Source organism: Myxine glutinosa, chromosome 13 (assembly GCF_964187855.1).
Source record: "Myxine glutinosa chromosome 13, kmMyxGlut1.1, whole genome shotgun sequence".
Classification (NCBI taxonomy): domain Eukaryota; kingdom Metazoa; phylum Chordata; class Myxini; order Myxiniformes; family Myxinidae; genus Myxine; species Myxine glutinosa.
The window spans coordinates 105,443,868-105,582,503 of record NC_136273.1 but is presented as its reverse complement, the minus strand read 5'-3'; the positions used below and the strand labels follow the sequence as shown (position 1 = coordinate 105,582,503).

The 138,636-nt window shown below is 44.8% G+C and overlaps 1 protein-coding gene across 4 annotated transcripts; it reads left to right on the top strand.

The window, feature by feature from the left end:
- The first annotated feature begins 18,745 nt into the window (after positions 1-18,745).
- On the top strand, positions 18,746-81,181 carry LOC137416914 (bromodomain-containing protein 3). Of its 4 annotated transcripts, none has more exons than XM_068102605.2 (13): positions 18,783-18,934; positions 29,034-29,184; positions 31,034-31,503; positions 31,740-31,877; positions 32,402-32,546; positions 33,782-34,122; positions 52,879-53,274; positions 59,815-59,943; positions 60,211-60,426; positions 72,181-72,392; positions 72,507-72,802; positions 79,772-79,885; positions 79,989-81,181. In XM_068102605.2, the coding sequence occupies exons 3-13, from the start codon at positions 31,306-31,308 to the stop codon at positions 80,084-80,086; spliced, it is 2,283 nt and encodes a 760-aa protein (XP_067958706.2). In that variant the 5' UTR covers positions 18,783-18,934; positions 29,034-29,184; positions 31,034-31,305; the 3' UTR covers positions 80,087-81,181. The 4 variants fall into 4 exon arrangements, with proteins under 4 accessions (XP_067958707.2, XP_067958706.2, XP_067958705.2 ...); XM_078767878.1 differs by having other exon boundaries at positions 18,819-18,934; positions 72,220-72,392; XM_068102606.2 differs by lacking the exon at positions 29,034-29,184 and having other exon boundaries at positions 18,746-18,934; positions 72,220-72,392.
- The last annotated feature ends 57,455 nt before the right edge of the window (positions 81,182-138,636 follow it).

Genomic DNA, 138,636 nt, shown 5'->3' with positions numbered 1-138,636 from the left:
CGTCTGGCTCAGTCCCGCCATCTTTTTAAATGCATTGGTGTAGTGTCCTTGATCTTCGGCATTTATTATGATTCGTTCTCCGTCCCAGTTGAGCTCACCTCTTCTTCGCCATTCCAATGAGCCTTCTTTGTCTATCCCCACTGTTACGTGGTCCTCCCGGTGACTACCTGGTCTCGGTGACCCCCGGACCGTGAGAGGAACTCCGCCAGAAAGATCTATTATGTATGCGCTTTCGTAACGCAATCAATATGAATTCCAATCAAGAAAAAACCCCACACCAAGGATCCGGAATAATCAAGGATATATTCCCCGAGCAATCAACAACCATCAACAATCAGCAATCAATAGTACAAAGATGTAAACTCATCTACCATAACTCTAAGATGGCCATCTTATACATTCCTCACGTGAGCCCCACTCCCGACTCCCTCCATGGTCAATGTCTCTCTCAATGTCTCCGTACTCCTGTAGTTCGATCTCCGCACGTGGGCGGTTGAACGGACCCTTCCTGACGTGCTTCCACCGGGCACGTCCCGTACCGGGAACAACGGCTGCAGCGCACACTTCCTGGCCAAGCGAAGCGGGTAAAGCAAAGCGGGCAAAGCAACACGCGGCTTGCCCAGCGCGCGAGGCCCAACGTGCGATCCGTACGCGGCCTTGTAGACGGTGAGGCGAACTGTGCCGGACGCTTGGTTCCGTGCACGAACCCACAGTGACTTGACGTGTCAAAGGGTAGTTACACGTCCCGGTAACTCCTCTCGCCAGACGGGCTTTTACACGCCGATTCTGTTACGTTGCTCAATCGCGATACCGCTCGCGTCCGAGCTCGGTGATGAAGAAGAAGAATCGTCGCTTCTCTCGGACCTCGTGTCTTTTCTTCTTCCGTTTCCGGTCTCCTTTTTCTCAGAAGGGCTCCTGACCCTTTAATCACAACAACCTTTAATCGACTACACATTGATAAGCAAAGACCTGAATAATAATTCACATACATTCACATAAATATGTAACACTCCTCCCCTTCAAGAAAGAAAGTTTGAACCCAGCGAAAACTTTCTTTGCCGGCCAACTTGGATAAACAAACCAGATAAACTCACCCCCCCCCCCCCCCCAACTCATCAGTTCCCCCCGGGCCCAGTCATCACTTACAAATAAAGCAACAATATTTCACACAATCCCCTAGATTAATTCCCTCTGGACCAAGCGTCAACCACTTCTAGGTTCTCTTGAATGACGGTTAAGGGGTGGTGACCAAAGCCCCAAATTTAAACCTCTCTATAGCACTTTTTCGGGAGGCCCAGCGGAGTATTCCCTACATGGACGCCTTAAGGAATGTGGAGTTCACGGTTAGTCCGGGGAGGAAAGTTCATTACATGGACGCCTTTAAGAACGTGGAGTTCACGGTTAGTCCGTGCAGGAAAGTTCACTACCTGGACGCCTTGAAGAACGTGGCGTTCACGGTTAGTCCGTGTAGAAGCCCCGGCTCGGCGGCTCCCCCGTATATAGTGCTTCAACTTCTCCAGACTCCTAACCGTTACGGTGGGACCCCTTGTCCCAGCCGTTACCTGACTGGCGGTCTCCTTCTCGGCCAGTGCTCTGACATTCATTCTTTCGGGAGGTGCCGTAACTCTGGGAGCCTCCATAGTAATATCGGCTGCTGCCAACCCCAAAACTCCTGCCAAGTGGTCCTGTTCTGTAGACCTCTCGACGCCTACGAAATGCCTTCCCTACTGTTATGGTCCGACCCTCCAAATCCTTACCATTCCAATTCTTCTCTGCCTCTCTCGCGTCTCTTGTGAGCTTGCAAACGTGACAAAGCCGAACCCTCTTGACCGTTGCGTTTCCCTGTCTTTTACCACCCGCACTTCCACCAGCGGCCCATATCGGTTGAAGACAGAGGTCAGAACTTCTTCCTCTGTGTTGAAGTTCAGTCCCCCTACAAATAACTTGCAACTTTTGTCGCCATCCCGAGCTGGTGTGGTGTTATTTTCCCTGTTGTGCTCTTGACCAACCCTCGGGTTACCATAAATTTGCCCCCCGGCCAAATCATTCCCGATAATCACAGATACTCCCTCTACAGGAAGCGTGGCTTGTAAACCGACGGTGATCGGTCCTGACACCAAATCGGATTCCAAATGGATGACATGAAGTGGGGCACTAACACAGCCACCGATCCCTTGTAACCGAACACTATCACCAGTTGCGGTACTCTTTGACAATGGCAAAATGCCTTCAAGCATTAAGGATTGATGGGCTCCTGTGTCCCTCAACACCCTAACCGATCTTGGGTTAGTCAAGTCTCCCTTGAGTGAGACCAACCCCTCATAAATAAATGGTTGGTAACTCTTCTGTGGGCGATTTCTTACGTTTGCCATCGCATTCGGAGTTGTACTAGTCGGACTCCGCTCTGGGTTGTCCCTTTTCATGAGGTAACAACTGGACATCGTGTCCAGGTTTTTTGCAAAAGGCGCAAGTAGGCCCGGAGGGAAAACTCGTGGTCTGCCTCGGGCCCCCCGGGAAATAAGTTTGTCTTGGGCCCGTAGCCCCCTGATTTCGAACAGTTCGGGTATCAGCGTTGTCCCCATATTCATCTCGAGGCCGCCGCCATGTATTGTCGTTCTCTGCACCTGCTGTTGCACACCTCCTCTGCGGAGATCTAGGCGAGGAGTTAGGTTCGTGGACCCCTATCCGGTGTGTTAAGGCATAATCATCTGCCATGGTGGCTGCGTCCCACAACTTCGGTACTTTCTTTTCCTGCAGGTACACTTTGATGTCCTCGTGGACACACTGTTGAAATTCCTCCACCAGCATCAGGTCACGCAATGCTTCGAAGTCGTTCCCGACTCCTTTTGACTCACACCACCGATCAAACATGTTTTCTTTCACTCTAGCAAACTCCACATGGGTCTCACTCTCCCTCTTCCTGGCATTCCTGAATTTTTGCCGGTAAGCTTCCGGAACCAACTCATAGGCTTTGAGGATGTGCTTCTTCAATACCTCATAATCTGCACATTGGTCCATTGGTAGCGCCGAATAAATCTCTTGAGCTTTTCCCACCAGCACACTTTGCACTAGTATGGTCCAGGCCTCCTCCAGCCAGTTTAACTGTCGAGCCACTTTCTCAAAGTGTGGAAAAAATTTAGCGACTTCCTTTTCACTGAAGGGTGGAACCAGCCTCACATGTCTGCCCACATCCCAGGTGTTCTGGCTAGGTGTCGACCCCGTCAGCAAGGGTGGTACCTCTCCCCGTTCTCTCATTAACTCCAGCTCCTTGAGTTTAATTTCTTGCTGAAGCTCCATGTCACGTTCCTTTAATTCCCTTTCCGCTTTTCTCTCCTCTGCTTCGAGGTCCCTTGCAGCTCTCCTCTCCTCTGCTTTTCTCCCTTCTAACCTTTCCTGGAGTTCTCGTTCCACTCTCCTTTCCTCTGCTTGTTTCTCTTCTCTCCTCTCTTCTACTTTCCTTTCTTCTTCTGCTCTTTCCTTTTCTGCTTTCCTTTCTTCTTCTGCTCTTTCCTTTTCTGCTTTCCTTTCTTCTTCTGCTCTTTCCTTTTCTGCTTTCCTTTCTTCTTCTGCTCTTTCCTTTTCTGCTTTCCTTTCTTCTTCTGCTCTTTCCTTTTCTGCTTTCCTTTCTTCTTCTTTTAACCTTTCCTGGAGTTCTCGTTCCACTCTCCTTTCCTCTGCTTGTTTCTCTTCTCTCCTCTCTTCTGCTTTCCTTTCTTCTTCTTTAATCCGTTCCTGGCTCCGTAATTGCAACTCCAGTTTCCGGAGCTCAACGTCTTCTGGTTCTTCGGGTAGCCACTGCCAGGCTAACTCGTCCCATGTTCCTAATCCCACCATAGACTGTATCACCGTGGTCTGCAACTCTGCCTTCCTCAAATTAGTTCGGACCTCCAAGTTAAAATGTTTGGCCAATTTCAAGAGGTCCGCTTTTAGTAACGCTCGGAACTGTGCCTCACTAGGTGTTACCGCAAAGTTCTGTGCAACAAACGCCATGGTGACTATCGTTAACACCTGTTAACCTTCACCCAAGACTTTACCACAATTTCTCAAAAATTTACCAATTAATAATTAATTAATTAATTTTAACTAATAAAAACTATTATTTTATTATGTTATACAATTTTAAATCCCGGACGTAGTCCCAATTGCGAATCCGCAAATCGTAATTTGGACGAGCCCCCAATTCTGTTACGTGGTCCTCCCGGTGGCTACCTGGTCTCGGTGACCCCCGGACCGTGAGAGGAACTCCGCCAGAAAGATCTATTATGTATGCGCTTTCGTAACGCAATCAATATAAATTCCAATCAAGAAAAAACCCCACACCAAGGATCCGGAATAATCAAGGATATATTCCCTGAGCAATCAACAACCATCAACAATCAGCAATAAATAGTACAAAGATGTAAACTCATCTACCATAACTCTAAGATGGCCATCTTATACATTCCTCACGTGAGCCCCACTCCCGACTCCCTCCATGGTCAATGTCTCTCTCAATGTCTCCGTACACCTGTAGTTCGATCTCCGCACGTGGGCGGTTGAACGGACCCTTCCTGACGTGCTTCCACCGGGCACGTCCCATACCGGGAACAACGGCTGCAGCGCACACCTCCTGGCCAAGCGAAGCGGGTAAAGCAAAGCGGGCAAAGCAACACGCGGCTTGCCCAGCGCGCGAGGCCCAACGTGCGATCCGTACGCGGCCTTGTAGACGGTGAGGCGAACTGTGCCGGACGCTTGGTTCCGTGCACGAACCCACAGTGACTTGACGTGTCAAAGGGTAGTTACACGTCCCGGTAACTCCTCTCGCCAGACGGGCTTTTACACGCCGATTCTGTTACGTTGCTCAATCGCGATACCGCTCGCGTCCGAGCTCGGCGAGGAAGAAGAAGAATCGTCGCTTCTCTCGGACCTCGTGTCTTTTCTTCTTCCGTTTCCGGTCTCCTTTTTCTCAGAAGGGCTCCTGACCCTTTAATCACAACAACCTTTAATCGACTACACATTGATAAGCAAAGACCTGAATAGTAATTCACATACATTCACATAAATATGTAACACCACTCTGTCCAATTATTTTTTGTATTTTCCTGCTCTTTTGTCATTCTCACAGTTGTTTGTGTATCTTTGTTGATATTTCTTTTTATATATTCATTTTGTCGTTTTTGTAATTGTTGGGGCTGTATTTGTTGCTGTTTCATTTTCCTGTGCGGCATCTTCTATTCGCACCTGTTTTTGTAACTTCTTTGCATGGTGAGTTAGTGATACTTTTTCAGGTTTGTTGTGTTCGTGTTTGTTTACAAATTACATCCAATAGTCTGTTGAGCATTTCTCATACTCAGCTAGTCCTACACTCGTTGCTCTGTGCACCTGGTTGAGTTCCATCAGGCCGCTCCCTCCCTCTCGTCTTGGCAGGTACATTCTAGGGATGCACTGGTTTTTGTAGAACATTATGTGGATGTTAAGGAGTTTTCTTGTTTTGATGTCTAACTCGTTGATTTCTGATTGGGCCCAGTTTATTATTCCGCAGCTATATTGGGAACACTGGTACTGCAAGCTGGTTTATGGCTTTGATTTTGTTTCTTGGGGAGAGGTATGTTTTCAGGGTCAGCTTTGTTCTACATAGGTATTTTTTGGTGATTGTTTTGCGCATTTGTTTGTGACATATTTGGTGGCCCTGTTCTACTCCGAGGTATTTGTATGATGCTTCGTTTTTTAACTTGTGTATTGTTGTTTCAAGATCAATTTTTATGTTGTCTGTTTTTGTTGGTTTACCTTGTACAAATGTGCACTTGTCTAGTCCAAATTCCATTTGAATGTTCTTGGAAAATGGTTTCAATAGTTTTAGTTGTTCTGGCAATTTTCTGTCATTTGGTGCAAAGAGCTTTAAATCATCCATGCATCGTAGATGTGTCACCTTTCCTATTTCTTTGGATGTTCGTCTATTGGTTGTTCGGGTGTATCCGTGACCTTGTTTCGTTGATGAGGTTACTTCGTGGGTCCAGAGCCAGACAAAACGGGCGAGGGAAAGACTGTCTCCCTGTCAGATTCCATGCCGTATCTTCACATCTGGTATTTCAATATTCCCTTCTGAGTGCTGTAATATCCATGTGGTATTCCAGAGATCCATTGCTTTCTCAATCAGTTTGATTATTTGTGGATTGATTTTGTATATTTGCATGCATTTTATCATCCACGGATATCGGACACAATCAAAAGCTTTCTTATCGTCTGTCCAGGCGGTGGACAATTTAGTTCTTCACATTTTGCAATTTTTGAGTATAGCTTTTGATGTGTGTGATGTGTGCGAACTGTGTGTGTGCATGGGTTGGGGGAGGGGTTATTAAGCATAACATATCATTCCCTTTGCTAGTAAACCCTCCTCCCCTCACCTCTCTCTCTCTCTTTTTTTTTCCTCCTCCTCCTCCCTCCCCCCCGCCTCTCTCTGTCTTCCCCCCCCCCCTCTCTCTGTCTCCCCCCTAACCTCACCTTCTCCTCACCTATCCCTTGCCCCTTCTGTCACATTCCCCCTCATGTTTCCCCTCCCCTTTCATGCACCAACTGTCCCCCTACCCTTTCCACCACACCTCCTGTTCCCCTCCCCTCCCCTTTCATCTCCCCCTCCTCAATCTTCCTTCCCTCCCCCTCCCAAATTGGGAGCTGAAGGAACAGAAGAATTCAATTGGAACCAGCACAAAAATTGGGCATAGGCCATACAACAATTTGAAATAACTTGAAAAAAGAAAGAAACCACCAGTGCACTTTGTAATAAATTTGATGTTTATGTTGATGACAAAAATCATCAGAGCTGTGAATAAAAACTACAAAACAACTGTCAGTGACATCATCAACAACCTCCAGGGTGCAGAGGTGAAAGTATCACAATCTACCACTCATAGAAGACTTCAACAGCAGAATAAAGCCGCACCACAAGATGCAAACCTCTGAGCACCAAAAATAGAAAAGCCAGATGCTGATTTGTCAACATGCGCTCTACTGAGACAGACATGCGCCCTACTGAGACAGACATGCGCTCTACTGAGACAGACATGCGCTCTACTGAGACAGACATGCGCTCTACTGAGACAGACGTGCGCTCTACTGAGACAGACGTGCGCTCTACTGAGACAGACGTGCGCTCTACTGAGACAGACGTGCGCTCTACTGAGACAGACGTGCGCTCTACTGAGACAGACGTGCGCTCTACTGAGACAGACGTGCGCTCTACTGAGACAGACGTGCGCTCTACTGAGACAGACGTGCGCTCTACTGAGACAGACGTGCGCTCTACTGAGACAGACGTGCGCTCTACTGAGACAGACGTGCGCTCTACTGAGACAGACGTGCGCTCTACTGAGACAGACGTGCGCTCTACTGAGACAGACGTGCGCTCTACTGAGACAGACGTGCGCTCTACTGAGACAGACGTGCGCTCTACTGAGACAGACGTGCGCTCTACTGAGACAGACGTGCGCTCTACTGAGACAGACGTGCGCTCTACTGAGACAGACGTGCGCTCTACTGAGACAGACGTGCGCTCCACTGAGACAGACGTGCGCTCCACTGAGACAGACGTGCGCTCCACTGAGACAGACGTGCGCTCCACTTTGACAGACGTGCGCTCCACTGAGACAGACGTGCGCTCCACTGAGACAGACGTGCGCTCCACTGAGACAGACGTGCGCTCCAATGAGACAGACGTGCGCTCCAATGAGACAGACGTGCGCTCCATTGAGACAGACGTGCGCTCCATTGAGACAGACGTGCGCTCTACTGAGACAGACGTGCGCTCTACTGAGACAGACGTGCGCTCTACTGAGACAGACGTGCGCTCTACTGAGACAGACGTGCGCTCTACTGAGACAGACGTGCGCTCTACTGAGACAGACGTGCGCTCTACTGAGTCAGACGTGCGCTCTACTGAGACAGACGTGCGCTCTACTGAGACAGACGTGCGCTCTACTGAGACAGACGTGCGCTCTACTGAGACAGACGTGCGCTCTACTGAGACAGACGTGCGCTCTACTGAGACAGACGTGCGCTCTACTGAGACAGACGTGCGCTCTACTGAGACAGACGTGCGCTCTACTGAGACAGACGTGCGCTCTACTGAGACAGACGTGCGCTCTACTGAGACAGACGTGCGCTCTACTGAGACAGACGTGCGCTCTACTGAGACAGACGTGCGCTCTACTGAGACAGACGTGCGCTCTACTGAGACAGACGTGCGCTCTACTGAGACAGACGTGCGCTCTACTGAGACAGACGTGCGCTCTACTGAGACAGACGTGCGCTCTACTGAGACAGACGTGCGCTCTACTGAGACAGACGTGCGCTCTACTGAGACAGACGTGCGCTCTACTGAGACAGACGTGCGCTCTACTGAGACAGACGTGCGCTCTACTGAGACAGACGTGCGCTCTACTGAGACAGACGTGCGCTCTACTGAGACAGACGTGCGCTCTACTGAGACAGACGTGCGCTCTACTGAGACAGACGTGCGCTCTACTGAGACAGACGTGCGCTCTACTGAGACAGACGTGCGCTCTACTGAGACAGACGTGCGCTCTACTGAGACAGACGTGCGCTCTACTGAGACAGACGTGCGCTCTACTGAGACAGACGTGCGCTCTACTGAGACAGACGTGCGCTCTACTGAGACAGACGTGCGCTCTACTGAGATAGACGTGCGCTCTACTGAGACAGACGTGCGCTCTACTGAGACAGACGTGCGCTCTACTGAGACAGACGTGCGCTCTACTGAGACAGACGTGCGCTCCACTGAGACAGACGTGCGCTCCACTGAGACAGACGTGCGCTCCACTTTGACAGACGTGCGCTCCACTGAGACAGACGTGCGCTCCACTGAGACAGACGTGCGCTCCACTGAGACAGACGTGCGCTCCAATGAGACAGACGTGCGCTCCAATGAGACAGACGTGCGCTCCATTGAGACAGACGTGCGCTCCATTGAGACAGACGTGCGCTCTACTGAGACAGACGTGCGCTCTACTGAGACAGACGTGCGCTCTACTGAGACAGACGTGCGCTCTACTGAGACAGACGTGCGCTCTACTGAGACAGACGTGCGCTCTACTGAGACAGACGTGCGCTCTACTGAGACAGACGTGCGCTCCACTGAGACAGACGTGCGCTCCACTGAGACAGACGTGCGCTCCACTGAGACAGACGTGCGCTCCACTTTGACAGACGTGCGCTCCACTGAGACAGACGTGCGCTCCACTGAGACAGACGTGCGCTCCACTGAGACAGACGTGCGCTCCAATGAGACAGACGTGCGCTCCAATGAGACAGACGTGCGCTCCATTGAGACAGACGTGCGCTCTATTGAGACAGACGTGCGCTCTACTGAGACAGACGTGCGCTCTACTGAGACAGACGTGCGCTCTACTGAGACAGACGTGCGCTCTACTGAGACAGACGTGCGCTCTACTGAGACAGACGTGCGCTCTACTGAGACAGACGTGCGCTCTACTGAGACAGACGTGCGCTCTACTGAGTCAGACGTGCGCTCTACTGAGACAGACGTGCGCTCTACTGAGACAGACGTGCGCTCTACTGAGACAGACGTGCGCTCTACTGAGACAGACGTGCGCTCCACTGAGACAGACGTGCGCTCCACTGAGACAGACGTGCGCTCCACTTTGACAGACGTGCGCTCCACTGAGACAGACGTGCGCTCCACTGAGACAGACGTGCGCTCCACTGAGACAGACGTGCGCTCCAATGAGACAGACGTGCGCTCCAATGAGACAGACGTGCGCTCCATTGAGACAGACGTGCGCTCTATTGAGACAGACGTGCGCTCTACTGAGACAGACGTGCGCTCTACTGAGACAGACGTGCGCTCTACTGAGACAGACGTGCGCTCTACTGAGTCAGACGTGCGCTCTACTGAGACAGACGTGCGCTCTACTGAGACAGACGTGCGCTCTACTGAGACAGACGTGCGCTCTACTGAGACAGACGTGCGCTCTACTGAGACAGACGTGCGCTCTACTGAGACAGACGTGCGCTCTACTGAGACAGACGTGCGCTCTACTGAGACAGACGTGCGCTCTACTGAGACAGACGTGCGCTCTACTGAGACAGACGTGCGCTCTACTGAGACAGACGTGCGCTCTACTGAGACAGACGTGCGCTCTACTGAGACAGACGTGCGCTCTACTGAGACAGACGTGCGCTCTACTGAGACAGACGTGCGCTCTACTGAGACAGACGTGCGCTCTACTGAGACAGACGTGCGCTCTACTGAGACAGACGTGCGCTCTACTGAGACAGACGTGCGCTCTACTGAGACAGACGTGCGCTCTACTGAGACAGACGTGCGCTCTACTGAGACAGACGTGCGCTCTACTGAGACAGACGTGCGCTCTACTGAGACAGACGTGCGCTCTACTGAGACAGACGTGCGCTCCACTCAGACAGACATGCGCTCCACTCAGACAGACATGCGCTCTACTCAGACAGACATGCGCTCTACTCAGACAGACATGCGCGCTACTCAGACAGACATGCGCCCTATTCAGACAGACATGCGCCCTACTCAGACAGACATGCGCGCTACTCAGACAGACATGCGCTCTACTGAGACAGAGGTGCGCTCTACTGAGACAGACGTGCGCTCTACTGAGACAGACGTGCGCTCTACTGAGACAGACGTGCGCTCTACTGAGACAGACGTGCGCTCTACTGAGACAGACGTGCGCTCTACTGAGACAGACGTGCGCTCTACTGAGACAGACGTGCGCTCTACTGAGACAGACGTGCGCTCTACTGAGACAGACGTGCGCTCTACTGAGACAGACGTGCGCTCTACTGAGACAGACGTGCGCTCTACTGAGACAGACGTGCGCTCTACTGAGACAGACGTGCGCTCTACTGAGACAGACGTGCGCTCTACTGAGACAGACGTGCGCTCTACTGAGACAGACGTGCGCTCTACTGAGACAGACGTGCGCTCTACTGAGACAGACGTGCGCTCTACTGAGACAGACGTGCGCTCTACTGAGACAGACGTGCGCTCTACTGAGACAGACGTGCGCTCTACTGAGACAGACGTGCGCTCTACTGAGACAGACGTGCGCTCTACTGAGACAGACGTGCGCTCTACTGAGACAGACGTGCGCTCTACTGGGACAGACGTGCGTTCTACTGAGACAGACGTGCGCTCCACTGAGACAGACGTGCGCTCCACTGAGACAGACGTGCGCTCCACTGAGACAGACGTGCGCTCCACTGAGACAGACGTGCGCTCCACTGAGACAGACGTGCGCTCCACTGAGACAGACGTGCGCTCCACTGAGACAGACGTGCGCTCCACTGAGACAGACGTGCGCTCCACTGAGACAGACGTGCGCTCTACTGAGACAGACGTGCGCTCTACTGAGACAGACGTGCGCTCTACTGAGACAGACGTGCGCTCTACTGAGACAGACATGCGCTCTACTGAGACAGACATGCGCTCTACTGAGACAGACATGCACGCTACTGAGACAGACATGCGCTCTACTGAGACAGACATGCACGCTACTCAGACAGACATGCGCTCCACTCAGACAGACATGCGCTCTACTCAGACAGACATGCGCTCTACTCAGACAGACATGCCCCCTACTCAGACAGACATGCGCTCTACTCAGACAGACATGCCATGCGCTCTATTCAGACAGACATGCGCTCTACTCAGTACCATTGTGTGTTCTGTTTTGCCGAATGTCGCTCTATGGTCTTTTTTACCCTGCACGCAAACCGAAAGGAGTGGTAAAGCGATCGGTCATGTACGTACGTACATACTGTATTTTGTTAAGCACATACATGGAAAACCTTTCAACGGAGGAAATTTGAACTTGAACACATGTTACATGACCATTTGATTTAGCGCATATTAGGCCTACTTTGATGACGCCGGACTTCTCAGAACTTACATGGTTAATAAAACAAAGCCTAATGCCAGGGATAAAAGAAGAAGAGTTTGCACCAAGTCCTTCTCAAGATTACACGGGGTAAGTATTCTATGAATACCATGTACGTAGTTGCTTTTTGTGCGATATTTGGACAATAAATAGGCTAACCTAAATAGGCTAACCTAAATAGCCTAATAGGCTAATAACGAGTTGGGCTAACCATTTTACCTGCCTGAGTGTCCGTGCACCTGAGGTGTGGCTACAACACCGTTAACAAGGCTCCGCTTTCCCGTAAACCTTGCGACATACACGGGACCATCGCAGCGTATGCACGTGACCAGCGTATGCACGTGACCCTATGCATACGCACGTGGCCATCGCAGCGTATGCACGTGACCATCGCAGCGTATGCACGTGACCCTATGCATACACACGTGGCCATCGCAGCGTATGCACGTGACCAGCCTATGCACGTGACCCTATGCATACGCACGTGCACGTGGCCATCGCAGCGTATGCACGTGACCATCGCAGCGTATGCACGTGACCCTATGCATACACACGTGGCCATCGCAGCCTATGCACGTGACCCTATGCATACACACGTGGCCATCGCAGCCTGACTATTGGCTCACCAAGCGGACAATGTGCCTTTTCCCACCGCCAACACCACGAGGTTCGAGCTGCTGACTGGCCACTTCCGGTACTCCTAACCCACAGCAGCCGTGAGCCACACATGGCAGCCCGAGTCCCGAGGCTCATTCTCGTGTGTTCGAGCACGTTTCTCCACAAAGCATCGTCGCTCCCACTGACTTTGCTGCATTGATTTCTTTCCTTCACGTTGTTCTTCTTACAGAAATTAAAACACGACATAATGAAACCTTCTGCTGAGGTAACCTATTGGTGACCCGAGATTCGTGGGAAAATGATGTCCCGTGCTGCTGCAATGGGTGGAGGGTGGACCCCGGCGGTTGTCCGGACTCGAGCTCAGATAATGACCATCACGGACAGAAACGTCTAATCTGCACACACACCCCGGTGGTTTGGCGGATTTGGCCACAACCCTCCCACCACACCCACGTCTCTATCGGCATGAACCAGATTCAGACTGCACTTCCCAAGCCGCGTCCATGATGAACTCGCAACAATGACCCGGGTCGTTTCACGACCACCAACACCACCACCAACAACAACATGTGATGCAACTAATGTGATGCTCTTAATGGTGGTTGCACCCCAACACAAGGAGGAGGCCAAATCGTCCACACTCTTCCCTGCTGATTCGTCGGAGCAGCGAAATCACGATCAGAGCGCCCATCGGTCCACGTGGAGTGGCCCAATCACTCATCTTCAACACGAACACGTGACACGCATCACTCAAATCACCACACAATCACTCAAATCACCACACATCACTCAAATCACCACACATCACTCACATCTTCAACATGAACACGTGACACACAATCACTCAAATCACCGCACATCACTCAAATCACCACACATCACTCAAATCACCGCACATCACTCAAATCACCGCACATCACTCAAATCACCACACATCACTCATCTTCAACACGAACACGTGACACACATCACTCTCATCTTCTACACATCACTCATCTTCAACACGAACACGTGACACAATCACTCATCTTCTACACATCACTCTCATCTTCTACACATCACTCTTCTTCAACACGAACACGTGACACAATCACTCATCTTCAACACATTACTCTCATCTTCCACACGAACACGTGACACACATCACTCTCATCTTCCACACGAACACGTGACACAATCACTCATCTTCCACACATTACTCTCATCTTCCACACGAACACGTGACACACATCACTCTCATCTTCCACACGAACACGTGACACAATCACTCATCTTCCACACATTACTCTCATCTTCCACACGAACACGTGACACACATCACTCTCATCTTCCACACGAACACGTGACACAATCACTCATCTTCCACACATTAATCTCATCTTCAACACATTACTCTCATCTTCAACACGAACACGTGACACAATCACTCATCTTCCACACAGTAATCTCATCTTCAACACATTACTCTCATCTTCAACACGAACACGTGACACAATCACTCGTCTTCCACACAGTAATCTCATCTTCAACACGAACACGTGACGCAATCACTCGTCTTCAAAACGAACACCTTTGTCGAACACCGTTTACCTGGGGGGGGCAACCGAACCGCAGTTCGTGTCCCCCAATTCGGACTCACCTTATCTTATCCAATCAGAGGCAGCGAAGCGAATTGCCGAGTCCCGACCGGTTAATGTTGTGAAGCCAATTGTTGTTTGGGGAGGAACGTCCCGAACTTCCGCGATCAGCCGAGTCAAAGGAAAAGAGACGGAACGGGTTGGAAACTGTTTACCAAAATCATTCTCACGAGTATTTACAAGTAACAACAAAACATTTACAACGCTCAATAAGAAAAGCAACTACAGCACAATTACAGTGGTCAATAAAGGAAGCAACTACAGCACAATTACAGTGGTCAATAAAGGAAGCAATTACAGCACAATTATAATTCACAAGCACAAGCCACAATTATGCACTGTTGGAATTACGCACCTTACGACCTTTTAGATATTTGAAGACGCTTTAAGTCCCCCAAGACCCTTAATATCACCAAGACCCAAAATACCAAAATAACCCAAAGCCACAAAAGACCCAAAACACCATGAAGGCCCAAAAGGCCCAAAGACCTAAGAAGACCCTTAAAATACCCCGAAGACCCAAAATACCGCAAAAATCCTAAATACCTTAAATAACCTAAATACTCAAAAGACCCCAAAGACTGATGACGCAAAAGACCCCGACGACCCTTAAATATCCAAAAGACCCGAACGACCCAAAGGACCATAAAGACCCCGAAGACCTTTAAGAGGCCAAAGACACTTTAGATCCATTTGACCAGCTTGGACCCTTGACCATTTAGAGGTTTACACCATTTAGAGGTTTAGACCATTTCATGGTTTAGACCATTTAGAGGTTTAGACCATTTCATGGTTTAGACCATTTCGAGGTTTAGACCATTTCATGGTTTAGACCATTTTATGGTTTACACCATTTAGAGGTTTACACCATTTAGAGGTTTACACCATTTAGAGGTTTACACCATTTCATGGTTTAGACCATTTCGAGGTTTAGACCATTTCATGGTTTAGACCATTTCATGGTTTAGACCATTTCATGGTTTAGACCATTTTGAGGTTTAGACCATTAGGAAGTTTTTACCATTTAGAGGTTTAGACCATTTTAGACCGTTTTAGTGGTTTAGACCATTTAGAGGTTTAGACCATTTGGAGGTTTAGACCATTTTGTGGTTTCGACCATTTCGAGGTTTAGACCATTTAGATGTTTAGACCATTTAGAGGTTTAAACCATTTAGAGGTTTAGACCATTTAGAGGTTTAGACCATTTGGAGGTTTAGACCATTTTGTGGTTTCGACCATTTCGAGGTTTAGACCATTTAGATGTTTAGACCATTTAGATGTTTAGACCATTTGGAGGTTTAGACCATTTAGAGGTTTAGACCAATTTGAGGTTTAGACCATTTAGAGGTTAGACTATTTAGTGGTTTAGACCATTTGGAGGTTTAGACCGTTTTAGTGGTTCACACCATTTAGAGGTTTAGACCATTTAGAAGTTTCGACCATTTAGAGGTTTAGACCATTTAGAGGTTTACCCCATTTAGAAGTTTAGACCATTAGGACGTTTTTACCATTTAGAGGTTTAGACCATTTAGAAGTTTAGACCATTTGGTGGTTTCGACCATTTAGAGGTTTAGACCATTTAGAAGTTTAGGCCATTTAGTGGATTAGACCATTTAGAGGTTTAGACCATTTGGAGGTTTAGACAATTTCGAGGTTTAGACCAGTGGTTCTTATTTTCTTAACCTTTTTCTCACCACGGACCGGAAAAGGTCATGATAAATGACCGTGGACCGCCAATTGGGAACCACATAATTAATGTTGTTTATTGTCTATAGTTTAGCCAAACATGTCCAACGTTTTACATTAGTATTGTTGTTCTTTATAAGTACTTAATGTGTTATGAACAACAGTCAAAGAATAGCGATCAATTATAACAAGTTGTCTTGAGCCCGTGGAACTTCCGCACAACAAACGTGGAGGATGAGAGGAGGAGCAGCACTTTGTAAAGAGAATACACAGCTCCGTGGAATAAATATGATCGTACCTGCAGTTGAGGTGTGTGAACTATGAATCCTCCTGTTATGACAATAAGATGTGAAGAAAAATGGTGTTTATCTTTGAAGTAAACATTGCCTCGGGAAAATAAATATTACTTCAATGTTACAACGACGACTGCTGCACATTGCATGAGATGTAAATAGCACTACCTGCACAATGCAGTAGCTGTAAATAGCACTACCTGCACATTGCAGTAGCTGTAAAGAGCACAACCTGCACATTGCAGTAGATGTAAATAGCACAACCTGCACAATGCAGTAGCTGTAAATAGCACAACCTGCACAATGCAGTAGATGTAAAGAGCACAACCTGCACATTGCAGTAGCTGTAAATAGCACAACCTGCACAATGCAGTAGCTGTAAAGAGCACAACCTGCACAATGCAGTAGATGTAAAGAGCACAACCTGCACATTGCAGTAGCTGTAAATAGCACTACCTGCACATTGCAGTAGCTGTAAATAGCACAACCTGCACATTGCAGTAGCTGTAAAGAGCACAACCTGCACATTGCAGTAGATGTAAATAGCACAACCTGCACAATGCAGTAGCTGTAAATAGCACAACCTGCACAATGCAGTAGATGTAAAGAGCACAACCTGCACAATGCAGTAGCTGTAAAGAGCACAACCTGCACAATGCAGTAGATGTAAAGAGCACAACCTGCACATTGCAGTAGCTGTAAATAGCACTACCTGCACATTGCAGTAGATGTAAATAGCACAACCTGCACGATGCAGTAGCTGTAAATAGCACAACCTGCACAATGCAGTAGATGTAAAGAGCACAACCTGCACAATGCAGTAGCTGTAAATAGCACAACCTGCACATTGCAGTAGCTGTAAAGAGCACAACCTGCACATTGCAGTAGCTGTAAATAGCACAACCTGCACAATGCAGTAGATGTAAATAGCACAACCTGCACAATGCAGTAGCTGTAAATAGCACAACCTGCACATTGCAGTAGATGTAAATAGCACAACCTGCACAATGCAGTAGCTGTAAATAGCACAACTTGCACATTGCAGTAGCTGTAAAGAGCACAACCTGCACATTGCAGTAGCTGTAAATAGCACTACCTGCACAATGCAGTAGCTGTAAATAGCACTACCTGCACATTGCAGTAGCTGTAAAGAGCACAACCTGCACATTGCAGTAGATGTAAATAGCACAACCTGCACAATGCAGTAGCTGTAAATAGCACAACCTGCACAATGCAGTAGATGTAAAGAGCACAACCTGCACATTGCAGTAGCTGTAAATAGCACTACCTGCACATTGCAGTAGATGTAAATAGCACTACCTGCACATTGCAGTAGATGTAAATAGCACAACCTGCACAATGCAGTAGCTGTAAATAGCACAACCTGCACAATGCAGTAGCTGTAAAAGCACAACCTGCACATTGCAGTAGCTGTAAATAGCACAACCTGCACAATGCAGTAGCTGTAAATAGCACAACCTGCACATTGCAGTAGATGTAAATAGCACAACCTGCACAATGCAGTAGCTGTAAATAGCACAACCTGCACAATGCAGTAGCTGTAAATAGCAGTGTTGGGATGTGAACAGGACAGACGCATGATTGCTCAAATGGTCTTATTTCGTGATAAATGTACAGTATTTTATTTTAATATGAACGGTGTATAAGAATGCGCTGGTATGTATTGCTCCAGCGTAATGATATATATTATTGCTTCGTTTTCTGTCTACTGACGACCCTTGTATTTATGTATGGAAGTGATTTTAAATGAAGATATTTTTTTAACATCACTGCAATCATTTGATGAAAATCTCAAACAGTATTTGGACGGGAGGTCGCTCAGCGCTACTATTGTTCCGTACTTCCGGCGCTCAGCGCCACTACTGTTCCGACACCGGAAGCTGTGTAGGGGTATCTGACTTTCAGGAGTGAATGAATCCATCAGACGAATTTATGTAAATCTTGGAATTTACAATTGGAACTTTCATATTAACGTAGTTTTAAAAAACCCCAAAGGGTTTTTTTTTTTTAAACAAGACGACTGTGTCCAGGTGCCGTGAAAGAGTTTGTCTCCCCCTGGCGGTCTTTATCGAGTACATAAAAAGAAAGGAATGGTTCTCCATTTGTTCATGTTGATTTCCGTCGGGAAACGAAGCTCGAGTAGTAAAAACCAACGCGGCTCTTCCTCCAAAGGAAGCGATCGTGTGAATGAAGGCGGGAGAATGAATTGATAAATTGCGATTAACGTGCGAATGAAAAAGGGGGGAGAATGAATTACTGCATTGTGAATGTGGACACGGAAGATCACGAAGCGGATGGAAACCTTTGCTAATTGGACGATCGTTTGAACCTGCTGCTCTGAATGAGTGAAGATCAAAAAGAACAATCGGGCTGAAAGAAAAGAGGGAAAGCGATCGGTGAACAGTGATGTGGGACAAACCGATAACCATTAAAAAAAATTAGTACAAGAAAATGAAACGTTTGACATTAAACGTAAAAATGCTGGAATGAAATTTTGGGGAAATCAATATATAAATAATACGAAATTTATGAAAATGTGGAGAGAAAAAAGCAAAAACTTTTTGAATTTTTTTTCCCCTAAGAACGGCGAGGGAGATTCTGAGTCACGTGCGAGTATTCAGCCAATGAACGGTGAAACCTGAGCCCGTCCCGCCAGCAGGCCTTCGGGCGGCGCGGCGCCAACACAGCCGTTCCACCGCACCCGGCTCGGCACGGGGCGTACACGGCGTTTGTCTGCACGGAACGGCTGCAGGTGCGTGTCCTCGACCGCGTAGTTTGACTATGTCGCTCGACAGCAACAGTTTGATACCTGATTATGTGGTTTGGCTGTGGCTACCGCTCAAGCGAAAGGACCTGGGCCGCCATTTTACCGGCGCCTATTGCGGGGGGTAAAGTTCTCCGCTTTATGAGGCGCGAATCGCACAACAGATCAAATCATCGGTCGTGTCCATTTCAGTGATTCTCACACACGTTTTTGTTTTTAATCGCACCTGATTTTTACTCTTATAATCTCTACATACTCCCACCATAAGCATAAGCCATAACCTTTCACGGTCCTACCACCACTGAAGACCCCCACCCCAACACCAAAACACTACCATCGACGCCCCTCCCCACCCCCCGACACTACCACTGACGGCCCTCCCCACCCCCAATACCACCACCACTGACGGCCCTCCCCACCCCCAATACCACCACCACTGACGGCCCTCCCCACCCCCAATACCACCACCACTGACGACCCTCCCCACCCCTAACACCACCACCGACGACCTTCCCCACCCCCCGACACCACCACCGACATCCCTCCCACCCCCAACACCACCACCGACGACCCTCCCCACCCCCCGACACCACCACTGACGGCCCTCCCCACCCCCAATACCACCACCACTGACGGCCCTCCCCACCCCCAATACCACCACCACTGACGACCCTCCCCACCCCCAACACCACCACCGACGACCTTCCCCACCCCCCGACACCACCACCGACATCCCTCCCACCCCCAACACCACCACAGACGACCCTCCCCACCCCCCGACATCACCACCGACGACCCTCCCCACCCCCCGACACTACCACTGACGGCTCTCCCCACCCCCAATACCACCACCACTGACGGCCCTCCCCACCCCCAATACCACCACCACTGATGGCCCTCCCCACCCCCAATACCACCACCACTGACGACCCTCCCCACCCCCAACACCACCACCGACGACCTTCCCCACCCCCCGACACCACCACCGACATCCCTCCCACCCCCAACACCACCACCGACGACCCTCCCAACCCCCCGACACCACACCGACGACCCTCCCCACCCCCCGACACTACCACTGACGGCCCTCCCCACCCCCAATACCACCACCACTGACGGCCCTCCCCACCCCCAATACCACCACCACTGATGGCCCTCCCCACCCCCAATACCACCACCACTGACGACCCTCCCCACCCCCAACACCACCACCGACGACCTTCCCCACCCCCCGACATCCCTCCCACCCCCAACACCACCACCGACGACCCTCCCCACCCGCCGACACCACCACCGACGACCCTCCCCACCCCCCGACACCACCACCGACGACCCTCCCCACCCCCCGACACCACCACCGACATCCCTCCCACCCCCAACACCACCACCGATGACCCTCCCCACACCCAACACCACCACCGACGACCATCCCCACCCCCAACACCACCACCGACGACCTTCCCCACCCCCGACACCACCACCGACGACCCTCCCCACCCCCGACACCACCACCGACGACCCTCCTCCCCACCCCCCGACACCACCAATAATGACCTCCCCCACCCCCCGACACCACCACCAACACCATCACCAACGACCTCCCCACCCCCCAAAACCACCACCAACGACCTCCCCACCCACCAACGCCACCAACAACGACCTTCCCCACCCCCGACACCACCAACTACACCATCAACGACCTCCCCACCCCCTGAAAACACCACCGACAAACCTCCCCAACACCACCACCACCGACGACCCTCCCCACCCCCAACACCACCACCACCGACGACCCTTCCCACCCCCAATACCACCACCACTGACGACCCTCCCCAACACCACCACCACCGACGACCTTCCCCACCCCCCAAAACCACCACCAATGACCCTCCCCACCCCCAACACCACCACCGAACCTCCCCACCACCCGACACCACCACCGATGACCCTCCCGACCCCCCCAACCACCACCGATGACCCTCCCAATACCACCATTGACGACCCTCCTCATAAACCAACACTGACGACCCTCATCACCCACCTCCCAACACCACCACCGACGACCCTCCCGACCCCCACACCCCCCGACACCACCACCGACGACCCTCCCCACCCCAACACCACCATTGACGACTCTCCCCATACCCCAACACCAACACTGACGACCCTCCCCACCTCCCAACACCACCACCGACGATCCTCCTGAACCCCGATACACCACCGACGACCCTTCCAACACCACTACCGACGAACCTCCCGACCCCGTGACACCACCACCGATGACCCTCCCCACCCCAACACCACCATTGACGACCCTCCCTATACCCCAACACCAACACTGACGACCCACCCCACCTCCCAACACCACCACCGACAACCTCCCCCTTCCCCGACACCACAACACCATCGACGACCCCCAACCCCTGACACTACCACCGACCCTCACCACTGACGGCCCTCCCCACCCCTCAACACCACCACCGGCGACCTTCCCCACCCCACAACACCACCACCGACGACCTTCCCCACCCCTCAACACCACAACCGACGACCTTCCCCACTTCCCGACACCACCAACACCACTACCAATGACCTTCCCCTCGCCCCAACACAACTACCGACGACCCTCCCCACCCCCAACACCACCACCGACGACCCTCCCCACTTCCCAATACCACCACCGACGATCCTCCTCACCCCCAACACAACCACCAATGACCCTCCCCACCCCCAACACCACCACCGACGACCTTCCCCACCCCAACACCACCAACAGCGATCTTCCCCACCCCCCAACACCACTACCGATGCCCCCCCCCCCGACTCCACCACCAACAAGCTTCGCCACTCCCCGACACCACCACCAACGACTGTCCCCACCTCCCAATACCACCACCCACAACCGTCCCCACCTCCCAACACCACCACCGATGACCCTCCACACCCCCCAACACCACCACCAAAGCTCCCCACCCTTGAACACCACCACTAATGCCCTCCACACCCCCCAACACCACCACCGACGACCCTCCCCACTTCCCAATACCACCACCGACGATCCTCCCCACCCCCAACACAACCACCAATGACCCTCCACACCCCCAACACCACCACCGACGACCTTCCCCACCCCAACACCACCAAAGACGATCTTCCCCACCCCCCCAACACCACTACCGATGACCTTCCCCACCCCCCTCCCAGACACCACCACCAACAACCCTTCCCAACCCCCTCAACACCACCGGTGACTCTTCCCACTCCCCAACAACTCCATCGACGACCCTCCCCACCCGCTGTTATGAAATCAAGTCGAGACCTCGTTTCCAGATATGAGGCTTTATTGAAATCTATCTCCACATACCCTGTAAGCACAGGATAAAGACTAATATTAGAACTACATTGAAGATTATTCTAGCATTTCTTTAACCTGTAAAATGAAAAATGAATGATCGTTTTAAGGCCATTTTCCCCGCCAGAGCAGGGGTTAGCCTTGCTTCATGGTTCCCTGTTTGACAATCATGGTTCCCTGTTTGAGGCAATGTTTTTTTTATGGCCGGATGCCCTTGCTGGCGCCAACCCTTAGTCGCCTCTTACGATGCGCAGGGATACGGTGTACCTATTCTAAACCGGGGTACACACCGGGATCATTCATCCCAGCAAGCTGGTACTCAATTTGCCGACCTCGGAAGGGTGACAGGCTGAGTCAACCCCCCTGGTGTTCATTCAGCGATCGACCGGGATTCGAACCCAGGATCCTAGGATCTCAAGCCGGCACCCTAACCGCTAAGCCAACACCAGGCTTATTTAACCTGTAAAAAAAACAAAAAAAAAACCTTTAGAGGCCATTTTTCCCCGCAAGCGGGGGTTGGCCTTTTTCGGGGACCGTGGTTGTTGTTGTTTTTTTTGGTCCCCTTTTTGAAGCAATGTTTTACGGCCGGACGGATGCCCTTCCTGCCGCCAATCCTTTTTGTCGCCTTTTTACGACAAACAGGGAATTACCAGTGAACTGGTACTCAATTAGCCGACCACGGAAGGATGACAGGCTGAGTCAACCCCCCTGGCGTTAATTCAGCGATCGACCGGGATTCGAACCCAGGATCCTAGGATCCTAAGCTGGCACCCTAGCCGCTAGCCCAACACCAGGCTCTTCTTTAACCTGTAAGCAAGGAAATAATCATTCCCTTTCATACCTTACTCAAGTGTCCGCTCACATAATACAGAAACGAAGCCAATCTCCTCCTTTACCCTGCACCCGGTTGTATCCTCTTCTCAGGGCAATGCCATCGAATCTTCTTCTTCATATTTCCACACATTCTCCCTCCGTTAAAATACAAGCTAGCAAACGAGCAAGAAAGCAATGTAACAGTGCCAAAAACCATAACAGGGGCAAAGCTCTCCCGACCAAAAGGAGTTGGCGGTTGTCACAATCTTCCAGCACGAGTTCAATAAATCCCATCAGTTCCTGGATCCCCGGATCTCGCAAAAGGAGGATCATCCTCATCAACCCCCTCCTTTTGAAGGCTTCCTGAAACCGACAGGATCTCCGTAACCTTGACATTATCAACAATTACTTTATCGCCGGTCGATCCTTGCTGCGACTCCGTTTTGATGGGGGAGCCCGAGATTCCGTCTCGGTTGTCGTCAACAGCCCGCTGATTTCCCTCACCGCAAGGCGTGAGATGGTGGACTGATACAGTAGTCTCACATCTGTCCGGCAGCCTGACATGAGCATACTCTGGATTTGCCTCCAGAATTTCTACGCGTTCTACCAACTGCTCGTATTTACTTTGTCTGACCGCTTGTCTCAGGAGAGCCGGACCGGGCTTTGCCAACCAAGAAGGCAGCGCTTGCCCACTATCAGTACGTCGCTGAAATTGAAACATGCATTTGTGCGGTGTTTCATTTGTAGCTGTACACAGCAGCGACCGGATAGTGGGCAATGCTTCAGGCCGTACGTGCTCCCACTGCTGCGAATGCAAACCGCGCGACTTCAAGCTCATTGACACGGCTCTCCAGATAATTCCGTTATATCGTTCCACCAAGCCATTGCCTTGAGGATTGTGCGCCATGGTACAGCTAGAGGCTACACCTCAATCCTGGAGAAACGCTTTAATCCCCCGAGACAAAAAAGCCATACCTCGGTCGGAATGAACGAAGGCAGGATATCCGAACAGTAATAACAATTGCCGAAAACATTCAATCACCGTCGCCGAAGACATGTCAACACACGGAAAAGCAAACGGAAATCTGGAGTACTTGTCAACAACAGTAAGAATGTATCCGCATGCCCCTGCCGCCAGCAATGGACCCTGGAAATCCACGTTCAAACGCTCCCATGGCCATCCGGCATGAATCAGCGTTCCCATAGACAGTTTTTAAAAACTCGGTTTTACTTTTACTTTTACTTTTACTCGGCACGTGGAGCATGTTTTACAAAGACGCCGGACGTCATCCATAGAAATATGCAGATTCCTACTCCGCACGAAGTGAGCCAATCGAGTCACCCCGGGGTGACAAAGCGATTCATGAATACCACGTAAATCGCCAGTGGTCATTCCTGAACAGACAGGTCGAGATAGCGCATCAGCAGCCAGATTATCTCGTCCCCGGCCTGTACACAATGTCGAAACTGAAGTCGGCTAATTCAACGCGCCAGCGAACGATTTTTCTCATTTTTAATCTTCTGTGGATGGCATCCCTCATACATGAAAGGCACGGACTGCCGGTCTGTAATCAGCTGGAAATGTTTCCCCAGAAGGAAATGGGGCCACCGCCTGATGGCTTCCACGATCGCGTAAGCTTCCTTCTCAATAGCGGAATGTCACTTTTCACTAACAGACAGTGTTCGAGAGAAGAAAGCGACTGGCCTTCCAGCTTGATTGAGGGTATCCGTCATAGTACAGTCTGAGGCGTCTGTCTCGATCATAAAAGGAATAGTCTCGTCGATCGAGGTCACAACAGCATTAGCTATGTCGTTTTTCAATAGCGGAAATGCAGCCTTTGCGGCCATGTTCAGTGGAAATATTTTACATTCCACCAATGGTCTTATCTTCTCTGAAAACCCTGGCACCCACTTGGAATAATGGACGAACAATCCCATTACTCTGCTCAATGCCACACGGTCAATGGGAGGGGCCATATCGAGCAAACGTTGCAGCCGAGCGACGTCAGGGCGTATCTCCTCTCCGGTCATGGTGTACCCCAAGAGATCCACTGTTTTGACGGAATAGTTACACTAATCCTCGTTGAAGGTCAATCTGTATTTATTTGCGACATCCAAAAACCGCCGTAAATGTGAATCATGGTCTACCTGATCACGGCCACATACGGTGATATTATCGACGTACACGAAAACATCTTTCAGCTGCTCTCTGGTTAGAATGTCATCCATCACCCGTTGGAAACAAGAACTCCGTTCGTGACCCCAAGGGGGTTCTACGAAATTGATACAACCGCTGACCAGATTTGAAAGCGGTGTAAGGACGATTATTCTCCCGGATAGGTATCTGGTGATGAGCACTTCGGAGGTCCAAGGTGCTAAATACCCTCTAGGTAGATACTTCTCTGACCATGTCATCCATCCTGGGAAGCGGGTAGGCGTCAAGTTGGGTAAAGCGATTGATCGTCTGAGAATAGTCAATGACCATACGTACACTTCCGGTGATTCGGATTATTGACTACTAGCACTTGAGCCCTCCAGGGCGAGCTGCTAGGTTCGATTGTACCCTCGCTTAGCAGCCACTTGGTCTCGACAGCGATAAATTGTGCATCTGGGTGCGAATATCACCGAGACTTCACAGTTATAGGGCGACAATTAGGTGTCAGACACAGAAACAGCGGGGGTGGCTCAATTCACAAACTCCGTCAAGCTACACCGAGAAGATTTTAGTGGGTTGTTCACTATTGAATCGCATCTCCAAACCCCCGTGACGATTCAAAAAGTCATGACCACCCTCCCCACCCCCCAACACCACCACCGACGACCCTCCACACCCCAACACTACCATTGATGAACCTCCCCCCCCCCTCCAACACCACAACTGATGATCCTCCCCACCCCCCAACACCACCACAAATGACCTGACAACCATCCTCAACACCTCCACCAAAGACCCTCCCCTCCCCCCCTTTCCAACGTCACACCGACGACCCTCCCCACACCCAAACACCACCACCGATGACCCTCCCCACCCCCAACACCACCACCGATGACCCTCCCCACCCCCAACACCACCACCGATGACCCTCCCCACCCCCAACACCACCACCGATGACCCTCCCCACCCCCAACACCACCACCGACAACCCTCCCCACCCCCAACACCACCACCGACTACCCTCCCCACCCCCAACACCACCACCGACAACCCTCCCCACCCCCAACACCACCACCGACGACCCTCCCCACCCCCCAACACCACCAACGACGATCCTCCCCACCCGCCAACACCACCACCGACGATCAACACCACCTCCCAACACCACCACCGACGATCCTCCCCACCTCCCCAACACCACCACCGACGATCCTCCCCACCCCCCAACACCAGCACCGACGACCCGCCCCCCCTCCCCCTCCCCAACACCACAATGCCACTACCGACGACCCTCCCCACCCCCCAACACCACCACCGATGATCCTCCCTACCCCCCAACACCACCACCGACGATCCTCCCCAACCCCCACACCACCACCGACGATCCTCCCCACCCCCCACACCACCACCGACGATCCTCCCCACCCCCAACACCACCACTGACGATCCTCCCCACCCCCAACACCACCACTGACGATCCTCTCCACCCCCCACACCACCACCGACGATCCTCCCCACCCCCAACACAACCACTGACGACCCTCCCCACCACATCACCACCACCGGCGACCATCCGCAACACCACCACCGATGACCCTCCCCTCCCCGTTCCAAGCGAAGCCACCCCCATCACCACCGACGACCCTCCCCACCCACAACACCACCACCGACGACCCTCCCCACACAACACCCCCACCGACGACCCTCCCCACCACAACATCACCACCGACGACCACCCGAAACACGAACACCGATGACCCTCCCCACTCCCCCCCCTCCCCCCTGCATCACCACCACCGACAAGCTTCCCCAGCAGCCAACACCACCACCAACGACCCTCCCCACCCCCAACACCACCACCAACGACCCTCCCCACCCCCAACACCACCACCAACGACCCTCCCCACCCCCAACACCACCACCAACGACCTTCTGCACCCTCAACCCCACCACCAACAACCATTCCCCACCCCCAACACCACCACCAATGACCTTCCCCACTCCTCAACACCACCACCAAAGACCTTCCCCACCCCTCAACATCACCACCAACGACCTTGCCCCCCCCCCCCCGACATCACCACCAACGACCTCCCCCCCCCCGCAACACCACCATCGATGACCCTCCGCACCTCCTGACACCATCACTGACGGCCCTCCTCACACCCCCCCCCCCCCTCCTCCAAACACCATCAACAGATGCCAGATCCCCTCCCCGTTCCAACCGACGCCACCCCTCCTCCCCGTTCCAACCGACGCCGCCCCCCCCCTCCCCGTTCCAACCGACGCCAACCCTCCTCCCCGTTCCAACCGACGCCGCCCCCCCTCCCCATTCGAACCGACGCCGCCCCCCCCCTCCCCGTTCCAACCGACGCCAACCCTCCTCCCCGTTCCAACCGACGCCAACCCTCCTCCCCGTTCCAAATGACGCCAAACCCCCTCCTCCCATTCCAACCAATGCCAACACCCACACTCCTCCCCCTCCCCCACACCCATTCTTAATTTCACCAACACCACTTCCCCTTGCTCCCCAATCTCACCAATACTACTCCTCTCCTCATGCTCAATCTCCGCATAAGATTCCCTCCTACTCCAATCTCACCACCCCCTCCCCATTCCAACCGATGCTGATCCCCCCCCACTCCCCATTCAAACCGACGCCGCCCCCCCCCTCCCTGTTCCAACCGACGCCGCCCCCCTCCCTGTTCCAACCGACGCCGACCCCCCCCTCCCCGTTCCAACCGACATCAACCCCCCTCCCCGTTCCAACCGACACCAACCCCCCTCCCCGTTCCAACCGACACCAACCCCCCTCCTCCCCGTTCCAAAAGACGCCGACCACCCCCCCCTCCCCGTTGCAACCGACGCCGACCCCCCATCCCCGTTGCAACCGACGCCAACCCCCCTCCTCCAATTCCAACCAATGCCAACACCCACACTCCCCCCCCCCCCCTTCCCTCACACCCATTCTTAATTTCACCAACACCACTTCCCCTTGCTCCCCAATCTCACCAGTACTACTCCCCTCCTCATGCTCAATATCCGCAAAAGATTCTCTCCTACTCCAATCTCACCAGCACTTTCCCGTCGCCCCCCTCCATTCTAAATCTCATCAACAACAATCCCACCTCCCCCACCAACTCCCAATCTCACCAATAGCACCCCTGCAAATGCCCCCCTTCAACGTTAGGTTTGTCAGGAAGATGAGGTTTGATGTTTTGGCAATGGTAACCTTCATCAGTTAGCATTTGATAATTTGCCGACCCATCGCAGAAGACAGCGGGGATCTTTAACCTCCACCAGGAAATCGATACTCTGCGGGACACCCAGGTTAACGCCTATCCGATGAACGATGCACACGTTAATGTGTCACCCTGCATGTGAAATACCAGGATGGTGGTTTTAACTCGGTTGAGATTTGAAGCAAGGCTAGAACCGTAGAGGATTCAAACCAAGGAAGGATAGGACGGCTATGTGGGGTGAAAGGTCAGGAGTTCTTTAATGAACGTTTTCTCATCAGTGCCACAGCAGTGTGTCCTCACATGTCCTGAACTCCGAAGGGACGCCCTTTATATTTGGGGAGGTGAGAGGGCCTTAGTGGGGGACGGCTGTTTAATCGACCTTCGATGCGATGACCGTTGTCGCGAGCTGTAGTCTTGGAAATAGTTCCGGAAGACCTTCAAAATGGTACACAGCTTAGTTACATCCTCCTTGCGATTGTGCACGAAGACATTTGATTCTTGTATTTATTTATTTTGTTTCCCTAGCTGAAGCGGTGAGAAAAATTCCTGAAGAAAGATTGGAAATAACTTTGGAAATGACCCGATTCTTTGCCAAACGTGTGCAACAACATGGCTGTGTGTGGAAAGAGCAACTTGTGCAAAAGAAATCTGTTGACAATTTGGAGTGACGGCATCTGTGAGTGAAACTTCTCTCAAGGGAAGTCACGTGGTTCTTTATTTCAATTTGTTGTTTTCTGTCTGTCCACAGGCTAACTCGAACACCTCTATATCGTGACTACTGCTAATCTTATCACTCTTCATCCATAATCGATTTATTTTTCAATCGCATCTGAGTTGTCTGAACTCAACAGAACCCAATTTGATCCCACAGTTTGCACATTGACCCCAATTTTATGCATTTGATCATGAATTCTCACTCTAGTACCACTGATTGAACCACCAGCCTTCTCTTTCGCCATATTGATTCATCGACAGCAAATGTTCGATCTCCCTCTGATGCACACACCTTCAAAAGCGTTGTGCCGGCGTTGCATAATATCGCACCGACGTAACAGAGAGGAGGCTTAATACAACAACAACAACAACAACAACATGCATTTTAAGGCCATTTCCCCTGCTAGAGCGGGGGTTAGCCTTGCGGTCCCCATGACAATCTTCTCCATTTTGCCCTATTTTCTGCATCTCTCCTTGTTAACCCCCTTGCCCGCATTTCTTCTTCAACCATCTTCAGCCAAGTCTTTCTCGGTCTTCCCCGTCTTCGACTTCCTTCTACATTCATTTCCATCACTCTTCTCAACCAGTCACTTTCATCCTTCCTCAACACATGACCAAACCATCTCAACCTGTTCCTCTTCACAGCATCCATCACAGGCTCTATTCCCATCATCTTTCGCAATTCATCATTTGTCTTCCTCTCTCTCAACGATACTCCGCACATCCACCGAACCATTCGCATTTCCACCCATTCCAGCCTTCGTTGCTGCTCTACGTTCATTACCCATGTCTCGCTCCCATAAATCATAACACTTCTCACACATGCAGCATACACCTTTCCCTTCAGCTTCAACGACACTCCCCTCCTCATCAGCACGCCACTCAGTTCCCGAAACTTCTTCCATGCACATCTCACTCGAGCAACCGTTGCCGAGTCTGATCCACCTTCTCCATTCAGCATGTCTCCGAGGTAGCAAAATGTTTTCACACCTTCCAACTTCACGCTGTCTCCAAGATCCAACTCAACATTTCCGCCATCTGCAGCTCCCTCTGTGCACACCTTACATTTGAATGTAGCTGCCACACTGGTTAATGACCCTCTCAGACCACTACATTTTCGATGAACCCACTCAGTGCACATTGTACGGACAGAGGTCTGTCTCTGTCCAAAATCTCTCGATCCTCTCGCTGTACATTGAATGGAGTTCACTCCGACACCCTTCCTGCACACAGCACACGGCCACTTCCCAGTTCTTTCCACCTCACCACCTGCTTTACCACTTGCCATCACCTTCGTCTTTCCTATATTCACCTTCATAAGGCTTAATAATACAACATTATAATGGGATCTCAAGTCGGAAAATGTGGGAACGCTAAAGATGCTCAAACTGATGTCCCGCAGGTTGTAAGCAGTATTACGTATTTGCATAGTCAACTGGAAACGGGGCTGTCAGATTATCAATTCAAAACAAACACACGTATAAACCAGCCAATCCGTTTTGTTTGAATCCGTTTGCTCAATAATGACTTTCAAGGACGGATAATCCTCATCCATCTCGTCTGGCCAACAAGTTGTGCAAGTCCATGCTGTGTGGTTGACTTCAATTTCCTCCGAGGTCGTTCAAATGTTGCCACGTACAACAGCCTCGACCTGAATACCCAAAATGCAATGAGAATGCAGACGTTTATTGGATAACTCTTGACGGGCATGGCCGTTTGAAATGAACTAAATGTTGTGTTAAATGCTTTGAATCTTTGCGTGTGCTGCTTGATGTAATGCAATCTGAGAATGTGTGATGTTTTCTCTGTAGGGAACTGGTGTCCAGTTAACCTCGAGAGATGTGGGGTTCATCTTTGGAGTTAACTGCTTAAAAAAGGCTCTGCTGCGCAAAGCTGCATTTGCATCTGCCAGGCCTTTTGAAGGACCTTGAATCTTGGAGGCAATTGAGCGGTTCTCTTCCGGACTTGTCAGCAAAGTCTGATTCTTGGCATCGGAATCCAACTCCAAAGCTCGATCCTCTCGCTGTTCAGTTTTGTTATTCCTTTCTCTGGAGGTTGAATCCCAGTTCCCCTTCTCGAAATCATGGAAGCACCAGCCACCCAACCGGCTAAGCCCCCTTTGGTAAATCCACCCCCACCGGAGACTTATAATCCCAGTAAGCCCGGACGTCTGACCAATCAGCTGCAGTACTTGGGCAAAGTGGTGATGAAGGCGCTTTGGAAACACCAGTTTGCTTGGCCGTTCCATCAGCCTGTGGATGTTTCAAAGCTAAACTTACCTGTAAGTTTAAAGGGATCATTTAACTCTTTAAATTTCAGGCTTATTCATGTTTTCTTTTTCTTTTTGACTCTGGCTTGCAACATCATCCATATAATTGTCATCTACTCAACAGCCTGCACATGGTTTCTTCAGGGTTTTGCTTTGTTTTGTGGCACTCGTAGATGAGGTTACGAACTTTAAACATCACTTTACAAAGACCAGTTTGTTACTGCCACCCCACTTTGCCTTACCCCAAGGATTACTATGAAATCATCAAGCACCCGATGGACATGGGCACAATAAGAAAGAGGCTCGATGCCAATTATTACTGGACAGCTGTGGAATGTATTCAGGATTTTAGCACCATGTTCACAAACTGCTACATTTACAACAGGGTGAGTATCACGAAGGCCACTTTTCCATCCATCGTAGTCTTATCAGCCGTCTTGCATCGTTCCCCATTTTTGAGTCCTTGTAGGATCTGGAACACCGATCTGTAACAATAACTTGGTTATGGATTTACCAAGGAGGGACTGAGCAGAATCCATGGCTGTAGTTTTCGTTCTCACTTCTGGCCTCGTTTCTCATCCCTCTGTCCTCTCCCAAGGTGGCCATGTTGCATGCATTGTTCCACAATCCACACCTGGTTCCCTTCCCCAATTCCTAGCTGAATACTTACCTCTAATCCTCTATTCTTTCTTCTGTGGAACCGACTCCCTTTGTTGTCTCGTGTCCCATCCCTCAAATCCTTGAAGAGTGCTGCCCATCATCACCTCATGCTCTCTTCTACTCTTGAGCCTCCCTCCCCCCTCCCATCCTGTATTTGAACCCTGCTTCCCTCTGCCATTTAGCTCCTCCGTGAGTCTAGATTTCTGTATTTAAACAAAACCAAACACTGCTATCCCCTATCCTCTTGCAGCCAAGCGATGACATTGTGTTGATGGCTCAAACTCTTGAGAAGTTCTTTCTGCAAAAAGTGGCTGAAATGCCCCAAGAAGAGCTAGAGCTTACCCCACCAGCTCCAAAGACCCCCAAGGGTCGTGCCCGAAAAGCATCCGCCACAGGTGAGAATAATGTTTTAAACATATGAACCAAAATAGCACTGATTTCTGCCCTTTTCTCTCGTGTCTTAAGGTACATGCCAAAGCTTGTACCGGTACATATAATGCCATGTTAAAATAAGGACAGTTGGGACCATTGTTATACTTTCACATCAATAACAAGGACAGTAGGCAGTGGGAAGAACAACAGATTGGGATTTGAACCTGAGATCCCGGCACCGAGAGCCGTATGCTCATTCGGAAATGCTAACTGCATTCTTCAATCGCATTCCCGAGATGTAGTCCATCCTGACATAATCTTGGGATTGGCTGAGTCTAAGATGACATAGGATGGTTAAGGCATTGAACCGTCGTTGGTTTTGTTTTAATAAACAAGCACAACCTCTTGTGGTGTCATGCATTCGTGGAACTCCCTCCGTATAGTCCTATTATGGAAATCCTTATTTTGTAAAGACCCATATGGAGGTTTCTGTATTTTCTTCATCAGAAAAGCATGCCATGTGTACCATTGGGAACTGAGGTGCTATTCCAATATGCTCGTTCGTTTCTTAACCCATATCATCCGGATGGGGTTAATGCTAACGCGCCATGAACACGATTATGTGAATTGCTCCCATGGCAGAGTTTTTTTATGAGGTGTTTTTGTAGAAGTTATCTGGGTACAAAAGCTTGCAAGTATGTTCCTGTGATCAGATGCCCACCAGGCAGGAGAAAGTCTGTCTATGTAAGTAAATACGGAAATAGTGTCCATTGTTGGATATACCCACCGCCGTTCCCTCCCATGAACTTCATGAAAGATACCCAAGTGCTGTATTTACATTGTGTGAAGTTACGATGCGATTCTGCTGCATAAAAATACAAAATCTGATCATGTCTGTCGGTCACGGGGAAGTCTGTGGCCACATCGATGCGAAACCAATGAATCTTAAAAAAGAACTTTGACGCAAGAGGAGGCAATTTGTCCCGACAATTCCGACATGCCTGTGCTCCACCACCATTAAATAAACCCGTCAGGCTCTCGACTCTGTTTCACTTGTAACTCAGGTCATCCTGAGTGCTTCATGTTGTAGTTCGAAAAAACAACAACTTTTTTTCCTTCTCTGTCTTGACATTTTACATTTTTATCATTAATTTAGTGCTCCTTTTCCTCATGGTTGAATGATTTACTCCGTTTGTTCAAGTCTCACTTTTCTATCACTCAATCCTAACTTTTTTTTCCCCATTTCTACCACCTTCAGCTGTCTCTGAGGCTCAGAGTTCCACGGGCCAGGCGCAGGGTACAGACGTCACATCGAGTGAGCCAACAACTCCGACAACTCGCCCCGCCACCTCGACCCGCACGCCTCGGACCACGACGCAGCAGCAAGCACACTCTCCACCGCCTCCAGCTACTTCCCCTAGTCCTGCCATACCACGCCCTTCAGCCACTGTTGCTCGTACCGCCTTGCCCACTCCCTCGCCCCCTCTGCCTCGTGCTTTAGGACCAGGACCTCTTGCTTCAACTGGTAGCGGTCGTGCGGTTCCGGTGGGAATGGCGAATACGCCCCCAGCCATTCCAAGCATACCTACAGTGCCGAAGGTAAGAGAGAAGAGAGGGTGTGTCTTTTGAGGAGGATGGTTTGACACTGTTTTTATTGCTCTCGCCAGAGGAGGGTATTGCATTTGACTCTGTTTATTTATTTGTCTGCCTGTCTGTCTCTGTCCACACATAATGTGCTAACATAGGCCAGAAATTCCACCTGGTGCCAGCCAGTATTGCACATTATCCTTCTTTTCAACCGAGTACCATCTGTTGTGTTTGTGTGCTTCCCTCTCTCTCCCCCTTTTGTCTACCACTCTTTTTATTATATATTTTATGTGTCTGGTTATGTTTTCGTCTTTTCAGTGTTAGCTCTTATATGAGCCTCGACTTTGTATACAAAACAAAATACCTCTACAAGGAATAGTATGTACAATTAGAATGTAATAACAACAACAACAACAACAGGCATTTTAAGGCCATTTTCCCTGCAAGAGCGGGGGTTAGCCACAATTAGAATGTAAGTACGTATATAATGTGTGTACTATTATAATGTGAGCACGTCCATAAAGTATATAGGTTTGTGGGGGTAGGTAATGAAATACCTTAGTCCAGATTGGATTGTATTGGGTAGTGTGCTCCGAATGTCGTGAAGAGAAACCTTCCTGAAATTAAGTCGGGCCCGGATGTCCGTGTAAGCGTATGTCTCCATGGCGAGGGTCTGGCCTTCATCGCGAGCAGTCACAGTTGATACACTCTCCTTGGTGCTGGCTTTGTGACGGCTGCACTTCGTGCTGTGTGCGCTTGAGAAACAGCGGAGCTTTGTGGCTTGTGGAACGAGCGGAGGAGGAAGGAGTTTTGCCGCCGCTTCACAGGTCGGTGGCTGCTCTGGGCGCGACTGCGCGCCATCTTTTGCGGTTCCTGCGCGGTGGTTCAGGGACCGGTCAAAGATGCCAGGCGGAGTATCAGCCAACCCACCACACAACGCGTTTATTTTCATTTATCATTCCCTTGTGTTGTATACGAGTCCGTGGGAGGGTCCCTCAATTTAGGAATTTCGTGTCACTTTTTTATTGTCCTGCATTTATTTTTACTAAACCATTAATTGTTGTATTTTAATTGTTGTATCGTTGATTGGCCTGTCTTGTACGTTTATTTGTTGTGGGACAAAGACCTGTATGGACAAAGACTGGTAACGACCTTGTGAGTTTAGAGAATGTAGAAAGGAAGGGCTGTAAGTGTTGGAATGACGAAGGATTTATTTTATAGCAGACTTTGGAAGAGGAAGAAGAGTGAATTGTAATAAAATAGAGAATTCAACACGGGAGAAAGAGGAAATTTAAACATTTTAAGTGGTACCGTGAAGACGTTCTGGGTAAGTCGTGGAGGTGTATTCAAGCAGTTGGTATGTATTGGCAGGAGCAATTACCTTTAAAAAAAATTCTATTATTGAAGGTTATGTCGAAGAAGGGGAAAGTAAAAGCTTGAAGAAAAGAATGTTGAGCTGTGTGGTGAGTACCTTCACGTTCAGAGCAGGAATGCAGAGTGGAACCGGCAAAAATTGAGAGGATGGAAGAGGAAGTAGAAGTAGAAGTGGGGGGGGGGGGGGTAGTAGGGAGGTTGGGGAAGGTGAAAGGTTTGGAGGTAATAAGGAATTGATTTTGTTTTTTGTTTTTTTTAATATCTTAAGACACTGAACAGGGGATACAATTTGAAGGAGAAATAAGGGAATTTAGGAGAAAATGGAAGGACAGAAAGTAGTAGGGGGCATAGACAATTTAAAAAACGATCGTGGACTTGAACGAGAAAAATGTTCAAGGCCTCAAAACCCCAGTTGAAAAGTCCAACGAATACTCACAAATTGGCACAAGTTTTAAAACAAAACCAAACTAGAATCATACAGTAAACACAGAAACAGCAGCTAGAACGGCACTCTTCGACGTCACGACGTTGACTGATATGCCCCCACCCACATTATTACATCATTATAATACTTGTATCAAGTATGATTTAAATCCATTCAGCTGTGCCAAGTTATCACATTTTTACCTGACATGACCTCTGACCTGTAACCTATTGACCCTGATAGAGATATTTTTTTAGACAGTATGTAATAGATGAATCAAGAAATTCAATGTCCATAACTTTTGTCAGAAGAAGAATCACAAATTTTAATTTCCGAGGAGGACAAAACTTTCTTTCGACAAGGAAATACACAGCAAGAAACAATAACCTTTATCAAACCAAGAAGAGCATACTACAATTCACAAAGGCACATTGCAAGATTCACAGAAAGTCCCAAGTGAAAATCCTGGTACAGTAGAGATGTACATCAAAGGAAACATCATAAGGATACAGTAGCATGCACAGTATACAGTCAACATACAGTGTAAACATACAGAATCGACCAGCCAAGTGAAGTATCCGAAGTACAACATTTACAACATTACAAACCCAGTGAAAATCCTAAGTACAACAAACCAACATCTTACAAACCCAGTGATAATCCTAAGTACAACAAACCAACATTTTTACAAACCCAGTGATAATCCTAAGTACAACAAACCAACATCTTACAAACCCAGTGATAATCCTAAATATTTGGACGTCAGTTCTGACCTTTATACAAGTTGAAAATGGGAGGAGAAAGTGGAGGGGGAGGAGCGAAGAAAGAGGAGGAGAGCAGTAGGATTGGTTAGGCAAAGTGTAGGTGGGAGGGAGCAAGGATCGAGGGATGCAATGTGATTGGTCGAGTGAAATATTGAGCAGAGGGATATCCCGCCGTTTGAGGAATGCATATTAAAATCTCCTTAATGAGGAAGATATGTTCTTCGAGACTTTGCGGCGTCAAGGTTCTCTCAATCACATGTAAAGAATGTAACTACAAAAACTTTATATATTGTTACGGAATCGGATGACGGCACTCCCCTTACCGAGGGGGGTTTAATCCCCTCGTCTTGTTAAGCTGGCCGTCTCCGTTCCTGGTACCTGTAACGCTCCTTTGCGAGGTGGGATTGATCAGGGTTATTGGTCAAGGTGTTCTCCCGAATACCTTCACCAATCCCTCCGCAAAACAGGGAGACAAGTACCGCTCGAAACCACGGACAAGATGGTATTTGCCGAGCGGGTTAGCAGTCCGAAGTTCAAGCCGTTAGCAAAGACTAACCCGATTCATAAAGCGTTGGCCGAAATCGCACCACAGGAACTCAATCAAGAAATCACTAAAGCGATCGGACGAGAAGCAAACCAAACGGGTAAGAAAGAACAGATATTTATTATTATTTACACAAAACCAAAGAAGAACAAAGTAATTTACAGGGAAGAGGAAGAAGCAGATACACAGGGCAATCCTTAGCTTATACAGTCTTAACTTATACCCAGGGACAGGACAACACAAACAGACTCACACGAATAGGGAATTGCAGGTAGGATTGGCTGGAGGGAGAAGAGGGGTCTGTGCAGAACGGCAGGGCTGGAAGGTGCGGCGGGAAATCGCAGCAAAGACGTCCGCTCCAGCTCCACGCTGGAAGTGAGCAAACGGTGACTCCACGCACTCGGCTTTGCACCGGCAGCTTTCCCAGGCACCTCTGCCTCCTGCGTTCTTTTTCACGTTCAGCTGGATCACGCACCTCCTCCACAGAACTCTTGATTCGTGCTCCCTCTCTCATCTGGCTCCCTCCATCTGATCTGCCGGTGGGGGCTTCCCGTAACGGGTTATATAGCCACGCCCTACCAAGCCATGCCCACCGATTCCTGGTTGGTCGTAAGGGCCTTCTGGCTCCACCTTTTGATGACGATGGGCGGGCCATGCCCTTCTTCTCCGAGCTGACCGCGTGCGTAATGGAGTCTGAATGCTGTTGGAAATGTAGGCTTTGGGGCCATCGAAAAGGGGATCTATCTTATTTGATTTGGTGCAACGTAAGATCGACTATTGGACACACAGCCTTATCTGGAACATAGAATAAGGATATAACTATAGAGAGGTTCTATGATTTGCTACATGCTTGTACATGGACTAGCTAAGGTGCACTCATTTCAATTAACAGCCAATTAAAGGGAAATGTACACGGGTTATTTATACGGGATTTTAATACTAAATTTGATAGTGAAGGTTCTAAAAACTGCAACAATATATTTACTAATTCAAACTTTTAAATATTATCTTAGAAACAAGCATATCAAATTCATCTTTGTCAACCGCAAAACTCATTTTAACATTATTGTTTTCACAGGACCTGAGTATTCTGCCAGTTGATGCAAGGGTTATCATACCATATTGCAACTTAACACACTAGTAACATGAGTTTTAATAAGTCATGTTAAAACTTCAAAACAGGCATGCAATTAAATAAGAAAGCCCTTATTTAATCAATAGGTCACTCAGTAGCTATGACAACCACATCCTTTGTCAACCTGCAAACTCATATTTTCCCTCATAAGTCAAAATCATATATAAGAGGTATAAGCCTATATACTGTATATACCCTTACAAAAGATTTTTACTGAGAAGATATTGGATCAGAGAGTCAGAGATAGCTAGCCTACCAGACTGCATGTACGTGGTGGATATTTGGAATAAGTTTTTAGGATTTTACACTTTAGAATAACTTTTATCAAACCCTAATAAGCTATAAGCTTTATTCGATTCAGTGTTCAATTATCGCTCTTTTGAAAGATTTACTGAGAACGTTGACAATTCCATAAAACTATCTATTAGATTAACTTGTAATTGGAAGTAGAGAAAAGTGCACTGGGCCCATCCCCCATCGGCCAGCGCAGAGTAACTCATCCACTTCTATTGTATCGGGGAACTCTTTGTCCAACTCTGCAAAATAATTACCATGTATTTTGCATTTATTTATCAAAACAATGTTAGCTTCGACCTCGTACCGAGTCGATTATTCACTAGTTTTCCCAAACACAATGGGATTTGTAAAGCAATTCAGTTAATGCTAATTACTTCAGGCAGCCGAGTCAGACATCATGGAACCAGCTGTATTATTTTATTATTTACCAAGAAAACAATATCTTTGCTTCAGTTTGCTTATGGAACTTCAGTAAGACATACTCGATCTAACATTACATTATTTCCAAAAAAAACACCCTATTTGTAATCATATTACCCTCAGTCATAAAAATGGTTTTACCATGACAATATGTGGTCTACCATTGCCTCAACTAAGAATTTACTTTTCTCGAGCAAACAAATTTGGTCAGAGTGTCGGAGATGATTCGCCGACTGGAGGAAATCTCAACTTCTGCATGGAAATCACAAAAACACTTGCACATGAGGTGAGCAGGTTGTAGCTCATAAAAATTACTTGCTTCATAAATTTTACACTTCCACAACCCCAAAATTTAATCATTTCTTGTTTACATCATTATACATATCTGTACCAAGTTTTAATTTAAATCCCTTCAGCCGTTCACAAGTGATAGACCTTTTACAGATTTGACCTTTGACCCCAAAATCTAATCACTTAATCTTTACATCATTATACATATCTGTGCTAAGTTTGAATTAGATCACTTCAGCCATTCTCAAGTTATAGCCATATTACAGACTTTTACCTTTGGCCTCTTGACCCCAAAATCGAATCATTTCATTTTTACATCATTCTACATAACTGTACCAAATTTGGTCAGAATCCCATCACTGGTTCACAAGTTATCGCAGTGACAGTATTTTTTTTTACCGAATATCACCTCTGACCTTTGGCCTTTGACCTTGTGACCCCAAAATGTAGTCTGTTCATCTTTACCTCACCTGCACCAATCTTGACTAAGATCCCTTTAGCCGTTCGTAAGTTATCGCGGGAAGAAAAACCTATGACGGATGGATGGACGGACGGACGGATGGACAGACGGACAACCTGAAAACATAATGCCTCTGGCGACGGCATAAAAACTCAAGGTAGTTGTATTTGAGGCCGGATTTGATAATCCACTGATGGGCCAGATTTGGATCCCGGATTTGGAAACACTTGCAACTTCTCCAAAACCGCTGAAGGGATTGTGACCAAACTTGGCACAATTATATTTGTTGTTGTGACGAAAGTTCTGTTCATGGCATTAAAAAAGATTGGGGTCTAAGGGGGTTTACCGGTGGTCAAAGTATATCCATGTTTGACCCCCCAAAATAGGAATTTCCTTTCTTCTCTGAAACTACACACACTATTTCGATGAAACTTCACCACAACCTTCACCACCCTTGCTGTACCAAAGTTTGTTCACGATATGTAAAAAAATCTGCCCCTTTAGGAGTCTGGGGGGGGGGGGGTTGCTCCCCCAAAATAGTTATCTCTTTTATTCTCAGAAACGACACACAATTTCGATGAAACTTCACCACAACCTTCCTCACCCATGATGTACCAATGTTTGTTCAAGGCATTAGAAGAAATTGGTTCTAGGGGGTTAAACGGGGTTGGGGGTAGGGGAGGGTTGCCCCCCAAAATAGGTATTTTTCTCTTTGTTTGTTTAAAAGTCTTATGATTATGTTAGTGTGATTCTACATGCTGCCCTGTCTTCTAGCAACCATTGAAATTGGTTTAAAATACCTTTAGTCGGTGCAGTATACTGTTTATTCTACCAGGTGAGTGCCGCCAGGCCCCTATGTTTCTGAAATTACGATGAAGATGCCGACGAGTCTGCTTTGTCCTGTTTTGACATATTTAGACAGACATATTTAGTCTATTGTTTGCATGTTTGTGTGCGGATGTATTGGTAATTTAGATCTTGGTTTGCGTTTTTTGACTGCTGAGTAACCTTGCTTCCAATTGACCATAGCTGAATGATGCAATTAGGTCTTTGCTCATGATCAATGACGTGCTGCTCCGGCGCATGCTCCCATACCTGACCTGACCTAATGATAAATCTAAGTGGGTTTTCCAACGGTGGGACTTTCCAAGACTGAACTTGGTACACAGCCAATTTGTGGTCATCGGCACATCATTTGCAAGAAGTGCTGCTCAAAAAGGTTGCACAAAAATGTCATGGTGCCGCATTGCTTTTACTAGTGTGACTCGGCGCGCTCAACGCGCCTCACCACACGTCGTTTCAGAGGGGTAGGCATCTTTGACCATTTCGGTGTCTTTTGGGTTTCATGGTGTTTTGGGTCTTCAGGGCCATTTGGGTCTACAGGGTCTTTTAGATCCTCTGGGCCTTTAAGGGTATATTGGGTCTTTGAGGTGTTTTGGGTCTTTTGGGTCTTTGGTGTCTTCAGAGGCCTTTGGGTCTTTTTTTAATATATATATTTTTTGTATACAAGATCGAGGCTCGTGAAAGAGCGAACATTAATCACACAAAAAGTGAAACCGACACATAAAACACAAAAAACAAGCGGAGCGGTAGACAAGATGGGGAGAGAGGGGGAAGGACACAAACACAACATTTGAGAGCAGGGACATCGGGAGAAATGTGGGAGGGGGAGGGCTTGGGGGGAGGTGGGAGAGGTATAAAACATACGAACATTGCAAGGACTTCCAGGAAAGAAGTTGGAATTTCCCCAAAAAAAAAAATAATTGTATATGGGGTGAATTAGCGGGGGAAGAAAAGATCAAGGTTTTGGATGGGGGAAGATAAGAGATGGTGGTGAACAGCTGTTTTGAAGACCTGGAGGGAGGAGTGGGATTGAAGGGAGTGGGGAAGTTTGTTCCAGAGGCGGGAGAAAATGGGAATGAAAGAGTGAAGGTGAGCAGAGAGCCTAGATTTTGGCAGCTTAACCATAAGAGGGTTGCAGGCAGATCTTGTGCGATCTGAAGGAATATTGGGGGGACAGAGCACAGAGACAGCTGGGGGAGCAAGGCCGGAGAGGAGTCGGTAGAAGACAGAAAGACCACAAACCTGCCTGCGGTGAGTGAGTGAAAGGCCCTCGGAGTTAACTTCATCGCAGGAGATTCCAATGATTCTGAAAGCTTTGGTTTCAACAGCGTGAAGCCGAGCTAGGTGTGAGGCAGGAGCACCAGCCCAGAGGGGGGAACAGTATTCCATTGAGCTGCAGATGAAAGCCTTGTATGTGGTGAGGCACTCAGGTGTGCCAAGGAAGGACTTCGCACGACGGAGGATGCCCAGTCGGCAACTGGCTTTGGAGGCCAGCTTGGAAATGTGGTTTTCCCAAGAAAGATCATGGCAGATATTGAGACCCAAAAGCTTGAGCGACAGAACTTCTTGGAGAGGATTGTTGAAAAAGTAGATGGGAGGGTATTCCAGTCGGTCCTTTCGGAGAGACATTGTAAGAGTGTGAGATTTGTCAGGATTGAAAGACATGTTCCACTTGTTTGACCAGTCTGTGATTTTGTCCAGGTCTGCAGAGAGTGAGGAGGCTGCAGACTGCGGATCTGAGGGATGAGGAATGCAGCGGCAGATAGTGGAGTCATCAGCAAAGAGATAGAGAGGGTTTTCCAGAGAGTCGGAGAGATCATTAATGAAGACCAGAAATATCACAGGACTCAGAACACTACCTTGGGGACCCCAGCCAGAACAGGAAGGGGCGATGAGAGAAATCCATTCAGGGCCACACGTTGCCGACGACCAGAGAGGACGTCCGCAAGCCATGAGTGGAGATTTCCATGGATACCATAGGAGGAGAGTTTGGTGAGCAGAGCTGGGTGCCAGACCGTATCGAAGGCACGTGATATGTCAAGTGAGACAGCTCTGATTTCCTGTTTGGCATTGAGGACCTCCATCCATTGTTGAGACAGCAGAAGCAACATGTCCAGAGTAGAATGACTTGGTCTGAATCCAAATTGATGATCAGAGATCAAGCCATTGGAGAAGAGGAAGGATTTGATATCCGAAACAATGATGGATTCCATGACTTTGCTGATAATTGGAAGCAGGCTGATTGGTCTGTATTTGCAAGGATCTGTTTTTGCACCTTTTTTGTGTAAAGCGGTAATGTTTGCTGATTTCCAAGATGCTGGCAGATGACCTTGAGCAAAAGAGAGGGGGAAAAGAACAGAGAGAGGGTGAGATAGAGCGGCAGAGCAGGATTTTAGGACCCGTGGGCTGATGCCGTCTGGTCCAGTGCAGAATCAGAGTCGAGGTTTGACAAAAACTTCACCTTGTCAGGACAGAAGGACACAGAGTCCAGGAGCAGTTGGGTTCGACTGGGAAAGGTGGGAACAGAGAGAGATAGGTTTGGGACACAAGATTTTGAGGCAAACACAGAGTTGAGGTATTCGGCTTTGTCACGTGCGGTGTCAACTGTGTAGCCATTTGAGGTAAGGGAGGGGATGGAGGGGGAACAAACACCAGAAACGTATTTGACCAGGTGCCACCAGGATTTGGAGGAAGGAGACAGGTTTGAGAGTTCAATCTTGAGTGTGGAGAGATAGTGCTTCCTGGCACTCCTTCGGGTAGACACACATTTGTTCCAAGCTTGGTGGATGGAAGGAAATGAGATTGCCTTCAGTTGGATTTGCCTTCCAAGAGGCAAAGGCAAGTTGTTTCAGGGCAACTGCCTCACCGCAAGATTCAGTGTATCATGGACGGGAGGAAGGGTAAGACAACTGAAGACGAGATGGGATAAATCTGTGCATGAGAGAGAGCAGTTTGCTTTGGAAGAATTCCCAGGAAGAATTGATGTCAGCGGCAGTGGAGATGGGAGACCAGTCCAGGTGATTGATGGCTGCTTGCAGCCCGTGCCAGTCGACCTGAGTGAAATTCTAGACTCGTCGGCGCTGAGGAGGCTCTCTGAGAATGGCCAGAGAGATGTCCACTTTAACAAGCACATGATCAGAAGAACCGATTGGAGCAGAAGAAGAGCAGCAGACATTTGCAGGGAAGTTAGTCATAACCAAGTCTAGAAGAGAAGATACTCCATTGACTGAGATCCGGGTCGGGAAATTGACAGATTGTGTCAGTCCCAATGAGTCGCAGAAGTCCTTTGCTGTGGTGCCATGGCTGGTGAGAGATGAACCCACTCCCAGCCAGCTGGCATGATGACAGTTGAAGTCGCCACATATGAGGAAGAGAGAGTTTGGATGAGTTGATGGAAGTTGGTCCATGTTGTCTGACAGCGAAATGTAAATGGAGTCATCACTGTTTGGAGGACGGTACAGAACACATATGAACAAAAGGTGGGAGCAGAGAGGAAGCCGTAGCCAGAGGTACTCCTGGGGGTGGGGTGGAGAGAGGGCAGTGCAAGGAGAATGAGGAAGAGAGTTTTTGATAAAGATAGCCACCCCACCACCAGGACGAGGCTCAGGTCTATCATACCGGAGGAGGGAGTAACCAGGAAGAGATATTAAGAAATCAGAGACATCTTGAAGGAGGAAAGTTTCTGTTAAGCAGATCAAGTCTGGATTGTCAGAAGCAACCTGTATGAAGAGATCAATCAGGTTTGAGTGAAGGCCCTGGATGTTTGAGGTCCACACCGTTAATGAGGAGAGAGGGGGAGCATCGGGTGCAGGACAGGGGAGGGGTAGGGTCAGATGAAGGATGAGAGGGGGATGTATGGAGAGCAGTTGATGGTGTGTCAGAGATTACAGAAGAGTTATAAGAAAGGGAAGGATGAGGAGGACGAAAGGTTTGATGGTGATGGGATGAGGCACAGTGAGGGGTTGTTTGCGGGGGGGGGGGGGGGGCAGAGGAAAGTAGAAGGTTGGGAGAGGTGGAGGTATGAGATAGAAGGGAGACGAAGTGGGGAGGAGGCAGCTTTGAGAAGTAGGTGGGAGGAGGGAGAATTTGGGGGGGAGATTTCAAGGGGAGGGGTTGTTGGGGGGGAGTTTTGAATGGGAGGGGCAAGGGGGGAGTTTAGGAGGGGAAGGGCAAGGGGGGAGTTTAGGAGGGGAGGGGAAAGGGGGAAGTTTAGGAGGGGAGGGGCAAGGGGGGAGATTTGGAGGGGAGGGGCAAGGGGGGAGATTTGGAGGGGAGGGGCAAGGGGGGAGATTTGGAGGGGAGGGGCAAGGGGGGAGTTTAGGAGGGGAGGGGCAAGGGGGGTGTTTAGGAGGGGAGGGGCAAGGGGGGAGATTTGGAGGGGAGTGGCAAGGGGGGAGTTTAGAAAGTGGATGATTAATGAAAGATGAACATTTATAACAAATTGGGTTTGTTGTGATTTTCAAGTTAGCGATCCGTTTAAGAACGATGGAGGAGGGGTGGAATGAATGAGAATTTAGAGCATGTCGTGAGAGAGAATTATAAGAGATTGAATATTTTTTTGAAATGGAATGAGTTGGAGGAAATTGATAGGAGCGTTTTAAATAGGAAGAAAAAACAGCGTGTTGTAATAAACCACTGAATAAACCACTCCAGGGGAAAGTTTAAACATATTTAAACAGAACCATGAAGAACAATCTTATATTCACAAAAATACCAACGGGGAGAGGGAGCCTAGAGGGACAACCACGAGTCACTTGAACAGGGCAAAAGGTGGAAGGCAAGGGGATAATGGGGGCGGGGCGAGACCGCACGTGGGCAGAGGCAAAAGCACACGATGGGACAAAAGCACACGAGGAGAAAGGGAAATAAAGGTTTTTTTGTTTTTTTTGTTTGCTTTTTTGGGGGGTGGGGGTTACAACGTCAGACAAAGAGTGGATGTTCGGTGAAGTTTGGGGGAGAAGGGAAAATCAAAAAACCTAGCAAAACCAGCGAAGGAAGGAACAAACTTCGACGGGGGAAGCCTAAGGCTGCAAGGCCTCACACGCGGCACGGCAAACAGAAAACGATTAATTTATGAAAGATAAACACCGATAAACTTCCAAGGGACACACTATAGGTCCACACACCGAAAGATAAATACAGTTTCGACAAAATACAATTGTGAACAGACTTAAAGGGCCACAGACACAGAAAATCATGTTTGGTTTAATTAATAGATATTGCTTCACTTAACACTTAATCGTCCTTTAAAAAAAAAAAAAAATCACTCGATTGGCCCCCGCCACCCAAAAAACGGCGATTTGATTGCTCATGTGACTGGCTACGTCATCGAGGGAATTTTTGTTGCTGCTGGTAGTTTTTAGCTGGTAGTGGAGTCCCGCCCCTAAAATCGTGATGTTCATTCATGATGTCACCTGTGTGATGTAATCGAGGGAAAGGTTTCTCAGCACGCAATGATAACTGCCTGACCAAAAATCTTCTGATAGTCAAAATCATTAATAAAAACTTCAAGTCCATTGAGATATATATTTTTTAAATCGCGGCATGCTCAGTCATACACCGCCCGAAATAACAGACGGGAAAATGCCGAGATATATTAAAAATTCGTCCATTTGATGACAATCGTCACGATGAAATATTCAATTTATACGTCGTCACAATAATGTGGAGAGAGGAGCATAGCTTCGTTCACGTGTCGCCACACACGGGAAATTGCCGAGATATATATATTTTAAATCGCGGCATGGTCAGTCATACACCGCCTGAAATAACAGACGGAAAAATGCCGAGATATATTAAAAATTCGTCGCCACACACGGGAAATTGCCGAGATATATTTTCACTTTGCACAAAAATAACATCAAGTAATCGAATCAATAGGAATGTCCTGTGCCGATAACATCGACGTTATAGGCACAGCTGCATCTAGGCATTGTGTAACATCGACGCGGCTTTTGTTTTAATTAAAACTTTTTGTACTTGTTGTGAAATAAAATGGTGTTTTTAATTCGGTGCATACTCCTCTTGGGTCGTGGATGCTATCAAATCCATCAACATGAATGGGAGCCTTGCCAAATGGTATCCAGGGCCTTGTCCATGCCCAGATGTTTAATCAGTGTTGCTATTCACAAGCACTACGTTCTCCTTTCAATAAAGTGCAGACGTTTGCGGGGTTGATGATTAGGCCATGCTGGCCCAGGCGTTCGAAAAGCGTGCAGAGGTGGAGCAGGTGCTCCTCCCGGGACGCGCTCGCGACTAGGATGTCGTCCAGGTAGACATAGATGAAAGGTAAGTCGCAATTGTCGTATTACCCTTTTTTTCTTCCCTTTTTTTTTTTTTGTATACAACATCGAGGCTCGTGTAAGAGCTATAATCCACTGGCTGAGGGGGTCCCCGTGTGCATGAGATGTGCCCTAAGTTAGTCTTCATAATATTGAAGTAGACCATGAGACATATCAAAAAAGTTTGGGTAGACTTTTGGTAACCCGGCAGTAACCGAGGAAATGACGTCATTAGCCACGCCCTTTGCCGCTCTCTTGATACCAAAATTTAGGGGTAGGGGAAACATAAATCGCAATAACTTTGGAAGTATAAATCGCAGAACTACAAAATACCCATTAAAATGTTTGTATTTAAGTACTCTATTCATTACAATAATCATTATGCAAATTAATATGTTAATGAGGTCACCAGAGGTCAAAAGGTCACAAACCCGAGTACAAGTGAAAATTTCACACTGCTCCAAAAAAATACCCACCAAGTTATGGATTTACTCACTTTTACATTTATGATGCATGAAACTTTGAGAATAGATGCTACTGATTACTTTGGTATGCATTTGGGGCCTTTTAATGCCTAAGTTTATTACATAATATCAATTGAAAAATGTCATAAATTTAAAAGGTGGAATTTTTTCAAGTCCTTGGGCATACAAAGTATGCTGTCATACTGGGACCATTTGTTAGCAATATGAAGGTGCATATGAACAGTTTTTGTTATCAAGAATTCTCCTATGCTCTTTAGCTTTAACCCTTATTGCTCTGTAAGTAGGTGCTCTGTAAGCCCAAGGTCAAAGGTCAACTTTAATCGAATTCCGTTGCCAGCGCATGTCAAGCGGCATGCATCCTTTGAGAAAGATCACAGAAAGATCACAAAAGAGTGCCTCTGGTATCATCGGCAACACAAGAAAGAAGAAATTTGTGGCAATGTGGGAGCTTATCTATCATGAAATGCTGGCCATAACCAACCTACACAGGGAATTAAGTGGGGTGAATACCAGTCTATCAGAGGAAGGTACGATCAGCAAAGCTGAAATGGCTACAGGTGAACAGAAAGTCCAAGCAATCCTTGCGACAATAGAAAGGAATGAAAACCCATTTCAGCTGGTTCCTGATCAAGTAGAACTTCACAATATTCTCACCCAGGAAGTTATGTCTCATGATATTAGAAGCCAGTTACTTTCAGTAATGGAAATTGGGACCAGAGCATATGAAACACTGAGAACAGAGCGATTTGTAGAACAATCGGTTAGGTTCTCCTCAGTTATTCATCGAACAAACTTGAAGACATTTCTCAGCATACATAAGCCAGAAAAAGATATCAAAGGAAAAGCCGCTGGAAAACAGAAGGAAGAAGCCCAAATGAAACGATCAATTGAGGTTACCCGTGCCCGTGGAAGGACAATGGAAGAGTTATTGCAGTATGATGTCTCCCCTACATCATATTTGTTTGATAAGGAAGGACAGATGACCAAACCACTAAAAAGTGCACTTGTCCAGGAACTAGAGACCAAACTCACCAAAGATGATGAGAGAACTCCAGTCAAGGACAGTGCATTACAGTCCACAGGTTTAGTTGACGTGATGGCCAACATCAGAAAGATAAAAATAAAAGATCTGCAGACATTTGGAGATTTCTGTGATAATTTTCTGAACTATATCGCTGCACTTGGTCCAGGGGGATGACAGGTTGGATTTGGTCTTTGATTCCTATGTCGAGGGGTCCATAAAAGATTCCGAGAGAAGGCGCCGTTCAGTTAAAGCGGCAATTGAAATGAACATTATCAATTACGACACACCATTACCTGTAGAAATGGACAGATTTTGGGCATCAAGCAATAATAAATTTAAACTCCAGATGCTTCTTCACTCACAAGCCATAAAGCGCGGAAAAGAAAGACCTTCCACAGTCAACGTTGTGGCAAGTTCTTTTTCAGGTGTATCTGGTGCAGTTACATGCCAGTCTGTCAAAGATGGCTGTTCAACAGAAATGCCAGACCTCAGTCCCGATGTAGAAGAGGCAGATGCTCGTATCATTGCACATGTGATGCATGCAGTCAAAAGTGGAACCGAACGTATTATCGTATTGTCTGGTGATACAGATGTGTTTGTACTGCCTCTGCACTACTGGAATATTCTTCATTACAATGGCCTAAGCGAACTTTGGCTAAGGGCTGGTGTTGGAGATTCAACGAGATACATTCCAGTTCACACATTAGCACCAAAGGGTGGAGAAGAACTTTGCTATGTGCTACCACTTGTTCATACCCTGACTGGCTGTGACGACACAAGCAAGGTGGGAACAAAACATGCAGCCTTGAATAATGCTAGTCCATCTGAGTATCTGAAAGACTTTGATTCTGGAACAAGTTGTACCGACAGTTTCATGGCGTCCTGTGAGGCATACCTGGTACAAGTTATAAAAAAGAACACCAAGTGCACAACAATGGATCAATTAAGAGACCACATGTACCATCACAGTAAAGGTGTATCCTTGGAGCAACTTCCGCCAACTAGCCATGCAATACAGCAACACATCCAAAGAGCGTTTTATGCAACCTATCGGATGGTGACTTTGTTACACCCTCATAAGCCCACATCACTGGATCCAACTGCCTTTGGCTTCAGGGAAGCAGATGAACTTTTGATGCCAACTAAAGGCATGAGACCAATTCCTGAAGAATACACAGTTTTGTGCAATTGCAAAAAATGCAGCAATGACAGATGTGCCTGTCGCAAAAATGGACTTCCCTGCATTAGTTTCTGCAAGTGTCAAAGTCTTCAGGGTGATGAACAAATTGTGCAATGCAAAAACCCCTCTGGTTCAACTCAGTATTAGCATAAAGGAAATTCCTTTTTGGTATTAGGTATGTAGCAGTAATTTACTCTGTATAAGCATCGCTGGGTCATCTGGATCCCTTTGACAAACGTGCGAGTAAGCAACGGTAAATTACTAAACTTGTGGACAATAGAAACTATTGCGTTAAAACATGTACTTGTCTATCATTGCTTGAGATATGTCTCTTTCATTTGACTAGCAGATCAGGCATAGATAACATTTTATGGAACCATGGTCATCATTCCCATGGGTATTTTTAAAGGCTTCTTGGCTTCAAATAAGATTTCAATTAAATCTAACCTTACGATGTGTCCGCCTACTTGACAAAACACTGAGGGTTAATACAATGGACTGAAGAGCATAAGGGAACTCTTCACAAAACATAACTCAGAATACATTCTCAACTTGCTAAAGAAGTATGCAGAACATTCTATTATACTTATGGACTGCAAAAAAATCAGCCTTTTAAATTTACGGCAATTTTCAGGTTTTTTTTTTTTTTTTTTTTTTTTTTGTATACAAGATCGAGGCTCGTGAAAGAGCGAACATTAATCACACAGAAAGACAAACCGACGCATAAAACATATAACATCGGGAGCGGTAGACAAGATGGGGAGAGAGGGGGAAGGACACAAACACAACATTTGAGAGCAGGGACCGAGAGACATGGAGACATCGAGAGATCTGTGAGAGGGAGAGGGCTTTGGAGGGGGGGGGGGGCATGGGAAGGAGGGGGCATGGGGAAGTGATGTTATGTAATACAATTAGGCATTAAAAGGCCCCAAATGCATATCAAAGTAATCAGTAGCATCTATTCTAAAAGTTTCATGCATCATAAATGTAAAAGTGAGTAAATCCATAACTTGGTGGGTATTTTTTTGGAGCAGTGTGAAATTTTCACTTGCACTCGGGTTTTGTGACCTTTTGACCTCTGGTGACCTCATTAACATATTAATTTGCATAATGATTATTGTAATGAATAGAGTACTTAAATACAAACATTTTAATGGGTATTTTGTAGTTCTGTTATTTATACTTCCAAAGTTATTGCGATTTATGTTTCCCCTACCCCTAAATTTTGGTATCAATAGAGCGGCAAAGGGCGTGGCTAATGACGTCATTTCCTTTGTTACTGCCGGGGTACCAAAAGTCTACCCAAACTTTTTTGATATGTCTCATGGTCTACTTCAATATTATGAAGTGTAACTTAGGGCACATCTCATGCACACGGGGACCCCCTCAGCCAATGGACTACTAACATTAATGACAAAAAAACAAACGGACACATAAGATATAATAAAGGGAGTCGGAGACAAGATTGGGAGAGAGGGGGAAGCACACAAGTACAACATTTGAGAGCAGGGACATCAAATTGTTATATTCATAGAATGTTTCATATTCATAGGGATTCATAGAATATTTCCCTCCAAATGCCCCTGAAAGCTGTGGAATCTTTCGTTATTATTCTGGCACAAACTCCGTCGTCAAAATGAAGAAGCTTTCTTCCTCCAGATATTCCATTCCCTCTGTTCTATTCGATGAAAAGTGATTATTATTTTTTTTTTTGCTACTGCTCGCCTCTTCATTGTCAGAAGCTGGGGGGAGAGAATCAAGTGCTGTGGTGTGGCTTTTAGTTTGGGCCTGGTATGCATGTGACGTTCCATGATATGTTGAGGGAAAGTGTCCTTGTCCTAGTTGGCATCTCTCAACTAGATGAAGCACAAGGCTTTCTGCTTCCTTTCAGCACGTAAGTTTATGTTAGATTCCTTTGTTCAACTTTCATTATGTTTTGTCTCGAATGTTTTGCTTTGCTTGAGAGCAAGAAATCTCTGGTGCCGTGGAGTTTCATTAAATTAACCAAAGAAGCTTTTGTTACTTGCGTAAGGTCCAGGATACTTGCTCGACTCCATTCAATTGTTGTATAGCTGCAAGAAAAGGTGAAAACCTCTTAATGTTGTTATTCCATTACCTCTGCCACCAAAGGTGGAAGGGAGGTTATGTTTTCACCCCTGTCGGTCTCCCTGTCTGTGAGTAGAATATCCCAAAAGTTATGGATATATTTGGATGAAACTTGGTGGACAGGTTGGGTCTGTGACAAGGATGAATTGATTCAATTTTGGTGAAGATCTGGTTCCGGATACAAGAGTTTTCAAAATTTTAAGTGATTCTTCGCCACCAAGAAATGGAACAAAAACTATATTTAGCACGATATGTCAAAATGTTGTGGACCGATTCAGACGAAACTTGGTGGATGATTTGGTTAGGTGACGAGAACAAGCTGATTCGGTTTTGGTTCAGGTTCGGATGCAGATCCGACCCAAAGGTTATTGGTGCAGTGGAATACAAAACGTGAACTGTTCAGCCTGGCGGAGGTACGCGCCCTCCCCCGAGTGCTGTTGTATTTTATTTTTGAGGCTTTCTTTTCTTGTTCTTCCTCAAGGTTGCTGAAACAACTCTTGTTTTTTGTGACTCTTCATAATAAGAGATTCCTTTCAAGGTAACTCCATAGCAGGAGGAGACTGTTCGGCCCATCGAAGCACTGTGGTTCTAACATTTGAATGTTTGTTTTATCCTTTTCAAATGATGAGCATTGGCCGTACCATGTTTAGTCTTTGATATGACTCTGCTGCTGTCGAGTTTGAACCCCTGACCTAGACTAGGAGAGGATGCTGTAGCCATTACACTCTTGTAACTCTTTCCATTACTGTACGTATCATGTTTGATTGCCTCTTTGGACCCCGCTTTTATTCATCAGCCATCTGCCATGTGGCATTTTTGAGCCTTGGCCTCTGATTTAACGAATTTGCGATTGTAATTAATGATGTGGTTAAGCCGTTTTTGACGTTCATGCTGCTTTGTATTGTTTTCCAAAAGTTTGTTAAATGAACCTGTTGATATGGCTTTAACTGCGTGTTAAGCTCCGAGAGGCATCTTGGCTGAAGTAATGGGTTTTAATAATGATCTTTGAACTGTTAGCAAAGGGAAGCTGTTGAACTTATACGATGCGATATTCAAAGTTATTGTGACCCCGATTTATCTCGAGAAACGTACAATGTACTGTAATTGGGGTATTTGAGGTTGATATGTATTGTTTTGCAGAAGAAAGGTGTAAAACGGAAAGCTGACACCACCACCCCAATGGCCACTGCTCCAGGTGACAGCGGCGACGCCTCGCCCTCACCCTCACCCTCGCCTGGCGAGCCTCGACCACAAAAACCTTCTGGGCGCAAAGAGCCCCTTCGAAGTGGTGGAAAAGGTGGTTTGCGGGAAGTTCCGGACTCGCCTGGCCCAACTCTTTCCTCTGGCACGGGGAAAAAGAGCCGTTTACCGGCGTCTGAGCAAGTGCGGTTTTGTGCGGGTGTCCTCAAGGAGATGTTTGCAAAGAAGCATGCTGCTTATGCCTGGCCCTTCTACAAGCCGGTTGACGCAGAGGCACTGGGGCTGCATGACTACCACGACATCATAAAGCACCCGATGGATCTCAGCACCGTGAAGGTTAGATTGGGACGTGCATTGTTGGGGATAGTGCAAGCACAAGGTGTGGGGAGGGGTAAGGGTGGCCCGGTTGGGGGTGGGTGGCCATAGATCTGGTGTAATGGCATGAAGAAGTCTGAAGTCAGAGAGAGATTGGTGATAAATTGAGCAAGGATAATCAAATGGTATATGCATTTAGGATGGCCAAATGTATGGTGATCTTCCTGTCTTTTCATTTGGGATGGACCAATCTTTCTGTCTTCTCGTGATGCTTTCACACATGAATAGTGAGTGGGTTTGTACTTTTTTAAAAATGGTGAATTCTCATCAGCTGTTAGTTTGATCCATAACAGCCATAGGAGCTTCCACTTCCAGTTCCCCGGGTGAGGTTGTGTCGCCAGAGCTCGTCCACGTCGATCAAAGTTAAGTTGTATTTTTTCAAAGTTAAGTATTTTATTTTGCTGTGTTTCTGGTTCGATCGTGCTTTGCATTTCGTGCTAATTTGTGTATGAGTAAGTCAGTTTGCCCGTACATGTTTTGGGACCTGGTTAGCCTTGCGGCCTACCCAGTCACCTCGTATGGTCTTTCGTTTATCAACGTTCGTTCTTTCTCTGCATTACCTTTTTTTCACCCCATACTTCCCCCTTTCCCCTCTTACCCTTTGTTTGATGTGTTAAATACAAAAAAAAACATTTTTTCCTTCTCTCCTCTTGCTCACACCTCCCCCGCCTGCGTCCACGTGTTGTCCCGCCCCTCCCATCCTCTCCAGCCGATTATTTTCACTTTTCCAATTTAAATTCACCATACCCCTTCAACCTTTCTCCTCCTTTCTCTGATCCGCTTTCACCGAACCTTCAAAAATATATATATATATATATATATATTATTGAAGAAAATAAAAAGGTGGCCTCTCCTTCCGTACTAACAAATTGCTTATACACTTCCCGGTTCCTTCGCTGTCTGCTCCCCTTGCTTGTTAATCTCCTATTCTGCATTTCAGGGTTCCCCCCCTGCCATGCTGTACTCTTTTGTATATTATAACTTGCTCTACTTGCCCTTCAAAACTCTGTCTTCAATTTTCTCATCAAATGTTTCCATCACAAAAATAAATTCAAACTCTTAGTTCTTCCTTTCTTCATTCTCTAGACCCACCTTCATTCCACCCCTCTTCAAACGCTTTCAAACGGACTCTGACTTGAAAATCTCAAGAAACCCAGTTTGTAATAAATGTTCGATTTTCATTAATCGCTCAAAACTTTCCAAAGTTTTTGGTTTTTTGGTTCAAAACTTTCAAAATTCCCAACTCACCCCTCCTCCTCAAATCTCCCTCCTACCCCTCAAATCTCCCTCCTCACCCCTCCCCTTCAAAGTTGCCTCTTAGCTCCTCCACAAAGCTGCCTCCTCCCCTCTTCCTCTCCCCTCCAACTCATACCACCACATCCTCCAACCTTCTACTTCACTCTGCCACCCCTCAAACAACTCCTCACTGTGCCTCATCCCATCATTATCAAACCTTTTGTCCTCCTCATCCTTCCCCTTCTCCTAGCTCTCCTGCAAACTCCGACACACTGTTACCAGCTCTCCTTACCTCCCCCTCTCCTCCCTCATCTTTCCCTACCCCTCCCCTCTGTTGTCCTGTATCCGATGCTCCCCCTCCCTCTTCCTTCACAGGATGGACCTCAAACATCCGAGGCCTTCACTCAAACCTTATTGATCTCTCCACAGCGGTTGCTTCTAACAAACCAGACGTAATCTGCTCAACAGAAACTTTCCTCTTTCAAGATGTCTGATTCCTTAATATCTCTTCCTAGTATTAAGTTGATCAACCAGTTTGACTCCCTCCTCCGTCCGGGATGATAGACCTGAGCCTCGTGCTGGTGATGGGGTTGCTATCTTTATCAAAAACTTTCTTCCTCACTCTCCCTGCACTGCCTTCTCTCCACCACACCCCCAACAGTACCTCTGGCTACAGCTTCCTCTTCGCTCGCACCTTTTGTTTATACAGCCGTGGCCGAAAATATTGGCACACTTGCACTTTTTTCAAATAATGCACCATTTCTTCCAGAAAATTGTTGAAATAAAAAAATATTTTGGGATCCACATTTGTATTTCTTTGGTTTGCAGTGGAACAAAACAGAAAAAGCTGAAAAAAAATACTAAATCTTAGCTTATTCCACACAGAAATCCTAAAATGGCCCCGACAATATTATTGGCACCTTTTAGAAGTTGTTATAAATAATTAGATTTCAAATAGGTGATTCTCCTTTACCTTGGAATTGCACTCACCTATGGTGAATTGCAGGTGCCTGCAATATAAAAATCACTCAATCAACCAGTTTGAATTGAGAAAAGGAGTCATTCTGCTGTTTTGTGTCACTGTTTGTACCGCAACGAGCATGGAGAAAAGAAAGAAAACCAGAGAATTGTCTGAGGAAGTCAGACACAAGATTGTACCCAAACATGGACAAGCTTAAGGCGACAATTCCATCTCCAGAGACCTTGATGTCCCTGTGTCCACCGAACAGCAATGTTATCAGGACGTTTAAGGCCCATAGCACTGTAGCCAACCTCCCTGGATGTGGCCGCAAGAGAAAACTTGATCGAAGATTGCAGTGAAGGATTGTTCGAATGGTGGAGAAACCACTTCGATCAACTGCCAAACATATTCAAGCTGACCTTCATACACAAAGTACGACAGTTTCAATTCGCATCATCCGTCGCCAACTCTATGAAAGTGGATTTTATGGGCCAAGAGACCCAGGAGGACCCCACTACTAAGAGAGAGACGTAAGAAAGCCCGACTGGAGATTTCCAAAACACACCTGAACAAGCCAAAATCCTTCTGGGAGAATGTCTTGTGGACAGATGAGACCAAATTAGAGCTTTTTGGTAAAGCACATCATATCTATGTTTACAGAAAACAAACATGGAGGAGGTTCAGTGATGTTTTGGGGTTGCTGTGCTGACTCTAGCACTGGGTACCTTGAATGTGTGAATAGCATCATTAAATCAGAAGATTACCAAGGCATTTTGGAGCACAATGTTCAACCCATGTTAAGATCTGAAAACAGCAGTTGGTAGAAGGCACCCTTCAAATCTGGGAGAACTGGGGCAGTTTGAACAAGAAGAGTGGGCCAAACTACCAGTAGAGAGGTGTTGGAAGCTCATTAATGGCTATAGGCAGTGTTTGACTGCAGTTATTTTGTCCAAGGCTGTGCTATCTAATATTAAGTCGAGGGTGTCAATAATTTTGTCAATGCCATTTCTTTTCATTTTCTGATTTAAAATGATTTCATTTGTTTGTCCGTTTTCCATCTCCTCCCTTACTTCAAACAGGTACACAGCTGACCCTGCACGTGAAAAAGCTGAATGCCTCAACTCTGTGTTTGCCTCAAAATCTTGTGTCCCAAACACGTCTCTATCTGTACCCACCTTACCCAGTCGTACCCAGCTGCTCTTCTGGACTCTGTGTCCTTCTCTTCTGACAAGGTGGAGAAGTTTCTGTCAAACCTCGACTCAACTGGACCAGACGGCATCAGCCCACAGGTCCTAAAATCCTGCTCTGCCTCTCTATCTCACCCTCTCTGTTCTCTTCACCCTCTGTTTTGCTCAAGGTCATCTGCTATCAGCTTGGAAATCAACCAACTTTACCGCTTTACACAAAAAATGTGCAAAAACAGATCCTTGCAACCACAGACCAATCAGCCTGCTCCCAATCATCAGCAAAGTCATGGAATCCATCATCGCTTCTGACATCAAATCCTTCCTCTTCTCCAAAGGCTTGATCTCGGATCATCAATTTGGTTTCAGACCAGGTCACTCTACTCTGGGCATGCTGCTACTGCTGTCTCAAAAATGGATGTAGGTTCTCAATGCCAAACAGGAAATTAGAGCTGTCTCCCTTAACATATCTTGTGCCTTCGATACGGTCTGGCACCCCGCTCTGCTCACCAAACTCTCCTTCTGTGGTATCCATGGAAACGTCCATGCATTGCAGACTTCCTCTCTTGTCGTAGTCAACGTGTGGCTCTGAATGGATTTCTCTCATCTCCTCTTCCTGTTCAGGCTGCAGTTCCCCAAGGCAGTGTTCTGGGCCCTGTGCTTTTTCTAATCTTCATCAATGATCTCTCCGACTCTCTGGAAAATCCTCTCTATCTCTTTGCTGATGACTCCACTCTCTACCGCTCCAATTCCTCATCCCTCAGATCGGCAGTCTGCAGCCTCCTCACTATCTGCAGACCTGGAAAAAAAAATCAGTTTGGTCAAACAAGTGGATCATGTCTTTCAATCCTGACAAATCTCACACTCTTACGATGTCTCTCCGAAAGGACCGTCTGGAAAATCCTCCCAACTACTTTCTCAACAATCCTCTCCAAGAAGTTCTGTCACTCAAGCTCTTGGGTCTCACTATCTTCCATGATCTTTCGTGGGAAAACCACATTTCCATACTGTCCTCCAAAGCCAGTCCCCGACTGGGCATCCTCTGTCGTGTGAAGTCCTTTCTGGGCACTTCTGAGCTCCTCACCACATAAATAGCTTTCAAACACAGCCCAATGGAGTACTGCTCTCCCCTCAGGGCTGGTGCTCCTGCCTCACACCTAGCTCGGCTTCACGCGGTTGAAACAAAAGCTTTCAGAATCATTGAAATCTCCCCATGATGAAGCTAATTCTGAGGGCTTCTTTTTTTTTTTTTTGGATACAAGATCGAGGCTCGTGAAAGAGCTAACATTAATCACACAAAAAGTCAAACTGACACATAAAACACAAATTAAGGGGAGCGGTAGACAAGATGGGGAGAGAGTGGGAAGGACACAAACACAACATTTGAGAGCAGGGACATCGAGAGAACTGTGGGGGGGGGGGGGGGGGGGAGAGGTATAAAACATATGGACACTGCAAGGACTTCCAGGAAAGAAGTTGGAATTTCGAAAAATGTGTATCTGGGGTGAATTAGCGGGGTAGAAAAGATCAAGGTTTTGGATGGGGGAAGATAAGAGATGGTGGTGAACAGCTGTTTTAAAGACCTGGAGGGAGGAGTGGGATTGAAGGGAGTGGGGGAGTTTTGTCCAGAGCCGGGAGAAAAGAGGAATGAAAGAGTGAAGGTGAGCAGAGAGCCTAGGTTTTGGAAGTTTAACCATAAGAGGGTTGCTGGCAGATCTTGTGCGACCTGTAGGAATATTTGGGGGACAGATCACAGAGAGAGCTGGGGGAGCAAGGCCGGAGAGGAGTCGGTAGAAGACAGAAAGACCACCAACCTGCCTGCGGTGAGTGAGTGAAAGGCCGTCGGAGTTAGCTTCATCGCAGGCGATTCCAATGATTCTGAAAGCTTTGGCTTCTACAGCGTGAAGCCGAGCTAGGTGGGAGGCAGGAGCACCGGCCCAGAGGGGGGGGAACAGTATTCCATTGAGCTGCGGATGAAAGCCTTGTATGTGGTGAGGAGCTCAGGTGTGCCAAGGAAGGACTTCGCATGACGGAGGATGCCCAGTCGGCGACTGGCTTTGGAGGCCAGCTTGGAAATGTGGTTTTCCCAAGAAAGATCATGGCAGATAGTGAGACCCAAAAGCTTGAGCGACAGAACTTCTTGGAGAGGATTGTTGAGAAAGTAGATGGGAGGGTTGTCCAGTCGGTCTTTTTGGAGAGACATAGTAAGAGTGTGAGATTTGTCAGGATTGAAAGACATGTTCCACTTGTTTGCCCAGTCTGTGATTTTGTCCAGGTCTGCAGAGAGTTAGGAAGCTGCAGGCTGCCGATCTGACGGATGAGGAATGGAGCGGCAGAGAATGGAGTCATCAGCCTTCTCTCTCTCTCTCACTGCAGGCAGGTAGGTGGTCTTTCTGTCATCGACAGACTTCTCTCCGGCCTTGCTCCCCCCGCTCTGTCTGTGCTCTGTCCCCCAAATATTCCTGCAGGATGTGCAAAGATCTGCCAAGAACCCTCTCCTGGTGAAACTACCAAAATCAAGACCCTCTGCTCACCTTCACTCTTTCATTCCCCTTTTCTCCTGCCTCTGGAACAAACTCCCTCACTCTCTTCAATCCCACTCCTCCCTTCAGGTCTTTAAAACAGCTGTTCACCACCATCTCTTATCTTCCCTCATCCAAAACCTTGATATTTTCTACCCCCATTACAACACCTCAAATCCACGTCTTTCAATCTCCAACTTATTTCGTGAAATTCCTAATACTGTCAATTTGTTTTATACCGTGTGCTGCTCCCTCGCCCCCAGCCCTCTTCCTTCCACAGATCTCCCGATGTCCCTGTTCGCTACTGTTGTTGGGCTTGTGTGCTTCCCTCTCTCTCCCCATCGTGTTTCCCGTTCCTGTTATATGTTTTTTGTGTGTTTAATGTTAGCTCTTGCACGAGCCTCGATCTTGTATTTAAAAAAAAAAAAAATACACCCGAGTGCTCTCCATCCCCGGCCTGTCTTTCGTGTGCTTGTCACTCAGGAGTGATGTGTTTGGTGGTGTGAAGGTCGTTGTATGGAATATAATGACGTCACTGTAAATCGTGAGCTTATGACGTTGTTGGAGGTTGAAGCCAAGTGTTTGGATGTGCTGACAGAGGAAGATGGAGGCGCGAGAGTATCAGGACTTGAATGAGTTTGCAAGTGATGTGCGCCTTATGTTCTCAAACTGCTACAAGTACAACCCACCAGATCATGAGGTCGTTGCCATGGCACGCAAACTGCAGGTAAAGCTGCAAATTTCATCTTGGATGACTTGTCTATCAATTTCAGAAACACCTGTTGGGGGAGTGGAAGGGCTGGAGATGGCAGTTTATTTTGGGGAGAGGGGGTGACATTCAATTAACCAAGTGATATGAGGGGTGCGAAGATGACAGTTTATTGGGGGTGGGGGAATGACAGATTATTAACTCAGATGTATTTTTGCCAAAATGCTACACTGGTGTACAGGTTGTGACGAGCAGGCAAATAAATCGTATCTTGCCTTTTCCCAGGATGTGTTTGAGATGCGACTTTCCCTCATGTCCACCGAGCCCTCGGAGGCGGCCCCTGCTCCTGCACCTCCCCCCGCCCCGTCCCCGGCTCCCCCTGTGGTTCCTGCTCCGACCGCCTCGCTTCCCAGCTCCAGTGAGGAGAGCTCGTCTGGCAGCGAGAGCTCAGATGAGAGTGAGAAGGAGCGCGTCCACCGGCTTGCTGAGCTGCAAGAGCAGGTGAGGGAGTTTTGCTGTGCTGGATATATATTGTAACCCTCATTTATCCATGAAGCGTCACCTTCCTCTCTTCTGGGTCGTCCTTCCAGCTGTTCATTGTATCGCTGCGAGAAATCCAGCAGCAGCTCTGGTTCTGGGAGCTCTGCCAGCTCGGACTGAGCCAGACCAAACGGCAATTTGACCAGTCTTCTTTTTAAGGGCTAACGATGCACTATTTTGAATGCAAATTGTATTACGATCTCTTACTTCGGTTGTGATCTCCGGTAAGTTTCATATTGTGGAACGGGACCCTCCGAGGCCCCAAGGTGTCTGTATTTTTAAGAATGCAAATGTGAAAATTGATATCCGTTTTTTTGTTTTTTTAAATAATGGAACAAAATTATCACTCTACTGGAGCTCACATGGTAACAGTGCATGGGTATGATCTTTTTACCCGCCAACTTTTCATGTTTGACCGCAACCTTTTGACGGGAGAAAAATCGTTTTTCGACTAAAAATATTTTGCCATCAAAAAAACAACGAAATAGTAAATAATGTGCGGTTGTGTTCGCGTTGTACGATTTATTTTGAAAGCCTCGTCAAAATGTAGTCAGCAATGATCCATAACTTCCCTTTTCCCGATCGTCCATCTCCGACACCCCCCTTTCATTGTTACTAGTGTATTACCCGTAGGGTGATTACACTGCACGTACACATGCAGACATACACTCGCACATGAGTGTATGCAGACATACACTCGCACACACACATACACATGCACACATTTACACAACGTACACAGACACGCACATACATACACGTACATGCATGTACACGCGTACACGCACACACCCTTATTTTATTTTTTTTGGACACAGTCGAGACGAAACAACAAACAAACAAAGGGAGAGAGAGACAAGAGGGGGAGTGAGAGGGAAGCACACACACACACACAACAACAGTAGAGAACAGGGATGCCGGTAGATCTACGGAAGGGAGAGGTTTGGGGGAGGAGGGAGATGTACACGGTATAAAGCAAATGGACACTACTCGGAATGTCAGGAAAGAAGTTGGGGATTGAAAGAGGTGGATTTGGGGTGTTTTAATGGGGGTAGAAAAGATCAAGGTTTTAGATGGGGGAAGATAGATGTTTAGATGTGGGAAGTTTAGATGGGGGAAGATGAGAGATGGTGGTGAACAGCTGTTTTAAAGACCTGGAGAGAGGAGTGGGATTGAAGAGAGTGAGGGAGTTTGTTCCAGAGTCGGGAGAAAAGAGGAATGAAAGGGTGAAGGTGAGCAGAGATTTCGTAGAGGAGTTTCACCATAAGAGGGTTGCAGGCAGATCTTGTGCATCCTACAGGAATATTTGGGGGACAGAGCACACACAGAGCAGGGGGAGCAAGGCCGGAGAGAAGTCGGTAGACGACAGACCACCATCCTGCCTGCAGTGAGAGAGAGAAAAGCCCTCAGAATCAGCTTCATCGCAGGAGATACCAATGATTCTGAATGCTTCGGTTTCAACAGCGTGAAGCTGAGCTCGGTGAGAGGCAGGAGCACCGGCCCAGAGGGGAGAGCAGTATTCCATTGAGCTGCGGATGAAAGCCTTGTATGTGGTGAGGAGCTCAGGTGTGCCAAGGAAGGACTTCGCACGACGGAGAATGCCCAGTCGGCGACTGGCTTTGGAGCCAGCTTGGAATGTGGTTTTCCCAGGAAAGATCATGGCAGATAGTGAGACCCAAAAGCTTGAGTGACAGAATGTCTTTGAAAGGTTTGTTGAGAAAATAGATGGGGGGGGGGTTCCAGACGGTGTTTTCGGAGAGACAAAGTGAGAGTGTGAGATTTGTCAGGATTGAAAGACATGTTCCACTTGTTTGACCAGTCTGTGATTTTTTTTTCCAGGTCTGCAGAGAGTGAAGAGGCTGCTGCCTGCCGATCTGAGGGTTGAGATATGGAGCAGCAGAGAGTGGATTCATCAGCAAAGAGATAGAGAGGATTTTCCAGAGAGTCAGAGAGATCATTGATGAAGATTAGAAAAAGCACAGGGCCCAGAACACTGCCTGGGTGAACTCCAGCCTGAACAGCAAGGGGAGATGAGCGAATTCCATTCAGGGTCACACGTTGATTTCGACCGGAGAGGAGGTCCGCAAGCCATGCGTGGATGTTGCCATGGAATACCATAGGAGAGTTTGGTGAGCAGAGCGGGGTGCCAGACCATATCGAAGGGACGTGATATGTCAAGGGAGACATCTCTGATTTCCTGCTTGGTGTTGAGGGCCTCCATCCATTGTTGAGACAGCAGAAGCAGCATGTCCAGAGTGGAGTGACCTGGTCTGAATCCAAATTGATGATTTGAGATCAAGCCATTGAAATATTTAATATCGGAAGTAATGGATTCCATGACCTTGCTGATTATTGGAAGCAGGCTGATTGGTCTGTAGTTGCAAGGATCTGTTTTTACATCTTTCTTGTGTAAAGCGGTAATGTTAGCTGATTTCCAAGCTGATGGCAGATGACCTTGAGCAAAGGAGAGGGTGAAAAGAATAGAGAGAGGGTTAGAAAGAGCTGCAGAGCAGGATTTTAGGACGCTTGTGCTGATGCCGTCTGGTCCAGTTGCAGAATCAGAGTCGAGGTTTGACAGAAACTTCTCCACCTTGTCAGAAGAGAAGGACACAGAGTCCAGGAGCAGCTCGTTTCGACTGGGTAAGGTGGGTACAGAGAGAGACGGGTTTGGGACACAAGATTTTGAGGCAAATAGATTTGAGGCATTCGGATTTTTCACGTGCGGTGTCAGCTGTGTAGCCGTTTGAGGGAAGGGAGGGGATGGAAGGGGAACAAACACCAGAAACAGATTTGACCAGATCCCACCAGGATTTGGAGTAGGGAGACAGATTTGAGAGTTGTCTTGAGAGTGGAGAGATATTACCCTTTTATTATTGTAGATGATAGAGTATTTGGTGCTACTATCCCAGTCATCTGGTCGATTTTCGTTTTCTTGTCCTGTCTATCTTTTATTTATTAAACAATTACTCCCTAAGGGCAAGCTTGTTCATTTACCTGCTGGATTTACAGTACTTTATTTGAGTAGTCCCGAGTTATGATTAAATTGTTAAATCTTTTTATTTTTGATCAGCGTTGTGTTCGACAGCGTTCAAAACTCACCTGCGTGCTGTCCCGTTGAGACTTGTGGGCCGAATAAACAGCTATGTTTCATTTTTGGCCTTATCTCCCAATTGTGAAGAATCCCTTTAAAAATCATGCTAGCCGGATCCAGATCTTCACCAAAATCGAATCGTTCTGCTTTGTCACAAACACAACCTGTCCACCAAGTTTCGTCCAAATCCGTCCATAACTTTTTGAGATATTGTGCTATATGTTGGTTTTAGCCCTATCACTCAATGGTGAAGAATCACTTAAAAAATTTCATAACTCTGATATCCGAATCCATATTCAGATTTTCACCAAAATCGAATCGCTTAGTCCTTGTCACACACCGAAACTGTCCACAAAGTTTCGTCCAAAACTCTGAGATATCTTGTTCACAAACAGACAGACAGGGGTGAAAACATAACCTCTGGTGGCAGAGGTAATTATGAGGAACCAAAGCTAGCGAAGGAGTAAAATGGATAGCGCAAAGTTATTTAATGACAACAAAAGCAATGAAGTTTAATTTCAATATTGAACTCTTCAATACACGTTAAGCTCAAAGGCAAAACATACATGTCGACAGAGCAAACAAATTTACAAACGAGACAGTTCTCATAGAACACGATACCCCATGCAGTGTTGCTTCAATTGTAATGAAATAATGATTTTAACGATCGTTAACAAAAAATGTGAAGACGTTGTGCTGTTGAAGTGGTGTACAGCAGTCCCGAACAGCGAACCCTATACACCACCCCATTGAGCCTTGATTTAAATTGATGTTTGCAAAACTGCACGTTCTTGGAAGTATTATGAAGGTGATTTGTGTTCTCCAGTGATCAAATATATAATTCAATTTGAATAAAGGTTTAAGAGTAAATCGATGCAGGTTATTGGGATTCATCCAGTCGAATAAAATCAGTAAAAGTTTACAACTGAAAAAACTCGACTTGCGGAAGAGCCGACGTTTCTGTGAGAATCCAGTCGCCTTGTTCGCTGTTCATGCCGTGTACAAGAATGAATGAATGAATGATCGTTTTTAAGGCCATTTTCCCCGCTAGAGCGGGGGCTAGCCTTGCGGGTCCCATGACAATCATGGTTCCCTGTTTGAGGCAATGTTTTTTTTATGGCCGGATGCCCTTCCTGACGCCAACCCTTGGTCACGCTCTTACGATGCGCAGGGATACGGTGTACCTATTCTAAACCGGGGTACACACCGTGATCATTCATCCCAGCAAGCTGGTACTCAATTTGCCGACCTCGGAAGGATGACAGGCTGAGTCAACCCCCCTGGCGTTAATTCAGCGATCGACCGGGATTCGAACCCAGGATCCTAGGATCCCAAGCCGGCACCCTAACCGCTAAGCCAACACCAGGCTTGTTGTGTTCCACCCGTGTACAAGGCGGGTGGATTATCACCGAAATGTCGGCTCTACCGACTTGCAAGTCCAGTTTTTTTTTTTCTTCAATTATAAGCTTTCACTGAGGTTTTAAGAGTTTTAAAAGCATAAATATAAAATTACTGGTTTTACCGCCATTTTCCTTGAGCGTCTATTACACCACCTTCTCAAACACATAGCATTAGTTCGTCGTGCCTGTTATAGTATTTGTATTCCTTATAAGACCCTTCAAAAGCAGTTGGTTTTCCATTTGGAATGATTTTTCATTTTTTTTTTTTTTTTTTTTTGTATACTGAATCGAGGCTCGTGAAAGAGCTAACATTTACTTCACAAACAAATCAACCAGACAAACAAAATATATAAAAAGAGGGAGCGGAAAACAAGATGGGGAGAGAAGGGGAAGCACACAAACACTTGAGAGCACACAACATTTAAGAGCAGGGAGATGTGTGGGAGGGAGAGGGCTTGGGGGGAGGAGGCGTGGGAAGGGGGGTGGTGGGAGAAGTATAAAACACAAGGACACCAAGGACTTCCAGGACAGAAGTTGGTATTTCAAAAAAGTGGAATTGGGGTGAAATTAACGGGGGTAGAAAAATCAAGGTTTTGGATGGGGGAAGATAAGAGATGGTGGTGAACAGCTGTTTTAAAGACCTGGAGGGTGGAGTGGGATTGAAGAGAGTGAGGGAGTTTGTTCCAGAGGCGGGAGAAAAGAGGAATGAAGGAGTGAAGGTGAGCAGAGAGTCTTGATTTCGGCAGTTTAACCATCAGAGGGTTGCTGGCAGATCTTGTGCGACCTGTAGGAATATTTGGGGGACAGAGCACAGAGAGAGCTGGGGGGGGGCAAGGCCAGAGAGGAGTCGGTAGAAGACGGAAAGACCACAAACCTGCCTGCGGTGAGTGAGTGAGAGGCCCTTGGAGTTAGCTTCATCGCGGGAGATTCCAATGATTCTGAACGCTTTGGTTTCAACAGCGCGAAGACGAGCTAGGTGTGAGGCAGGAGCACCAGCCCAGAGGGTAGAGCAGTATTCCATTGATATTCATTGTTTGATAGTCATTGATATTTTTGATATAGTCATTTAGTCATTTGATATAGTCATCATATATTTGATAGTCATTGATAGTCATTGTTTGACTGTCACGCAGACTTTTATGACTTGCCTGATTGTGATTTGATGACTTGACTTGACTGATGATTTGACTGGCAGACAGGTTAAAAATATGATCTCAATCCTCTGTCCATGTGCTATCGGGACGAACGGCAAACTTGTCTTCCTATTCATGTTCAAAATGTAACATTAAATTTAAATTTGTTCCTCGATCATAAACTGACAAGACGGACGGATAGAAGTGAACCATGTGCATTTCCCTGCTTTTTGCCCTTGCATGCGAGGGGTAATGAGCGAAGAACCGCACCGTTTCTGGAACGCCGTCATCGATGTTTGCATTCTTCTTTGTTTTTGTGTCGTGTTCCATGACATGCCCGAGTTCAAAATAAGTGGTGGCCAGGGTGCCAAATGCCACCAAAACCTGGGCCTAGGTGGCCTGTGTGGCCACTTGACGAAATCGTCGATGTATTCGGTCATTACGTATCATTGCGCAATCTCAAGCAACTAATCTCGTCAAGTAGACTACACGTCATACCACCGTACAGGTTGTAGTGACTTCATTTGCTCTCCTCATCTGGGGTTCCCAAGGTCGGGCGATGTAAATTATCTTTGTAAATATGTACCATGTATCGCCACTTCCGGTGGTGGTGGACAAGGGTATTAGGAATTACGCTTCATAACCCTCACTTGTATCACGAGTAAGAGGATTCTGTGTTATTTCACATTCGCTTTGCCTACGTTGCTTTCGACTTCACTTGACTGCAAAAAAATCTGGAGGAATTCCCATTTTATTGCCCATTTCCACCTTGGGAATGTGTATATATAGCAGCTGAAGCCATTGTTTTACCTTATGGCATTTTCCTGTGGCCACTTTAAATGGTACAATATAATAACTACAATAATTGGCAGTAATATAAAGAATAACGTGATTCCTCCAACCATTCCCTTGGATATATGTTATATTATTTTATGTGATTATAATAACGGTAATTAACCCCCTAATGATTATTCTCACCCGACACATCCAGCCATAAACACACTTGCGCAAACAGCTGATCCAGGTGTGTCCCATTACCAATGAGCTTGCCAAGCCAGTTGGCCCTTATCAACTGTTTCCATGGAGCCGAGTGCTAGCTTGAGTGCTTAAGCCACTTGGCGAGCAGTCTACAAGCTGCTTGGTAATAGAACACAACGACTGAGTGGTGTGTATGTATGTATATATATATATATATATATATATACACTAGCTTGGCTTGGCTCGCTAGGCTCGCCTCACCAAGCGTCGATACTGAGGAACGGCCTTATTTTAGATGAGGATAATGACTGTACCTGAGTTGCTGTGTTGTCATGATTTTCACCAATCATAATACAAACAATTATTTTGCACAAATGTATTTGATGTGTATGTGATATTACATTTTTATAGGCAATTTAGGTTGAAGATTTAGGTTGAATGTTTTTTTTTTCAAGAAAGATCCCCTCAGCACACACATAGGGGAGGGGGAGGTGCAGACTGGAAGTTTGGGACGATTACACCTCACCACCACGTAATTCAAAACACCTCACCACCACGTAATTCAAAACACCTCACCACCAAGTAATTAAAAACACCTCACCACCAAGTAATTAAAAACACCTCACCACCAAGTAATTAAAAACACCTCACCACCAAGTAATTAAAAACACCTCACCACCAAGTAATTAAAAACACCTCACCACCACGTAATTCAAAACACCTCACCACCAAGTAATTAAAAACACCTCACCACCAAGTAATTCAAAACACCTCACCACCACGTAATTCAAAACACCTCACCACCATGTGATTTAAAAACACCTCACCACCAAGTAATTTAAAACACCTCACCCCCACGTAATTTAAAACACCTCACCCCCACGTAATTTAAAACATCTCACCACCACGTAATTCAAAGCACCTCACCACCACGTAATTCAAAACACCTCACCACCAAGTAATTAAAAACACCTCACCACCAAGTAATTAAAAACACCTCACCACCACGTAATTCAAAGCACCTCACCACCACGTAATTCAAAACACCTCACCACCAAGTAATTAAAAACACCTCACCACCAAGTAATTCAAAACACCTCACCACCACGTAATTCAAAACACCTCACCACCATGTGATTTAAAAACACCTCACCACCAAGTAATTCAAAACACCTCACCACCACGTAATTCAAAACACCTCACCACCACGTAATTCAAAACACCTCACCACCACTTAATTCAAAACACCTCACCACCGCATAATTAAAAACACCTCACCACCAAGTAATTCAAAACACCTCACCACCATGTGATTTAAAAACACCTCACCACCAAGTAATTCAAAACACCTCACCACCACATAATTAAAAACACCTCACCACCAAGTAATTCAAAACACCTCACCACCACATAATTAAAAACACCTCACCACCAAGTAATTCAAAACACCTCACCACCACATAATTAAAAACACCTCACCACCAAGTAATTCAAAACACCTCACCACCACATAATTAAAAACACCTCACCACCAAGTAATTCAAAACACCTCACCACCATGTGATTTAAAAACACCTCACCACCAAGTAATTCAAAACACCTCACCACCACATAATTAAAAACACCTCACCACCAAGTAATTCAAAACACCTCACCACCACATAATTAAAAACACCTCACCCCCACATAATTCAAAATACCTCACCACCACGTTATTAAAAACCCTTCACAACCACGGAAACAAAAGCTTGAGGGAGTCGTTAAGTGACAACACAGACACTGCCCAGATGTGTCGATATATAGATAAATGACTGTACCCGAGCTGCCGTTTTGTCATGGTTTAAACCAATCATAATTCAAACAATTATTTTGCACATTTTATATCACATTTTATAAACAATTGAAGTTGAAAAAAAAAATTTCACGAAAAAATTCCAAATAAAAAAAAATTGGAAATTTTTTCAAAGAAAATACCCTTAAGACATACCTACGGGAGAGATATGTGCATACCACATGTTTGGTAGGATTTCACAAAAGTTTGAGGAAGTATTTCAGTGACGAGACAACACAACACAAGACAGACACTGCACAGATATATATATATATATATATATATATAAAACTGGAGCGAACCCGCTGTGGTGATATGTAGGTAGCGCCTGGTACCTGCAACTACTCATTAACTCCATCCTAGATTACCATGGCCCAGGTAGGCTGGTTCACTTCACTGGTTTCATTTAAAAACAAGGTGTTCATGTTCAGTGTTCTATTTTGATTTCGGCTGCAAACACAGACATTCCCGCGAGTTTTTTTTTTTTTTTTTTTTTTTTTTTTTTTGTATACAAGGTCGAGGCTCGTGAAAGAGCGAACATTAATCACACAGAAAGACAAACCGACACATAAAACATATAACATAGGGAGCGGTAGACAAGATGGGGAGAGAGGGGGAAGGACACAAACACAACATTTGAGAGCAGGGACCGAGAGACATGGAGACATCGAGAGATCTGAGAGAGGGCGAGGGCTTTGGGGGGGGGGGGGCGTGGGAAGGGGGCGGTGGGAGAGGTATAAAACATATGGACACTGCCAGGACTTCCAGGAAAGAAGTTGGAATTCCAAACAAGGTGGATCTGGGGTGAATTAGCGGGGGTAGAAAAGATCAAGGTTTTGGATGGGGGAAGATAAGAGATGGTGGTGAACAGCTGTTTTAAAGACCTGGAGGGAGGAGTGGGATTGAAGGGAGTGAGGGAGTTTGTTCCAGAGGCGGGAGAAAAGAGGAATGAAAGAGTGAAGGTGAGCAGAGAGCCGAGATTTCGGCAGTTTAACCATCAGAGGGTTGCTGGCAGATCTTGTGCGACCTGTAGGAATATTTGGGGGACAGAGCACAGAGAGAGCTGGGGGTGCAAGGCCGGAGAGGAGTCGGTAGAAGACAGAAAGAAAGACAGAAAGAAAGACAGGAAGACAGAAGACAGAAAGAGTTGAAAATGACCAAAACATCACTTTTGACAAGTTAGGAAACTTTATTTTACAGTTTATTAAATAAGATTTTGAAATGTCTAACGATGTTATTATTATTTGCAAAAGCGAAGATTTTTCAAGTATATTGGTGGGTTGCGTTTGTGGTTCTGTCTGTCTGTCTCTGTGTTTGTTTGTCTGTTTGTGTCTGTCACCGGCTTACAGATCACATTTCTAAACCGATCGTCACGAAACTTCACTGAGTCGTATGGGTCGTCCCAATTGAGAAGCCTATTGTTTTGGGGGTTAAAGGTCAAAGGTCACCTGGAGGTCAAATTTCTAAACTCGCCATTTTAAATCTGATTGACTTGAAAATTGAACAGCATTTGTATATTGAGTCACTAAATTGGGAAATGAACTATTTGTGAGGTCAAAAGGTTAAAGGTCAACTCAAGCTAAAAAATTTAAAATCATCAATTTTCATCTAAAAAGCCGTCAATTCTCAACCGATTGACTTGAAAATTGAACAGCTTTTGCATATAGTCAATAAATTGGGAGACATACTATTTTTGAGGTCAAAGGACAACTCGAGGTCAAACTTCCAAAATCATCCGTTTTCATCTGAAAAACCGTCAATTTTCATCCGATTGACTTGAAAATAGAACAGCATTTGCATATTGCCTCACTGAATTGGAAAACCAACTATTTTTGAGGTCAAAAGGTCAAAGGTCAACTGAAGGTCAAACTTCCAAAATCTATTTTCATTTAAAAAAAAAATTTTTCATCCGATTGACTTGGAAATTGAACGGCATTTGCACATTGTCACTAAATAGGAAAACCAACTTTTTGAGGTCAAAAGGTCAACTCAAGGTCAAACTTCTAAAATCATCATTTTTCATCTGAGAAAACGTCACTTTTCATCCTGGTGAACCGAGCTTTGATCAAGATCATAAATTTTAATCTTCATGAAATGGACAATTTGCTGTCAATGGAATTTTTTTCTTTCTTGGGGGGGGGGAGGGGGGGCAGATTTTGCAAGTGTTGTGCTCCGCATGACGTCTTCTTGTTTGTTTGTCTGTTTGTCACCAGCCTACAGGTCACAATTCTAAACCGATCGATCACACTTAAATTAACTGTTCTTTCCACCAAATTTTGACCCAATATTTTTTGAAACTGAATGTTCATCAAATAAAAATACTCTATTTTTACAGTGGCACGTGTTTTAGTACTATTTTTGAGATTTGATGATTACAATCATCTCGTCAATAGCTGAAAGTTGTGCAGAGCTAACAATTGTTTTTGAAAACGCAATAAATGTGTTAATATGTGAAGAGAATTTTCTTCAGCAAACATTAAAATTGTCCCAGTATAATTTTGCTGTAAGTTAGTAGCCAGATGATTGAATAGCTGACAGGAGTGTTCTGTGATTACGAATTGCGAGGATGCTGGTATGAAAAGCGCTGAAATTTGATCTGTAGGTGTCATGAGAAATAGTAATTTAAACGTGGCTACTGCTTTTTATGAAGTTTGATTCACCAGCAAATAATATATGGTCGGGCCACCAAAGATGCTGGCTGGCCACCAAAAAATCTGTTTAGGTGGCCCAGCGGACCACAAAAAGAAATTAAGCGTGGCCCCTGCATGCTATTTTTATGAAAGTGTTGGTCAAATAAATTGATTAAAATGTATAATTAAATTATGCTTTAAAAGTACCAAAATGTCGGCATGATTGAAAGTCGATTGTATTCTCAGAAATGGTTCAGAGCGCAAGAGAAACCGTTTCGGGGCCACCACCAGGGCTTAAACTCCTAGCCTGTGTAATCGTGGTGGGACACTCGATTTCATTTAGACCTCAACTGAAATACTAAAGACATGAACCCCGAGCTCCTGGTGCCCCTTCTATAATTTGTGATGTTTTTTTAAAAAGATCTTCCTGCAAATAAATAAAACACCCCACAGTTTTGATGAGGAATATGCCCTTGGAAACATGGCACAGCAAAACTTGTAATCTCATCACCTCATTGGAGCTGAAGAGCATGGAGGGTGATGGTCCCCCAAGTCCTGAACTTGAACCACAAAGCTGGAGGCGAAGCGTGCTACCGCTCTCGCCCACAAACTTCATTTTGTATGCTCTGTCTCTGGCCTGCTGTTCTTGCAGCTAAAAGCCCTGCATGAACAGCTGGCTACCCTGTCCCAGGCTCCTGTGTCGAAGCCAAAGAAGAAAAAGGAGAAGAAGGAGAAGAAAAAGAAAGAAAAGACTGCGGAGAGGCCAAAGCGGGAAGGTGATGAGGAGGAAAAGAAAAAGGAGAAGAAGGTGAAGGGAGCCCAGACGAAGAAGACTGGAGGGAAATCCGGCTCCAACAACTTGAGGTCTGATCTATTGACTTTTCTTTTGCTTTGTAAAAAATATTTGCCTCTTACCAATCGAGATCCTCTTTCATTCTCGATGCCAGTCGTAATTTGAAATCACTCCGTTCGTTTCAGGGCTGGCAGAAAGAGTGGTCGAGCAGGTGAGCCAGGTGCTGAAGCTGAGGAGGGGCAGCCCATGACGTATGATGAGAAGAGGCAGCTGAGCCTGGACATCAACCGGCTACCCGGGGATAAGTTGGGACGCGTGGTGCACATAATCCAGTCAAGGGAACCTTCGCTGCGAGAGTCTAACCCCGATGAGATCGAGATTGACTTTGAGACACTCAAGCCTTCTACACTGCGTGAGCTCGAGAGATACGTTCTGTGCTGTCTGAAGAAGAAACCTGGAAAGGCTTGCGGTGATGCTTGCAGTACGTAACAATGACTTGTTTGTCTCCATAATGTTTTTTTTATTATTATTTTTGTAAAAAGGTTGATATTTAACCTCTTTAATTATGATTACTGTGGAGTAATTTAATCATAATTTAATGTGGAGTAATAATCATTATTTTATAATCATTACTCCACAGTAATGATTATTAAAGTGGTTACACTTTAATAATCATTACTGTGGAGTTAACCACTTTAATAATAATTACTGTGGAGTTAACCACTTTAATAATCATTACTGTGGAGTTAACCACTTTAATAATCATTACTGTGGAGTTAACCACTTTAATAATCATTACTGTGGAGTTAACCACTTTAATAATCATTACTGTGGAGTTAACCACTTTAATAATCATTACTGTGGAGTTAACCACTTTAATAATCATTACTGTGGAGTTCACCACTTTAATAATCATTACTGTGGAGTTAACCACTTTAATAATCATTACTGTGGAGTTAACCACTTTAATAATCATTACTGTGGAGTTAACCACTTTAATAATCATTACTGTGGAGTTAACCACTTTAATAATCATTACTGTGGAGTTAACCACTTTAATAATCATTACTGTGGAGTTAACCGATTTAATCAAGTGTTTAACTGTTAAGGCTGTGGCGTTTGTTGAAGTAAAATGCTGAAAATGGCTTGTGAAGGCCGTGGAGCTAATTAGGTTTCCTCTACATAAAATGTCGAGGAATGCCCATTGTTTTTACTAGTTTTTTAAATTCTTATTCTTCCGCCTGATTTTCACTTCCGAAAACTTTAAAATCAACATTCTCAGCAACCGTTGGCCTGATTGACACGACATTTTCACCAAGTGATTGGCTTGGTGAAATGATGTAGAATTTGAACTTTGGGTGAACATGCAGAATTATTACTGCTCATTATGACGTCATAGGTCAAGTGGTGTGTGCACCATCTTGGAAAACACCTTCAACTTTGCATCTCCGTATTTCCGAAACGGCTCAATGGAAAAAAATTGATTCATGGCTCGTAAAAAAAACTCTGCATTGGGACTAAAAAACATGTTTATTTCGTTTATTAAAAGTGCTAACGTTACGAAGATAGAATTCGACAAATAGACCCCTTGATCCCACAAATATATTCTTTTACGTGACTTAAGTGAAAAATAAAAATTCAGGTTGCAAAAAATTTCCACATGATACGTCACATGGTTCGGCCGCCATATTGTTGCATTAAAACGGGGTTAATGCAACGGGGTTGCATTAAAAACACTAAATCCCCTTTTTCTCCGCAACGGCTGAACAGATCGAGCCCAAACCTGGCATGCAAAATTGCACACACATGACGAACAAAAAGTTCAGCGATCATGACGTCATGCATCACATGGTTTCAGAGTTATGACATTTTTAAGCATAAACTTTAAAACCCATCTCCTTCCTCATGTTTGAAAATATTGAGTGTAAACTTTAAACAAACGTTCCCCATGTGGGGAAGTTAAAACGTTACTTTGGAAGTTTTGATAAGTCACATGGATTGGCTGCAACAAGTAATTGAATGGAAATCTTTAAAAGCTTCTATCTCTTGAACCGCTGCATTGATCGACTTGAAACGTTAATGTAATGTAGCTCCCATCAATGGGAATAAGTGTTTATAATTTCAACATGATTGGTTGTACGGTCTGGAAGCCAGAAGTTTATTTTTGAAAGAAGAATAAACGCAAGGTTTTCTTCTCAAGCCATGTAACTGATTGTGCCATTGCTATTTTTCGGATTCATTTCCTTTAAAAAAACATTTCTCTGCAATAGTTGGACCGAATGACAGGAAATTTTCACCATAGGAGCGTCTCGGCCTGTAGAATCTTATAATGGTAATTATGACGTCGTAAGTCACGTGGTCCAGGCGCCATCTTGGAAAAACCAAAAAACTGTGCACCTCCATATCTCCAAACGCTGCACAGACAAAATTGAGACATATCTCATTGTAAAGTACTCCATGCAGAATAACATATGTGAATGATGGTCACAGGTGCCTCCATTATGATGCCATAATTTGACAAGTAAAAAACTTCATCCCATCAGGATGAAATTTATTAAGCATCATCTCATTGCAATATAAATTGATGCAGAATTTTTTTTTTATAATGACGTCATCGGTCACGACGTTTGGTCACCATATTATTTTAAATGGAAAGCCCGAAAAACCACTAAAATCCATTCTCTCCGTAACTGCTAAACAGATCAGGCCTAAACTTCGCAGGCATGACCGCATGCCCAAGACAAACAAAAAGCGGCCCAGGTCATTTTTCTGCACATCACATCGTTTTGGAGTTATGACGTTTTGAAGCAAAAACCTTTAAAACATAGCTCCTCCCTCATTTTTGATCATATCGCATGGAAACTTCACAATTATGTTCCGCATGTCGGCATGCTAAAATGCCCATTTGGAATTTGCGATAGTTCACACGGAATGGCTGCGATAGATAATTGAACAAAAATATATTTTTTTTTCTTATATCTCTTGAACCGCTTCATTGATCGAAGTAAAACTTTATAATAAAGTAGAAGTCATGAAGTGGAACAAGTGTGCAAAATTTTAAGATTGGATGTACGGTCTGGAAGCTAGAAGTTGTTATTGTGTGAAGAAGAAGAAACTCTATAATTTATCTTCTCCAGCCATGTGTTTTTTCAGTGTAGGTTTAATTATGATGAAAATGGGGTTGTATCAAAGTGTGTCCGATGAAAGCGTGTCCAATGAAAGCGTGGTTGTATCAAAGCAGGGTTGTATCAAAGCGTGTCCGATGAAAGCGGGGTTCTATCAAAGTGTGTCCGATGAAAGTGGGGTTGTATCAAAGCGTCCGATGAAAGCGGGGTTCTATCAAAGTGTGTCCAATCAAAGTGTGTCTGATGAAAGTGGGGTTGTATCAAAGTGTGTCTGATGAAAGTGGGGTTGCATCGAAGTGGGGTTGCATCGAAGTGGGGTTGCATCGAAGCGGGTTTGCATCAAGGTGCGTCCGATGAAAGTGGGGTTCTATCAGTGGGGTTCTATTAAAGTGTGTCTGGTGAAAGCGGGGTTGCATCAAAGCGGGGTTGCATCAAAGCGGGGTTGCATCAAGGTGCGTCCGGTGAAAGAGGTTCTATCAAAGTGGGGTTGTATCAAACTGTGTCTGATGAAAGTGGGGTTGTATCCCAGCAGGGTTCTATCAAAAGCGGGGTTGTATGAAAGCAGGGTTGTATCAAAAGCGGGGATGTATCAAAAGCGGGTTGTATCAAAAGCGGGGTTGTATCCAAGCGGGGTTGTATCCAAGCGGGGTTGTATCCCAGCGGGGTTGTATAAAAAGTGGGGATGATTCAAAAGCGGGGTTGTATCAAAAGTGGGGATGTATCAAAAGCAGGGTTGTATCAAAAGCGGGGTTGTATGAAAGCGGAGTTGCATCAAAAGCGGGGATGTATCAAAAGCGGGTTGTATCAAAAGCGGGGTTGTATCCAAGCGGGGTTGTATCCAAGCGGGGTTGTATCCAAGCGGGATTGTATCCCAGCGGGGTTGTATAAAAAGCGGGGATGTATCAAAAGCGGGGTTGTATGAAAGCGGGGTTGTATGAAAGCGGGGTTGTATCCAAGCGGGGTTGTATGAAAGCGGGGTTGTATGAAAGCGGGGTTGTATCCAAGCGGGGTTGTATCCAAGCGGGGTTGTATGAAAGCGGGGTTGTATCCAAGCGGGGTTGTATCCAAGCGGGTTGTATCCAAACGGGGTTGTAGCCTAGCGGGGTTGTATCCCAGCGGGGTTGTATCCCAGCGGGGTTGTATCCCAGCGGGGTTGTATCCAAACGGGGTTGTATCCCAGCGGGGTTGTATAAAAAGCGGGGATGTATGAAAGCGGGGTTGTATGAAAGCGGGGTTTTTTTGTTTGTTTGTTTTTTTTTGGATACTGAATCGAGGCTCGTGAAAGAGCTAACATTTATTTCACAAACAAATCAACTAGACAAACAAAATATATAAAAAGAGGGAGCGGAAGACAAGATGGGGAGAGAAGGGGAAGCACACAAACACAACATTTGAGAGCAGGGAGAAGTGTGGGAGGGAGAGGGCTTGGGGGTGGAGGCGTGGGAAGGGGGGGTGTGGGGAGAGGTATAAAACACAAGGGGACCGAAATTAGCGGGGGTAGAAAAGATCTAGGTTTTGGATGGGGGAAGATAAGAGATGGTGGTGAACAGCTGTTTTAAAGACCTGGAGGGTGGAGTGGGATTGAAGAGAGTGAGGGAGTTTGTTCCAGAGGCGGGATAAAAGAGGAATGAAGGAGTGAAGGTGAGCAGAAAGTCTTGATTTTGGCAGTTTAACCATAAGAGGGTTGCAGGCAGATCTTGTGCGACCTGTAGGAATATTTGGGGGACAGAGCCCAGAGAGGGCTGGGGGGGCAAGGCCAGAGAGGAGTCGGTAGAAGACGGAAAGACCACCAACCTGCCTGCGGTGAGTGAGTGAAAGGCCCTTGGAGTTAGCTTCATCGCGGGAGATTCCAATGATTCTGAACGCTTTGGTTTCAACAGCGTGAAGACGAGCTAGGTGTGAGGCAGGAGCACCAGACCAGAGGGGAGAGCAGTATTCCATAGAGCTGCGGATGAAAGCCTTGTAAGTGGTGAGGAGCTCAGGTGTACCAAGGAAGGACTTCGCACGACGGAGGATGCCCAGTCGGCGACTGGCTTTGGAGGCCAGATTTGAAATGTGGTTTTCCCAGGAAAGATCATGGCAGATAGTGAGACCCAAAAGATTGAGTGACAGAATTTCTTGGAGAGGATTATTCAGAAAGTGGATGGGAGGGTTGTCCAGTCGGTCTTTTCGGAGAGACATCGTAAGAGTGTGAGATTTGTCAGGATTGAAAGACATGTTCCATTTGTTTGCCCAGTCTGTGATTTTGTCCAGGTCTGCAGAGAGTGGGGATGTAAAAGGTTGTATAAAGAGGTTGTATAAAAAGCGGAGATTTATCAAAGTGGGGATGTATGAAAGCGGGGTTGTATCCAAGCGGGGTTGTATGTATCCAAGCGGGGTTGTATGTATCCAAGCGGGGTTGTATGTATCCAAGCGGGGTTGTATGTATCCAAGCGGGGTTGTATGTATCCAAGCGGGGTTGTATGTATCCAAGCGGGGTTGTATGTATCCAAGCGGGGTTGTATGTATCCAAGCGGGGTTGTATGTATCCAAGCGGGGTTGTATGTATCCAAGCGGGGTTGTATGTATCCAAGCGGGGTTGTATGTATCCAAGCGGGGTTGTATGTATCCAAGCGGGGTTGTATGTATCCAAGCGGGGTTGTATGTATCCAAGCGGGGTTGTATGTATCCAAGCGGGGTTGTATGTATCCAAGCGGGGTTGTATGTATCCAAGCGGGGTTGTATGTATCCAAGCGGGGTTGTATGTATCCAAGCGGGGTTGTATGTATCCAAGCGGGATTGTATCCAAGCGGGGTTGTATGAAAGCGGGAAGGCGGAGGAAACCGGTTATCACTGCGAGCAGTTTAGTGGGGCGGCTTAGCCCAAATATTCAAAAGAATTGTGCATTTTGTGATACAAGCACCAAATTTGGCACAAATGTACATTAATATGTTGCGAACATTTTCAGATATTGGGCCACTTGAAATTCCGTAATTTTGTTTTTCAAATTTTTTCAACTTTCGTAATTTCAAATTTTTCGGGTGACACCGTCACAATTTCGGTCTTCGAGGCCGGCCGATAGGCAAAGTGTGACCGGAAGGGACGAGGTTCTCCTGACCACGTGGCCCTCGATCCGGGAAGCGAGAGGCGTTCCATTAGTGGACGCGCCCCTCACGCCCGACTTTTGGGCGGCCCCGGCAGGCCGTTTGTTTTGACGTTCCGTGACAGGCCCCGCACCCCCACCTCCGGGCCGACCGGAAGCTTGTGCTGAGTACATCATACCTGAACAACTCAGTGAGGCAGAACACAGCAGTGCACACCAGGGTGACCCCTTCAGTGCATAAACCAATTAACCTGTCCACTGCAGGGCATATAGAAATGAAGTTATTTTCTGCATATAATAATAATATAAGTTCAGTTCTATATAACAATTTCTGTTATCACCACTACCACTACAACTACCACTACTACAAGCTTTGTCTGGAATTTTGTGGACTAACAGACAAACAGACATACAGACAAGCTGGGATCAAAACATTACCTCCTTCCACCATTGAGTGTAGAGGTAAACATCATGGAAATTATATCATGCCCTAGATTTAATTCATGCTTACCCGTGTATTTGCTTCACTGGTTCACAAGGTCTTTTGCATACATGTAATTCAGACTCTCGTCTTCATTGCTGACCACACAATGTTCGCAACATATTAATGTACATTTGTGCCAAATTTGGTGCTTGTATCACAAAATGCACAATTCTTTTGAATATTTGGGCTAAGCCGCCCCACTATATCGGCCGGCCTCGAAGACCGACATTGTGACGGTGTCACCCGGAAAATTTGAAATTACGAAATTTGAAAAAATTTGAAAAAAAAAATTACGGAATTTCAAGTGGCCCAATATCTGAAAATGTTCGCAACATATTAATGTACATTTGTGCCAAATTTGGTGCTTGTATCACAAAATGCACAACAGGTTTGCTATGCTGCTACACTAGTTATAAAGTGGCAGTTCTAGTTTGAATTGCTATTAGCCACATGATCTATGTAACGCATTACAATTGACTCGTTGAACCAGTCTAATTCATGATGACTCTATTCTGCATGGCTGTTACACGTGACGTCTTCGGCCATCTTAGACAAGTTTTGAGTTGTGATTGTGGAATCAGATTGGCTATTCTTCCTTGTCTGGCATCGAGTTTTATGAACAGCTCGTCAGTTCAGCACTTTTTGAAGACATAAATGGGGTGATCAGAGGGTGGGGGAGGTGAGGGATGTTTGAAGTTATTTGAAAAAGCTGTATGGTTTTGCATTGCCATCATCAACAATTGCAACCACCTCCATCAGGCAAAAAGTCGGCTGGAAAGCTGAAGGCAGAGATACAGGAGAAGAAGCGAGAGCTGGAGAAACGGCTGAAGGATGTGGGGGGACAGGTTCCTCCAAGCAAGAAGCCTAAAAAAGGTTGGTTACAATAAGGATCAAGGTGATTTGTGGGGGTTGTGTGTCAGGGGGCTCTTCGTTGTGCTGTGCTAGCATGTCGTGTGTGTTTTTGTGCTTTGTGCAGACTCCCTCCATTTGAGTGGCTCCAGCAGTAGCAGCTCTGGTTCTGGAAGTTCTTCCAGCTCGGACTCAAGTTCATCAAGCTCCTCTGACTCGGAATAGTTCTAAGTTAACTGTAAATGTCCTCCACCACTTGCATCCACCCGGCTCATGTGCCCCTTGGAACAATCAAAAGCATTTGCAATCTACACAAGCTCACTTGTGTTTTGCATGTCATCCCACTGCCTACTAACCGATGTTTGTCACCTCATCTTCCGGATCACCATGCATTGGCCATTTTAACCACCATTTATGCCCCGAACGTTCTCACAGATCAACTAACCACTTATTATTGCGCCATCTTGTTGACTGACATCACCACGCTTGTGACCTTTCCCCTCGTCCACCTCCTTTAATACCCTTCTCTTTCTGCAGAATTACCAGTGAAACTGGTCACTGTATCTATGTGCTCTCTTGATCAGTGTGCTTGGTTCAGGCTTCTGCCTGATCATGGAGCCTCCGATTACTTTTACTCCTGGAATTTATTTTGTTGCTTTTTGTTTTTTACCCCCTTTTAATTTTTTTAACAAAAGACTTTCATATGTCATATCTTCTTACCTTAAAATTTATATTTGTTATTTTTTTTATATCGGTACAAATCCTATTTTGCAAGTTTCCTCCCCTCCCCCCTGCCAACCAATTTGCAGTTTTGCTGCAGAGCAGGTGCCATGTGCTATATAAACCCATCAAAATGATCCCTTCACTCTAGGTTCCTACTGTGGTTTGAAATCCATCCACAGGATCCCATTCCATTAGACCGCAGTCTTCCAATGAGACATCGGCCAAACCGTCACCCCTTTGCCGAACCCTCCGTCACCCGTATCAGGTTGTGCATGTGACGTGGCTCACGTTTTTTAAATCTTTCCTAGGTTTGCCCTCCTCAGTGTAGCTCCTGAGAGATTTCTATCCCTGTAAATTTTATACAAATATCCAGCGTAGGATTTTAATAGGATAACTTAAATTTGTGCGTACCTTTTAATTAGTGCTTTGTAAAGTAGCTTGGAGTAGCAATATCTGGTGACGAGGTGATCATAATGATAGAACTCTGTCTGAGCCTCGGTTTTCTGCTCACCAGCAGGAGACGTTTTACCATGTTTTGTAAATAATTTTACAGGTGCTGCTCCTCTCATTTTATAATAAAAAGAAAACTGGGTACAATGGGTCTCCCTGATGCTGTTGACAACCCACTAACCTTGCTTGCCCTGGTGCTGAATATACATCACATGTTGTCCAAAAGTATTTGTTTTCTTTTTGGTGTAAGTCTTCAGTCTCCATGACTGAAGAACCAGCCAAACTGAGTTAATCAATTTCAGGAACTTTTATTAGTCCTCAAACCTAAACAACAGCTTAAGGTGCTTTCTATAATGTAGCTATAGCTATCAAATTTGAGAAGAGAGCTCCTTGGTGGATAACTGACAAATTGAAAAGTCAAGAACACAGAATATAATTATTCCCAGTTTGAGATGAAGAACAAACGGTTGAAGGAAGATGCTGTACTCCTGCTTATGCACCATTTGCCCATGAATGTTCCCTTTTTATCCATTCCTAGCACAGCTGAACAGAGATGTTCAGATCAACCCATCAATGTGAAACATCAGTTTAATGCTCTTGGTTCGACTTGAAGCATGAAAGTGCTTGAAAGGAGCTGCTCAATTCGTCTCCAAATGAGAGAGGCTTGAGTCGAGGGTTTATGACCTTGCTCTGCAAGAGTTCAGCAATTGTATCGGGATCTTGGTCTCCATGGATCCGCTCGACCACACCCAGCACTTTGAGCACACCCGGTAGCATTGCTCGGAAAGTGTCCAAGCGCTTCTGTACAGAGTCTGGCTCGTCCCTCGGTGCCCGACGGAGTCTAGCTGCTATGGTGGAGTTTGGTGGTGGCTGGAGCGTTGCGAGGTATCTTAAGGGGTGGGAAAACGGCAAATATTAGTTAGAAATGTGGTTGTGCAGTTTTAAAAGGGACTATTGGGGTTTGGGTGCCGTTTTGTGGTGGTAGGCTAAATGGCAGGGTGGGGGGTGAAAGATTTAAATGATTTTGGTTTGTAAAATTATTTATTGTGGTCTAATACTCCATCATGCATCTAATACTCCATGCATCATGGCAAAGTGACATGAGCATCTTGGAAGTGGGGCATATGCAGCCCTTGTGTGTGAGGACTTGAATGAACATAAAGTTACGAGTGAACCCTGCCACATGATGATCTATCCTGGTGGAATAGATCACCAGGGGTGGAGTATACAATACAGGAAGTAGGATTTGGCCATGGTACCGGCACACAACAGACCTCTTTAAATGATACAATGGTACCGATGGTGATATCAAGACAGCTAGCTTGTGATTCCGTGCCAAAGACATCTCGAAGGCAAGCACGGTTACGAACAGCTGTCCTGATGGAGGACCTGTATTGAATGTGAGACGGTGTCATTGCACCCCGACGTGTACGGCTTTGTGCGCACGCACGCTGTCCTATGCCTCTTGTGTTGTACTCGTGTTTGAGATTTTGTGACGGCTCAAAGGAATGGGAATTTGAACATGATTGATCTGCCATTTACATTACTGGAACTTTGAGGTTGAAGTTGATAATTGCAAGTCTATGGAAATGCACATGTTCACCATGTTTTGTTTTGGGACTCTGTACCTTTTTCCAGTGATGGGGTCGGTGTAGTGCTGGCATATCCTTTCTTTGGCTACGGTGTCTGTGATGTCCAAAAGAAGGACCCTGGCGGAGGGTGGTTGTTTTGCAAGAAAGACAAACGTCAGTGTTTTCATTTGCGGTGTCCATGTGTGAAAATATTGGACAAGTATTACACTGCGTACCTGGTAGGTATGTGACCGGAGAGCAGCAGGAGCGTGGCTTGGTTATCTGTGCGTGGAAAATGGTGCAGAACCCAGCCTGTCGCTGCACAATCTCGCTGTTCAAGCCGTGCACACAGCACCCGCAGCACGAGTATGTCTGGTACTGAATCGCACGCATGACATGACAAATCCATCAAAACCCCGTGTTTAATTTCAGGAAAAGGTGCTTGTGATTCCATGATGATCCACAAATGTGAATTGGGACACGGTTTAAATAAGCTTGAGAAAGGCCCTCATTAATCTCCAAAGAAATGATTTATAAACGAAATGCGCGTTAGCCAAGATGGATGAGTGATGTGCTGTGGCATCATCTTGGAGCATAGTTGTTTCACGATTGCATAAAGGACTGGTTTAGTAAGACTTGCACAAAGTTTACAAATATGGAACAGAAAATGTGATTCCCAAGAGCAACTGCAAGTGATATGCGTCTGTTCAGTGTGCCTCTGAGAACAATCCATACCTCGCAAAGCAAGTGAGGGTTGACTTTCAGTTATTAAGATAATGGGGCAATTTCACATGGAAAAGCATGGCTTTAATTATGACGTGGACATTGAAACGACGTCACCGAAGAGTGCAGAGAACATTTCGAAGAAGATTCCCAGCAGCTTGTGTACCTGCTTGCAAAACAAGGTATTAGTGTGAAAGATACTGGCTCACCACAAAACACGAATAAGGGCTGTTCAGGACGGTGTCTTGGCGTTGCATTTATGAAAGGCGTCTTGCTCGCACAGGCGAAACCCTTAAATGCTGACAACGCCATCATTGTACTCGCACAGCAAAACCAGCAGCCAAACAGCAATTTCCAAAGGGTGATAAATATCCCTTTAGTTGTGCGCATCTAAGCAGCAATTTGCAAAGGGGGATAAACAGCCCTTTAGTTGTGCGCATCAAAGCAGCAATTTGCAAAGGGGGATAAATATCCGTTTAGTTGTGCGCATCTAAACAGCAATTTACAAAGGGGGATAAATATCCGTTTAGTTGTGCGCATCTAAGCAGCAATTTGCAAAGGGGGATAAACAGCCCTTTAGTTGTGCGCATCTAAGCAGCAATTTGCAAAGGGGGATAAACAGCCCTTTAGTTGTGCGCATCAAAGCAGCAATTTGCAAAGGGGGGTAAATATCCGTTTAGTTGTGCGCATCTAAACAGCAATTTACAAAGGGGGATAAATATCCGTTTAGTTGTGCGCATCTAAACAGCAATTTCCAAAGGGTGATAAATATCCCTTTAGTTGTGCGCATCTAAGCAGCAATTTGCAAAGGGGGATAAACAGCCCTTTAGTTGTGCACATCTAAGCAGCAATTTACAAAGGGGGATAAATATCCGTTTAGTTGTGCGCATCTAAACAGCAATTTCCAAAGGGTGATAAATATCCCTTTAGTTGTGCGCATCTAAGCAGCAATTTGCAAAGGGGGATAAACAGCCCTTTAGTTGTGCGCATCAAAGCAGCAATTTGCAAAGGGGGATAAACAGCCCTTTAGTTGTGCGCATCAAAGCAGCAATTTGCAAAGGGGGATAAACAGCCCTTTAGTTGTGCGCATCTAAGCAGCAATTTACAAAGGGAGATAAACAGCCCTTTAGTTGTGCGCATCCAAACAGTAATTTACAAAGGGGGATAAACAGCCCTTTAGTTGTGCGCATCAAAGCAGCAATTTGCAAAGGGGGATAAATATCCGTTTAGTTGTGCGCATCTAAACAGCAATTTACAAAGGGGGATAAATATCCGTTTAGTTGTGTGCATCTAAACAGCAATTTCCAAAGCGTGATAAATATCCCTTTAGTTGTGCGCATCTAAGCAGCAATTTGCAAAGGGGAATAAACAGCCCTTTAGTTGTGCACATCTAAGCAGCAATTTACAAAGGGGGATAAATATCCGTTTAGTTGTGCGCATCTAAACAGCAATTTCCAAAGGGTGATAAATATCCCTTTAGTTGTGCGCATCTAAGCAGCAATTTGCAAAGGGGGATAAACAGCCCTTTAGTTGTGCGCATCAAAGCAGCAATTTGCAAAGGGGGATAAACAGCCCTTTAGTTGTGCGCATCAAAGCAGCAATTTGCAAAGGGGGATAAACAGCCCTTTAGTTGTGCGCATCTAAGCAGCAATTTACAAAGGGGGATAAACAGCCCTTTAGTTGTGCGTGTCCAAACAACAATTTTCGAAGGGAGATAAACAGCCCTTTAGTTGTGTGCATCTAAACAGCAATTTCCAAAGCGTGATAAATATCCGTTTAGTTGTGCGCATCTAAACAGCAATTTACAAAGGGGGATAAACAGCCCTTTAGTTGTGCGCATCTAAACAGCAATTTCCAAAGCGTGATAAATATCCGTTTAGTTGTGCGCATCTAAGCAGCAATTTACAAAGGGGGATAAACAGCCCTTTAGTTGTGCGTGTCCAAACAACAATTTTCGAAGGGAGATAAATAGCCCTTTAGTTGTGTGCATCTAAACAGCAATTTCCAAAGCGTGATAAATATCCGTTTAGTTGTGCGCATCTAAACAGCAATTTACAAAGGGGGATAAACAGCCATTTGGTTGTGCGCATCTAAACAGCAATTTACAAAGGGAGATAAACATCCCTTTAGTTGTGCGCATCGAAGCAACAATTTACAAAGGTGGATAAACAGCCCTTTAGTTGTGTGCATCTAAACAGCAATTTACAAAGGGGGATAAACAGCCCTTTAGTTGTGCGCATCTAAACAGCAATTTACAAAGGGGGATAAACAGCCCTTTAGTTGTGCGCATCCAAATTTACAAAGGGGGATAAACAGCCCTTTAGTTGTGCGCATCTAAACAGCAATTTACAAAGGGGGATAAAGCTCTTTAGTTGTACACATCTAAACAGCAATTTACAAAGGGGGATAAACAGCCCTTTAGCTGTGCGCATCCAAACAGCAATTTACAAAGGGGGATAAACAGCCCTTTAGTTGTGCGCATCCAAACAGCAATTTACAAAGGGGGATAAACAGCCCTTTAGTTGTGCGCATCTAAATAGCAATTTACAAAGGGTGATAAACAGCCCTTTAGTTGTGCGCATCTAAACAGCCATTTTCCAAGGGAGATAAACAGCTCTTTAGTTGTACATGTCTAAATAGCAATTTATGAAGGGAGATAAACAGCCCTTTAGTTGTACATGTCTAAATAGCAATTTATGAAGGGAGTTAAACAGCCCTTTAGTTGTACATGTCTAAATAGCAATTTATGAAGGGAGATAAACAGCCGATTCGTGTGTGAAACCCCGCCCATATCTCCAACATCCAATTGAAATGATACACTTGCATAGAATCAAAGCTCCGACAAATCAGACAATTGTTGGAGGGGATTCAGCGCATTGCTCCTCATCGTAGGTTGACCCAGGTCCTATTATACTAGACTCACAGCCAACCACGTGATTCCTTTGAGAGATCCATACCTCCTTTGAGATTATCCATTCCTCCTTTGAGATTATCCATACCTCCTTTGAGATTATCCATTCCTCCTTTGTGATTATCCATCCTTCCTTTGACTGATCCATCCCTCCTTGCACTGATCCATCCCTCCTTCCACTGATCCATCCCTCCTTCCACTGATCCATCCCTCCTTCCACTGATCCATCCCTCCCTCCACTTATCCATCCCTCCTTCCACCGATCCATCCCTCCTTCCACTGATCCATTCCTCCTTCCACTTATCCATTCCTCCTTCCACTTATCCATCCCTCCTTCCACTCGTACATCCCTCCTTCCACTTATCCATCCCTCCTTCCACTGATCCATCCCTCCTTCCACTGATCCATCCCTCCTTCCACTGATCCATCCCTCCTGCCACGTATCCATCCCTCCTTCCACTCGTCCATCCTTCCTTCCACTTATCCATCCTTCCTTCCACTCATCCATCCCTCCTTCCACTAATCCATCCCACCTTCCACTAATCCATCCTTCCTTCCACTCAGCCATCCCTCCTTCCCCTCATCCATCCATCCCTCCATCCAGTGATCATGGAAAAGACAATTTTTGAATGTGTCCAATCTTTGTATCCAAGCTATAGTTCCCACATGTGTGCCACTCTGGGAAATCTGGATTGAAGTGATCGATGATGGTTTTTGAAACATCTATCATGTTCTACGTTTGGGGTCTATACATATTGTTGGGGTTTTGAGAACCCTGCACTTTGTAAATTGTTGTAAATATACCCTTTGTAAATAATTCTCTTTGTAAATACCTCCATTTCATTGTTAAGATCAAAGGTCGTCCCCTAGTTAGTCCATGAACAACACGTAGCGAACCATAGACCCCCCTTCGTAGTTATTTCATTATTATGTGTTTCAGGTAAGGCTGTGTTTCCAATAGTTTGACTCTATGTTGCATTAATCAAATAAGATAGGCCCCATTCCGTCCATTTGCTCTCCCTCTCCAAATTGTGGTACGTCGTTGCCAGCAGCCAGAACTCCATTACGCACGAGGCCAAGGACAGGAAAAAGGGGGCAGAACGCGAGGAAGAGGCGTGGCCCTGTCATCAACCGGCCGGGGGCGTGGTCGGTAAGCCCTATCCACCAACCAGCATCGTGGTGAGCAAACCGGTAGGCGTGTTCTCGGAGCTGGCGGCTTGATTTCGGAGAGAGCAATAAAAGCAACTTCAAGGGACTGCTTCCAGAGTCGGTGAGAAAGAGAGTCGGTGGAGAGTTGGAGTTGGGAGAGAAGATGAGTGATCCCGCTGCAAGAGACAGAGGAGGAAGAGCCGAGATGACCGCAGATGAGTGATCCAGCTGAAAGAGACAGAGGAGGAAGAGCCAAGAGGACAAAGAGAGGAGAGATCCAGCCGAACCGAAAGAGAGAGACGTGAGGAGGTGCTCGTATTGCGGCAATAGGCCGAGACCCTCTCGGCCCTATTGCCGGTCGGTGAGATGTGAAGCTGTTTGCCGGGTTTCACCTCGAGCCCGGAGCGTGAACCACGAGCGTGGACCTCAACGCCTGAACAATCTGCCCCGGACCTACCTCCTGAACCATCTGCCTGGACTCTTCTCCTCCTGCCATCTTTACCATTGCCATTTCTCCCATTCGTGTAAATGTGTTCGTTCTGTCTGTATTGTCCTGGGCATAAGTTAAGCCTGTATAGTTAAGAATTTCCCTGTGTATCTGCTTTCTCTTCTGTAAATTACTTTCGTTCCTCCTCTTTGGTTTTGTATATAATTAATAAATTCCACCTGTTCCTCCTTATTCTTTGGTTTCATTCTCACCCGATCGCTTTAGTCCCTTCTGTCGATTGCGTACCTGTGGCACGATTTGGCCAACGCTCGGAATCGGGTTTAGTCTCTTGATAACGGCTCGAACCGCAGATTGCTAAACCGCTCGGCAAATACCATCTTGTCCGTGGTTCGAGCGGTACTTGTCTCCCTGTTTTGCAGAGGGATTGATAAAGGTATTCGGGATAACACCTGGACCAATAACCCTGATCAATCCCACCCCGCAAAAGAGCGTTACGAGTACCAGGACCGGTCGGACGGCCAGCTTAACTGGACAAGGGGATTAACTCCCCCCCCCCCCCCCCTTGCTAACGGGAGTGCCGTCTCCCGGATCCGTAACAATTGGTGTCAGGAGTGGGATTTAGAACCTGGGACTAAATTTATTTAGACCAAATTTTGGACACCAATTGTGCTATAGGCGCAACAATTGGTGTGGAGGAGTTGGGATTTGGACCCGAACCAAATTTTTAATCCATCGAAAAAATTTGGTCGAAATTACGAGCGGCCGAAATTTTGTTTAACATCCTAAATTGAAGTCGTGCCATGGATGATCAAGGTGATCGGGTGCCGGTAGGGGAGAATGGGGGGGTTAGAGGCAATCCAGGACCCCAGGGAGGAATTGGGAGAGAGAGGAGGGGAGAGCGATGAGGATGCGGTAGAGGGGTTTCAGGCGCACAAGATGGCGGCACCTCGCACGAGGTTGGAGGCGCACAAAATGGCGCCTCGCACGTGGCCGCGGTAGCCGAGCCCGCTCTACCAGTGGGCTTTGACATGCAGGGCCTCATGGCGCGGCTACAGGCAATCATCCAAATGGAAATGCTCTTCCACGAGCCTCGATCTTGTATACAAAAAAAAAATTAAAAAAAATGGGAAACCAACTTGTGGGATTGAGGAAGGATATGGGAGAAATGAGGGACAAATCAAGGGCAGAAATGAGGGCCGATAATGAGCAATTGAGAAATGGCTTGGGTAACCAAATTAGGGAGTTGAGACATGACGTGGGAAATCAGATTGGGGGGCTAGAAGGTAAATTGGGGGGCCAATTGGAGAACATGGGTGACCAAATCGGGGAAGTAAATGAAGGATTAGCGAGGGACAAGGCCGCATATGAGGTAAGGGAAGCCGAGAGGGAGGTTAACCGCAGGTTGAGCGAAGAGGTCGCGGGGGTACGCGACGTGGTAACACGGTTTGAGAAGCGCGGGTTGAGCGAGGCGGAGCAGAGCGCAGGTAACTGGACCGTGGTAGAAATCGCGACCCGGGGTATGGAGAAGCCGGCGACCGCTGAGGTAGAAGAGGGAATTTTAATAAAGCCAGCGGTCGTCGAGGTGAATAAAGAAAAAGAAATAGTTGAAATTGGGATTGAAGAGACGGCAGAGATAGGAATGGAATCGGGGAAAGTGATGGAAAATGTGCAAAGTCCGTGCTCACATCATGATGCCGTGCTTAATCCTTATAAAGATTTGCAGGTGTTGGAGCGAGGAGGAAGAAGAACTCCGAAGGTGAGACGGCTGTGTATGGTGCTAAGAGGTTTTGCGGAAGGTGTTTAGCGCAAAAAGAATATTCGCGCGCTTGGGGTCGAGAAAGCACCCGGGCGTTGGTGGAGGGTCCCTTGTGAGTGGTGTGAGTGGAAATGCCGCGCTTGTGAGGAAAAAGGGTGCGTCGGAGAGTGAGTGTGTGACAGAGTATGGGAGTGATACCGGGTGCGGAAGCGAATGCACGTCGGAGGGAATGTGCGAAACTGAGTGTACGGAGTGCGACACGGAGAGTGAGATGGATGAGGAGCGGGTGCGAGGATGCACGCTTGGAATGGTTGAGAGTCTGCGAGAACGCACACCTGAGTTGGTTGTGGCATGTGTGCGGGGGGGGGGGGCACATCAGAGCGCGTGTGTGGGTGGATGCAAGAGTGCCCCCCCCCCCCCATGAGTGGTACGGAGTACGTACCGGGAGAGTGTGTGCAAGAAGGTGCGCGAGAGGTGTGGTGTGTTACAGGGAGTGCGGTGGTGGAATGGACGGAGTGTGTGGAATGCATGAGAGGCGCAGAGCCGCCGAGTTTGGTGAATGTAAAAAGGAACGCGTGGTGTGAGCATGTCCGGGGAGCATCGACGCTAAACAGGATAGCGGTTAGACCGACGTTTAACCGATGCGAGCTCTCGGTCCATGCCGGGCTGTGGGTATTGCGGGAGCCGGCGGGGATCGGTGCAACGTCGCTTCTGTTCGGAGCATCGTGCACGATCCGGGCCGGGTCACGCCCCGCACGGTCGAGTCCAGGCCTTCCCGGGCAAGGTGACCGGCCCGGTTCGAGGGGAGTTAGGAGGGATCGGAACGGCGCCCCCTTGTGGTGGCGGCGTTCCACCCGGGCAAGGTTGGCCCATCGCGCTTGGGAGCGAAAGGCCCTGCGTAGGCATGGTGCTTTAAACCTTGGCCCAACCAAACCTCCTCCCCTGAACCGAATGCCGGACGGACCCAACCTGCAGGAGACCAAACCACCCATATGCATTGCGCGGCTTTGCGAAGCCGAGCTTTGCAAATGTAATGACGCATCAAGGCTCGAAGGTTAATGGACGATGGTAGGGATAGGGAATATGATTGGAAAATTTGATTGGCAAAATTTGGTGGGTAAATTGATTGGCAGATGTGATTGGCAAAATTGGATGGGCTGGGATGTAAATCGAAGCTGCTTACATCATGCATGGGTAAAGCATGGGTAAAGGGATGGTAACTCTGCCATCCCTCCCATCAATACCCGGGCACATGAGCTATAGATTAGGGGGTTTGGCAGTGAAAACCAAGCCATGGAGGGTTTGGATAATTGTATAGGGAAATAGCTGACCATAGGTAACTGTAGAATTAAGTAGCGACATGTACCTGTAGTGGTGACGTAGATTTGATTAGGTGGATGTTAACGACGTGGTATGTGCAATAGTGTAAGGGATGACTGGGCATGCACTAAGTTAGAAGGGCACCAGGTAGTTTAGATGATGCAGTTGTGTTTGTGGTGAGAGTGATGGAATGAGGAATTGGTATGAAAGTGCACGGTAGTGCTGGTTATGAAATGAGGAATTGCTCGTGAGATGTGTGTGTGTGTGTGTGTGTGTGTGTGTGTGTGTGTGTGTGTGTGTGTGTGTGTGTGTGTGTGTGTGTGTGTGTGTGTGTGTGTGTGCGTGTGTGTAGAGCGTGTGTGTGTGTGTGTGTGTGTAGAGCGTATTGAGCAGAGTATTGTGGAAGGGTGTGATTGTATGGAGTGAATGGTCCCAGAGGAAGGAGGGTGCAGGGAGCACCAAGTGTGATGGAACAGGTGTGCAAGTGAACAGGTGTATGGAGAATAGTTGACTAGAATAACTGGTGTGGAGAATGGGAGTATGGAATGGATGGTGTGGAGTGAGTAATGTGGAACATGTGGAGTGGAGTGGTTGGTGCGAAAGGAGTGGATGGGGAGGATGGACCCCATCACGAATACCTGGGGAGGGTAGTTTAAGAGTTAGCTGGTGGGTGTAGGTAAATTGTGGTTGGATATTGGCATCTGTGGTGCGTGTGGTAGAATGGTGTTTGGATGGGTGCATTAGTGAAGTGGAAATGGCTGGGCGTGTGGCCTGTTAGTGTGTGTGTGGTTAAATGGGCACTCCGCCACTGTGAGGATGTCGGCCAGGTGAGGCCGCAGGTGGGCTCTGGGAGCCAGTAGAGTTGTGAATGGGGCCCGAGGATCCGGAGGACGGACCTGGGTAGCCCAGTGCCAGAGAGGGCACCGAGTGGGGAGAGCACCAGAGGGCTTTCCCCAGGTAGATAGGTTAGGGTAAGGAGCAGGTAAGCTCGGAGGCACCTGCAGTGGCGGAGGTGTGCAGGTGAGTAGATCTGCTAGGGGAGCCACACGACTTAGCCCCGAAATTGTGCAAAGGCACAGGGTGTTGAATCGGGGGAGTGAGACCCCAAATTGATGAGCACCACAGTTTGGTCAATGGGAGTTCGGTTTTTAGAACCGCATAGAGTAAAGTGGCCAATGGTTTTGCAGGGAAAGACCCCGGGTAGTGTAAAGAACGTTAGTCATTTAGAGGATAGTTAGGATTGAAATCTCCTCGCACCATCTACATCCACTTACCTGAGGTGATAACAGGACTCCACACCAGGTGATTTGTTGCAAATGTTTTTGGGAATGTGAGACGCATCATGACGTGGGTGTGACATTGTGCTGGTTGTTCCATCTCTTCCTCCTCATGAGGAATTGATGAGAGATTGGTTGATTGCAAATTTGAGAAATTGGGATTGATAACGAATTTGGAATTGGGGGAGGTATGGGGAAGACAGGACGTAGAGACTAATTGTAAATTGGTGTAAATATGGGGTAAAGGGCAAGGGTAGATTAGGTGACAGGGGGGGTGACGTACGATAGGGATGGGCTTTCTCCGCTCGCTCCCCATGCGCACCTCACTCTGCATTGCCTTGTTTTAATGTGTACCCTGGCGCCCTTACCCATCGGTAACTCTGCTTTGTCTTCCTCCTCACCCATTGACCGTGGTCTTGGGCACTGAGGGAAAAGTGTGCAGGCGTCGCAGTTGTGTGCCCGCATTCCCGCTGCCAGCTGCCTGGACCGATGCACCACTTTATGGACCGCACGTTTCTGCGGCCAAGCACCACACATATGGACCACACGTTTGTGGCATGACCCCTCTGCTGGGACCGGCCATTGTGGCCAGCAGTCTTAGCTTGCGGACCTCGGTGAGGTGGCACTAGGCCATGCAGGTGAACCACCATAGTTGGCTCCTGCTGGCCATAATTAAAGAAAACGGACACGTTCTGTGCTTTTTGTTTTATTAGCTATCAAATAGGCCGCAAGCAAGAACAGCAAGAAAGAACAACATCAAGACCATCGGCCCGGCAGAGTGGAGAAGACGTCGGACACCATTTTATTGACATTGAAATGTATGACTGTGCACTGGATGGTGCTTGATGGTGCTTGTCATTGGTGCTTTGGTGTTTTTGGTGCTTGCATGCTTGGGGATGCATTGCAATATCAATTCTGCATCCCTGGGCATGTGAGGGTGGTGTATCGGTGCAGTGCAGTGCATGCTTTTCCTCCCTCCCGCAGGATTCTTTTTGTCTCCAAGAATGACAGGTCCTGGGTTTGCCATGTAAATACAAATAGTGTCTTGTAAATAATGCTCCCCACCGTAAATGTGTAGTTTGAAAATAATTCCGCAATTCGGTTATTCTGTGGGCGTGAATCTGTTAGGTAGGATGCAACGTAGCAGGGGGACATACTTAATTGTGTTTAAAACTGTTGCACTCAGGGTAAGGTTAATAGTAGAGGGTAACTACATCTGAGTGTCACATTAAGTTAAAGTTTTTTCGGCCCGGGACGTGCCTGGAGGAATGAGGGTGCTGTGTTGGGGTTTTGAGAGCCCTGCACTTTGTAAATTGTTGTAAATATACCCTTTGTAAATAATTCTCTTTGTAAATACCTCCATTGCATTGTTAAGATCAAAGGTCGTCCCATAGTTAGTCCATGAACAACACGTCGCGAACCATAGGCCCTCTTCGTAGTTATTTCATTATTATGTGTTTCAGGTAAGGCTGTGTTTCCAATAGTTTGACTCTACATTGCATTCATCAAATAAGATAGGCCCCATTCCGTCCATTTGCTCTCCCTCTCCAAATTGTGGTACGTCGTTGCCAGCAGCCAGAACTCCATTACGCACGAGGCCAAGGACAGGAAAAAGGGGGCGGGACGCGAGGAAGAGGCGTGGCCCTGTCATCAACCGGCCAGGGGCGTGGTTGGTAAGCCCTAACCACCAACCAACACCGCGGTGAGCAAACCGGTAGGCGTGTTCTCAGAGCTGGCGGTTTGATTTCGGAGAGAGCAATAAAAGCAACTGCAAGGGACTGCTTCCAGAGTCGGTGAGAAAGACAGTCAGTGGAGAGTTGGAGTTGGGAGAGAAGATGAGTGATCCCGCTGCAAGAGACAGAGGAGGAAGAGCCGAGATGACCGCAGATGAGTGATCCAGCTGAAAGAGACAGAGGAGGAAGAGCCAAGAGGACAAAGAGAGGAGTGATCCAGCCGAACCGAAAGAGAAAGACATGAGGGGGTGCTCGTATTGCGGCAATAGGCCGAGACCCTCTCGGCCCTATTGCCGGTCGGTGACACGCGAAGCTGTTTGCCGGGTTTCTCCTCAAGCCGTAGCGTGAACCACGAGCATGGACCTCAAAGCCTGAACCATCTGCCCCGGACCTTCCTCCCGAACCATCTGCCTGGACTCTTCTCCTCCTGCCATCTTTACCATTGCCATTTCTCCCATTCGTGTAAGTGTGTTCGTTCTGTCTGTATTGTCCTGGGGATAAGTTAAGCCTGTATAGTTAAGAATTGCCCTGTGTATCTGCTTTCTCTTCTGTAAATTACTTTCGTTCCTCCTCTTCTTTGGTTTTGTATATAATTAATAAATTCCACCTGTTCCTTCTTATTCTTTGGTTTCATTCTCATCCGATCGCTTTAGTCCCTTCTGTCGATTGAGTACCTGTGGCACGATTTGGCCAACGCTCGGAATCGGGTTTAGTCTCTTGATAACGGCTCGAACCGCAGATTGCTAAACCGCTCGGCAAATACCATCTTGTCCGTGGTTCGAGCGGTACTTGTCTCCCTGTTTTGCGGAGGGATTGATAAAGGTATTCGGGATAACACCTGGACCAATAACCCTGATCAATCCCACCCCGCAAAAGAGCGTTACAATAGTCTAGTAGGAAGACTAGGTCCCCCTGCACCCCCGGAGATATACTTCTAATCAGTGTTTCTAGATTGGAAAAAATGTGTAGAAAATGACTAGCTATGGCCCCAAGCTGAAAAAATGTCCCACATACCATTTTTATGCAAATTACTGCTGCAAATTTTATGCAAAATTATGCAAATTTTATGCAAATTTTTGATGAGTAGAGTTGAGGGGTCTTTGAGGGCTTCATCGAGGTGCTCTCGGTTGCAAGACTGGGTCATTCTGAGAAGCACAGCAGGGTCAGAGATCATGATGTTCTCCTCCTCAGTGAATCTCTCCATCAACAGCCTCTCCATTGCCTCACACACTGTTTTGAGGCAAAAGAGGGACTTTGCGTAGGCCTTTCCACTGAGAACACCTTTGAGAGATCCACTTGTTACTAGTTGTGCCTCAAAGAGAATCTCTGCATATCCAGAACCACGCATCTTGTGTCCAGTGAGCATCCCGATGTAGTTCATGGATGTGTGGAAGGGTCCAATCGTTACTACATGACTAGCAAATTCATTTGGCCAGCGCCAGATGATGGGAAGGGCTTTCATGCAGACACCCAGATCAAATGTATTCAGGACCCATCTCTGACCCACCTCAGCAGTTGCTGCCTCGGAACGCTTCAGTAGCTCACGAACAACTGCGTTGTCTGTGATCGGTCTGTGCCTGGTGCCTGCATGGCATGGCAATGGCCTGCAGCCTGTGCCTGGGCTAGGGGGTTTCACCTCTGCAACTGGTTCTCCCCCACCCAGCAAATCAACAGTCGACTACTGCACGCCTATCCACCAACCGATCACAGACAACGCAGTTGTTCGTGAGCTACTGAAGCGTTCCGAGGCAGCAACTGCTGAGGTGGGTCAGAGATGGGTCCTGAATACATTTGATCTGGGTGTCTGCATGAAAGCCCTTCCCATCATCTGGCGCTGGCCAAATGAATTTGCTAGTCATGTAGTAACGATTGGACCCTTCCACACATCCATGAACTACATCGGGATGCTCACTGGACACAAGATGCGTGGTTCTGGATATGCAGAGATTCTCTTTGAGGCACAACTAGTAACAAGTGGATCTCTCAAAGGTGTTCTCAGTGGAAAGGCCTACGCAAAGTCCCTCTTTTGCCTCAAAACAGTGTGTGAGGCAATGGAGAGGCTGTTGATGGAGAGATTCACTGAGGAGGAGAACATCATGATCTCTGACCCTGCTGTGCTTCTCAGAATGACCCAGTCTTGCAACCGAGAGCACCTCGATGAAGCCCTCAAAGACCCCTCAACTCTACTCCTCATCAAAAATTTGCATAAAATTTGCATAATTTTGCATAAAATTTGCAGCAGTAATTTGCATAAAAATGGTATGTGGGACATTTTTTCAGCTTGGGGCCATAGCTAGTCATTTTCTACACATTTTTTCCAATCTAGAAACACTGATTAGAAGTATATCTCCGGGGGGTGCAGGGGGACCTAGTCTTCCTACTAGACTACAAGTACCAGGACCGGTCGGACGGCCAGCTTAACAGGACAAGGGGATTAACCCCCCCTTGCTAACGGGAGTGCCGTCCCCCGGATCCGTAACAATATAAAATAATTAAATAAAAATTAATTAACGGCTTTCCGTTTATTATGTATGCAGATGTGGTGACATTTTGCCACTCTTTCTATACCCTTATAGTTATTCTAAAGTTAGCTAAAGCTAAATAACTAACTAAAGTTATTCTAAAGTTTAAAACAGCTGTTCACCACTATCTCTTGGCCTCCCCCACCCAAAACCTTGATCTTTTCTACCCCCTGTTAATTCACCCCAGATCCCCTTTTTTGAAATTCCCAGTTCTGTCCTGGAAGTCCTTGTAGTGTCCATGTGTTTTATACCTCTCCCACCCCCCCCCCCCCTTCCCACGCCTCCTCCCCCGAAGCCCTCTCCCTCCAACAGATCTCCCGATATCCCTGCTCTCAAATGTTGGACTTGTGTGCTTCCCTCTCTCTCCCCATATTGTCTCCCACTCCCTTTATCTTATGTTTTATGTGTCAGTTTATCTTTTTGTGATGAATGTTAGCTCTTACACGAGCCTCGATCATGTATACAAAAAAAAAACTAAAAAAGACTGAAGCAGCCAGGAAGTATATTCAAGTACAACTGCAGTTCTAACTATACCATTTTTGCCGAATGCTTGCTTCATGGCCTTAAACATGCCCTCGCTGACGTGTAACGATTTCTTTATTTCAATGCACTCCCTCGCTGGCCGTTTTTGTTATTTTACTCACTCTAAAACATGCCCTCACCGACTGTGTAAACGTTTCTTTGTTATTTAAACGTACTCTTAAACATGCCCTCACAGACGTGTTAATATTTATTATTTAAACGTACTCTTAAACATGCCCTCACCATGCAACATGTATAAGTTTTTGTTATTTAAATGCACTCTAAACATGCCCTCACAATTCAACGTGTCGATGTAGAAGTTTTTGTTATTTAAACGCACTCTTAAACATGCCCTCACCGACGTATGAAAGTTTTTTTTTGTTATTTAAACGCATTCTTAAACATACCCTCACCATGCAATGTGTAGAAGTTTTTGTTATTTAAAGGCACTCTTAAACATGCTCTCACCATGCAATGTGTAGAAGTTTTTGTTATTTAAACGCAATCTTAAACATGCCCTCACCATGCAACGTGTAGAAGTTTTTGTTATTTAAACGCACTCTTAAACATGCCCTCACCATTCAACGTGCAGAAGTTTTTGTTATTTAAACGCATTCTTAAACATGCCCTCATCATGCAATGTGTAGAAGTTTTTGTTATTTAAACGCACTCTCAAACATGCTCTCACCATTCAACGTATAGAAGTTTTTGTAATTTAAACGCACTCTGAAACATGCTCTCACCATGCAACGTGTAGAAGTTTTTGTTATTTAAACGCAATCTTAAACATGCCCTCACCATTCAACCTGCAGACGTTTTTGTTATTTAAACGCATTCTAAACATGCCCTCATCATGCAATTTGTAGAAGTTTTTGTTATTTAAACGCACTCTAAAACATGCTCTCACCATTCAACGTGTAGAAGTTTTTGTTATTTAAACGCATTCTTAAACATGCCCTCACCATTCAATGTGCAGAAGTTTTTGTTATTTAAACCCAATCTTAAACATGCCCTCACCATGCAAAGTGTAGAAGTTTTTGTTATTTAAACGCATTCTTAAACATGCTCTCACCATGCAACGTGTAGAAGTTTTTGTTATTTAAACGCACTCTTAAACATGCCCTCATCATGCAACGTGTAGAAGTTTTTGTTATTTAAACCCAATCTTAAACATGCCCTCACCATGCAACGTGTAGAAGTTTTTGTTATTTAAGCGCATTCTTAAACATGCCCTCACCATGCAACGTGTCGAAGTTTTTGTTATTTAAACGCATTCTTAAACATGCCCTCACCATTCAACGTGTAGAAGTTTTTGTTATTTAAACGCATTCTTAAACATGCCCTCATCATGCAACGTGTAGAAGTTTGTTATTTAAACGCAATCTTAAACATGCCCTCATCATGCAACGTGTGGAATTTTTGTTATTTAAACGCATTCTTAAACATGCCCTCACCATTCAATGTGTAGAAGTTTTTGTTATTTAAACGCACTCTTAAACATGCCCTCACCATGCAAAGTGTAGAAGTTTTTGTTATTTAAACGCATTCTTAAACATGCCCTCACCATGCAACGTGTAGAAGGTTTTGTTATTGAAACGCATTCTTAAACATGCCCTCACTGATGTATAAAAGTTTTTTGTTGTTTAAACGCATTCTTAAACATGCCCTCACTATGCAACGTGTAAAAGTTTATGTTATTCAAACGCATTCTTAAACATTCCCTCACCCATTTATAAAAGTTTTTATTTATTTATTTAAACACACTCTTAAACATGCCCTCACCATGCAACATGTAGAAGTTTTTGTTATTTAAACGCATTCTTAAACATGCCCTCACCATGCAATGTGTAGAAGTTTTTGTTATTTAAAGGCACTCTTAAACATGCTCTCACCATGCAATGTGTAGAAGTTTTTGTTATTTAAACGCAATCTTAAACATGCCCTCACCATGCAACGTGTAGAAGTTTTTGTTATTTAAACGCACTCTTAAACATGCCCTCACCATTCAACGTGCAGAAGTTTTTGTTATTTAAACGCATTCTTAAACATGCCCTCATCATGCAATGTGTAGAAGTTTTTGTTATTTAAAAGCACTCTGAAACATGCTCTCACCATTCAACGTGTAGAAGTTTTTGTAATTTAAACGCACTCTTAAACATGCTCTCACCATGCAACATGTAGAAGTTTTTGTTATTTAAACGCAATCTTAAACATGCCCTCACCATTCAACGTGTAGAAGTTTTTGTTATTTAAACGCATTCTTAAACATGCCCTCATCATGCAATGTGTAGAAGTTTTTGTTATTTAAACGCACTCTTAAACATGCTCTCACCATTCAACGTGTAGAAGTTTTTGTTATTTAAACGCACTCTTAAACATGCCCTCACCATGCAAAGTGTAGAAGTTTTTGTTATTTAAACGCAATTTTAAACATGCCCTCACCATTCAACGTGTAGAAGTTTTTGTTATTTAAACGCACTCTTAAACATGCCCTCACCATGCAACATGTAGAAGTTTTTGTTATTTTAACGCAATCTTAAACATGCCCTCACCATTCAACGTGTAGAAGTTTTTGTTATTTAAACGCAATCTTAAACATGCCCTCACCATGCAACGTGTAGAACTTTTTGTTATTTAAACGCATTCTTAAACATGCCCTCACCATTCAATGTGTAGAAGTTTTTGTTATTTAAACGCACTCTTAAACATGCCCTCACCATGCAAAGTGTATAAGTTTTTGTTATTTAAACGCATTCTTAAACATGCCCTCACCATGCAACGTGTAGAAGGTTTTGTTATTTAAACGCATTCTTAAACATGCCCTCATCATGCAACGTGTAGAAGTTTGTTATTTAAACGCATTCTTAAACATGCCCTCATCATGCAACGTGTAGAAGTTTGTTATTTAAACGCATTCTTAAACATGCCCTCATCATGCAACATGTAGAAGTTTGTTATTTAAACGCATTCTTAAACATGCCCTCACCATGCAACGTGTAGAAGGTTTTGTTATTTAAACGCATTCTTAAACATGCCCTCACCATGCAACGTGTAGAAGGTTTTGTTATTTAAACGCATTCTTAAACATGCCCTCATCATGCAACGTGTAGAAGTTTGTTATTTAAACGCAAACTTAAACATGCCCTCACCATTCAACGTGTAGAAGTTTTTGTTATTTGAACGCAATCTTAAACATGCCCTCATCATGCAACGTGTAGAAGTTTGTTATTTATACGCAATCTTAAACATGCCCTCACCATTCAACGTGTAGAAGTTTTTGTTATTTAAACGCAGTCTTAAACATGCTCTCACCATTCAATGTGTAGAAGTTTTTGTTATTTAAACGCAATCTTAAACATGCCCTCACCATGCAACGTGTAGAAGTTTTTGTTATTTAAACGCAATCTTAAACATGCCCTCACCATGCAACGTGTAGAAGTTTTTGTTATTTAAACGCATTCTTAAACATGCCCTCATCATGCAACGTGTAGAAGTTTGTTATTTAAACGCAATCTTAAACATGCCCTCATCATGCAACGTGTAGAATTTTTGTTATTTAAACGCATTCTTAAACATGCCCTCACCATTCAATGTGTAGAAGTTTTTGTTATTTAAACGCACTCCTAAACATGCCCTCACCATGCAAAGTGTAGAAGTTTTTGTTATTTAAACGCATTCTTAAACATGCCCTCACCATGCAACGTGTAGAAGGTTTTGTTATTTAAACGCATTCTTAAACATGCCCTCATCATGCAACGTGTAGAAATTTGTTATTTAAACGCATTCTTAAACATGCCCTCACCATGCAACGTGTAGAAGTTTTTGTTATTGAAACGCATTCCTAAACATGCCTTCATCATGCAACGTGTACAAGTTTTTGTTATTGAAACGCATTCTTAAACATGCCCTCACTGATGAATAAAAGTTTTTTGTTGTTTAAACGCATTCTTAAACATGTGCTCACTATGCAACGTGTAAAAGTTTTTGTTATTCAAACGCATTCTTAAACATTCCCTCACCCATGTATAAAAGTTTTTATTTATTTATTTAAACACACTCTTAAACATGCCCTCACCATGCAACATGTAGAAGTTATTGTTATTTAAACGCATTCTAAACATGCCCTCATCATGCAATTTGTAGAAGTTTTTGTTATTTAAACGCACTCTAAAACATGCTCTCACCATTCAACGTGTAGAAGTTTTTGTTATTTAAACGCATTCTTAGATATGCCCTCACCATTCAATGTGCAGAAGTTTTTGTTATTTAAATGCATTCTTAAACATGCTCTCACCATGCAACGTGTAGAAGTTTTTGTTATTTAAACGCACTCTTAAACATGCCCTCATCATGCAACGTGTAGAAGTTTTTGTTATTTAAACCCAATATTAAACATGCCCTCACCATGCAACGTGTAGAAGTTTTTGTTATTTAAACGCATTCTTAAACATGCCCTCACCATGCAACGTGTCGAAGTTTTTGTTATTTAAACGCATTCTTAAACATGCCCTCACCATTCAACGTGTCGAAGTTTTTGTTATTTAAACGCATTCTTAAACATGCCCTCATCATGCAATTGTAGAAGTTTTTGTTATTTAAACGCACTCTTAAACATGCTCTCACCATTCAACGTGTAGAAGTTTTTGTTATTTAAACGCACTCTTAAACATGCCCTCACCATGCAAAGTGTCGAAGTTTTTGTTATTTAAACACAATCTTAAACATGCCCTCACCATTCAACGTGTAGAAGTTTTTGTTATTTAAACGCACTCTTAAACATGCCCTCACCATGCAACATGTAGAAGTTTTTGTTATTTTAACGCAATCTTAAACATGCCCTCACCATTCAACGTGTAGAAGTTTTTGTTATTTAAACGCAATCTTAAACATGCCCTCACCATGCAACGTGTAGAAGTTTTTGTTATTTAAACGCATTCTTAAACATGCCCTCACCATTCAATGTGTAGAAGTTTTTGTTATTTAAACGCACTCTTAAACATGCCCTCACCATGCAAAGTGTATAAGTTTTTGTTATTTAAACGCATTCTTAAACATGCCCTCACCATGCAACGTGTCGAAGGTTTTGTTATTTAAACGCATTCTTAAACATGCCCTCATCATGCAAGGTGTAGAAGTTTGTTATTTAAACGCATTCTTAAACATGCCCTCATCATGCAACGTGTAGAAGTTTGTTATTTAAACGCATTCTTAAACATGCCCTCATCATGCAACGTGTAGAAGTTTGTTAATTAAACGCATTCTTAAACATGCCCTCACCATGCAACGTGTAGAAGGTTTTGTTATTTAAACGCATTCTTAAACATGCCCTCACCATGCAACGTGTAGAAGGTTTTGTTATTTAAACGCATTCTTAAACATGCCCTCATCATGCAACGTGTAGAAGTTTGTTATTTAAACGCAATCTTAAACATGCCCTCACCATTCAACGTGTAGAAGTTTTTGTTATTTGAACGCAATCTTAAACATGCCCTCATCATGCAACGTGTAGAAGTTTGTTATTTAAACGCAATCTTAAACATGCCCTCACCATTCAACGTGTAGAAGTTTTTGTTATTTAAACGCACTCTTAAACATGCCCTCACCATGCAAAGTGTATAAGTTTTTGTTATTTAAACGCATTCTTAAACATGCCCTCACCATGCAACGTGTAGAAGGTTTTGTTATTTAAACGCATTCTTAAACATGCCCTCATCATGCAACGTGTAGAAGTTTGTTATTTAAACGCATTCTTAAACATGCCCTCATCATGCAACATGTAGAAGTTTGTTATTTAAACGCATTCTTAAACATGCCCTCACCATGCAACGTGTAGAAGGTTTTGTTATTTAAACGCATTCTTAAACATGCCCTCACCATGCAACGTGTAGAAGGTTTTGTTATTTAAACGCATTCTTAAACATGCCCTCATCATGCAACGTGTAGAAGTTTGTTATTTAAACGCAATCTTAAACATGCCCTCACCATTCAACGTGTAGAAGTTTTTGTTATTTGAACGCAATCTTAAACATGCCCTCATCATGCAACGTGTAGAAGTTTGTTATTTAAACGCAATCTTAAACATGCCCTCACCATTCAACGTGTAGAAGTTTTTGTTATTTAAACGCAGTCTTAAACATGCTCTCACCATTCAATGTGTAGAAGTTTTTGTTATTTAAACGCAATCTTAAACATGCCCTCACCATGCAACGTGTAGAAGTTTTTGTTATTTAAACGCAATCTTCAACATGCCCTCACCATTCAACGTGTAGAAGTTTTTGTTATTTAAACGCAATCTTAAACATGCCCTCACCATGCAACGTGTAGAAGTTTTTGTTATTTAAACGCAATCTTAAACATGCCCTCACCATGCAACGTGTAGAAGTTTTTGTTATTTAAACGCATTCTTAAACATGCCCTCATCATGCAACGTGTAGAAGTTTGTTATTTAAACGCAATCTTAAACATGCCCTCATCATGCAACGTGTAGAATTTTTGTTATTTAAACGCATTCTTAAACATGCCCTCACCATTCAATGTGTAGAAGTTTTTGTTATTTAAACGCACTCCTAAACATGCCCTCACCATGCAAAGTGTAGAAGTTTTTGTTATTTAAACGCATTCTTAAACATGCCCTCACCATGCAACGTGTAGAAGGTTTTGTTATTTAAACGCATTCTTAAACATGCCCTCATCATGCAACGTGTATAAATTTGTTATTTAAACGCATTCTTAAACATGCCCTCACCATGCAACGTGTAGAAGTTTTTGTTATTGAAACGCATTCCTAAACATGCCTTCATCATGCAACGTGTACAAGTTTTTGTTATTGAAACGCATTCTTAAACATGCCCTCACTGATGAATAAAAGTTTTTTGTTGTTTAAACGCATTCTTAAACATGTGCTCACTATGCAACGTGTAAAAGTTTTTGTTATTCAAACGCATTCTTAAACATTCCCTCACCCATGTATAAAAGTTTTTATTTATTTATTTAAACACACTCTTAAACATGCCCTCACCATGCAACATGTAAAAGTTATTGTTATTTAAACGCATTCTAAACATGCCCTCATCATGCAATTTGTAGAAGTTTTTGTTATTTAAACGCACTCTAAAACATGCTCTCACCATTCAACGTGTAGAAGTTTTTGTTATTTAAACGCATTCTTAAATATGCCCTCACCATTCAATGTGCAGAAGTTTTTGTTATTTAAATGCATTCTTAAACATGCTCTCACCATGCAACGTGTAGAAGTTTTTGTTATTTAAACGCACTCTTAAACATGCCCTCATCATGCAACGTGTAGAAGTTTTTGTTATTTAAACCCAATATTAAACATGCCCTCACCATGCAACGTGTAGAAGTTTTTGTTATTTAAACGCATTCTTAAACATGCCCTCACCATGCAACGTGTCGAAGTTTTTGTTATTTAAACGCATTCTTAAACATGCCCTCACCATTCAACGTGTCGAAGTTTTTGTTATTTAAACGCATTCTTAAACATGCCCTCATCATGTAATTGTAGAAGTTTTTGTTATTTAAACGCACTCTTAAACATGCTCTCACCATTCAACGTGTAGAAGTTTTTGTTATTTAAACGCACTCTTAAACATGCCCTCACCATGCAAAGTGTCGAAGTTTTTGTTATTTAAACACAATCTTAAACATGCCCTCACCATTCAACGTGTAGAAGTTTTTGTTATTTAAACGCACTCTTAAACATGCCCTCACCATGCAACATGTAGAAGTTTTTGTTATTTTAACGCAATCTTAAACATGCCCTCACCATTCAACGTGTAGAAGTTTTTGTTATTTAAATGCAATCTTAAACATGCCCTCACCATGCAACGTGTAGAAGTTTTTGTTATTTAAACGCATTCTTAAACATGCCCTCACCATTCAATGTGTAGAAGTTTTTGTTATTTAAACGCACTCTTAAACATGCCCTCACCATGCAAAGTGTATAAGTTTTTGTTATTTAAACGCATTCTTAAACATGCCCTCACCATGCAACGTGTCGAAGGTTTTGTTATTTAAACGCATTCTTAAACATGCCCTCATCATGCAAGGTGTAGAAGTTTGTTATTTAAACGCATTCTTAAACATGCCCTCATCATGCAACGTGTAGAAGTTTGTTATTTAAACGCATTCTTAAACATGCCCTCATCATGCAACGTGTAGAAGTTTGTTAATTAAACGCATTCTTAAACATGCCCTCACCATGCAACGTGTAGAAGGTTTTGTTATTTAAACGCATTCTTAAACATGCCCTCACCATGCAACGTGTAGAAGGTTTTGTTATTTAAACGCATTCTTAAACATGCCCTCATCATGCAACGTGTAGAAGTTTGTTATTTAAACGCAATCTTAAACATGCCCTCACCATTCAACGTGTAGAAGTTTTTGTTATTTGAACGCAATCTTAAACATGCCCTCACCATTCAACGTGTAGAAGTTTTTGTTATTTAAACGCACTCTTAAACATGCCCTCACCATGCAAAGTGTATAAGTTTTTGTTATTTAAACGCATTCTTAAACATGCCCTCACCATGCAACGTGTAGAAGGTTTTGTTATTTAAACGCATTCTTAAACATGCCCTCATCATGCAACGTGTAGAAGTTTGTTATTTAAACGCATTCTTAAACATGCCCTCATCATGCAACATGTAGAAGTTTGTTATTTAAACGCATTCTTAAACATGCCCTCACCATGCAACGTGTAGAAGGTTTTGTTATTTAAACGCATTCTTAAACATGCCCTCACCATGCAACGTGTAGAAGGTTTTGTTATTTAAACGCATTCTTAAACATGCCCTCATCATGCAACGTGTAGAAGTTTGTTATTTAAACGCAATCTTAAACATGCCCTCACCATTCAACGTGTAGAAGTTTTTGTTATTTGAACGCAATCTTAAACATGCCCTCATCATGCAACGTGTAGAAGTTTGTTATTTAAACGCAATCTTAAACATGCCCTCACCATTCAACGTGTAGAAGTTTTTGTTATTTAAACGCAGTCTTAAACATGCTCTCACCATTCAATGTGTAGAAGTTTTTGTTATTTAAACGCAATCTTAAACATGCCCTCACCATGCAACGTGTAGAAGTTTTTGTTATTTAAACGCAATCTTAAACATGCCCTCACCATGCAACGTGTAGAAGTTTTTGTTATTTAAACGCATTCTTAAACATGCCCTCATCATGCAACGTGTAGAAGTTTGTTATTTAAACGCAATCTTAAACATGCCCTCATCATGCAACGTGTAGAATTTTTGTTATTTAAACGCATTCTTAAACATGCCCTCACCATTCAATGTGTAGAAGTTTTTGTTATTTAAACGCACTCTTAAACATGCCCTCACCATGCAAAGTGTAGAAGTTTTTGTTATTTAAACGCATTCTTAAACATGCCCTCACCATGCAACGTGTAGAAGGTTTTGTTATTTAAACGCATTCTTAAACATGCCCTCATCATGCAACGTGTAGAAGTTTGTTATTTAAACGCATTCTTAAACATGCCCTCACCATGCCACGTGTAGAAGTTTTTGTTATTGAAACGCATTCCTAAACATGCCTTCATCATGCAACGTGTACAAGTTTTTGTTATTGAAACGCATTCTTAAACATGCCCTCACTGATGTATAAAAGTTTTTTGTTGTTTAAACGCATTCTTAAACATGTGCTCACTATGCAACGTGTAAAAGTTTTTGTTATTCAAACGCATTCTTAAACATTCCCTCACCCATGTATAAAAGTTTTTATTTATTTATTTAAACACACTCTTAAACATGCCCTCACCATGCAACATGTAGAAGTATTTGTTATTTAAACGCATTCTTAAACATGCCCTCACCATGCAATGTGTAGAAGTTTTTGTTATTTAAAGGCACTCTTAAACATGCTCTCACCATGCAATGTGTAGAAGTTTTTGTTATTTAAACGCAATCTTAAACATGCCCTCACCATGCAATGTGTAGAAGTTTTTGTTATTTAAACGCACTCTTAAACATGCCCTCACCATTCAATGTGCAGAAGTTTTTGTTATTTAAATGCATTCTTAAACATGCCCTCATCATGCAATGTGTAGAAGTTTTTGTTATTTAAACGCACTCTGAAACATGCTCTCACCATTCAACGTGTAGAAGTTTTTGTAATTTAAACGCACTCTTAAACATGCTCTCACCATGCAACATGTAGAAGTTTTTGTTATTTAAACGCAATCTTAAACATGCCCTCACCATTCAACCTGCAGAAGTTTTTGTTATTTAAACGCATTCTAAACATGCCCTCATCATGCAATTTGTAGAAGTTTTTGTTATTTAAACGCACTCTAAAACATGCTCTCACCATTCAACGTGTAGAAGTTTTTGTTATTTAAACGCATTCTTAAACATGCCCTCACCATTCAATGTGCAGAAGTTTTTGTTATTTAAACCCAATCTTAAACATGCCCTCACCATGCAAAGTGTAGAAGTTTTTGTTATTTAAACGCATTCTTAAACATGCTCTCACCATGCAACGTGTAGAAGTTTTTGTTATTTAAACCCAATCTTAAACATGCCCTCACCATGCAACGTGTAGAAGTTTTTGTTATTTAAACGCATTCTTAAACATGCCCTCACCATGCAACGTGTCGAAGTTTTTGTTATTTAAACGCATTCTTAAACATGCCCTCACCATTCAACGTGTAGAAGTTTTTGTTATTTAAATGCATTCTTAAACATGCCCTCATCATGCAATGTGTAGAAGTTTTTGTTATTTAAACGCACTCTTAAACATGCCCTCACCATGCAACGTGTAGAAGGTTTTGTTATTTAAACGCATTCTTAAACATGCCCTCATCATGCAACGTGTAGAAGTTTGTTATTTAAACGCATTCTTAAACATGCCCTCACCATGCAACGTGTAGAAGTTTTTGTTATTTAAACGCAATCTTAAACATGCCCTCACCATGCAACGTGAAGAAGGTTTTGTTATTTAAACGCATTATTAAACATGCCCTCACCATGCAACGTGTAGAAGGTTTTGTTATTTAAACGCATTCTTAAACATGCCCTCATCTTGCAACGTGTAGAAATTTGTTATTTAAACGCAATCTTAAACATGCCCTCACCATTCAACGTGTAGAAATTTGTTATTTAAACGCAATCTTAAACATGCCCTCACCATTCAACGTGTAGAAGTTTATTATTTAAACGCAATCTTAAACATGCCCTCACCATTCAACGTGTAGAAGTTTTTGTTATTTAAACGCAATCTTAAACATGCCCTCATCATGCAACATGTAGAAGTTTGTTATTTAAATGCAATCTTAAACATGCCCTCACCATTCAACGTGTAGAAGTTTTTGTTATTTAAACGCAGTCTTAAACATGCCCTCACCATTCAATGTGTAGAAGTTTTTGTTATTTAAACGCAATCTTAAACATGCCCTCACCATGCAACGTGTAGAAGTTTTTGTTATTTAAACGCATTCTTAAACATGCCCTCATCATGCAACGTGTAGAAGTTTTTGTTATTTAAACGCAATCTTAAACATGCCCTCATCATGCAACGTGTAGAAGTTTGTTATTTAAACGCAATCTTAAACATGCCCTCACCATTCAACGTGTAGAAGTTTTTGTTATTTAAACGCAGTCTTAAACATGCCCTCACCATGCAACGTGTAGAAGTTTTTGTTATTTAAACGCAATCTTCAACATGCCCTCACCATTCAACGTGTAGAAGTTTTTGTTATTTAAACACAATCTTAAACATGCCCTCACCATGCAACGTGTAGAAGTTTTTGTTATTTAAACGCATTCTTAAACATGCTCTCACCATTCAACGTATAGAAGTTTTTGTTATTTAAACGCAATCTTAAACATGCCCTCACCATGCAACGTGTAGAAGTTTTTGTTATTTAAACGCATTCTTAAACATGCTCTCACCATTCAACGTATAGAAGTTTTTGTTATTTAAACGCAATCTTAAACATGCCCTCATCATGCAATGTGTAGAAGTTTTTGTTATTTAAACGCAATCTTAAACATGCCCTCATCATGCAACGTGTAGAAGTTTGTTATTTAAACGCAATATTAAACATGCCCTCACCATTCAACGTGTAGAAGTTTTTGTTATTTAAACGCAATCTTAAACATGCCCTCACCATTCAACGTGTAGAAGTTTTTGTTATTTAAACGCAATCTTAAACATGCCCTCACCATGCAACGTGTAGAAGTTTTTGTTATTTAAACGCAATCTTAAACATGCCCTCACCATGCAACGTGTAGAAGTTTTTGTTATTTAAACGCATTCTTAAACATGCTCTCACCATTCAATGTATAGAAGTTTTTGTTATTTAAACGCAATCTTAAACATGCCCTCATCATGCAATGTGTAGAAGTTTTTGTTATTTAAACGCAATCTTAAACATGCCCTCATCATGCAACGTGTAGAAGTTTGTTATTTAAACGCAATATTAAACATGCCCTCACCATTCAACGTGTAGAAGTTTTTGTTATTTAAACGCAATCTTAAACATGCCCTCACCATTCAACGTGTAGAAGTTTTTGTTATTTAAACGCAATCTTAAACATGCCCTCACCATGCAACGTGTAGAAGTTTTTGTTATTTAAACGCAATCTTCAACATGCCCTCACCATTCAACGTGTAGAAGTTTTTGTTATTTAAACGCATTCTTAAACATGCCCTCACCATGCAACGTGTAGAAGGTTTTGTTATTTAAACGCAATCTTAAACATGCCCTCACCATGCAATGTGTAGAAGTTTTTGTTATTTAAACGCAATCTTAAACATGCCCTCATCATGCAACGTGTAGAAGTTTTTGTTATTTAAACGCAATCTTAAACATGCCCTCATCATGCAACGTGTAGAAGTTTGTTATTTAAACGCAATCTTAAACATGCCCTCACCATTCAACGTGTAGAAGTTTTTGTTATTTAAACGCAATCTTAAACATGCCCTCACCATTCAACGTGTAGAAGTTTTTGTTATTTAAACGCAATCTTAAACATGCCCTCACCATTCAACGTGTAGAAGTTTTTGTTATTTAAACGCAATCTTCAACATGCCCTCACCATTCAACGTGTAGAAGTTTTTGTTATTTAAACGCAGTCTTAAACATGCCCTCACCATGCAACGTGTAGAAGTTTTTGTTATTTAAACGCAATCTTCAACATGCCCTCACCATTCAACGTGTAGAAGTTTTTGTTATTTAAACGCAATCTTAAACATGCCCTCACCATTCAACGTGTAGAAGTTTTTGTTATTTAAACGCAATCTTAAACATGCCCTCACCATGCAACGTGTAGAAGTTTTTGTTATTTAAACGCAATCTTAAACATGCCCTCACCATGCAACGTGAAGAAGGTTTTGTTATTTAAACGCATTATTAAACATGCCCTCACCATGCAACGTGTAGAAGGTTTTGTTATTTAAACGCATTCTTAAACATGCCCTCATCTTGCAACGTGTAGAAGTTTGTTATTTAAACGCAATCTTAAACATGCCCTCACCATTCAACGTGTAGAAGTTTTTGTTATTTAAACGCAATCTTAAACATGCCCTCATCATGCAACGTGTAGAAATTTGTTATTTAAACGCAATCTTAAACATGCCCTCACCATTCAACGTGTAGAAGTTTATGTTATTTAAACGCAGTCTTAAACATGCCCTCACCATTCAACGTGTAGAAGTTTTTGTTATTTAAACGCAGTCTTAAACATGCTCTCACCATTCAATGTGTAGAAGTTTTTGTTATTTAAACGCAATCTTAAACATGACCTCACCATGCAACGTGTAGAAGTTTTTGTTATTTAAATGCAATCTTAAACATGCCCTCACCATGCAACTTGTAGAAGGTTTTATTATTTAAACGCATTCTTAAACATGCCCTCACCATGCAACGTGTAGAAGGTTTTGTTATTTAAACGCATTCTTAAACATGCCCTCATCATGCAACGTGTAGAAGTTTGTTATTTAAACGCAATCTTAAACATGCCCTCATCATGCAACGTGTAGAAGTTTGTTATTTAGACGCAATCTTAAACATGCCCTCACCATTCAACGTGTAGAAGTTTTTGTTATTTAAACGCAGTCTTAAACATGCCCTCACCATTCAATGTGTAGAAGTTTTTGTTATTTAAACGCAATCTTAAACATGCCCTCACCATGCAACGTGTAGAAGTTTTAGTTATTTAAACGCATTCTTAAACATGCCCTCATCATGCAACGTGTAGAAGTTTTTGTTATTTAAACGCAATCTTAAACATGCCCTCATCATGCAACGTGTAGAAGTTTGTTATTTAAACGCAATCTTAAACATGCCCTCACCATTCAACGTGTAGAAGTTTTTGTTATTTAAACGCAATCTTAAACATGCCCTCACCATTCAACGTGTAGAAGTTTTTGTTATTTAAACGCAGTCTTACACATGCCCTCACCATGCAACATGTAGAAGTTTTTGTTATTTAAACGCAATCTTAAACATGCCCTCACCATTCAACGTGTAGAAGTTTTTGTTATTTAAACGCAATCTTAAACATGCCCTCACCATTCAACGTGTAGAAGTTTTTGTTATTTAAACGCAATCTTAAACATGCCCTCACCATGCAAAGTGTAGAAGTTTTTGTTATTTAAACGCAATCTTAAACATGCCCTCACCATGCAACGTGTAGAAGTTTTTGTTATTTAAACGCACTCTTAAACGTGCACTCATCATGCAACGTGTAGAAGTTTTTGTTATTTAAACGCACTCTTAAACATGCCCTCACCATGCAAAGTGTAGAAGTTTTTGTTATTTAAACGCAATCTTAAGCATGCCCTCACCATTCAACGTGTCGAAGTTTTTGTTATTTAAACGCAATCTTAAACATGCCCTCACCATTCAACGTGTAGAACTTTTTGTTATTTAAACGCAATCTTAAACATGCCCTCACCATGCAAAGTGTAGAAGTTTTTGTTATTTAAACGCAATCTTAAACATGCCCTCACCATGCAACGTGTAGAAGTTTTTGTTATTTAAACGCAATCTTAAACATGCCCTCACCATTCAACGTGTCGAAGTTTTTGTTATTTAAACGCAATCTTAAACATGCCCTCACCATTCAACGTGTAGAAGTTTTTGTTATTTAAACGCATTCTTAAACATGCCCTCACCATGCAACGTGTCGAAGTTTTTGTTATTTAAACGCATTCTTAAACATGCCCTCATCATGCAATGTGTAGAAGTTTTTGTTATTTAAACGCAATCTTAAACATGCCCTCACCATTCAACATGTAGAAGTTTTTGTTATTTAAACGCAATCTTAAACATGCCCTCACCATTCAACGTGTAGAAGTTTTTGTTATTTAAACGCAATCTTAAACATGCCCTCACCATTCAACGTGTAGAAGTTTTTGTTATTTAAACGCAATCTTAAACATGCCCTCACCATTCAACGTGTAGAAATTTTTGTTATTTAAACGCAATCTTAAACATGCCCTCACCATGCAACGTGTAGAAGTTTTTGTTATTTAAACGCAATCTTAAACATGCCCTCATCATGCAACGTGTAGAAGTTTTTGTTATTTAAACGCATTCTTAAACATGCCCTCACCATGCAACGTGTAGAAGTTTTTGTTATTTAAACGCATTCTTAAACATGCCCTCACCATGCAACGTGTAGAAGTTTTTGTTATTTAAACGCAATCTTCAACATGCCCTCACCATTCAACGTGTAGAAGTTTTTGTTATTTAAACGCAATCTTAAACATGCCCTCACCATGCAACGTGTAGAAGTTTTTGTTATTTAAACGCACTCTTAAACATGCCCTCACCATGCAACGTGTAGAAGTTTTTGTTATTTAAACGCAATCTTAAACATGCCCTCACCATGCAACGTGTAGAAGTTTTTGTTATTTAAACGCACTCTTAAACATGCCCTCACCATGCAACGTGTAGAAGTTTTTGTTATTTAAACGCAATCTTAAACATGCCCTCACCATTCAACGTGTAGAAGTTTTTGTTATTTAAACGCAATCTTAAACATGCCCTCACCATTCAACGTGTAGAAGTTTTTGTTATTTAAACGCAATCTTAAACATGCCCTCACCATGCAACGTGTAGAAGTTTTTGTTATTTAAACGCAATCTTAAACATGCCCTCAACATGCAACGTGTAGAAGTTTTTGTTATTTAAACGCATTCTTAAACATGCCCTCATCATGCAACGTGTAGAAGTTTTTGTTATTTAAACGCATTCTTAAACATGCCCTCATCATGCAACGTGTAGAAGTTTTTGTTATTTAAACGCTTGTGATTAGGTTTTAATTGAGCATTCGACACTTCAGCGATTAACTTTGAAAGGTGATCATCGCACGATTAGCGATTCTAACTCCTTAAACGCCTTTTGTAAATTTGGCCCTGCGTGTTTGTTTGTCCCAGAGACCGTCAAAGCACTACGGTATCACATGGAGAGAAGTCCACGCAAATCACCAAGATGACCCTGGAACAAAGGTAGAGTTGTGGCTGCGGATGCTTTGTGTGGTGCAGTCGTAATGTGGGTACAGTTACCTTGTTGGTGGTTGTTTAAGAAACCTGCAATGGTGCTGGACAGCTTGTTGCCAGCGACGACCTCTTGCTGCAGTAACTGCACACAATCCACTGTCACCAACTCGGTTTAGTGCAAGGTCAAGGTGTTCGGGAAAACTTATACAATTTTCTCGGGAAAACAAAAGTTCGGGAAAACAATCCGCCATTACACCCAATTGGCAGTGGTGGGGAGAGTGATTGCATTTTTATTTGGAGTACGAGATTGCTCGATTGATCACAAAATGCATCACAACTGTCGATTGTTTACTCAATTGTTACCTGCACCTCCGAAGGTGGATGGACATTGTTTTATCCCTGTCTGTTTATTTGCTAAATCGAACATTTTTCAAGTGTATTGGTTGGTTTTGTGCGTTATTCTGTCTGTATGTTTGTCTGTCCATTGGCTGCCTGTAGGTCACAATTCTAAACAGATGGTCATGAATCAAGCTGTCAAGGTAGTCACAACTGAGAATTCTATTGATTTTTTAGGTCAAATTTTTAAAATCGTCATTTTTCATCCGATTGACTGCTTTTTATTGATTTTGCAAGTACCATCTGAACGGCATATTTCTTGTTTGTTTATCTGTCTGTTTGTCTGTGAACAGGATATCTCATAGTTGTGGGTGCATTCAGACGAAATTTTGTGGAGAGGTTGGATGTGTGACAATGACTAAATGATTCGATTTTGTTGAAAAATCTTCATCTGGATCTGTGAATTATTAAGTGATTCTTCACCATTGAGAGGGCAAAAAAAAAAAACCGATATATAGCATGATATCTCAAAGTTATAGCCGGATTCGGACCAAACCTGGTGGACAGGTTGGTGGGTATACCAAGGACGAATCGTTTAGATTTTGGTGAAAATCCGAATCTGGATCTGGATACGACAATTTATATATAGTGCATATATTTAAGTCATTCTTCACCTTTGAGTAATATGAATGAATTCTTCACCTTTGAGTGACAAGGTCAAAATGTTATGTTGCATAATATTTCAAAAAGTTCTGGATAACTTGAGACAAAACTTGGTGGATGAGTTGGGTTAGTGACGAGAACAAGCCGATTAGAATATGGTTAAGGTGAGATTCAGATCTGACCAATCAGTGTGACACAAAACGTAAACTGTTCAGGCTGGCAGAGGGGTGCACTCTTCCGAGAGCCGTTCTAGTTTGTACTTGGATTGTTCGGGTGCTTAACGTGGTGATAAAAGTTGTTGTCTGGGGATGTTTGATGCAAGGATTGTGGCAAAGGAGCTTTTGTGTGATGTTTTATAGGTCTGTAGATATCGTATTGTCGTGTCCAGGCCCATGAACACCGACGCTGGCCGGATGGACCGAACTAGCTTGAACTCCTTCAGACTGCGTTCAAAAAAAGAACACTCCACCCCACCCCTGGATAACACTCCACCCCTGGATAACACTCCGCCCCTGGATAACACTCCACCCCTGGATAACACTCCACCCCTGGATAACACTCCACCCCTGGATAACACTCCACCACTGGATAACACTCCACCCCTGGATAACACTCCACCCCTGGATAACACTCCACCACTGGATAACACTCCACCCCTGGATAACACTCCACCCCTGGATAACACTCCACCCCTGGATAACACTCCACCCCTGGATAACACTCCACCCCTGGATAACACTCCACCACTGGATAACACTCCACCCCTGGATAACACTCCACCCCTGGAGGCATCCATCACTCCGGCCCCTCTGGAATGGGCCTCTGCCAGGCAAGGGACAATCTTCTCCGCTGTCCCCTTTGCTTCCCTTAGGCCACCCGGTGACATGACACAGGAAGTTTTACACACTTTTGTTTAACCTTAAACCCTATAGCTATTTATTACAAGGCACGGCCCCTCCGTATCGTGCACATTCAACCAAGACAATCCTAAAGCTGACTCCCGCCGCCACCAACGTACCAGTATATTCACCCTGAGTTGGTATTGAAGGCTTTCACGATCTTGTTTGAATTCGATCTAGGCCTGACAACACCAACTTGAATCCGACTTGATGTTGCAAATGTCAAGCAAAGTGATAACGAGCACGTTGAATGAAGTTGCGTGACTATATTTCCCATGTTTGGTTTCAACGCGACGTGTGTGTGTGTGTGTGTGTGTGTGTGTGTGTGTGTGTGTGTGTGTGTGTGTGTGTGTGTGTGTGTGTGTGTGTGTGTGTGTGTGTGTGTGTGTGTGTGTGTGTGTGTGTGTGTGTGTGTGTCTGTGTGTCTGTGTGTCTGTCTGAAAAGCGATACGACACGTGTCTGAACAAAAATGAATCGTCTTGTTTTTGTCCCCTCACCAACTCGTGCACCTTGTTTAGTCGTAATCCGTTCACATTTGAAATATTGCGCTTTAGATCGTTTTTGGCCCCATTTTTCTGGTGAAGAATCGCTTCAAGTTTTTATTGGATCCGGATCTTCACCAAAATCGAATCGATTCGTCTTTATGACCCACCTACCCTGTCCACCACGTATACTACGAATCCGTCCATGTGTTTTTGAGATATTCTGTTCACCAACAGACAGACAAACGGGTGAAAACATAACCTCCTTCCATCTTCGGAGGTGGAGGTAAAATGCATAATAATTAAAATAAAACAAAGAGGACTGATGTAATTGAAAGATAAGTTAGAGGAGAAGGAGGGCAGCAGGCAGCAAAGGGAGAGAGAAGATAAATAAAACAAAGCAAGGGGAAATAAAAGGGCAGAAACAGGGTCAGAGTTCGGGAAAAGATTCAAGGAAACAGGAGGTTTAAATTAAAGAAAAGCGCTCGTTGATCCCATTGGGAGCTAACGTGCTGATCCGGACAACATGTTGGATCTTTGCGCTTGTGATCGTTCATGGTCCAAGAATGGAGAAAGTTTGCCAGGTGGCTGCATGGATGTCCGGGAAGACAGAAGTGTCGAGCGAGGCTGACTTGGACACATTTGTGCTGTTGTTTCATCCATCGAGCAAATGTTATGGAAGTGATCACCCAATCCCATCTCGGTTTCACTGATGTACAACTCGTTGTATTAAATATTAAATTAACAAATTATTAACATATATTGAAAACAAATTAAATATTTGTATTAAATAAATGTATTAAAAAATACTGCCTTTCCCAAGCAAGATCACTTCGTCCATCTATTTCTGGCTTCTAGGATCACATCCCGTGCTGCGAGGAGAACCGACACCATCACGAACTGCGAAATCGCTCCTTTCTACCCCTCATCATAATTTACTCCCACGAGATGCCAATAGTTATCCCAAATGCGGCTGAGAAACTCACCAGATCCACATACCCCAAATGAGAAACTCACCAGATCCACATACCCCAAATGAGAAACTCACACCAGATCCACATACCACAAATGAGAAACTCACACCAGATCCACATACCCCAAATGAGAAACTCACACCAGATCCACATACCCCAAATGAGAAACTCACACCAGATCCACATACCACAAATGAGAAACTCACACCAGATCCATATACCCCAAATGAGAAACTCACACCAGATCCACATACCCCAAATGAGAAACTCACACCAGATCCACATACCACAAATGAGAAACTCACACCAGATCCACATACCACAAATGAGAAACTCACACCAGATCCACATACCACAAATTAGAAACTCACACCAGATCGACATACCACAAATGAGAAACTCACACCAGATCCACATACCCCAAATGAGAAACTCACACCAGATCCATATACCCCAAATGAGAAACTCACACCAGGTCCACATACCCCAAATGAGAAACTCACACCAAATCCATACACCCCAAATGAGAAACTCTCACCAGATCCATATACCCCAAATGAGAAACTCACACCAGATCCACATACCCCAAATGATAAACTCACACCAGATCCATATACCCCAAATGAGAAACACACCAGATCCACGTACCCCAAATGAGAAACTCACACCAGATCCACATACCACAAATGAGAAACTCACACCAGATCCACATACCCCAAATGAGAAACTCACACCAGATCCACATACCCCAAATGAGAAACTCACACCAGATCCACACACCCCAAATGAGAAACTCACACCAGATCCATATACCCCAAATGAGAAACTCTCACCAGATCCATATACCCCAAATGAGAAACTCACACCAGATCCACATACCCCAAATGAGAAACTCACACCAGATCCACATACCACAAATGAGAAACTCACACCAGATCCACATACCCCAAATGAGAAACTCACACCAGATCCACATACCCCAAATGAGAAACTCACACCAGATCCACATACCCCAAATGAGAAACTCACACCAGATCCACATACCCCAAATGAGAAACTCACACCAGATCCATATACCCCAAATGAGAAACTCACACCAGATCCACATACCACAAATGAGAAACTCACACCAGATCCACATACCACAAATGAGAAACTCACACCAGATCCACATACCCCAAATGAGAAACTCACACCAGATCCATATACCCCAAATGAGAAACTCTCACCAGATCCATATACCCCAAATGAGAAACTCACACCAGATCCACATACCCCAAATGAGAAACTCACACCAGATCCACATACCACAAATGAGAAACTCTCACCAGATCCACATACCACAAATGAGAAACTCTCACCAGATCCACATACCCCAAATGAGAAACTCACACCAGATCCACATACCCCAAATGAGAAACTCACACCAGATCCACATACCCCAAATGAGAAACTCTCACCAGATCCACATACCCCAAATGAGAAACTCACACCAGATCCACATACCACAAATTAGAAACTCACACCAGATCCACATACCACAAATGAGAAACTCACACCAGGTCCACATACCACAAATGAGAAACTCACACCAGATCCACATACCCCAAATGAGAAACTCTCACCAGATCCATATACCCCAAATGAGAAACTCACACCAGATCCACATACCCCAAATGAGAAACTCACACCAGATCCACATACCACAAATGAGAAACTCACACCAGGTCCACATACCACAAATGAGAAACTCTCACCAGATCCACATACCCCAAATGAGAAACTCACACCAGATCCACATACCCCAAATGAGAAACTCACACCAGATCCACATACCACAAATGAGAAACTCTCACCAGATCCACATACCCCAAATGAGAAACTCACACCAGATCCACATACCCCAAATGAGAAACTCTCACCAGATCCACATACCCCAAATGAGAAACTCACACCAGATCCACATACCACAAATGAGAAACTCTCACCAGATCCACATACCCCAAATGAGAAACTCACACCAGATCCACATACCCCAAATGAGAAACTCTCACCAGATCCACATACCCCAAATGAGAAACTCACACCAGATCCACATACCCCAAATGAGAAACTCACACCAGATCCATATACCCCAAATGAGAAACTCACACCAGATCCACATACCACAAATTAGAAACTCACACCAGATCCACATACCACAAATGAGAAACTCACACCAGATCCACATACCCCAAATGAGAAACTCACACCAGATCCACATACCACAAATGAGAAACTCACACCAGATCCATATACCCCAAATGGGAAACACACCAGATCCACGTACCCCAAATGAGAAACTCACACCAGATCCACATACCACAAATGAGAAACTCACACCAGATCCACATACCCCAAATGAGAAACTCACACCAGATCCACATACCCCAAATGAGAAACTCACACCAGATCCACACACCCCAAATGAGAAACTCACACCAGATCCATATACCCCAAATGAGAAACTCTCACCAGATCCATATACCCCAAATGAGAAACTCACTCCAGATCCACATACCCCAAATGAGAAACTCACACCAGATCCATATACCCCAAATGAAAAACTCACACCAGATCCATATACCCCAAATGAGAAACTCACACCAGATCCATATACCCCGAATGAGAAACTCACACCAGATCCACACACCCCAAATGAGAAACTCACACCAGGTCCACATACCCCAAATGAGAAACTCACACCAGATCCATATACCCCAAATGAGAAACTCACACCAGGTCCACATACCCCAAATGAGAAACTCACACCAGATCCACATACCCCAAATGAGAAACTCACACCAGATCCATATACCCCAAATGAAAAACTCACACCAGATCCATATACCCCAAATGAGAAACTCACACCAGATCCATATACCCCGAATGAGAAACTCACACCAGATCCACACACCCCAAATGAGAAACTCACACCAGGTCCACATACCGCAAATGAGAAACTCACACCAGATCCATATACCCCAAATGAGAAACTCACACCAGGTCCACATACCCCAAATGAGAAACTCACACCAGGTCCACATACCCCAAATGAGAAACTCACACCAGGTCCACATACCCCAAATGAGAAACTCACACCAGATCCATATACCCCAAATGAGAAACTCACACCAGATCCACATACCCCAAATGAGAAACTCACACCAGATCCACACACCCCAAATGAGAAACTCACACCAGATCCATATACCCCAAATGAGAAACTCTCACCAGATCCATATACCCCAAATGAGAAACTCACACCAGATCCATAAACCCCAAATGAGAAACTCACACCAGATCCATATACCCCAAATGAGAAACTCACACCAGATCCACATACCCCAAATGAGAAACTCACACCAGATCCATATACCCCAAATGAGAAACTCACACCAGATCCATACACCCCAAATGAGAAACTCACACCAGATCCACATACCCCAAATGAGAAACTCACACCAGGTCCACATACCCCAAATGAGAAACTCACACCAGATCCATATACCCCAAATGAGAAACTCACACCAGATCCACATACCCCAAATGAGAAACTCACACCAGATCCACACACCCCAAATGAGAAACTCACACCAGATCCATATACCCCAAATGAGAAACTCTCACCAGATCCATATACCCCAAATGAGAAACTCACACCAGATCCATATACCCCAAATGAGAAACTCACACCAGATCCATATACCCCAAATGAGAAACTCACACCAGATCCACATACCCCAAATGAGAAACTCACACCAGATCCATATACCCCAAATGAGAAACTCACACCAGATCCATACACCCCAAATGAGAAACTCACACCAGATCCATATACCCCAAATGAGAAACTCACACCAGATCCATATACCCCAAATGAGAAACTCACACCAGATCCATATACCCCAAATGAGAAACTCACACCAGATCCACATACCCCAAATGAGAAACTCACACCAGATCCATATACCCCAAATGAGAAACTCACACCAGATCCACATACCCCAAATGAGAAACTCACACCAGATCCATACACCCCAAATGAGAAACTCACACCAGATCCATATACCCCAAATGAGAAACTCACACCAGATCCATATACCCCAAATGAGAAACTCACACCAGATCCATATACCCCAAATGAGAAACTCACACCAGATCCACATACCCCAAATGAGAAACTCACACCAGATCCACACACCCCAAATGAGAAACTCACACCAGATCCATATACCCCAAATGAGAAACTCACACCAGATCCACATACCCCAAATGAGAAACTCACACCAGATCCATATACCCCAAATGAAAAACTCACACCAGATCCATATACCCCAAATGAGAAACTCACACCAGATCCATATACCCCGAATGAGAAACTCACACCAGATCCACACACCCCAAATGAGAAACTCACACCAGGTCCACATACCCCAAATGAGAAACTCACACCAGATCCATATACCCCAAATGAGAAACTCACACCAGGTCCACATACCCCAAATGAGAAACTCACACCAGATCCACGTTCCCCAAATGAGAAACTCACAACAGATCCACATACCTCAAATGAGAAACTCACATCAGATCCACATACCCCAAATGAGAAACTCACACCAGATCTACATACCCCAAATGAGAAACTCACACCAGATCCATATACCCCAAATGAGAAACTCACACCAGATCCACATATCCCAAATGAGAAACTCACACCAGATCCACATACCCCAAATGAGAAACACACCAGATCCACATACCCTAAATGAGAAACTCACACCAGATCCACGTACCCCAAATGAGAAACTCACCAGATCCACGAACCCCAAATGAGAAACTCTCACCAGATCCACGTTCCCCAAATGAGAAACTCACACCAGATCCACATACCCCAAATGAGAAACTCACACCAGATCCACGTACCCCAAATGATAAACTCACACCAGATCCACATACCCCAAATGAGAAACTCACACCAGATCCACATACCCCAAATGAGAAACTCACACCAGATCCACGTACCCCAAATGATAAACTCACACCAGATCCACATACCCCAAATGAGAAACTCACACCAGATCCACGTACCCCAAATGAGAAACTCTCACCAGATCCACGTACCCCAAATGAGAAACTCTCACCAGATCCACGAACCCCAAATGAGAAACTCACACCAGATCCACGTTCCCCAAATGAGAAACTCTCACCAGATCCACGTACCCCAAATGAGAAACTCTCACCAGATCCACGTACCCCAAATGAGAAACTCACACCAGATCCACATACCCCAAATGAGAAACTCACACCAGATCCACGTACCCCAAATGAGAAACTCTCACCAGATCCACGTTCCCCAAATGAGAAACTCTCACCAGATCCACGTTCCCCAAATGAGAAACTCACACCAGATCCACGTTCCCCAAATGAGAAACTCTCACCAGATCCACGTTCCCCAAATGAGAAACTCTCACCAGATCCACGTTCCCCAAATGAGAAACTCACACCAGATCCACGTACCCCAAATGAGAAACTCACACCAGATCCACGTTCCCCAAATGAGAAACTCACACCAGATCCACGTTCCCCAAATGAGAAACTCTCACCAGATCCACGTTCCCCAAATGAGAAGCTCTCACCAGATCCACGTTCCCCAAATGAGAAACTCTCACCAGATCCACGTTCCCCAAATGAGAAACTCTCACCAGATCCACGTTCCCCAAATGAGAAACTCTCACCAGATCCACGTTCCCCAAATGAGAAACTCTCACCAGATCCACGTTCCCCAAATGAGAAACTCTCACCAGATCCACGTTCCCCAAATGAGAAACTCTCACCAGTTCCACGTTCCCCAAATGAGAAACTCACACCAGATCCACGTTCCCCAAATGAGAAACTCTCACCAGATCCACGTTCCCCAAATGAGAAACTCTCACCAGATCCACGTTCCCCAAATGAGAAACTCTCACCAGATCCACGTTCCCCAAATGAGAAACTCTCACCAGATCCACGTTCCCCAAATGAGAAACTCACACCAGATCCACGTTCCCCAAATGAGAAACTCTCACCAGATCCACGTTCCCCAAATGAGAAACTCTCACCAGATCCACGTTCCTCAAATGAGAAACTCTCACCAGATCCACGTTCCCCAAATGAGAAACTCTCACCAGATCCACGTTCCCCAAATGAGAAACTCTCACCAGATCCACGTTCCCCAAATGAGAAACTCTCACCAGATCCACGTTCCCCAAATGAGAAACTCACACCAGATCCACGTTCCCCAAATGAGAAACTCTCACCAGATCCACGTTCCCCAAATGAGAAACTCTCACCAGATCCACGTTCCCCAAATGAGAAACTCACACCAGATCCACGTTCCCCAAATGAGAAACTCTCACCAGATCCACGTACCCCAAATGAGAAACTCACACCAGATCCACGTTCCCCAAATGAGAAACTCTCACCAGATCCACGTTCCCCAAATGAGAAACTCACACCAGATCCACGTTCCCCAAATGAGAAACTCACACCAGATCCACGTTCCCCAAATGAGAAACTCTCACCAGATCCACGTTCCCCAAATGAGAAACTCTCACCAGATCCACGTTCCCCAAATGAGAAACTCACAGACACAAATAGTCTCGTATTCCTACTCCAGTGTAATTGTTACATTCACCATAGAATAAGGTGCAGTATTTTTGTTTTGTCAGAAACCCTCATTGTCGACAATCTGCACTGCACCTGCATAAACATTTCACATCTTTTCTATAATTGCCTCCGCCACTGAAAGCTCCACCAAAGAAGAGTTTGTTTTCACCTCCGTCTGTCCGTTTGTTTGTGAACAGAATATCTCAAGACGTTGTGGACGGATTCGGACAAAACTTGGTGGACCGTTTGGGTGTCACAAGGATGGATTTATTCAATTTTGGTGAAGATCTGGATACGACAATCTTTCAAGTGATTCTTCACCGTTGGTTGATTGGGCTAAAACCGACATGCAGTGTCGCAGGCTGTCTGAGTTATGGACGGATTTGTATGACAAGGACTAATCGATTTGATTTAAATCGATACTCTCAAAGGAAGACCTCATACCTGGAACGTCAGCTTCTTCTTGCTTCCCACAGCGTTTTGTTGTTTGCTTGTTGTTTTTTTATGCAGTCAATTCTGTGGAAGAGCTGGAACACAGAACGCATCAGGAGGCAACATAACAAAAAGAAGAGCAGGAGAAGGGGGACATGCGAACAGCAGGGCTGAGGGAGAACATCGACTGAAGTTGACAACCAAGGGAGGGGCAAAAGCATGAGAGGTAGGGATGGAAAAGGTGGACAAAAGCAACATTTCGGGAAGGGTGGAGGTGGTTTAACGGGTGTAGAAAAGATCATGGTTTTAGATAGGGGGATGATATGTGATGGTGGGTAACACCTGTCCCGAAGAGCTGGAGGGAAGAAGGGAATTGGAGAGTGTGGCATTTGGTTCCACGAGTAGGGGGGAAAGAGGAATAAATGTGTGGAGGTGAGCAGTGGTTCTGGATTTTGGTAGTTTTACTAGAAGGGGGGTTGCTTTTGGACCGTGTGCATCCTGCAGATACGTAGGGATGACAAAACAGGGAGAGGGCACAAGGTGCAAGATCAGAAAGGAAGCAGGAGAAAATGGAAGGCTTGTCGGCAATGGCGAAGTGGTAAGCCCATGGACTCATGTTCATCACAAAAGATTCCAAAAAGGGCCTTTGTTTCAACAGAGTAAAGCAGAGCAATGTGTGAGGCAGGGAAGTAAGTCCAGAGGGGAGAGCAGTCAGTATTCCATCAAGCTGCAGATGTAACAATTGTAGGTAGATCTGAGTTCAGGTGTGCCAAGGAAGGATTTTGCACGACAGAGGATGCCCAATCAGTGTCTGACTTTGGAGGCCAACTTTTAAATGTGGCTTGCCCAAGAGAGATCATGGCTCAGAGTGAAACCCACAAGTTTGATAAACTGGAGCTCTTTGAGAGGATTGGTGAGAAAGTAGATGGAAGGGTTTACGTTATGGACCTTTTTTAGAGAGAGAGAGAGAGACTGACTGACTGACTGACTGACCTGACTGACCTGACTGACCTGACTGACTGACTGACTGGTTGGCTGGCTGACTCCAGTTGCGGGTTTCTGGAGGTGGAAAGGAGTCCTCCCAGGACCCAAAGTATCCACCTCCTCTCCAGTAAGAGATCAGGGTTCATGGACCAAACTGTTCTTTTTCAGAGTTTTGTTCCAAGTTCTATTTTCAGAAATGTCACCGAACCCCGGATTGACTTCAGTTGTAGTTCATTTGTGGTAATATTCCCAGGGATGGTTTTTAAAATCTCAGTGAGGTTCTTCTTCATCATTCCTGTTGCTCCAATTATCACTGGTACAATTTCGTTGCTCTTCAGCTTCCAAGATCTCTTGACCTCATTTTTGAGATCCTGGTATTTGGTCATTTTTCTTGATTTCTGTGTTTAGGCCAAAATCGCTGGGTACTGATATCTCAATCATCAATGTTGTCTTTTCCTTTTTGTTCCTGAGTACAATTTCTGGACGTAATGCTTTGTTTTTTTTATGTTCATGCTCGATGGAATAATCAGGTCACACTTTCTGTTTCTGTCTTACAGAATCTACACTTGTCCGTCTGGCTTAGTTCCACCATCTTTTAAAATCCATTGGTGTAGTGTCTTTGATCTTGGGCATTTATTATGATTTGTTCTCCGTCCCAGTTGAGCTGACCTCTTTTTCGCCATTCCAATGATCCTTCTTTGTCTATCCCCACTCTGTCCAATTCTTTTTTGTATTTTCCTGCTCTTTTGTCATTCTCCCAGTTGTTGGTGTATATTTCTTGATATTTATTAGTCCCCTACCGGTGTACACCGGAGGGGACTATAGGTTTGCATGCCGTCCCTCCGTCAGTCCGTCAGAAAAGAGAGTCCGTCACGTCACGCAAAGTCAGTCCGTCACGCAAAGAACAGTTTTCCGGACTTTTTTTCTAAACTCTTAATGCTAATGATTTCAAACTTGGTACCTGGTTTCCTCATGAAAAGTTACAGATCAAGTTCGAACTTCACGACGTTTCGATCTTTTTTGACAAAGTTATGGCACTTTGAACTTTGGGAATTTCCCCAACAGTTTTCCGGACTATAATTTGGAGTGCGGTAAGTCAAAGCTGTTAATATTCCTTATTTTAACTCCAATTTACATTCTTTTCCCCCTTTTAGTGAGAAGTAGGGGTCTGTGCAACCATTCATGAACTTTATTTGGTGCAAATCGGATAATTTTTAGCCGAGTTACCTCAGACCGTGAGCTGGTAATTATATAATTCACACAGTTTTCCGGAAGACAGACTGCCGGTAGGGGACTTGTATTGCAGCGCAATACTCAGAATGCTTGTTTTTATACATTTATTTTGTCTTTTTTGCAATTGTTGAGGCTGTATTTGTTGCTGTTTCATTTTCCTGTGCAGAATCTTCTATTCGCACCTGTTTTTGTAGATTCTTTGCAAGGTGAGTTAGGGATACTTTTTCAAGTTTGTTGTCTTCATGTTTGTTTACAAATTACATCCAATAGTCTGTTGAACATTTCTCATACTCAGCTAGTCCTGCACTCGTCGCTCTGTGCACCTGGTTGAGTTCCATCAGGCCGCTCCCTCCCTCTCGTCTCGGCAGGTACATTCTCGGGATGCACTGGTTTCAGTAAAACATTATGTGGATGTTAAGGAGTTTTCTTGTTTTGATGTCTAACTCGTTGATTTCTGATTGGGCCCAGTTTATTATTCCGCAGCTATATTGGGAACACTGGTACTGCAAGCTGGTTTATGGCTTTGATTTTGTTTCTTGGGGAGAGGTATGTTTTCAGGATCAGCTTTGTTCTATGTAGGTATTCTTTGGTGATTGTTTTGCACATTTGTTTGTAACATATTTGGTGGCCCTCTTCTACCCCGAGGTATTTGTGTGATGCTTCGTTTTCTAACTGCTGTATTGTTGTTTCATGGTTTTTATGTTGTCTGTTGTTTTTGGTTTACCTTGATCAAATGTGCACCTGGTGCACTTGTCTAGTCCAAATTCCATTTGAATGTCCTTGGATAACGGTTTCAATAGTTTTAGTTGTTCTGTCCATTTTCTGTCATTTGGTGCAAAGAGCTTTAAATCATCCATGTATCGTAGATGTGTCACCTTTCCTATTTCTTTGGATGTTCGTCTATTGGTTGTTCGGGTGTATCCGTGTCCTTGTTTCGTTGATGAGGTTACTTCGTGGGTCCAGAGCCAGACAAAACGGGCGAGGGAAAGACTGTCTCCCTGTCAGATTCCACGCCGTATCTTCACATCTGGTATTTCAATATTCCCTTCTGAGTGCTGTAATATCCATGTGGTATTCCAGAGATCCATTGCTTTCTCAATCAGTTTGGTTATTTGTGGATTGATTTTGTATATTTGCATGCATTTTATCATCCACGGATATCGGACACTATCAAAAGTTTTCTTGTCGTCTGTCCAGGCGGTGGACAATTTAGTTCTTCACATTTTGCAATTTTCAAGTGTGGCCTTGTTCAGTTAGAGGTGGTCAATTGTTCCATAACACCCTCTCTTATATTCCTTTTGTTCTGCCTCTAAACATCCTTGCTGTGTTAGATGATGGTACATCATTTATGTGATGATTCCTGTCAGTAGTTTGTATGTGGTTGGTAGGTATGTTATCGGCCGGTATTTGTGGGGAAGTTGGGTTTCCTCCGATTTTGGGATGAGAAAGGCGTTCCCTTCTTCGAGCCATTCATCCACTGCCTTTACCTCTTGGATCAGTTCGTTAAATGTTTTGACGTAGTGATTGTGAAGAGCATCAAGTTGTTTTAGCCAGAAATTTGGAATTCCATCTGGGCCTGGGCTTTTGAAGTTTGACATTTTCTGAAGTTGTTTTTAATTTTCTCCATCAATAATAACTGGAGGCTTCTTCCAACAAACTGTTTCTTCTTAATCAATAATTATAACAATAATCTCCTTGAAATATTGTTTTCTTTTCCATGTCCGGGATTCATTCTGCTTCCCTGTTATGTTCTTTTCAATCATCAAAAAGTCCTTTCCAGAATTTTTCCAGCTTTTCTTTTTCAGGTGGAGTTGACAGATTTTGCATTTGTTTCCCCAATTCACCACAGAATCTCTATTTGATGCTCTCATCATGCGATTTTCTTTTCTCCTGTTGTTTCCTTCATTTAAAAAAAATCTTCCTTGCTGTCATTCCTATTTTGTTTGTTTTAGCACCCAAACACTTGAGGTTCTTATCTTCGATTCTATATTTGTTTTTTATTCTTTGGATTCTCTTATTTTTTTAGTGTGTGGTGTGTGTGTGTGTGTGTGATTTCTCAGAATCTGAAAGATATATTCCAAGTGTTTGACCAGTTTGTGATTTTGGCAACATCTGAAGAGAGGAAAGAGGCTGCTGCCTGCCTGAATGAAGAGGGATGTAAAGGCAGAGGGTGGAGTCGTCAACAGAGATGAGGATTTTCCAGACTGTCAGATAGATCATTGATGAAGGTTAGGAATAAGATGGGGCAAGAAAACAGCCTTTGGGCACTCAAGCCTTGACAGGGAGAGGAGATGAAAGGGTTTCGTTGAGAGACATATGTTGGTTGCTCGAGTAGAGGAAGTCAGTAATCCAAGAGTGGAGTTGGTCTTGGATGCCATAAGCAGAGAGTTTGGAGAGCAATGCAGGATGTTGGGTTGACCCCATTGTATCGAAAACTCGGTTAGCTTACATCAATTAATGTTTTGTTTATTTAATCTATTGTTCTTCACGAAGAGACAGTGAGCTATCGCCAGGACTTTGAACAAATTACAAATTCCTATTCTAACCTGTGGTAGTGGGGAGGGGGCGTTAGAGGTGGTGGGGGTGAGAGTGGGGACTTGTTTCTATAATGGCAAGCAAAAGACCAAACAAAGCATGGGGTCAACCACTGCTTTAGTTATCGGTTGTCTTACTATAATTCACCAAATGTCCGTCTGTCTGTCCGTTTTAAGGTACCACAAAAACGGCTGAACCGATCGCAACGATATTTTGGGTGGGTAATCCTCGAACCCCCTGGAGTAAAATAGGCTATATTGTTTTTCTAATTTTTCCAAGTTTTCCAATTTTCCAGTTTTTCCAAACACGATGGAATAATATTTACTGATATGAACAGTGATGTGGCTTTTGTTGAAATTATACGTACCAGGAGAGAGTAGATCGACTCCTGACAAACTCTTCCTATATAAACGTGTTGCTCCGAAGTAACATGGCAGCATGTGCAAAGCGACTGAGAAACAGGTGTAGCGGCCGCTTCCGTGTTACAGATTCGGCACGCACTCTTCACACATAAACATGCGACTGAGAAAGACGTGTAGCGGCCACTTCCGTTTTGCAGACTTCAATCCTTTTTCAAAATGGGCGCCATGTACTGTTTAGATGTTGATGATTTGAGTGTGATATGATTTAATGGATGTTTACATCGTTTAAAATGAAAAAGCCTTCAATTTCCGATATTTTGCCTTTTCATTTGGGTCTCCCAATTGAAGCCCTGCCCGTAGAGAGGGTACCATTGCTAGTAACAACAATTACAACTGCCACTTTCAAACTGCTGACAGTGATGACCGGTTTCCTCTGCCTTCCCGCTTTCATAGAACCCCGCTTTCATTGGACATGCTTTCATAGAACCCCGCTTTCATTGGACATGCTTTTATTGGGCACGCCTTCATTGGACATGCTTTGATACAACCTCGCTTTTATACGACCCTGTTTTGATACAACCCCACTTTGTTACAACCCCGCTTTGATACAACCTCGCTTTGATACAACCCCACTTTGTTACAACCTCACTTTGATACAACCCCGCTTTGATACAACCTCACTTTGTTACAACCCCGCTTTGATACAACCCCGCTTGATACAACCTCGCTTTGATACAACCTCGCTTTGATACAACCCCACTTTGTTACAACCTCACTTTGTTACAACCTCACTTTGATACAACCCCGCTTTGATACAACCTCACTTTGATACAACCTCACTTTGATACAACCTCACTTTGTTACAACCCCGCTTTGATACAACCTCACTTTGATACAACCCTGCTTTGTTACAACCCCGCTTTGATACAACCTCGCTTTGATACAACCCCACTTTGTTACAACCCCACTTTGTTACAACCCCGCTTTGATACAACATGGCTTTCATACAACCCTGCTTTGATACAACCCTATTTTGATACAACCCCACTTTGTTACAACCTCGCTTTTATACAACCCCCCTTTGATACAACCCTGCTTTCATTGGACATGCTTTGATACAACCCCACTTTGTTACAACCCCGCTTTGATACAACACAGCTTTCATACAACCTCGCTTTGAAACAACCTCGCTTTGATACAACACAGCTTTCATACAACCTCGCTTTGATACAACCTCGCTTTGATACAACCCCACTTTCATCAGACACGCTTTGATAAAACACCACTTTGATACAACCTTGCTTTCATACAACCCCACTTTCATCATAATTAAACCTACACCGAATTAGTCACATGGCTGGAGAAAATCAAATGTAGCGTTTCTTCTTCTTTACACAATAACAAGCTCTACCTTCCCAACCGTACAACCAATCATGTTTAAATTTAAAACACTTATTCCCATTGACGACCTCGACATTAGGTTAAAGTTTCACGTCGATCTATCAAGCGGTTCAAGACAAAAAAAACTTTTCAAATATTTTCCTTCAATTATTTATGGCTGCCAAACCTTGGGATTTTTTTTTACACACTTATTCCACTTGATGCCTTCTACGTGACTAAAGTTTCACATCAATCAATGAAGCTGTTCAGTAGATACAAGGTTTTTAAGTTTTCCGTTGAATTATTATCGCTGCCATTCCATGTGACCTGTGGTCGGTTTCCAAATTCCAAAAGGTCGGTTTAGCACTCAGACAGGGGTGTAAGGGAGGAGGTAGGTTTGAAATCTTTATGCTTCAGAACGTCATAGCTCCTAATCCATGTGACTTATGGCATCATGGTTGCTGAAGTTTTTTTTTGACATGGGTATGCAATTAAGCATGGAAAGTTTGGCCTCGATCTGTTCAGTTGATTCCCTGAAAATGGGGTTTTAGTGTTTTTTTAAGGCTTTTTCCTTAAAACATTATGGTGGCCGAAACACGTGACCTATGATGTCATTTTTTTTCTTCATCAGTTTATACCGAGATACTGCTCAAGAAATGTCATCCTGATCAGATGAAGTTTTTTTACTTGTAGAATTATGACGTCACAATGGAGGCACGTATGACATCATCATTCACATATGTTATTCTGTATGGAGAGTTGTTTTCAATGAGCCATGCCTCATTCTTTTCTACAAAGCGCTTTTGGAGATAAAGGTGCAAAGTTTTTTGTTTTTTCAAAGATGGCGCCCGTACCACGTAACCTATGACGTCATAATTACCATTATAAGATCATACAGGCCGAGGTGCTCCGATGGTGAAAATTTCCTGTCAATCAGTCCAACTATTGCAGAGAATTATTTTTAAAGGAAATAAATCCGAAAAATGGCAATGGCGCAATCAGTTAGATAGCCTGAGAAGAAAAAGTGTTGCGATTCTTCTTCTTCTGACAATAACGACTTCTGGCTTCCAGACCGTACAACGAATCATGTTGAAATTTTTAACACTTATTCCCCTTGATGAGAGCTACATTACATTAAAGTTTCAGGTCAATCAATACAGCGGTTCAAGAGATAGGTTTTCAAGATTTTCATTCAATTATTTATTGTGGCCAAACCATGTGACTTATCGCAACTTCCCAATTATAGTTTTAACTTCCCGACATGGGGAACACATTATTAAAGTTTCCACTCGATATCTTCAAAAGTGAGGGAGGAGATAGGTTTTAAAGTTTATGCTTTAAAACGTCATAACTCCAAAACCATATGACTTATGAAAACATGATCACTGAACTTTTTGTTCCTCATGGTATGCGATAATGTTTTTGGGCTCGATCTGTTCAGCTGTTTTGGAGAAAAAGGGTTTTAAGTGTTTTTCACGAAAAACAATATGGCGGCCGAACCATGACGTCAAATTTCTTTTTGAACCTACTTTTTTTTTTCACTTCCATCATGCACAAACGATATCATATTTGTGGTATCAAGGGTTCAATTTGTCGAATTATAACCTCGTAAAGAAAGCACTTTTGATATCCCAGATGAACATAATTTTTGGTCCCAATGCAGAGTTCTTTCAAACGAACCATGTTTCATTTTTTTCCATTGAGCCATTTTGGAGATGTAGAAGGACAAATTTGAAGGTTTTTTTTCCAAGATGGCATCCATACCACGTGACGGTTGACATAATTAGCAGTAAAAAATTATACATGTCAAGCCAATCACTTGGTGAAAATTTCGTTGCAATCGGACTAATGGTTGCAGAGAACATTGATTTGAAAGTTTTCGGACATGAAAAAAGTGGCGGAAACCAAAGTATGGGCGGAGAAAAACTCTAGCAGTTTTAATAGGTATTCCTCAACAATACAACACAAAACAGGCATTTTAAGGCCATTTTCCCTGCTAGAGCGGAGGTTAGCCTTGCGGTCCCCATGACAATCTTCTCCATTTTGCCCTATTTTCTGCATCTCCCCTTCTTAACCCCCTTGCCCGCATTTCTTCTTCCACCATCTTTAGCCAAGTCTTTCTCGGTCTTCCCCATCCTCTACTTCCTTCTGCATTCATTTCCATCACTCTTCTCAACCAGTCACTTTCATCCTTCCTCAACACGTGACCAAACCATCTCAACCTGTTTCTCTTCACAGCATCCATCACAGGCTCTATTCCCATCAACTTTCGCAATTCATCATTTGTCTTCCTTTCTCTCAACTATACTCCACACATCCACCGAACCATTCGCATTTCCACCCTTTCCAGCCGACGTTGCTGCTCTACGTTCCTTACCCATGTCTCGCTCCCATAAATCACAACACTTCTCACACATGCAGCATACACCTTTCCCTTCAGCTTCAACGACACTCCCCTCCTCATCAGCACGCCACTAAGTTCCCGAAACTTCTTCCATGCACATCTCACTCTAGCAACCGTTGCCGAGTCTCCATTCAGCATGTCTCCTCGGTAGCAAAATGTTTTCACACCTTCCAGCTTCACGCCGTCTCCAAGATCCAACTCAACATTTCCTCCATCTGCAGCTCTCTCTGTGCACACCTTACACTTGAATGTAGCTGCCACACTGGTTAATGACCCTCTCAAACCACTCCATTTTTGATGAATCCACTCAGCGCACATTGTACATTGAATGGAGTTCACGCCGACACCCTTCATGCACACAGCACACGGCCACTTCCCAGTTCTTTCCACCTCACAACATGCTTTACCATGCCATCACCTTCATCTTTCCGATATTCACCTTCAGACCTTTTGTCGCCATACATTCCTTCCACTTGTTCATCTTCTCCTTCAGTCCATCCATACTTTCTGCAATCAACACCAGATCATCTGCATATAACAACTCCTACGATAAACCCTCATTTGCGTTCCGAGCCAGCAACTCAATCACAGCTACAAATAGTAGTGGACTTGGTACCGACCCCTGATGCCTTCCCACCTTCACCTCAAACTCACCACTGTTCCCGTCCTTCATCCTTACAGCTGTGCACGCCCTTTCGTACATTGCCATCACTTCACGTCCATGATCAACCATTCCTCCACTCCCAACTTCCTCAGTGCCCATGTCACTACTTCGTGCGGAACCCTATTGAATGCTTTCCCCAGATCAACAAACCCAAGAACCAACTTCTTACTCTTCTCCATGTACTTCTTCTGCAACTGCCTTACAATAAAAAGCGTGTCTGTCATTCCTCTTCCTGGCATAAATCCAAACTGCATTTCGTCGATCTTCACTTTCTTCCTTATCCTCCTCTCCAACACCCTTTCAAGTACCGTCATTCCATGCTCCAATAACTTTATCACTCGATACGAGCCACAGTCCACATAGGGTCACCTTTCCCCTTGTATAGAGGGGCGAGGGTACTCAGTTCCCAATCCACTGGAATGCGGCCTTCTTTCACCACCAGATTACAGATCTCTGTTATTCTCTTCACACCCCAACTTCCTGCTGCCTTCAACATATCTCCCACAACTCCCGTCGGCCCTCCCACTTTTCTACTCTTCGTTGCTTTTATCGATTCCTCAACTTCCTTTTCAGTTATCTTCTCTGCCGGTCCTAAAACTGAGTTACTCTCTATGTTGCCATCCCATTCATTCTCTGCATTCAACAGCATTTCTATGTATCTCTTCCATCTTCCTTTAATTCCATCTGGGTCCACAACGATTTGTCCCACTTCATCCTTCAAGCAAATGACCCCCATCACATCACACCTCTCTTTCGCTATCTGCTTTGCAATCCTGAATACCGCTCTCTGACCCGCTTCCGTATCCAAGCGTTCTCCGAACATTTTCCTTCATGGCTCCTGCGCCTTTGCTACCTCTTTCTTTGCAGCCCTCTTAGCTGCCTTATAACTTTCATGCTTTGCCTTTTCTGCACCCATACCCCTCACCTTCTGCCACTCCTTGAACTTCTTCCTCTTCTCGTCAATCCTCTTTCCAACTTCATCATCCCACCACCATGGTTCCGAGTACCTCGGTGGTCCTTTTGTCCATCCACATACCTCACCAACGGCTCCCAACAGACTATCTTTCATAGACCTCCAACCACTTTCAAGCTCAACCACATCATCCTCTACCATACTCAGCCTCTCTTTTAATGCCTCCCTCACTGTCACCTCTTTCAACCTCCACACCTTCATTCTCGGTTGGTACTTCACCCGCTGAGCTCTCCTCGCACCTTTCACCCTTATGTCGCAGACAACAAAGTGGTGCTGTAAACCAGCCCTCCTCCCCCGGGATCACCTTTGTGTCCCGGAGGTGCCCCCTATCTCACCTATGCACCATCAGGTAGTCAACGGTTGTCGTCGACCAACCTGTCATGTATGTAACAAGCTTATTATCCTCTTTCTGGAACTGAGTATTACAAATCAACAAATTAGCTCCATCAGCAAACTCCAAAATCCTTTCACCTTCTCCATTTCTCACACCATATCCGTAACCACCATGAACTCCCTCAAAACCGTCCATGCTCCTTCCCACATGTCCATTTAGGTCTCCTCCTACCACAACAACTTCCTCATCTTTCACGTTTTCCATCGGCTTCTCTATTGCACACCAGAACTTGTCCTTCTCTTCATCGCTCCGACCAACCTGTGGAACATATCCCGAGATGACGTTCACCAAGAGCTTTCCAATCATCATTTTCACCATCATCAACCTATCACTCACTCTAGTCACACTCACCACACTGTCTACAAACTCCTCAGAAAACTGGACACCATCACCATGCACGCCTTCTGGGCACACTTGCCACACAAACTTGTATTTCTGTCCCTGCCTACCCTTCACCATTCTCACACCACTTCCCTTCCATCTCGTCTCCTGCATCTATCTCGTATTCCTCAACAATCTGCATAGTATATAGAGGAAACCTAATCACTATATATATATATATATATAAATATATATATATATATATATATAGAGAGAGAGAGAGAGAGAGAGAGAGAGAGAGAGAGAGAGAGAGAGAGAGAGAGAGAGAGACAGACAGACAGACAGACAGACAGACAGACAGACAGACAGACACAGAGACAGACACAGAGAGACAGAGAGAGAGAGAGACAAAGACAGAGACAGAGAAAAAAAACCAAAAAAGAAAAAAAAAGAAATATGTCATGCATAGCACGATACTTGCGAAATATCTAAAATAAGTTGGCCTATGATGACTTCAAAAATAATTAGTGGTTGAATTCAGTGACATCGTATGCAAATCCTCTTAAAATTCCAAGTCAATCAGATGAAAATTGAGGATTTTAGAAATTTCGCCTATGTTGACCGTTTAGCCTATGTTGACCTCAAAATTCGTTTGTGGTTGAATTCATTGACCAGATATGAAAATCCTCTTCAAATTTCAAGTCAATCAGATGAAAATTGAGGACTTTATGAATTTGGCCTATGTCGACCTTTTGGCATAAGTTGGCCTTTTGGCCTATGTTGACCTCAAAAATACTTGGTGGTTGAATTCAGTGACCAGATATGCAAATCCTCTTAAAATGTCGTCAATCGGATGAAAATTGAGGATGTTAGAAATTTGACAAAGTTGGTGACCGTTAGCCTATGTTTACCTATTGACCTTTTCACCCCAAAAACAATAGGCTTCTTGCTTGTGACCACCTCTACCATTTGGTGAAGTTTAGTGAAGATCAGTTGAAAATTGTGACCTGTGGGCGACTGACATACAGACAGACGGAAAAACGCACAAGACCAACCAATATACTTGAAAAATCTTCGATTTTCGCCAGTAAAAAGCGGAAAAACCAGATCAGGCCAGCGGCCCCTCTCCCCCCATGAAAGATATCCCTACTCTGAGTCGCCAAGTTCGCTCTCAGTGTGATGCCTCAAGACAGCAGTCCAATGGCCAGCATGAGGGTGAAGGAGGGGAGAACGATCAGCACCATGAAACGCCCCAAGGGAGGTAGTAGTCAGCGTACAGGCACAAGGGTGATGAAGGACAGAGCGATCAGCACCACACAGCGGTGACCTTGCCTCATTGTGCAGCACAAGCCGCCACTAGGGTATGAGGCCTATGGCTGCCCGTCTATTTCTGCTTTGTTTTCCTGGAGCAATCAATCCGTCCTCGACTTTCCCCCACCATCCGAGGTGCCACGAATATCTCACTTTTCAAAACATCAGACATTCAAGCTCTTGCCTGGGAAATCCCCTCGTTGCAGCTTTGAGTCAAACAAAAGTCCAAAGCACTCCTCAAAATGACCTTTCTGTTTCTCTTGCCCCACAGCCAATCAAAGGCTTTAAACTATTAGGTTGAACCAAACAAGTCAAACTCAGGAGGTTTGAGGTGGAGAGGAAGAAGAAGCATCAAAGAGAAAAAAAGAGGTCACAACCATAAGAAGTCAAACTCGGGGGTGAAGTCGAAGAGGTCACAGACCATAACAGTTTTCTACTTGCAAACTATCACTGGGACCCTGAACAAGTTACAAATTCCTCCTGCACCCTGTCAGCAGCACAGCTGTGCCACCTGGAAATGATGCTACCCACAAATGTGCTGCACACAATGGCAGAACAAACTGTTTATGGGCTGCATGTTTTGGACAGATCCTCTGCAACTGGCCTGAATTTTAATGTTCAGGAATAACACTTAGTGCAAAACCCCTATAGACCCCTATAGAGTAAAATGTAAATGTGAGGTACATAATTTTCACAGTAAATGCCAAGCGACGTATTTCAAACAGTTTGTTGGAAGAAACCTCACGGTAAAGTGTGCAAAATATGAATGCATCTGGCACGAGCATTCACAGGTAAAAGGTGGCCGAAAAAAGTGTAGGAGTGCATGAAGTTGTAAAAGGGTTAACTTATAAGAAGTACAGGAATTTCATTTGACATCAGAGAACAATCCTAGTTAACACATTGCAATGCGGAATCATTTCACAATCATACATTTTGACAAAGAACAATCAGCTATTTCAAGGGGGTAAACGTGGAGCTCTCGGTAATCTCACCATTGACGAGGCAAAGATTACGCGAAAGGAGCTCGGCCTGAAGTGACCGACCACTTCCTGGAGGCCCAAGCAGGACGACACGGCTACGGTGTGGTGCCCTGGATTTAACGCCGGTGCGCAAAAACCCTAACACTGAACATGGGTTGGAGTTACAGCAGCAATGAGGAAGTGTGTCGTAAATGTACGACAGAAGCAAAAACCCCAACACTGAACATGGGTTGGAGTTACAGCAGCAATGAGGAAGTGTGTAGTTACCATCGTAAATGTTCGACAGAAGCAAAAACCCGAACACTGAACTTGGGTTAGAGTTACAGCAGCAATCAGGAAGTGTGTACCGTAGTAAATGTTCGACAGAAGCAAAAACCCTAACACTGAACATGGGTTAGAGTTACAGCAGCAATCAGGAAGTGTGTCGGCCTACCGTAGTAAATGTCCGACAGAAGCAAAAACCCCAACACTGAACATGGGTTGGAGTTACAGCAGCAATGACGAAGTGTGTAGTAAATGTACGACAGAAGCAAAAACCCCAACACTGAACATGGGTTAGAGTTACAGCAGCAATCAGGAAGTGTGAGGTAAATGTACGACAGAAGCAAAAACCCCAACACTGAACATGGGTTAGAGTTACAGCAGCAATGAGGAGGTGTGTAGTAAATGTATGACAGAAGCAAAAACCCCAACACTGAACATGGGGTAGAGTTACAGCAGCAATCAGGAAGTGTGTACCATAGTGAATGTACGACAGAAGCAAAAATCCCAACACTGAACATGGGTTAGAGTTACAGCAGCAATGAGGAGTGTAATGAAATTGTGTCTAAGTTGAACCCAGGTGTTATGCTGTCTCCAACCACTGAGAGGCTTCTATAAGAACTCGGACGAACATCGCTCCGAGACATTCCTGTGACATTTATTCTGTGTGATAGTGTATACTCGAATGGTGCGTATATCTAAATGATCCAGGCTTGCTTGCTCTAATTGCTAATCGATTGCTACTTCCATGATTACGGAATACTGATACAATGCTTGATTATTTTTTACAGGTGTTGCCAGAGATCGAAACTGAATTAAACCTACTATTGGGACAATGTTGTATATCTTGATTTCTTACAACAATTAATTCAGTTTCCTCTCTTTGTCTCGAACGAGTACGACATG

Excerpts from the sequence above, each read along its gene's own strand:
- LOC137416914 (XM_068102605.2), top strand. The coding sequence starts at position 31,306 with ATGGAAGCACCAGCCACCCAACCGGCTAAGCCCCCTTTGGTAAATCCA. Across the intron at positions 31,504-31,739 it reads TTTCAAAGCTAAACTTACCT|GATTACTATGAAATCATCAA; the intron begins GTAAGTTTAAAG and ends CCTTACCCCAAG. Across the intron at positions 60,427-72,180 it reads TTGCTGAGCTGCAAGAGCAG|CTAAAAGCCCTGCATGAACA; the intron begins GTGAGGGAGTTT and ends CTGTTCTTGCAG.